The sequence below is a fragment of the Trifolium pratense genome, linkage group LG7 (assembly GCF_020283565.1).
Source record: "Trifolium pratense cultivar HEN17-A07 linkage group LG7, ARS_RC_1.1, whole genome shotgun sequence".
NCBI lineage: Eukaryota > Viridiplantae > Streptophyta > Magnoliopsida > Fabales > Fabaceae > Trifolium > Trifolium pratense.
The window spans coordinates 14,506,777-14,650,955 of NC_060065.1; the positions used below are offsets into that span (position 1 = coordinate 14,506,777).

General features: G+C 34.9%; 14 protein-coding genes, 5 long non-coding RNA genes and 1 other non-coding gene across 21 annotated transcripts; 16 read left to right on the plus strand and 4 right to left on the minus strand.

The window, feature by feature from the left end:
* The first annotated feature begins 1,406 nt into the window (after positions 1 to 1,406).
* On the plus strand, positions 1,407 to 1,513 carry LOC123900267. The gene has a single exon (XR_006805913.1). It is a non-coding gene; the product is annotated as a small nucleolar RNA R71 (small nucleolar RNA).
* Positions 1,514 to 8,836: 7,323 nt separating this feature from the next.
* LOC123898896 lies at positions 8,837 to 10,987 on the minus strand. The gene is made up of 2 exons (XR_006805459.1): positions 10,550 to 10,987; positions 8,837 to 9,094 (listed from the first exon to the last, which is right to left on the minus strand). It is a non-coding gene; the product is annotated as an uncharacterized LOC123898896 (long non-coding RNA).
* A 3,194-nt stretch (positions 10,988 to 14,181) lies between these two features.
* LOC123898835 lies at positions 14,182 to 16,124 on the minus strand. Its single transcript, XR_006805449.1, has 2 exons — positions 15,751 to 16,124; positions 14,182 to 14,257 (listed from the first exon to the last, which is right to left on the minus strand). It is a non-coding gene; the product is annotated as an uncharacterized LOC123898835 (long non-coding RNA).
* Positions 16,125 to 19,566: 3,442 nt separating this feature from the next.
* On the plus strand, positions 19,567 to 22,736 carry LOC123895916. The gene is made up of 3 exons (XM_045946381.1): positions 19,567 to 20,295; positions 22,124 to 22,270; positions 22,488 to 22,736. The coding sequence occupies exons 1-3, from the start codon at positions 19,567 to 19,569 to the stop codon at positions 22,734 to 22,736; spliced, it is 1,125 nt and encodes a 374-aa protein (XP_045802337.1).
* A 5,146-nt stretch (positions 22,737 to 27,882) lies between these two features.
* On the plus strand, positions 27,883 to 28,679 carry LOC123895917. The gene is made up of 3 exons (XM_045946382.1): positions 27,883 to 28,093; positions 28,196 to 28,602; positions 28,671 to 28,679. Exons 1-3 carry the CDS (start codon positions 27,883 to 27,885, stop codon positions 28,677 to 28,679), a joined length of 627 nt encoding a protein of 208 aa, XP_045802338.1.
* Positions 28,680 to 31,983: 3,304 nt separating this feature from the next.
* On the plus strand, positions 31,984 to 34,017 carry LOC123895918. The gene is made up of 3 exons (XM_045946384.1): positions 31,984 to 32,976; positions 33,411 to 33,551; positions 33,769 to 34,017. Exons 1-3 carry the CDS (start codon positions 32,116 to 32,118, stop codon positions 34,015 to 34,017), a joined length of 1,251 nt encoding a protein of 416 aa, XP_045802340.1. The 5' UTR covers positions 31,984 to 32,115.
* A 2,800-nt stretch (positions 34,018 to 36,817) lies between these two features.
* LOC123895919 lies at positions 36,818 to 37,794 on the plus strand. The gene is made up of 2 exons (XM_045946385.1): positions 36,818 to 37,546; positions 37,732 to 37,794. The coding sequence occupies exons 1-2, from the start codon at positions 36,818 to 36,820 to the stop codon at positions 37,792 to 37,794; spliced, it is 792 nt and encodes a 263-aa protein (XP_045802341.1).
* Positions 37,795 to 41,117: 3,323 nt separating this feature from the next.
* LOC123895920 lies at positions 41,118 to 43,151 on the plus strand. The gene is made up of 3 exons (XM_045946386.1): positions 41,118 to 42,110; positions 42,545 to 42,685; positions 42,903 to 43,151. The coding sequence occupies exons 1-3, from the start codon at positions 41,250 to 41,252 to the stop codon at positions 43,149 to 43,151; spliced, it is 1,251 nt and encodes a 416-aa protein (XP_045802342.1). The 5' UTR covers positions 41,118 to 41,249.
* An 11,483-nt stretch (positions 43,152 to 54,634) lies between these two features.
* Positions 54,635 to 62,563, plus strand: LOC123899128. The gene is made up of 12 exons (XM_045950194.1): positions 54,635 to 54,748; positions 54,985 to 55,124; positions 58,911 to 59,193; positions 59,284 to 59,511; positions 60,052 to 60,306; positions 60,388 to 61,058; positions 61,141 to 61,335; positions 61,436 to 61,540; positions 61,642 to 61,708; positions 61,801 to 61,896; positions 61,980 to 62,082; positions 62,227 to 62,563. Exons 3-11 carry the CDS (start codon positions 58,918 to 58,920, stop codon positions 62,070 to 62,072), a joined length of 1,986 nt encoding a protein of 661 aa, XP_045806150.1. The 5' UTR covers positions 54,635 to 54,748; positions 54,985 to 55,124; positions 58,911 to 58,917; the 3' UTR covers positions 62,073 to 62,082; positions 62,227 to 62,563.
* LOC123895921 lies at positions 55,321 to 58,575 on the plus strand. Its single transcript, XM_045946387.1, has one exon. It carries the CDS (start codon positions 55,321 to 55,323, stop codon positions 58,573 to 58,575), a length of 3,255 nt encoding a protein of 1,084 aa, XP_045802343.1.
* A 23,012-nt stretch (positions 62,564 to 85,575) lies between the features above and the next one.
* Positions 85,576 to 86,381, plus strand: LOC123895923. Its single transcript, XM_045946388.1, has 2 exons — positions 85,576 to 86,304; positions 86,373 to 86,381. Exons 1-2 carry the CDS (start codon positions 85,576 to 85,578, stop codon positions 86,379 to 86,381), a joined length of 738 nt encoding a protein of 245 aa, XP_045802344.1.
* Positions 86,382 to 90,141: 3,760 nt separating this feature from the next.
* LOC123895924 lies at positions 90,142 to 91,911 on the plus strand. The gene is made up of 3 exons (XM_045946389.1): positions 90,142 to 90,870; positions 91,299 to 91,445; positions 91,663 to 91,911. Exons 1-3 carry the CDS (start codon positions 90,142 to 90,144, stop codon positions 91,909 to 91,911), a joined length of 1,125 nt encoding a protein of 374 aa, XP_045802345.1.
* Positions 91,912 to 97,265: 5,354 nt separating this feature from the next.
* LOC123898162 lies at positions 97,266 to 99,848 on the minus strand. Its single transcript, XR_006805269.1, has 3 exons — positions 99,271 to 99,848; positions 98,113 to 99,111; positions 97,266 to 97,667 (listed from the first exon to the last, which is right to left on the minus strand). It is a non-coding gene; the product is annotated as an uncharacterized LOC123898162 (long non-coding RNA).
* A 1,496-nt stretch (positions 99,849 to 101,344) lies between these two features.
* LOC123895925 lies at positions 101,345 to 102,150 on the plus strand. The gene is made up of 2 exons (XM_045946390.1): positions 101,345 to 102,073; positions 102,142 to 102,150. Exons 1-2 carry the CDS (start codon positions 101,345 to 101,347, stop codon positions 102,148 to 102,150), a joined length of 738 nt encoding a protein of 245 aa, XP_045802346.1.
* Positions 102,151 to 105,897: 3,747 nt separating this feature from the next.
* On the plus strand, positions 105,898 to 106,703 carry LOC123895926. The gene is made up of 2 exons (XM_045946391.1): positions 105,898 to 106,626; positions 106,695 to 106,703. Exons 1-2 carry the CDS (start codon positions 105,898 to 105,900, stop codon positions 106,701 to 106,703), a joined length of 738 nt encoding a protein of 245 aa, XP_045802347.1.
* A 3,747-nt stretch (positions 106,704 to 110,450) lies between these two features.
* Positions 110,451 to 111,427, plus strand: LOC123895927. The gene is made up of 2 exons (XM_045946392.1): positions 110,451 to 111,179; positions 111,365 to 111,427. The coding sequence occupies exons 1-2, from the start codon at positions 110,451 to 110,453 to the stop codon at positions 111,425 to 111,427; spliced, it is 792 nt and encodes a 263-aa protein (XP_045802348.1).
* Positions 111,428 to 117,783: 6,356 nt separating this feature from the next.
* LOC123895928 lies at positions 117,784 to 118,547 on the plus strand. The gene is made up of 2 exons (XM_045946393.1): positions 117,784 to 118,299; positions 118,485 to 118,547. Exons 1-2 carry the CDS (start codon positions 117,784 to 117,786, stop codon positions 118,545 to 118,547), a joined length of 579 nt encoding a protein of 192 aa, XP_045802349.1.
* An 11,776-nt stretch (positions 118,548 to 130,323) lies between these two features.
* LOC123895929 lies at positions 130,324 to 132,225 on the plus strand. Its single transcript, XM_045946394.1, has 3 exons — positions 130,324 to 131,184; positions 131,613 to 131,759; positions 131,977 to 132,225. Exons 1-3 carry the CDS (start codon positions 130,324 to 130,326, stop codon positions 132,223 to 132,225), a joined length of 1,257 nt encoding a protein of 418 aa, XP_045802350.1.
* Positions 132,226 to 133,623: 1,398 nt separating this feature from the next.
* On the minus strand, positions 133,624 to 138,636 carry LOC123897795. The gene is made up of 2 exons (XR_006805122.1): positions 138,281 to 138,636; positions 133,624 to 133,699 (listed from the first exon to the last, which is right to left on the minus strand). It is a non-coding gene; the product is annotated as an uncharacterized LOC123897795 (long non-coding RNA).
* A 1,814-nt stretch (positions 138,637 to 140,450) lies between these two features.
* Positions 140,451 to 143,216, plus strand: LOC123898874. Of its 2 annotated transcripts, XR_006805455.1 has the most exons (4): positions 140,451 to 140,833; positions 141,050 to 142,442; positions 142,568 to 142,644; positions 142,727 to 143,216. It is a non-coding gene; the product is annotated as an uncharacterized LOC123898874 (long non-coding RNA). The 2 variants fall into 2 exon arrangements; XR_006805454.1 differs by having other exon boundaries at positions 140,451 to 142,442.
* Positions 143,217 to 144,179: the final 963 nt, after the last annotated feature.

Genomic DNA, 144,179 nt, shown 5'->3' on the forward strand with positions numbered 1-144,179 from the left:
GGTATTTGACGGAGCGGTCCGCAAATTGAATGGACATTTTGGTTGGTCTTAACTCTCCCATCTTTAGTTTCTCACAAATGGCTATTGGCATTAGACTAATACTAGCTCCTAAATCGCATAGGGCTCTATCTATGACATATTTCCCAATAACACAGGGTATGGAGAAACTTCCTGGGTCTTTTAGCTTAGGAGGCATCTCATTTTGTAAAATGGCACTACACTCGGCCGTAAGTGTAACTGTTTCGTTATCCTCTATCCTCTTTTTATTGGTTAAGATTTCTTTGAGAAATTTAGCATAGGAGGGCATTTGGGTAATAGCTTCCGTAAAGGGTATTGTGATGTTTAATTGTTTTAGAAGCTCTACGAATTTCTTAAATTGTTCTACACTCTTGGATTTCTCGAATCTTTGAGGATACGGAATGGGTGGTTTATATGGTGGTGGAGGTGCATAAGGTTTCTTCTTTTCTATGGTTTCCTCACCACTATTTTCTTTATCTTTTATGTTTTGTTCACTCTCTCCCTTGGTTACCTCATCTGAGTCTTGGTGTATGGCTGGGGCATCGGACTTAGGATCACTTGGTTTGTCCACTTGTGAACTAGTTGGTTCATCCACTTGCTTTCCACTTCTTAGCATTATAGCGTTTACTTGGCCTTTTGGGTTCGGTTGTGGTTGTCCGGGAAATGTGCCCGCAGGAGCAGAGGTAGATGCTTGTTGTTGTGCTACTTGTGCTATTTGAGTTTCTAGCATTCTAGTGTGAGTGGTCAAGACATCTAATTTGCTTGTTATTTGTTTAATTTGCTCACTAGTTTGAAGGTTGGTTTGAGTCTGGGTAGCTATGAAGTTTTCTACTAATAGTTCAAGATTAGACTTCCTAGGAGCATTGAAAGCAAGTTTTTGGAATCCTGGTGGTGAAGGAGTAGGTGCTTGGCCAGGTGCATATAGAGCATTGTTACTTTTGTACGAAAGGTATGGATGGTTCCTCGGACCTTGATTGTAAGGGTTTCCTTGAGTGTAGTTTACTTGGTCTGGGGGAACTTCCGTTAAGAGTTGACATTCAGCGATTTTGTGCCCTTGAATTCCGCATAGTTCGTAATTTGAAATTGTTGCAGCCGTGGTGGCTGCAGGTGTTGTGGTCATACTCTCCATCTTTTGAGTTAGAGCTTCAAGTTTGGCTTTAACAAGGTCAAGCTCGTTTACTTCGTACATACCGCCTTTCGTTTGAGGCTTCTCTACGGATGTTCTCTCGTTTCCCCACTGATAATGGTTCTGAGCCATGCTCTCGATAAGCTGATAGGCTTGGTTGTATGGTTTATCCATAAGTGCGCCACCAGCTGCGGCGTCTATTGTCATTCTTGTATTATACAAGAGACCATTGTAAAAGGTGTGGATAATTAGCCAATTTTCGAGCCCATGATGAGGACATATCCTAATCATTTCTTTATATCTTTCCCATGCTTCGAAGAGAGATTCGTTGTCTCTTTGTCTAAATCCATTGATTTGGGCTCTTAGCATAGCAGTTTTGCTAGGCGGGAAATATCTTGCTAAAAAGACTTTCTTCAACTCATCCCATGTTGCGACTGAGTTGGATGGTAGGGACTGGAGCCAGGCTCTAGCTTTATCTCTTAACGAGAATGGGAATAAGCGAAGTCTTATAGCTTCGGGACTGACACCATTTGCCTTCACGGTATCCGCGTATTGCAAGAATATGGACAAATGTAAATTGGGGTCGTCCGTGGGGTTTCCGGAGAATTGGTTTTGTTGTACGGCCGACAACAATGAAGGTTTAAGCTCAAAGTTATTTGCTTCAATAGCGGGGGCAGCGATGCTATTGTGCGGTTCTTCTTGCGAAGGAATAGCGTAGGACCTTAGTGGTCGTTCTTGTGGGGCTTCCGCCATGACTAAATCGGGAAGAGGAATCTCTAATTGATTTTCTAAATTTCTACGTCTTAAAAGACGTTCGGGTTCGCTAACTAGTTGCACCAATCTTTCGCCTCTAGAGCGAGTGCTTGGCATGCAACAAACGAACTAATCGGGGTAAAATAAAAATAAAATAAAAAAATTGCCTTAGTCTCTACGGTGTAACACCGGAGTTACGATATCGACTAAATTGGTCCCCGACAACGGCGCCAAAAACTTGGTGCGCTGCAAGTATACAGCCTTGCCGCGTGTAGTTTTAAAAGATTATCGATCCCACAGAGACCAATAGTCGACCTACCGTTATCTAATGTTACGTTTGTAAATCTAAGGCTAAATAGTAAATAGTAGTAGAATTTTTAAATAAAACAAAAGAAAATATTTTTTTTTTTTTGGGTTTTTTAGAATAATAAAGCGTATTGCTAGGATGAGCTCTTAGTTGCTTCACAGGGTTCGATATTTAATTCGCGCTAAGTAAAATTACTACCGCATCTAATTGTCGTATTTTAATAAAAGCGATGCTCCAGGCGAAAGCCGTTCTCACTTCCAGCTCTCACAACTCTCATCATGAAATTATAAAATACTTATCAAAGTAGTTTTCGTGCTAAGTAAAATTACTACACCACCTAGTTGTCGTATTTTAATAAAGTCGATGCTCCAGGCGAAAGCCGTTCTCACTTCCAGCTCTCACAACTCTCATCATGAAATTAATAAAATACTTTACAAAGTAGTTGCATTACTTCTAGATATTTAGTGGTGTAAACAATTAAGTTTTCGAATTATATTGGTTTAAAAACACTAATCTCAGCTATCGCGAATCTTGACTAATGTTGTAGATTATAAAGGTGATGCTAAACTCTCGTCTCACATCCGCTAATAAAGTACTTTTTGAAAACCAAATATAATTAAATTACTTCTAATCCTAAGTGGGCGTTCTTCCGAATTAGAAATAATTATCGACTCTAATCCTAAGTGGGCGTTCTTCCGAATTAGAATCAATGTTCAGTTTTTACTATCTAGTAGAAATCTCAAGTGGCGTTCTCTGTTGATCCTACTTTAATTAATTCTCACTCTCGTGACAAATTATAGTCATTTAAAAATAAAAACTGCTTAAAGAAAACTTAAAAGAAACTAACGCGCGAACTAACTATCGAAACCCTACTAGCTACTAATCACACATCCTAGCAATATTAAATTAGCTAGACATAACTAAAACTAAAACTAAAGACGAAATAAATAAATAAGCGGGAAATAAAAACATAAAGCAAATAGATAAATAAAGCATAAATAAATAATAAAGAAAAATAAAAGAAAGAAAATAAAATAAAAACCTGGATAAAAGCTCCAAGGAATAACGTCGGCACAAAAGAAAATAATATTCAACTTTAGAAAGAATTCCCGCAAAGGCTTAAGAATTCTTTCCAACTAACTATACGAGTTATATTCTCATTTTACAAGTTAATTGTTACAAAGTTGTGTGTCTAGAAAGTGGAGGAAAGGGACCTATTTATACTAAAATACAAAGCACTACTGTTGAAATCTGCCCGATGTGGGACTAATTTCACAACACGCGTCACCGTCCGATTGAATTTTGAGGGACGGTCATGATGGAAAAGTGGCAGGCGCCACTTTGGTTCCTTGTGGCAGGCGCCACTTTGTTTGTGCTGGCAGGCTTGAATTGCTTTTGAGTGGGCTGCACACGTGTGGCCCAATTGGTTGCACGTGTGTGGCCCTTTTTGTCCGGTTTTGCTCCTTTTTGGTCCGTTTTCGCTCCTTTCTTCAACTCGTGCAATTTTTATCTGTTTATTTAAAATACGAGAAATAAGTAACAATTCATAATATAAAACTTCGGAATCAAAATAAAAATAATTAAAATATAATAGTAAATTAACTAAATAAATAGCATATTTTTAGGTGCATCAGTAGGCTCTGCTGTTGGTTGAGTAACCTAAAAATATCTCCTCATCACTTTTGGGATCCAATTTTCTCCTAGGTTCTCTATCTGCCAAAATGTAACATTTTGATCCAAACACATGGAAATATTTCACAGTAGGCTTTCTATTCTTCCATAGTTCATACAATGTTGTAGCAGTACCTTTTCTTAATGTTACTCTATTGTGAATGTAACATGCTGTATTCATGGCTTCAGCCCAGAACTTATAAGGAAGATTTTTTGCATGCAGCATCACTCTAGCAAATTCTTGTAAGGTCCTGTTCTTTCTTTCAACCACACCATTTTGTTGGGGTGTAATTGGTGAAAAAAATTCATGAGCTATTCCTTCAGCAGCACAAAACTCAGCAAATTTAGAGTTTTCAAACTCCTTACCATGGTCACTTCTGATTCTTACAATACCACAATCTTTTTCCTTTTGAAGTTGTAAGCAAAGAATTTTGAATTCTTCAAAAGTCTCAGATTTTTCCCTAATGAAATTGACCCAAGTGTATCTAGAGAAGTCATCAACAACAACAAAAACATATTTCTTACCTCCAAGACTCTCAACCTGTATGGGCCCCATCAGATCCATATGTAGTAACTCAAGAGCTCTAGAAGTGGATAAGTGTTCCAACTTCTGGTGCGACACCTTGGTTTGCTTCCCAATCTGACATTCACCACAGATGTTTCCTTCATGTATCTGTAGACTTGGTAGTCCTCTGATAGCTTCCTCAGAAATGACTCTCTTCATACTCTTCAGGTTAAGGTGTCCTAATTTTTGATGCCACAGCTTAACCTCATCATCTTTAGTTAAGAGACATGTAGATACATTGGCTTCTTCTAGAGGGACCCACAAGTAGCAATTATCCTTTGATCTAACACCCTTCATAAGGATGTCTCCTCCATTATTGCTGACAAGACATTCATTTTTTGTAAAGTTGACTTGCATGCCTTGATCACATAGTTGGCTTATACTAATTAGATTAGCAGTTAGCCCTTTTACAAGGAGAACATTTTCAAGTTTTGGCAGACCATGGTCAATCAGTCTTCCAATACCCTTAATTTCCCCCTTTGCTCCATCTCCAAATGTCACAAAACTTGTTGCATAAGATTTTACCTCCTTTAAATACTTTTCAACACCAGTCATGTGTCTGGAGCAACCACTATCAAAGTACCAATCTTCTTTTGATGAGGCTCCGAGAGAAGTATGAGCAATCAAACTTTTCTCACTACTTTCAGCTGTACACTCCTTGATGTTGGTTGTATCCTCCTTTTGTTTCCATTCCATCTTTGTTTTAGTAATGGATGGATCAGACTCTTAAAGGAATTCACTTGGATACCCATACAATTTGTAGCAGTAAGGCCTTATGTGCCCCTTTCTTCCACAGTGATGACATCTCCATGAGTGGTATTTGCTTATGTGTCTAGGTATAAATCTAGGTCTCTGCCTTCTTTGCTGATGTGGTGCCATATGTGGTAACACTTGTCTCTACTGTCTAGGAGACAGGTGTGGCGACATCTTGCCATGCATTTTTGGAGAAGGTTGCTTACTTATCTCAGACATGTATTTCCCTTCTTTGTTGTAATCCATAATCCTATTAACATTTTTATATTCATACCAAATGCCTGTTTTGGCTCTACTAGGAGTAGGTAATGTTTCTAGGATTTCATCTAGATCAGTTCCTTTGAATAGCCTAAGAGCATGCTTCTTTAAATTCTCAAGATGAGAGTTTAATTCAGTTACCTCTTCATTCAGATGAGCTATCTCTGTCAGTTGCTTGACTTTATCTGCTTCTAAGCTGATGATAGTTGTCTTCTGCTCCTCAATGGTTCTCAAACTCTCTTCACATTTAGCACCAAACTCAGAGATTTTTGATAGATTGACAGTTCTCTCAGTTTGCAGCTTAGTAATTGTTTCTTTTTGCTTTTCTGAGACCCTGCAGACTTCTTCACTCTTCAGACACAATTCTCTGTATGATTCAGCAAGTTCATCAAAGGTCAGCTCTTCATCACATGATTCAGTGTCAGATGTGCATACACCTGTCAGTGCATGTATAGATTTTGCAGTATCAGCTTCTTCTTCAGAATCCTCATCTGACCAAGATATAGTTAACCCCTTCTTCTGTTTCTTCAGGAAGGTTGCACATTCAGTTCTAATGTGTCCATACCCCTCACATTCATGACATTGGACACCTTTATTTGGAGCTGATTTCTCATCTGTTACAGGTTTTCTGAAATTCCTGTAAGTGTTGCGACCAGTGTCAGCTGCACTTGTCTTTGAGCGTTTGTCCATTCGTTTTAGTACCTTATTAAATTGTTTTCCCAGCAGAACCATTGCATCAGAGATGCTACTTTCAAACTCTGTGTCACTCTGATGGACTTCTTCCTCAGCATTTGAGACAAAAGCAATGCTCTTGTTTTTCTTATCCATCCTTTCACTCGTAGCTACCTCATAGGTTTGTAATGAACCAACCAGTTCATCCAGCTTCATTTCTGTGATATCTTTGGCTTCTTCTATAGCTGTGACCTTCATATCAAACTTCTTAGGTAAAGACCTACGCATCTTCCTTACCAGCTTTTCTTCAGGTATCTTTTCACCCAAGGCATCAAACTGATTATCATAGTCAAGTATGGTCATGTGAAATTCCTGAATGGTTTCATCATCATTCATCCTTAGATTCTCAAACTTAGTGGTTAGGAGTTGTAGCCTTGACATCTTCACTTTAGAGGTACCTTCATGAACAGTTTCAAGGATGTTCCAAGCTTCCTTAGCAGAGACACACTTTTTGATGAGTTTGAATATGTGCTTGTCAACACCATTATACAGTGCGTATAATGCTTTTGAGTTTGCAAGAGCAAGCTCATCCTCTTCTTTGGACCATTCTTCATCAGGTTTCAACTCAAGAGTTGGTTTACCATCTTTGTCCATCTTCACAGGTGGAGTCCACCCTCTTAGAACTGCTTTCCATGTCTTGCTATCAATTTGTTTTAGGAAAGCCATCATACGAGACTTCCAATAGTCATAATTTGAAGCACCAACCAAAAGAGGTGGTCTGGTAATAAGCCCTCCTTCTTTGTCCATACCTGCCAGAAAAAGTTTCCCTGGAGCTCACCCTAAAATTCAGAACAGGGTGCCTGCTTTGATACCAATTGAAATTTCTGGCACACAGTGGACAGGTGTTGATCAAGGTGTATCAACACTTGTCTGCCTTAGATAGATGTTGCTAAAGGTGCACCAACACTTGTCTATAAACAGAGTACAGAACATAAAACGATAAAGACAATAAAGTAAATAACACACAAGAGTTGTTAACCCAGTTCAGCCTAACAGCCTACTCTGGGGGATACCAATCCATGAATGAAGTCCACTATCAGCAGTATTACTTCAAAGCTAAACTCACCCGTTTACAACTTCTCACTTAATCACTACCCAATGACACTTCTACCTAGGAACTCCTAGATATGAGACCCCGTCCCAATTCCCACCTTAACAACACACTCAGCGTTGTTATCAGCTTCAACGATTACAAACGGTGGAGACACACTCCTAAGAAACTAGGATTCACTCTTGCTTAAAAGCTTGCGAGCAAATCACACAACACACTAGAACAATCTCCGTACTTCAAAGCTTAGGAGAAGTTCACACTTACAACTCAATAAACACAGGTCCTAAGCTTGCATCAATGAGATACAAGAAAGACTCACAATTAACACTCTAAAATCCCTAAAACACATGCTTTGTAAGAACACGATTTTAGATGCTTGAAACCATATGCTTGCCTTCATATTTATAGTAGTAGAACGACTTGGGCTTCAAGACAAAATTAGGGCTTCTAGAATTGCGGCAGCAGCTGATATATTTTTGAAAATAATAGTTCTATTTTTGAAACACAAAAATATATTTTCCAAAAATATAATTCCTTTAGAAAATATAACTAGGGTTTGGCTGCCTCCTGAAACACATTAAGCACGTGCGCATTCCTCTGTAAGAAACCTTGAAACAATTCTTCAATCAAATCTTCAAAAGATTGAGTAGAGAATAAAAACCAGCTAGCTGGCGCGCACAGTCAAACAGACAGGTGTTGTTCCAAAGTGTACCCACATTTGTCACAACACTTGGTGTAGGCACATATGTCTCAACACTTGGCTAAAGGATGTTTTTGCAAAATGTAGCCAACATACAAAAACCCAACAATGTACTTGATTCAACTGATCGAGTTAGAACAAATGGTTCCCAATTTATTCATGATTGTCAGGTAAACAAGGAATTATTTGTAATTTTGTTTATGATATTTTTCTTCACATTTTTTATTAATTTATTTAGAATTTTTAACTATAGATAGGTTTTATAAATATAATTACTAATGTAATTTAAATATAAAAAGAAAAAACAAAAACATATTGCTACATCGAACAAGTCATAAAACAATACTCAAAACAGTTAATTTGTCCAAGAAGTGTCGTGGCACCGGTAATAGTTTTACCTTATGACCTCAAAGCATGAAGTTCGAATCCCTTCAGAAATAGTTGTCAAATGATCACATACACCACTTTAATTAATGATAATTTCTTCTTCACCAATATTTTTAATTTTAAAAATTTCTAGCAGTAAATTTATTTTTCTTCACCAGTATTCTTTAAACGTAATATATATGTACATTTTTGTTTAACTCTATGGTTACAGGTAGAGTTTACAATTCCGCCAACTAATGGTAGAAACAACGCTCCTCATATTGAAAAAGCAAACATCCCAATGGAAAGAGGTGGTTATCTCATCTACGGCACCGCTCATATGCATAGAGGTGCCATTAATGCAACTTTATATGGACAGGTAAATTCATTTTATATAAATAATTATTTCATTTTTCTTATCTGTACATATAATCTTTATCATTTTAGATGGTGTAACACCCAAACCCGTTATTTAATTAACTCTGCCTTTATAAAATCTTTTTCGAAAATACGCAGCGGAAAAATTGAAAATCTGGTTATAAAGCGCTGGTTTGAATATCACAAAATACAAAATCCTCCGCATCAACACGATGCGTTATAAGTTATACAAAACCAATACTTTTCACCAAGAATAATTCTTATATGAAAACGTAAGCAATTACAGAGTAATTTTCTAAAGGAATTTATATATATATATATATGTACAAAACCCCTTTTCTCCCCGTGTCACAATCAGAGCGGAGCTTCACCACGCTACTCGGACAAGCTAACATATAACCTGTCAATCTGGATATCTGAACCCCCAAAGGTCCAGCAATTAACACAAAGCAGAGAGTTAGAAAACATAATCGCATATCATACGAGTATAAGAAAGGCCTTACACTTTCGAACTATCATACATATTCTAACTCACGCCATAACGTCGCACTAAACAGTTATCAATTAATAAAGTTTAACACAATTCAACCAGATAATGTCACATACCATTTATCAAATATATGCACATTTACCCTAATGTATCTAATGCCAATCAATTCACTGTCATGCCATCCCTAGACATGACTAAATGCATGTGGTACCAAGGCGTCTCACCAACGGTGGACCAAGAACAGTTTTATATCTTGCTGGATATGTCGGAACTTACCGAACCATCTTATCTCCCTTGGATAAGCCAACACAGTTTTATATCCTGTTGGATAGCAGCTCTGGACTCATGGATTCATCTAATCCGATCCTCGGCTTCATTATGGACACATAATCCATTTTCGTTATTGGAACCCAAGTTTCCAATGTTCACATACAATCATGAATGCATGTATTTATGCACATATCAACCATATGATATTCTTTAGCTCGAAGCTACTCTTTTATGAATGCGGGAGCACAATCCTAACACATTCACTTAACATTACAAATTAATGCCAAAACATCACATTACTCACTTTAAACTACAACTTATTGCATACACGTTTATCAATCATATAACGATTAACAATAAGCATTAACAGTATCAACATGTATCAACAATCATGTAAGGATACCCTTAAACCATGTTACAAGTGCCTAATTACACTTACAACTATTAACAAAAAGTTGCTGTCACAGTGCTGTTCGCTATGGCGAGCAGGTGGCGAACAGACACAGAGCCAAAAACCAATTAGCGAGCAGGTAGCGAGCAACTGGCGAGCATGTTCGCTATAGCGAGCAGGTAGCGAGCAACTGGCGAACATGTTCGCTATAGCGAGCAGGTAGCGAACGGAAACAGAACCAACACCTTAATTGGCGAGCTGTTAGCGAGCATGTTCGCTGTAGCGAGCAGGTAGCGAACCACACCAGAAGAACATCTGTTCTTGAGTTTTCTAAGGCGGTTTAACATTGAATCAGCTCAAAAATTCATTCAAACATGTTATAAATTCTTATAAACAGTAATTTCAAACATATATGGTATCAAGGAACATTAATCATCCCTTACAAACCTCCAAATACCTCACAAAATCATAATCATGCCCTTTTCTTGGATTTTAAGCAACTTTCATAAACTTTTCAAACATGATTCAAACACATACATATTTTTCATGAAATCAAGCTAGTGATTAACACATACAAAGTGATGATGAAGAACATCACACTCACATACAAAAGCTTAATCAAAAGTCTAAAAAGAAATTGAGTGGGAGAGTTCGGGAATGGAGACATAGACAATCTCCCCTCTCCTTGCCACTCAAGAATCATGAATTCTAATCTCTTACCTTAGAAATTTGATGAATCCTCAAGCTCCTCATGATCTAGCTCTCATGAGTTCCTCCCTTTCTCAAGTCCTAGCACCCTCTTGCTTTGCTCTCTTGCTTGCCCTAGCTTAGGGATGATGATCTATGAACCCTCATGGTTCCAACAAGCTTCTAATAATTGAATTTGGCTAAGGAATGAAAAATTGGTGATGGTTAGGAGTAAGCAAAGGAGGCTCACGGTTTTGGAAAGAAAAATGAATGAATGAAATTGTGATTTCCTATTCATGATCATAAATATCTTGTGAGATTAATTCTTGGTCACTTGATTCTTCTTGCTCAACAAGGAAAGATCCTAGCCACCACTCAAACCAAGCTCACTACATGCACACACACTAGATCACTTGGTCTTGCTACTTGCCTAGCCCACTTGCCTTGCCACTTGCTCATAAAAATCTCATGACAAACCAAGCCCAACACTATTCATTTCTAAGCCCAAATTTTCGCCCTCTCTAGGCCCAACTCACACAATCTCGTTCGCTAACTTACGCTCGCGCAAAATAAATAATCTCCGATTACGAGAAAATTCTTTTGAAAGTCAAACAATAAAATAAAACATATAGAATATATTTTACGAAAAACGGGTCGTTACAACTCTCCCCCACTCAAAAATATTTTCGCCCTCGAAAATTGCTCGACTAAGAACAACCCCGGATAAAACTCTCATCCAACTCCCTAATTCCCAACTACAATCTAACCAACGGGTTTCTACCCAGGCTGCTTTAACCAAGACACACAAAACTCTTCATGCAAATTCGCCCATGATGGCGGCAAAGCAACCCAATATTCAACTTCTTCCAAATCATACCAACAAAACGTTCCAACTCCACGCATTAATAAGTTTGACAAAATTAATCCATCCCAATCAACACAATCTCGTCTACTCATCAACAATAGATCAAGGACAGCTAATCCCTTGATTTGTCGATAGATAGTCAACAATCATGATGTCTGTATAAACCATTCTTATCAAACCACCAAAACGTCCACTTAATATCTTACGGTACTCACTGCACCACTCAAAACAAACTCTAATCAGTCTAATACACCTTGAAAAGACGTTTTCGTTGAATACCTTACAACTTTTCAAGTTCCATAAGTCCTAAACTTTTCTTCAATCACATAACTGCGTCGAATCTTATTCCAATCATTTAGTCGACAACACAACCTCAACATTCTTTTGTTGATCAACTCCTCAAATTTTTCTGGACACTTATCAAATTCACCACCTCTAACCGTTAAATTCTTATATTATGTAACATAACATTTCCAATGTCGCTTTTCCGCCGCGATACCCTTATCAAAATATTATTTTAAGTCACCCATAGACTCACTGTTGTTTCACCGTCCATGATGAAATTATTCGAAATCCTTTACTCCTTTACCACATGGTATAACTTTACTATTCCAACGGATACGATGTGTCCAACATCTCAAATCTCCACCGACTTTTCCAATAAGTCGTTGTCAATCTCATTCTTACTTCCGAATGTTACAAAACACTCTCTCTGATACTTTCTTATTTCCAAACATCCAAAAATGATACTTCGCTCCCAGTTCCATCTCAACCTCCTAAGGTTTCATCCACACAAAATCTTTATTCCAATCTTGGCTAGTCTCTTCGAACTATTCAAAATGTTTACTTTCCTTAAAGGTTCACTTGCTAATAATTAACAAGTTTAGCTCACACCGATACAACTCTATAGGTATTCCCACCATTCTTATAACCATCACCTAATCATCACTAGGTTCGCCTACTCTTAACGCACAACGTCTTCTCCGTTTTCCAACAACGGTTTCCATTTAACATCTCTGTCCGTTCCACCATTCCACAATGGTCACATTCTCTTTACGGCTAAACAACTTTAGTTCGACTCATTCTAAATCTTCCGGAATGATCATCTAATATTTCCTCCAAAATACTCTCCAAATAAGAACTTTACTTTCAATCCCTTATCAAATTGACGTCTACTCGTCCTTACTCAACTTGTCTGAACGACAACGTCCTACTCCTTCCATTCCATGGTATTGCTTCTGAGAAATTCTTGTAGTTCTCATCCGCCTCTAGTCCATACTCTTTTGTACACTACACGATCTCCAATCGTTTCCAAACGGTCTTCATCTTTCTTAACCAATCTCAGTGTTGATCCCATGACGAACACTTAGTCCAACAACTTCTCATCTAGCAATCCTCACAACTTGCTGTCCAAGTTCCTTCCACTTCGAACAACACTAATCAATCTTGAACAATCTACTTCAAGAGCATCTCCATCCATCCTAACTTCTTCACATTCGAACCATCTCAGAGAGACACAACTTTCTCCCCCACTTATCTCAAACCCATCTATACTCTTCCACTAGAACTTCCGGTATAAACACCTAGTCATTCTATCGATTCTAAATATATTCTCCCAAAAAGAATCTAGTACCGACAACATTCACATGCATGTCGCATACAAGGGTAAACGTAAGGCATTAAACCTAGACATCTACATAAATATCCTGTACAGTCCTCTTGACATATACGCCATTACGCAAATACATAAGTATTCTATTCCCCACATATACTAGTGTAACAACCTTCATACCAACTAGCATACGCAAACACAACAACATGTCAATACATATATTTATAACTAAAATATATGTAAGACAACAAAACATCCATGTACACAAGACATCGAGTCAAGTACATGCATTACATTTCATTTGCTCGCATACTTACAACATCTACTCAAACATGTATAAAACATAGCATGTTCTCAAACAAGTTCTCATCATGAGAATACATTCACATAGTTCAATTAAAGAACCACACTAAGTACTAGTAATCAATCTACCACATGTTATAAACAAACATATAACAACACACACTAGGATCTACTTACATCCTACTCCTTTCTCACTCTAGTGAAAAATTCATTTTCACTTACTCAAAAGAAAATAATCTTATATTTTCAACAAAATCTTCATCACATGCAGTTTTACATCATGCCGGATCATCAACAATACAGTTTTACATCATGTCGGATCATCAACAATTAGCAATAAGCATCTACAAACCAAAAGTTCAAACCACACAAATTTTTAAAACTTTAAGCATAAAAATACACAACCACTACTTGAATTGATAACTTATAACAATGATAAGTATCAATTGCATCACGTACACACAACAAGAAAAGACAGACACAACTGGCACACACGCTCACTCGATCTGACTGCACAGAACGGCTCTGATTGACACATAACCTCACAGTCCGAAGACGACCTGCTCTGATACCACTTTTGTAACACCCAAACCCGTTATTTAATTAACTCTGCCTTTATAAAATCTTTTTCGAAAATACGCAGCGGAAAAATTGAAAATCTGATTATAAAGCGCTGGTTTGAATATCACAAAATACAAAATCCTCCGCATCAACACGATGCGTTATAAGTTATACAAAACCAATACTTTTCACCAAGAATAATTCTTATATGAAAACGTAAGCAATTACAGAGTAATTTTCTAAAGGAATTTATATATATATATATATATATATATATATATATATATATATATATATATATATATATGTACAAAACCCCTTTTCTCCCCGTGTCACAATCAGAGCGGAGCTTCACCACGCTACTCGGACAAGCTAACATATAACCTGTCAATCTGGATATCTGAACCCCCAAAGGTCCAGCAATTAACACAAAGCAGAGAGTTAGAAAACATAATCGCATATCATACGAGTATAAGAAAGGCCTTACACTTTCGAACTATCATACATATTCTAACTCACGCCATAACGTCGCACTAAACAGTTATCAATTAATAAAGTTTAACACAATTCAACCAGATAATGTCACATACCATTTATCAAATATATGCACATTTACCCTAATGTATCTAATGCCAATCAATTCACTGTCATGCCATCCCTAGACATGACTAAATGCATGTGGTACCAAGGCGTCTCACCAACGGTGGACCAAGAACAGTTTTATATCTTGCTGGATATGTCGGAACTTACCGAACCATCTTATCTCCCTTGGATAAGCCAACACAGTTTTATATCCTGTTGGATAGCAGCTCTGGACTCATGGATTCATCTAATCCGATCCTCGGCTTCATTATGGACACAATCCATTTTCGTTATTGGAACCCAAGTTTCCAATGTTCACATACAATCATGAATGCATGTATTTATGCACATATCAACCATATGATATTCTTTAGCTCGAAGCTACTCTTTTATGAATGCGGGAGCACAATCCTAACACATTCACTTAACATTACAAATTAATGCCAAAACATCACATTACTCACTTTAAACTACAACTTATTGCATACACGTTTATCAATCATATAACGATTAACAATAAGCATTAACAGTATCAACATGTATCAACAATCATGTAAGGATACCCTTAAACCATGTTACAAGTGCCTAATTACACTTACAACTATTAACAAAAAGTTGCTGTCACAGTGCTGTTCGCTATGGCGAGCAGGTGGCGAACAGACACAGAGCCAAAAACCAATTAGCGAGCAGGTAGCGAGCAACTGGCGAGCAGGTTCGCTATAGCGAGCAGGTAGCGAGCAACTGGCGAACATGTTCGCTATAGCGAGCAGGTAGCGAGCAACTGGCGAACATGTTCGCTATAGCGATCAGGTAGCGAACGGAAATAGAAACAACACCTCAATTGGCGAGCTGTTAGCGAGCATGTTCGCTATAGCGAGCAGGTAGCGAACCACACCAGAAGAACATCTGTTCTTGAGTTTTCTAAGGCGGTTTAACATTGAATCAGCTCAAAAATTCATTCAAACATGTTATAAATTCTTATAAACAGTAATTTCAAACATATATGGTATCAAGGAACATTAATCATCCCTTACAAACCTCCAAATACCTCACAAAATCATAATCATGCCCTTTTCTTGGATTTTAAGCAACTTTCATAAACTTTTCAAACATGATTCAAACACATACATATTTTTCATAAAATCAAGCTAGTGATTAACACATACAAAGTGATGATGAAGAACATCACACTCACATACAAAAGCTTAATCAAAAGTCTAAAAAGAAATTGAGTGGGAGAGTTCGGGAATGGAGACATAGACAATCTCCCCTCTCCTTGCCACTCAAGAATCATGAATTCTAATCTCTTACCTTAGAAATTTGATGAATCCTCAAGCTCCTCATGATCTAGCTCTCATGAGTTCCTCCCTTTCTCAAGTCCTAGCACCCTCTTGCTTTGCTCTCTTGCTTGCCCTAGCTTAGGGATGATGATCTATGAACCCTCATGGTTCCAACAAGCTTCTAATAATTGAATTTGGCTAAGGAATGAAAAATTGGTGATGGTTAGGAGTAAGCAAAGGAGGCTCACGGTTTTGGAAAGAAAAATGAATGAATGAAATTGTGATTTCCTATTCATGATCATAAATATCTTGTGAGATTAATTCTTGGTCACTTGATTCTTCTTGCTCAACAAGGAAAGATCCTAGCCACCACTCAAACCAAGCTCACTACATGCACACACACTAGATCACTTGGTCTTGCTACTTGCCTAGCCCAGTTGCCTTGCCACTTGCTCATAAAAATCTCATGACAAACCAAGCCCAACACTATTCATTTCTAAGCCCAAATTTTCGCCCCCTCTAGGCCCAACTCACATAATCTCGTTCTCTAACTTACGCTCGCGCAAAATAAATAATCTCCGATTACGAGAAAATTCTTTTGAAAGTCAAACAATAAAATAAAACATATAGAATATATTTTACGAAAAACGGGTCGTTACAGATGGCACACATGCTTCATTAAACTATGTGTGCTTGTCATGTTTCTTAAGCAATACAGTTTATTCTTTCTATATTATGGTAAAAATGTCATATATACTTTTAAATCATCCTTCATCACCTCTAAACATGATAATATTTTGATTAATATAGGATGGAAGAATTTTGTATAATTTAAAACCAAAATATGGAAAAGGGAAGAAACCAGGAAATGAGAAAGGCTATGTTGTCGGGATGTCAGGAAGTTATCCAGATTTAGGTTCAACCAAGATTAAGGATGGTGAAATTGTGACTATAGAAACAAGATACGAAAGTGGCTTTAGAACTGGAGCTATGGGACATATGTACATCTATTTAGCAGACCGATTACCAGACAATACAAATACACCTACTATGGCGTAGAAATTCTATATTTTATATGTCATCATGTAATTATGATATTTAAATAAACAAGTTATTATTAATCAAGAGGAAAAGTCATTAATTTCATGTGTATACTGCGAGTCTTTCACTTTCTAATCACACATACTCTTGAGGTTGTGTAACACCCTAGTTTAATAAGGATGCAACTTAAGGATCTTTTTCATTCATTAATCTTAAAACAAACACTAAAAACTACAAAACTTGAAACTTTATGCGTTTAAATTTGTTATATTAAAAGTGCAATTTTAATATCGTACAAATTACAACAAGAAATCTTTCCTTATTTGACTAAAGGACCTAAAATAGACCGTGATTTTATTTTTTCTCTATTTTATTTAAGACTTCACAATTGAAGTTCTAACATGTAGTTATAGACATCTCATCTTCCAAAAGTACTTGCTACCTAAAAACATAATGTATTTTGCAATAAAACTCAGAAACATAGAATGACAATAAAAATCCTTTAAGATGTTTCTAGCCTTCGCCATGTGTGAGATATAGGCAAAAATCCACTCCAAATATGAAGTCATTAGATACATAGTTAAAATGTCTAGATAAACACTAAAATTCATAAAGTTCGAACCGTGCTAACTTTGAAACTTAGAACCATCAGTTGACACTTAAATCGGTACATAATGACCACTTATGCCTAAACCATAGTCTTATTATTGTGAAGTCAACGAATGATAATAACAGATCTTAACAATCTGTTTCTTTATATTCATGCATTCCGCAAGATGTATTTACTCAGGTACCTTAACCTGGTGCAGATCCAATGCGAACATACCCATTTCCATGAACTTCGAAAAATTGCACTATTATTATACATTTATTACATTATGACCTCCTTGAATATCTCCTACATCACCTGATGCATCTAAACACGCAACCCTGATTCTCTCCCAAATATCGATTGCTCAGTTATAAATGCGACAATGATGATTATAATGATTGAGATGATGATGATGATGATGATGATTATTATACTCCCTCCGGTATTTTTTATAAGAAACAATTTGATGAAAAAAATTGGTCATTTTTATAACAAACAATCATTAAATTTATTCTTACAATTTTATTTCTACCCTTATTAAATTGTATCAAATTAATCCATTCCAAAGCTGATCAATCCTTATCATGCGATACAAATAATAGGATAAACTTAATTGAAATAAATATGAATGAAACTTTGGAATGAAGCTTTGATGGTGAGTGATGTGTGGCTTGGGAACAGTTTTACCAAGGGCCCACAGTGGGCGCCAAATGTTTTCGCTAATATTCCTGAGATCTGACCGGCGTATTTGTATTATGACTCAATAAGGAAGGTCCCTGGTCCGATGCATCCCTAAGTGAATAAGGAGTCAGAGCCACGTAGTTCTATTGGTGACGGGTGGTCTGATATTAGGTTTTATCAGTAGTTTGGTGAAAGAAGAGAACTACCCTCTCAACTGTAGTTATACCCATATATATAGAGAGAGTAAGGTGGGTAGTGGGTAAGGAGAGCAGATCCTCTCATGTTCAAATTGGACTGCAGGGGATGCAGTTTAATCGTCCACCATCCAATTTTTTTTTATTTGAATGAACAGTAAACAACAAAAAAGAAATGGAAGGCTGAGATCCAACATGAGGGAATTTGGACATGAGAGGATCTCCTCTCATGGGTGAGATAGTGGAGAGAGCCCTAGAGAGGAAATAGGAAAGTTGGAGATCATCGAGGAGGAAGGGATCTCATATGTTCCTATTATTCCAGACATACATGTTGGTCCATGACCTGATCTTATCCATATCCACTTGGGATGGGTGATCAAGCTCACGAAACTCGCCTAATACATCTTTTAATATAAGGTGACGGGCCCATCAAGCTTAGTGAACTCGCCCAATAACATCTTCTTTTTAGAAATTATGGCTACAAGTTTGAGTACGCCATTGATGAACTATAATGAAAGAGTATGCATCAATGATAAATCAAAAAAGTTTGCATCAATTTTTTTTACTTTATTTTTTACTAACATGATTTTACATTAAAGAGGATTGTAGTAAAATAGCTCAAGTAACTTAAGCAACAAGCAATATTATTTAAGTAAAATGACCACTAAAACCATGCATATTTTAGAGGTATCAGTAGTCCCACCACAACCTAAATTATGACTTTGTTTGTTGAAAAAATAGATGATAGTAGATAAGATAGTAAATCGTTGGTGAACTTAAAGTGATAACATAGTTGATTGATCTTCAATTGTTTAGTAAAACTAGTGGTTAAACTAATGGATAAATATAAAATGAGCTAATGTCTGTAAAAAAAAAAAAGAGCAATGAAAGGTAAGATATTGTTAATTATTTATATTTGTATATATTATCCTTATCAACAACATCGTGTAAGAATCTAGATATGACAATATTACCTAATATCTATAAATAGTTATATGATTTCTCACATCACTTAATATAAACAAAAGACATCCTTAAACACCCAACAAAAAGATAGACTTTCACATCAGTTTGGATCAATTGGCCCAAGTCATGCCAGATTGACATATTGTTAAGCCTTTCAATGTTATAAAAAGATGCATAATCCACGTTCATTTGCACCAAAACAAAACTTCATCACCATAACAAAGAGAGAAAAATATCCACCATGGGGTTTATATGTAAAGGGGTAATATATTTTTCATCAATACTAGTGTTGCTATCAAGAACAATATGTGCAGTTTATTCAGGGGCAGAATTTGAAAATAAAAATATAAAATCAGCTACTTTTATTTCTGAAATGTTTGAAATGGGTCCCGGGAAAGTCGCAGCTAAAACATTTTATGATGTTGAATTTCCAAAAGGTCATGTTGGAATCAAGAGCTTTGATGCTGAACAAGTCGATGAAGAAGGAAATTCCGTACCATTATATGAAGCATACCTACATCATTGGTTTGCTATAAAATACCAAGAAAAAGATTGGAATATGTCAAAAATAATTCCTAAGGATCCTATGGAAGGTGCCATTTACATTAGAAATTACGGAACGTGTAATACTTATATTCTTCCAATTTATTGGGGTTTGGGAGCTGAATCACGAGGAACAAAATCAAAAATTCCAGATCCTTATGCTGTAGAACATGGAAACCCTTCAAAAATTCCATTTGGATACCAAGAAAAGTGGCTCCTGAATCTCTTGGTCATTGATACACGTGGTACAGAAGATAGAGAAGGTTGTACTGAATGTAGGTGTGACCATTTCAATTTGCCAACGAATTTTTATAATGTCACAGTTGGAATTGATGGAAAACCATTGGGATCAAGTTATAAAGGAGGACTCTTTTGTTGCCAAGATAATTTACAGTGCAAATTGCAAAAGGATTTTGAAGCACCTACGAGAAAGCTTGCCTTGAGATACAAAATAACATGGGTTGATTGGAATCAACAACAAATTCCTCTAAGGTTTTATGTACTTGATTCAACTGATCGAGTTAGAACAAATGGTTCCCAATTTATTCATGATTGTCAGGTAAACAAGGAATTATTTGTAATTTTGTTTATGATATTTTTCTTCACATTTTTTATTAATTTATTTAGAATTTTTAACTATAGATAGATTTTATAAATATAATTACTAATGTAATTTAAATATAAAAAGAAAAAACAAAAACATGTGAATATATGTCTTGACAGGAACATTGTGGTTTTGATGATTGACAAAAGAAGTCTAAGAATGACAATGATGCAAAAAGCGGAAAAGAGGATCAAGTTTTCATGACTTGGGTCATAGACTTATTGAGTTGTAATCCAGATATTTTTAGGATCCTTGTGTGAGTAGTAAAAATAGCTCTCATGAAAATATAACACACACTCACAGTAATTTTTACTTAATTGTGATTTTGCATACAATTAATTTTGCATAAATTGTCTTTGGAAATTGCATATTTTTTTATCTCTTTAAAAATATTTTTAAGCATGTTTTTGAACAAGGCCATAATTATATTACAGCAAAGGAATTGCTAGCTTCTTACTAAACGTGATCATGATTTAATTTCCTTGCTACAAAAACATTTATGCAAATAATCAATTAGCCAATCTTTGTTTCAACGTTTTCCTTTTAATGCTAATTGATTATTATGATCAACAAATGAGGAAATAGTATATGACATTAATCCATGATCTGCATTAAACAAATTCTAGCCGTTGTGCATTATATTATTTAGGCATGTATTTTTTATATGGTATATTGGATGGAAATTCGTTTTCAATGATATTCAGTGATCATGCAATGGATTATCACATTGTCCACACCTGCTAATTGTGCATTAATTTTTTAACGGCTATTTTCTAAATTTAATTGGCCAACGGCTAAATTATTTTTCATTGCACCTCACTCATATTTTTCTATATAAATGGGTGCTTTGTGGCAGCTTAAACAAGAACTGAATTTTGCATCAAAATCATATTGAAAATAATATTCATCACTCTTATTATTTTTACACTTGCTAATATATCATCTTGAGAGCTTTTTTTATATACTACATAGTTTACCTTGTAGTACTTGTGCTTCAATTTGTTATATCTACACACTTGGTGTAATATCATTGTAATTTCTTTTGTATTGGGTGTGATCCCAAGGTTATCAAGAGAGGTGGTATCTCTTGGTTTAGAGGCTCTTGCACAAGGGAGGTGATATCCCATTGTTTGTGTTGAGAGTTCTCGGTTGTAAAGGTTATTAGCTTATCCTGTTATAAAAGCTTGGTTTAGTGAAATCTCAAGGTGCTTTCCTTGGGGACTGGAGTAGGCCCTTTGTTTTTGGCCGAACCAGGATAATTTCTTTGTGTTCTCTCTCCTTTCCCTTTCATCTCTTTTATATTCCTTGCAAATTATTTTCAATTTATTTACTTGTTTTCAGTAACTTTATTTATAATTTCTTATTCTATTTAAACTTATTTACAAGAACTTAATTTTAATTGGTTAAAATATTTTAAGTGCTTATTTTTAATCGGTTTTTGAGTACACAATTCACCCCCCCCTCTTGTGTTGTTTGGAGTCACTTGACCAACAAAACATATTCCTACATCGAACAAGTCATAAAACAATACTCAAAACAGTTAATTTGTCCAAGAAGTGTCGTGGCACCGGTAATAGTTTTACCTTATGACCTCAAAGCATGAAGTTCGAATCCCTTCAGAAATAGTTGTCAAATGATCACATACACCACTTTAATTAATGATAATTTCTTCTTCACCAATATTTTTAATTTTAAAAATTTCTAGCAGTAAATTTATTTTTCTTCACCAGTATTCTTTAAACGTAATATATATGTACATTTTTGTTTAACTCGATGGTTACAGGTAGAGTTTACAGTTCCGCCAACTAATGGTAGAAACAACGCTCCTCATATTGAAAAAGCAAACATCCCAATGGAAAGAGGTGGTTATCTCATCTACGGCACCGCTCATATGCATAGAGGTGCCATTAATGCAACTTTATATGGACAGGTAAATTCATTTTATATAAATAATTATTTCATTTTTCTTATCTGTACATATAATCTTTATCATTTTAGATGGCACACATGCTTCATTAAACTATGTGTGCTTGTCATGTTTCTTAAGCAATACAGTTTATTCTTTCTATATTATGGTAAAAATGTCATATATACTTTTAAATCATCCTTCATCACCTCTAAACATGATAATATTTTGATTAATATAGGATGGAAGAATTTTGTATACTTTAAAACCAAAATATGGAAAAGGGAAGAAACCAGGAAATGAGAAAGGCTATGTTGTCGGGATGTCAGGAAGTTATCCAGATTTAGGTTCAACCAAGATTAAGGATGGTGAAATTGTGACTATAGAAACAAGATACGAAAGTGGCTTTAGAACTGGAGCTATGGGACATATGTACATCTATTTAGCAGACCGATTACCAGACAATACAAATACACCTACTATGGCGTAAAATTCTATATTTTATATGTCATCATGTAATTATGATATTTAAATAAACAAGTTATTATTAATCAAGAGGAAAAGTCATTAATTTCATGTGTATACTGCGAGTCTTTCACTTTCTAATCACACATACTCTTGAGGTTGTGTAACACCCTAGTTTAATAAGGATGCAACTTAAGGCTCTTTTTCATTCATTAATCTTAAAATAAACACTAAGAACTACAAAACTTGAAACTTTATGCGTTTAAATTTGTTATATTAAAAGTGCAATTTTAATATCGTACAAATTAAAACAAGAAATCTTTCCTTATTTGACTAAAGGACCTAAAATAGACCGTGATTTTAATTTTTCTTTATTTTATTTAAGACTTCACAATTGAAGTTCTAACATGTAGTTATAGACATCTCATCTTCCAAAAGTACTTGCTACCTAAAAACATAATGTATTTTGCAATAAAACTCAGAAACATAGAATGACAATAAAAATCCTTTAAGATGTTTCTAGCCTTCGCCATGTGTGAGATATAGGCAAAAATCCACTCCAAATATGAAGTCATTAGATACATAGTTAAAATGTCTAGATAAACACTAAAATTCATAAAGTTCGTACCGTGCTAACTTTGAAACTTAGAACCATCAGTTGACACTTAAATCGGTACATAATGACCACTTATGCCTAAACCATAGTCTTATTATTGTGAAGTCAACGAATGAAAATAACAGATCTTAACAATCTGTTTCTTTATATTCATGCATTCCGTAAGATGTATTTACTCAGGTACCTTAACCTGGTGCAGATCCAATGCGAACATACCCATTTCCATGAACTTTGAAAAAATGCACTATTATTATACATTTATTACATTATGACCTCCTTGAATATCTCCTACATCACCTGATGCATCTAAACACGCAACCCTGATTCTCTCCCAAATATCGATCGCTCAGTTATAAATGCGACAATGATGATTATAATGATTGAGATGATGATGATGATGATGATTATTATTATACTCCCTCTGGTCTTTTTTATAAGAAACAATTTGATGAAAAAAATTGGTCATTTTTATAACAAACAATCATTAAATTTATTCTTACAATTTTATTTCTACCCTTATTAAATTGTATCAAATTAATCCATTCCAAAGCTGATCAATCCTTATCATGCGATACAAATAATAGGATAAACTTAATTGAAATAAATATGAATGAAACTTTGGAATGAAGCTTTGATGGTGAGTGATGTGTAACGACCCAAATTTATTATTCACTATTTAAGTGTTTAATTATTTGGTGACGTGGTTTTTGAGTAAGATAGTAACTTTAAGTTATTTATCGAGTACTTTAGTTATTAAGCGAGTAGAGTGAGTTAACGCGTTATTGGGCCAAGCCAATTGGGCTTGAGGCCCAATGGGCCTTGTGTGTGTGTGGGAGGCGCCATATGGCCATGAGAGGAAGAGAGAAATTCATTTTTCTCTTTTGTTCTTGTGCTCTTGAGAGAGGAAGAGGAGAGCTTGGGAGCTAGGGCAAGGGGAGAGCTAAGGATTCGAGAGCTTCATCGTGTTTTCTTCGAATCCAGGTAAGAGAGTAGATTTCATATTCGTGGGTGACTCGAGGAAGGGGAGAATGTCGATTTCTCCTCACCCGAACTTCCTCCACCCCATTTTCGTTTTAGATTAGAATGGATTTTCTTGATGAAAATCGTTCCTAAGGTTCTTGATATGTTTAACATGCTTGTAACATGATTAATGAACGGAAATAATGGTTAAAACGAGTTTTCTAATGGATTAAACTCAAGAACTTTGTGCTCTTGAGAGTTTTGATGAAAAAGTGTCAATCTTTACTTTTTCGATGTTCCTGAGGTAGATCTGAGAAATGGACCGTCCTTTTGTGTTTATCTATGTTTGTTATGTGTGAATACAAACTCTTTTGGGATTTATAACATGAAAAATGGGATTTTGGGTGATTTTGAGTGGAAAATCATTTTCTGAAAACTCAAGAACAAATGTTCTTCTGGTGTGGTTCGCTACCTGCTCGCTACAGCGAACACGCTCTCTAACAGCTCGCTAACAGCTCGCCAGTTGAGGTGTTGGCTCTGTTTCCGTTCGCTACCTGCTCGATATAGCGAACATGTTCGCCAGTTGCTCGCTACCTGCTCGCTATAGCGAACATGCTCGCCAGTTGCTCGCTACCTGCTCGCTAATTGGATTTTGGCTCTGTGTCTGTTCGCTACCTGATCGCTATAGCGAACAGCTCTGTGATAGGATTATTTTGCTGATGTTTTGTTAGTGGAATTATGCACTTATAACATGTAATTGTGGTATTCTAACATACAATTAGGTGTTTATAACCATGATTAATTGTATTGTGATAATAGTTGTTGATTATATGTGTGGAATATAATTGTTGTTGATTGTGTTGATGATGTTTGTTAAAATGTCAAAGAAGTATATTAGGTTGTTAATTAACTTAATAAAGAAGTATATCGAATTATGTTATTCAATAAAGAAGGATATTAAGGTATAGTGTTATCTTAATAAAGAAGTAATGTTGGATAGTGTTCCACATTAGTAAATGAAGAGCTTAATGCTATTGATTGTGAGTGAATTCATGAAAAACATATACATGCATTCATGAATATATGTGATATTGGATATTCCAATAAAGAAGGATATCGGATTATGTTAATCCGATAAAGAAGGATATTAGAGGTGAGATACTCTAATAAAGAAGATGGTACCACATGCATTAGAGGTGTCTAGAGGACATAACATGAACGTGAAGCATTGGATTGCATTAGGGATTATGTGTGCATTTTATAATGAATGATGTTTGACACATACTTGGTAAATGTTGATTGTTAATCCGTATTTGAGGAGCAGAGTCCGTCATGACTATAAAACGAACAACGCAGGGTCCGTCATGATCATAATCTGAACAATGTATTTGTGGTGTTAGATTACATTAGGAACTTTATGTATATCCCTATTTGTAATTGAGTTATGTGATAATTGTTGATGTTTTGGTATTGTCCGAGACGACGTGAAACTATATGTTTGGTGTATTTTGTGGATGATTGATTATGTGATAAATGAAGTATATGCATGATATATGAATATGCATGAATGATGATGATGATGTATATGTATAGATGTATGATATATGCATGAATATTGAGAAGTGTTTAAGTACCATTTACTTACACTTATATTTTGAGTATGTTGTCTAACTCTCTTTTATGTGTTATGTGCTGGACCGTTGGGGGTCCAGATTTTACAGGATTTTGTGGTATTCGATGTCGAGTCGTCGGTGAAGCTCCGCTCTGATTGTGACACGGGAAAGGGTTTTATATTGAATATAAAGTCTATTGTCTAGGTTGTTTTGTATAATCAATAAATACATTATTTGATTCAAAGATTTGTATAAACACTATTTTTACTAATTAATTACATTAGTATTATTTTGATAGAGGAGTGTAATACTCGAACCGATATTCAATAAATAAAATGTGATTTTCCGTTGCGTATTTTGAAAAAGATTTTACTAAAGGTAGAAATATATAAATAATGGGTTTGGGTGTTACATGATGTGTGGCTTGGGAACAGTTTTACCAAGGGCCCACAGTGGGCGCCAAATGTTTTCGCTAATATTCCTGAGATCTGACCGGCGTATTTGTATTATGACTCAATAAGGAAGGTCCCTGGTCCGATGCATCCCTAAGTGAATAAGGAGTCAGAGCCACGTAGTTCTATTGGTGACGGGCGGTCTGATATTAGGTTTTATCAGCAGTTTGGTGAAAGAAGAACTACCCTCTCAATTGTAGTTATACCCATATATAAAGAGAGAGTAAGGTGGGTAGTGGGTAAGGAGAGCAGATCCTCTCATGTCCAAATTGGACTGCAGGGGATGCAGTTTAATCCTCCACCATCCAATTTATTTTATTTGAATGAACAGTAAACAACAAAAAAGAAATGGAAGGCTGAGATCCAACATGAGGGAATTTGGACATGAGAGGATCTCCTCTTGTGGGTGAGATAGTGGAGAGAGCCCTAGAGAGGAAATAGGAAAGTTGGAGATCATCGAGGAGGAAGGGATCTCATATGTTCCTATTATTCCAGACATACATGTTGGTCCATGACCTGATCTTATCCATATCCACTTGGGATGGGTGATCAAGCTCACGAAACTCGCCTAATACATCTTTTAATATAAGGTGACGGGCCCATCAAGCTTAGTGAACTCGCCCAATAACATCTTCTTTTTAGAAATTATGGCTACAAGTTTGAGTACTCCATTGATGAACTATAATGAAAGAATATGCATCAATGATAAATCAAAAAAGTTTGCATCAATTTTTTTTACTTTATTTTTTACTAACATGATTTTACATTAAAGAGGATTGTAGTAAAATAGCTCAAGTAACTTAAGCAACAAGCAATATTATTTAAGTAAAATGACCACTAAAACCATGCATATTTTAGAGGTATCAGTACTCCCACCACAACCTAAATTATGACTTTGTTTGTTGAAAAAATAGATGATAGTAAATAAGATAGTAAATCGTTGGTGAACTTAAAGTGATAACATAGTTGATTGATCTTCAACTGTTTAGTAAAACTAGTGGTTAAACTAATGGAGAAATATAAAATGAGCTAATGTCTGTCAAAAAAAAAAAAATGAGCTAATGAAAGGTAAGATATTGTTAATTATTTATATTTGTATATATTATCCTTATCAACAACATCGTGTAAGAATCTAAATATGACAATATTAGCTAATATCTATAAATAGTTATATGATTTCTCACATCACTTAATATAAACAAAAGACACCCTTAAACACCCAACAAAAAGATAGACTTTCACATCAGTTTGGATCAATTGGCCCAAGTCATGCCAGATTGACATATTGTTAAGCCTTTCAATGTTATAAAAAGATGCATAATCCACGTTCATTTGCACCAAAACAAAACTTCATCACCATAACAAAGAGAGAAAAATATCCACCATGGGGTTTATATGTAAAGGGGTAATATATTTTTCATCAATACTAGTGTTGCTATCAACAACAATATGTGCAGTTTATTCAGGGGCAGAATTTGAAAATAAAAATATAAAATCAGCTACTTTTATTTTATTTCTGAAATGTTTCAAATGGGTCCCGAGAAAGTCGTAGCTAAAACATTTTATGATGTTGAATTTCCAAAAGGTCATGATGGAATCAAGAGCTTTGATGCTGAACTAGTCGATGAAGAAGGAAATTTCGTACCATTATATGAAGCATACCTACGTCATTGGTTTTCTATAAAATACCAAGAAAAAGATTGGAATATGTCAAAGATAATCCCTAAGGATCCTATGGAAGGTGCCATTTACATTAGAAATGACGGAACGTGTAATACTTATATTCTTCGAATTTATTGGGGTTTGGGAGCTTAATCACGAGGAACAAAATCAAAAATTCCAGATCCTTATGCTGTAGAACATGGAAACCCTTCAAAAATTCCATTTGGATACCAAGAAAAGTGGCTCCTGAATCTCTTGATCATTGATACACGTGGTACAGAAGATAGAGAAGGTTGTACTGAATGTAGGTGTGACCATTTCAATTTGCCAACGAATTTTTATAATGTCACAGTTGGAATTGATGGAAAACCATTGGGATCAAGTTATAAAGGAGGACTCTTTTGTTGCCAAGATAATTTACAGTGCAAATTGCAAAAGGATTTTGAAGCACCTACGAGAAAGCTTGCCTTGAGATACAAAATAACATGGGTTGATTGGAATCAACAACAAATTCCTCTAAGGTTTTATGTACTTGATTCAACTGATCGAGTTAGAACAAATGGTTCCCAATTTATTCATGATTGTCAGGTAAACAAGGAATTATTTGTAATTTTGTTTATGATATTTTTCTTCACATTTTTTATTAATTTATTTAGAATTTTTAACTATAGATAGGTTTTATAAATATAATTACTAATGTAATTTAAATATAAAAAGAAAAAACAAAAACATATTGCTACATCGAACAAGTCATAAAACAATACTCAAAACAGTTAATTTGTCCAAGAAGTGTCGTGGCACCAGTAATAGTTTTACCTTATGACCTCAAAGCATGAAGTTCGAATCCCTTCAGAAATAGTTGTCAAATGATCACATACACCACTTTAATTAATGATAATTTCTTCTTCACCAATATTTTTAATTTTAAAAATTTCTAGCAGTAAATTTATTTTTCTTCACCAGTATTCTTTAAACGTAATATATATGTACATTTTTTATTAACTCGATGGTTACAGGTAGAGTTTACAGTTCCGCCAACTAATGGTAGAAACAACGCTCCTCATATTGAAAAAGCAAACATCCCAATGGAAAGAGGTGGTTATCTCATCTACGGCACCGCTCATATGCATAGAGGTGCCATTAATGCAACTTTATATGGACAGGTAAATTCATTTTATATAAATAATTATTTCATTTTTCTTATATGTACATATAATCTTTATCATTTTAGATGGCACACATGCTTCATTAAACTATGTGTGCTTGTCATGTTTCTTAAGCAATATAGTTTATTCTTTCTATATTATGGTAAAAATGTCATATATACTTTTAAATCATCCTTCATCACCTCTAAACATGATAATATTTTGATTAATATAGGATGGAAGAATTTTGTATACTTCAAAACCAAAATATGGAAAAGGGAAGAAACCAGGAAATGAGAAAGGCTATGTTGTCGGGATGTCAGGAAGTTATCCAGAATTAGGTTCAACCAAGATTAAGGATGGTGAAATTGTGACTATAGAAACAAGATACGAAAGTGGCTTTAGAACTGGAGCTATGGGACATATGTACATTTATTTAGCACCCTAGTTTAATAAGGATGCAACTTAAGGCTATTTTTCATTCATTAATCTTAAAACAAACACTAAGAACTACAAAACTTGAAACTTTATGCGTTTAAATTTGTTATATTAAAAGTGCAATTTTAATATTGTACAAATTAAAACAAGAAATCTTTCTTTATTTGACTAAAGGACCTAAAATAGACCGTGATTTTAATTTTTCTCTACTTTATTTAAGACTTCACAATTGAAGTTCTAACATGTAGTTATAGACATCTCATCTTCCAAAAGTACTTGCTACCTAAAAACATAATGTATTTTGCAATAAAACTCAGCAACATAGAATGACAATAAAAATCCTTTAAGATGTTTTTAGCCTTCGCCATGTGTGAGATATAGGCAAAAATCCACTCCAAAATATGAAGTCATTAGATACATAGTTAAAATGTCTAGATAAACACTAAAATTCATAAAGTTCGAACCGTGCTAACTTTGAAAATTAGAACCATCAGTTGACACTTAAATCGGTACATAATGACCACTTATGCCTAAACCATAGTCTTATTATTGTGAAGTCAACGAATGATAATAACAGATCTTAACAATCTGTTTCTTTATATTCATGCATTCCGCAAGATGTATTTACTCAGGTACCTTAACCTGGTGCAGATCCAATGCGAACATACCCATTTCCATGAACTTCGAAAAATTGCACTATTATTATACATTTATTACATTATGACCTCCTTGAATATCTCCTACATCACCTGATGCATCTAAACACGCAACCCTGATTCTCTCCCAAATATCGATCGCTCAGTTATAATTGCGACAATGATGATTATAATGATTGAGATGATGATGATTATTATTATTATACTCCCTCTGGTCTTTTTTATAAGAAACAATTTGATGAAAAAAATTGGTCATTTTTATAACAAACAATCATTAAATTTATTCTTACAATTTCATTTCTACCCATATTAAATTGTATCAAATTAATCCATTCCAAAGCTGATCAATCCTTATCATGCGATACAAATAATAGGATAAACTTAATTGAAATAAATATGAATGGAACTTTGGAATGAAGCTTTGATGGTGAGTGATGTGTGGCTTAGGAACAGTTTTACCAAGAGCCCACAGTGGGCGCCAAATGTTTTCGCTAATATTCCAGAGATCTGACCGGCGTATTTGTATTATGACTCAATAAGGAAGGTCCCTAGTCCTATGCATCCCTAAGTGAATAAGGAGTCAGAGCCACATAGTTCTATTGGTGACGGGCGGTCTGATATTAGGTTTTATCAGTAGTTTGGTGAAAGAAGAACTACCCTCTCAACTATAGTTATACCCATATATATATATATATATATATAGAGTAAGGTGGGTAGTGGGTAAGGAGAGCAGATCCTCTCATGTCCAAATTGGACTGCAGGGGATGTAGTTTAATCCTCCACCATCTAATTTATTTTATTTGAATGAACAGTAAACAACAAAAAAGAAATGGAGGCTGAGATCCAACATGAGGGAATTTGGACATGAGAGGATCTCCTCTCGTGGGTGAGATAGTGGAGAGAGCCCTAGAGAGAAAATAGGAAAGTTGGAGATCATCGAGGAGGAAGGGATCTCATGTGTTCGTATTATTCCAGACATACATGTTGGTCCATGACCTGATCTTATCCATATCCACTTGGGATGGGTGATCAAGCTCACGAAACTCGCCTAATACATCTTTTAATATAAGGTGACGGGCCCATCAAGCTTAGTGAACTCGCCCAATACATCTTCTTTTTAGAAATTATGGCTACAAGTTTGAGTACTCCATTGATGAACTATAATGAAAGAGTACGCATCAATGATAAATCAAAAAAGTTTGCATCAATTTTTTTTACTTTACTTTTTACTAACATGATTTTACATTAAAGAGGATTGTAGTAAAATAGCTCAAGTAACTTAAGCAACAAGCAATATTATTTAAGTAAAATGACCACTAAAACCATGCATATTTTAGAGGTATCAATAGTCCCACCACAACCTAAATTATGACTTTGTTTGTTGAAAAAATAGATGATAGTAGATAAGATAGTAAATCGTTGTTGAACTTAAAGTGATAACATAGTTGATTGATCTTCAATTGTTTAGTAAAACTAGTGGTTAAACTAATGGATAAATATAAAACGAGCTAATGTCTGTCAAAAAAAAAAAATGAGCTAATGAAAGGTAAGATATTGTTAATTATTTATACTTGTATATATTATCCTTATCAACAACATCGTGTAAGAATCTAAATATGACAATATTAGCTAATATCTATAAATAGTTATATGATTTCTCACAGCACTTAATATAAACAAAAGACACCCTTAAACACCCAACAAAAAGATAGACTTTCACATCAGTTTGGATCAATTGGCCCAAGTCATGCCAGATTGACATATTGTTAAGCCTTTCAATGTTATAAAAAGATGCATAATCCACGTTCATTTGCACCAAAACAAAACTTCATCACCATAACAAAGAGAGAAAAATATCCACCATGGGGTTTATATGTAAAGGGGTAATATATTTTTCATCAATACTAGTGTTGCTATCAACAACAATATGTGCAGTTTATTCAGGGGCAGAATTTGAAAATAAAAATATAAAATCAGCTACTTTTATTTCTGAAATGTTTGAAATGGGTCCCGGGAAAGTCGCAGCTAAAACATTTTATGATGTTGAATTTCCAAAAGGTCATGTTGGAATCAAGAGCTTTGATGCTGAACTAGTCGATGAAGAAGGAAATTCCGTACCATTATATGAAGCATACCTACATCATTGGTTTGCTATAAAATACCAAGAAAAAGATTGGAATATGTCAAAAATAATCCCTAAGGATCCTATGGAAGGTGCCATTTACATTAGAAATGACGGAACGTGTAATACTTATATTCTTCCAATTTATTGGGGTTTGGGAGCTGAATCACGAGGAACAAAATCAAAAATTCCAGATCCTTATGCTGTAGAACATGGAAACCCTTCAAAAATTCCATTTGGATACCAAGAAAAGTGGCTCCTGAATCTCTTGATCATTGATACACGTGGTACAGAAGATAGAGAAGGTTGTACTGAATGTAGGTGTGACCATTTCAATTTGCCAACGAATTTTTATAATGTCACAGTTGGAATTGATGGAAAACCATTGGGATCAAGTTATAAAGGAGGACTCTTTTGTTGCCAAGATAATTTACAGTGCAAATTGCAAAAGGATTTTGAAGCACCTACGAGAAAGCTTGCCTTGAGATACAAAATAACATGGGTTGATTGGAATCAACAACAAATTCCTCTAAGGTTTTATGTACTTGATTCAACTGATCGAGTTAGAACAAATGGTTCCCAATTTATTCATGATTGTCAGGTAAACAAGGAATTGTTTGTAATTTTGTTTATGATATTTTTCTTCACATTTTTTATTAATTTATTTAGAATTTTTAACTATAAATAGGTTTTATAAATATAATTACTAATGTAATTTAAATATAAAAAGAAAAAACAAAAACATATTGCTACATCGAACAAGTCATAAAACAATACTCAAAACAGTTAATTTGTCCAAGAAGTGTCGTGGCACCGGTAATAGTTTTACCTTATGACCTCAAAGCATGAAGTTCGAATCCCTTCAGAAATAGTTATCAAATGATCACATACACCACTTTAATTAATGATAATTTCTTCTTCACCAATATTTTTAATTTTAAAAATTTCTAGCAGTAAATTTATTTTTCTTCACCAGTATTCTTTAAACGTAATATATATGTTCATTTTTGTTTAACTCGATGGTTACAGGTAGAGTTTACAGTTCCGCCAACTAATGGTAGAAACAACGCTCCTCATATTGAAAAAGCAAACATCCCAATGGAAAGAGGTGGTTATCTCATCTACGGCACCGCTCATATGCATAGAGGTGCCATTAATGCAACTTTATATGGACAGGTAAATTCATTTTATATAAATAATTATTTCATTTTTCTTATATGTACATATAATCTTTATCATTTTAGATGGCACACATGCTTCATTAAACTATGTGTGCTTGTCATGTTTCTTAAGCAATACAGTTTATTCTTTCAATATTATGGTAAAAATGTCATATATACTTTTAAATCATCCTTCATCACCTCTAAACATGATAATATTTTGATTAATATAGGATGGAAGAATTTTGTATACTTCAAAACCAAAATATGGAAAAGGGAAGAAACCAGGAAATGAGAAAGGCTATGTTGTCGGGATGTCAGGAAGTTATCCAGAATTAGGTTCAACCAAGATTAAGGATGGTGAAATTGTGACTATAGAAACAAGATACGAAAGTGGCTTTAGAACTGGAGCTATGGGACATATGTACATTTATTTAGCAGACCGATTACCAGACAATACAAATACACCTACTATGGCGTAGAAATTCTATATTTTATATGTCATCATGTAATTATGATATTTAAATAAACAAGTTATTATTAATCAAGTGGAAAAGTCATTAATTTCATGTGTATACTGCGAGTCTTTCACTTTCTAATCACACATACTCTTGAGGTTGTGTAACACCCTAGTTTAATAAGGATGCAACTTAAGGCTATTTTTCATTCATTAATCTTAAAACAAACACTAAGAACTACAAAACTTGAAACTTTATGCGTTTAAATTTGTTATATTAAAAGTGCAATTTTAATATTGTACAAATTAAAACAAGAAATCTTTCCTTATTTGACTAAAGGACATAAAATAGACCGTGATTTTAATTTTTCTCTATTTTATTTAAGACTTCACAATTGAAGTTCTAAAATGTAGTTATAGACATCTCATCTTCCAAAAGTACTTGCTACCTAAAAACATAATGTATTTTGCAATAAAACTCAGAAACATAGAATGACAATAAAAATCCTTTAAGATGTTTCTAGCCTTCGCCATGTGTGTGAGATATAGGCAAAAATCCACTCCAAATATGAAGTCATTAGATACATAGTTAAAATGTCTAGATAAACACTAAAATTCATAAAGTTCAAACCGTGCTAACTTTGAAAATTAGAACCATCAGTTGACACTTAAATCGGTACATAATGACCACTTATGCCTAAACCATAGTCTTATTATTGTGAAGTCAACGAATGATAATAACAGATCTTAACAATCTGTTTCTTTATATTCATGCATTCCGCAAGATGTATTTACTCAGGTACCTTAACCTGGTGCAGATCCAATGCGAACATACCCATTTCCATGAACTTCGAAAAATTGCACTATTATTATACATTTATTACATTATGACCTCCTTGAATATCTCCTACATCACCTGATGCATCTAAACACGCAACCCTGATTCTCTCCCAAATATCGATCGCTCAGTTATAATTGCGACAATGATGATTATAATGATTGAGATGATGATGATGATGATGATTATTATTATACTCCCTCTGGTCTTTTTTATAAGAAACAATTTGATGAAAACAATTGGTCATTTTTATAACAAACAATCATTAAATTTATTCTTACAATTTCATTTCTACCCTTATTAAATTGTATCAAATTAATCCATTCCAAAGCTGATCAATCCTTATCATGCGATACAAATAATAGGATAAACTTAATTGAAATAAATATGAATGGAACTTTGGAATGAAGCTTTGATGGTGAGTGATGTGTGGCTTGGGAACAGTTTTACCAAGAGCCCACAGTGGGCGCCAAATGTTTTCGCTAATATTCCAGAGATCTGACCGGCGTATTTGTATTATGACTCAATAAGGAAGGTCCCTAGTCCTATGCATCCCTAAGTGAATAAGGAGTCAGAGCCACATAGTTCTATTGGTGACGGGCGGTCTGATATTAGGTTTTATCAGTAGTTTGGTGAATGAAGAACTACCCTCTCAACTGTAGTTATACCCATATATATATATATATATATATATATAGAGTAAGGTGGGTAGTGGGTAAGGAGAGCAGATCCTCTCATGTCCAAATTGGACTGCAGGGGATGCAGTTTAATCCTCCACCATCTAATTTATTTTATTTGAATGAACAGTAAACAACAAAAAAGAAATGGAGGCTGAGATCCAACATGAGGGAATTTGGACATGAGAGGATCTCCTCTCGTGGGTGAGATAGTGGAGAGAGCCCTAGAGAGAAAATAGGAAAGTTGGAGATCATCGAGGAGGAAGGGATCTCATGTGTTCGTATTATTCCAGACATACATGTTGGTCCATGACCTGATCTTATCCATATCCACTTGGGATGGGTGATCAAGCTCACGAAACTCGCCTAATACATCTTTTAATATAAGGTGACGGGCCCATCAAGCTTAGTGAACTCGCCCAATACATCTTCTTTTTAGAAATTATGGCTACAAGTTTGAGTACTCCATTGATGAACTATAATGAAAGAGTACGCATCAATGATAAATCAAAAAAGTTTGCATCAATTTTTTTTACTTTACTTTTTACTAACATGATTTTACATTAAAGAGGATTGTAGTAAAATAGCTCAAGTAACTTAAGCAACAAGCAATATTATTTAAGTAAAATGACCACTAAAACCATGCATATTTTAGAGGTATCAGTAGTCCCACCACAACCTAAATTATGACTTTGTTTGTTGAAAAAATAGATGATAGTAGATAAGATAGTAAATCGTTGTTGAACTTAAAGTGATAACATAGTTGATTGATCTTCAATTGTTTAGTAAAACTAGTGGTTAAACTAATGGATAAATATAAAACGAGCTAATGTCTGTCAAAAAAAAAATGAGCTAATGAAAGGTAAGATATTGTTAATTATTTATACTTGTATATATTATCCTTATCAACAACATCGTGTAAGAATCTAGATATGACAATATTAGCTAATATCTATAAATAGTTATATGATTTCTCACAGCACTTAATATAAACAAAAGACACCCTTAAACACCCAACAAAAAGATAGACTTTCACATCAGTTTGGATCAATTGGCCCAAGTCATGCCAGATTGACATATTGTTAAGCCTTTCAATGTTATAAAAAGATGCATAATCCACGTTCATTTGCACCAAAACAAAACTTCATCACCATAACAAAGAGAGAAAAATATCCACCATGGGGTTTATATGTAAAGGGGTAATATATTTTTCATCAATACTAGTGTTGCTATCAACAACAATATGTGCAGTTTATTTAGGGGCAGAATTTGAAAATAAAAATATAAAATCAGCTACTTTTATTTCTGAAATGTTTGAAATGGGTCCCGGGAAAGTCGCAGCTAAAACATTTTATGATGTTGAATTTCCAAAAGGTCATGTTGGAATCAAGAGCTTTGATGCTGAACTAGTCGATGAAGAAGGAAATTCCGTACCATTATATGAAGCATACCTACATCATTGGTTTGCTATAAAATACCAAGAAAAAGATTGGAATATGTCAAAAATAATCCCTAAGGATCCTATGGAAGGTGCCATTTACATTAGAAATGACGGAACGTGTAATACTTATATTCTTCCAATTTATTGGGGTTTGGGAGCTGAATCACGAGGAACAAAATCAAAAATTCCAGATCCTTATGCTGTAGAACATGGAAACCCTTCAAAAATTCCATTTGGATACCAAGAAAAGTGGCTCCTGAATCTCTTGATCATTGATACACGTGGTACAGAAGATAGAGAAGGTTGTACTGAATGTAGGTGTGACCATTTCAATTTGCCAACGAATTTTTATAATGTCACAGTTGGAATTGATGGAAAACCATTGGGATCAAGTTATAAAGGAGGACTCTTTTGTTGCCAAGATAATTTACAGTGCAAATTGCAAAAGGATTTTGAAGCACCTACGAGAAAGCTTGCCTTGAGATACAAAATAACATGGGTTGATTGGAATCAACAACAAATTCCTCTAAGGTTTTATGTACTTGATTCAACTGATCGAGTTAGAACAAATGGTTCCCAATTTATTCATGATTGTCAGGTAAACAAGGAATTATTTGTAATTTTGTTTATGATATTTTTCTTCACATTTTTTATTAATTTATTTAGAATTTTTAACTATAGATAAGTTTTATAAATATAATTACTAATGTAATTTAAATATAAAAAGAAAAAACAAAAACATATTCCTACATCGAACAAGTCATAAAACAATACTCAAAACAGTTAATTTGTCCAAGAAGTGGTGTGGCACCGGTAATAGTTTTACCTTATGACCTCAAAGCATGAAGTTCGAATCCCTTCAGAAGTAGTTGTCAAATGATCACATACACCACTTTAATTAATGATAATTTCTTCTTCACCAATATTTTTAATTTTAAAAATTTCTAGCAGTAAATTTATTTTTCTTCACCAGTATTCTTTAAACGTAATATATATGTTCATTTTTGTTTAACTCGATGGTTACAGGTAGAGTTTACAGTTCCGCCAACTAATGGTAGAAACAACGCTCCTCATATTGAAAAAGCAAACATCCCAATGGAAAGAGGTGGTTATCTCATCTACGGCACCGCTCATATGCATAGAGGTGCCATTAATGCAACTTTATATGGACAGGTAAATTCATTTTATATAAATAATTATTTCATTTTTCTTATATGTACATATAATCTTTATCATTTTAGATGGCACACATGCTTCATTAAACTATGTGTGCTTGTCATGTTTCTTAAGCAATACAGTTTATTCTTTCAATATTATGGTAAAAATGTCATATATACTTTTAAATCATCCTTCATCACCTCTAAACATGATAATATTTTGATTAATATAGGATGGAAGAATTTTGTATACTTCAAAACCAAAATATGGAAAAGGGAAGAAACCAGGAAATGAGAAAGGCTATGTTGTCGGGATGTCAGGAAGTTATCCAGAATTAGGTTCAACCAAGATTAAGGATGGTGAAATTGTGACTATAGAAACAAGATACGAAAGTGGCTTTAGAACTGGAGCTATGGGACATATGTACATTTATTTAGCAGACCGATTACCAGACAATACAAATACACCTACTATGGCGTAGAAATTCTATATTTTATATGTCATCATGTAATTATGATATTTAAATAAACAAGTTATTATTAATCAAGTGGAAAAGTCATTAATTTCATGTGTATACTGCGAGTCTTTCACTTTCTAATCACACATACTCTTGAGGTTGTGTAACACCCTAGTTTAATAAGGATGCAACTTAAGGCTATTTTTCATTCATTAATCTTAAAACAAACACTAAGAACTACAAAACTTGAAACTTTATGCGTTTAAATTTGTTAAAAGTGCAATTTTAATATTGTACAAATTAAAACAAGAAATCTTTCCTTATTTGACTAAAGGACATAAAATAGACCGTGATTTTAATTTTTCTCTATTTTATTTAAGACTTCACAATTGAAGTTCTAACATGTAGTTATAGACATCTCATCTTCCAAAAGTACTTGCTACCTAAAAACATAATGTATTTTGCAATAAAACTCAGAAACATAGAATGACAATAAAAATCCTTTAAGATGTTTCTAGCCTTCGCCATGTGTGTGATATAGGCAAAAATCCACTCCAAATATGAAGTCATTAGATACATAGTTAAAATGTCTAGATAAACACTAAAATTCATAAAGTTCGAACCGTGCTAACTTTGAAACTTAGAACCATCAGTTGACACTTAAATCGGTACATAATGACCACTTATGCCTAAACCATAGTCTTATTATTGTGAAGTCAACGAATGATAATAACAGATCTTAACAATCTGTTTCTTTATATTCATGCATTCCGCAAGATGTATTTACTCAGGTACCTTAACCTGGTGCAGATCCAATGCGAACATACCCATTTCCATGAACTTCGAAAAATTGCACTATTATTATACATTTATTACATTATGACCTCCTTGAATATCTCCTACATCACCTGATGCATCTAAACACGCAACCCTGATTCTCTCCCAAATATCGATCGCTCAGTTATAATTGCGACAATGATGATTATAATGATTGAGATGATGATGATGATGATTATTATTATACTCCCTCTGGTCTTTTTTATAAGAAACAATTTGATGAAAACAATTGGTCATTTTTATAACAAACAATCATTAAATTTATTCTTACAATTTCATTTCTACCCTTATTAAATTGTATCAAATTAATCCATTCCAAAGCTGATCAATCCTTATCATGCGATACAAATAATAGGATAAACTTAATTGAAATAAATATGAATGGAACTTTGGAATGAAGCTTTGATGGTGAGTGATGTGTGGCTTGGGAACAGTTTTACCAAGAGCCCACAGTGGGCGCCAAATGTTTTCGCTAATATTCCAGAGATCTGACCGGCGTATTTGTATTATGACTCAATAAGGAAGGTCCCTAGTCCTATGCATCCCTAAGTGAATAAGGAGTCAGAGCCACATAGTTCTATTGGTGACGGGCGGTCTGATATTAGGTTTTATCAGTAGTTTGGTGAATGAAGAACTACCCTCTCAACTGTAGTTATACCCATATATATATATATATATATATATATATATAGAGTAAGGTGGGTAGTGGGTAAGGAGAGCAGATCCTCTCATGTCCAAATTGGACTGCAGGGGATGCAGTTTAATCCTCCACCATCTAATTTATTTTATTTGAATGAACAGTAAACAACAAAAAAGAAATGGAGGCTGAGATCCAACATGAGGGAATTTGGACATGAGAGGATCTCCTCTCGTGGGTGAGATAGTGGAGAGAGCCCTAGAGAGAAAATAGGAAAGTTGGAGATCATCGAGGAGGAAGGGATCTCATGTGTTCGTATTATTCCAGACATACATGTTGGTCCATGACCTGATCTTATCCATATCCACTTGGGATGGGTGATCAAGCTCACGAAACTCGCCTAATACATCTTTTAATATAAGGTGACGGGCCCATCAAGCTTAGTGAACTCGCCCAATACATCTTCTTTTTAGAAATTATGGCTACAAGTTTGAGTACTCCATTGATGAACTATAATGAAAGAGTACGCATCAATGATAAATCAAAAAAGTTTGCATCAATTTTTTTTACTTTACTTTTTACTAACATGATTTTACATTAAAGAGGATTGTAGTAAAATAGCTCAAGTAACTTAAGCAACAGGCAATATTATTTAAGTAAAATGACCACTAAAACCATGCATATTTTAGAGGTATCAGTAGTCCCACCACAACCTAAATTATGACTTTGTTTGTTGAAAAAATAGATGATAGTAGATAAGATAGTAAATCGTTGTTGAACTTAAAGTGATAACATAGTTGATTGATCTTCAATTGTTTAGTAAAACTAGTGGTTAAACTAATGGATAAATATAAAACGAGCTAATGTCTGTCAAAAAAAAAATGAGCTAATGAAAGGTAAGATATTGTTAATTATTTATACTTGTATATATTATCCTTATCAACAACATCGTGTAAGAATCTAGATATGACAATATTAGCTAATATCTATAAATAGTTATATGATTTCTCACAGCACTTAATATAAACAAAAGACACCCTTAAACACCCAACAAAAAGATAGACTTTCACATCAGTTTGGATCAATTGGCCCAAGTCATGCCAGATTGACATATTGTTAAGCCTTTCAATGTTATAAAAAGATGCATAATCCACGTTCATTTGCACCAAAACAAAACTTCATCACCATAACAAAGAGAGAAAAATATCCACCATGGGGTTTATATGTAAAGGGGTAATATATTTTTCATCAATACTAGTGTTGCTATCAACAACAATATGTGCAGTTTATTCAGGGGCAGAATTTGAAAATAAAAATATAAAATCAGCTACTTTTATTTCTGAAATGTTTGAAATGGGTCCCGGGAAAGTCGCAGCTAAAACATTTTATGATGTTGAATTTCCAAAAGGTCATGTTGGAATCAAGAGCTTTGATGCTGAACTAGTCGATGAAGAAGGAAATTCCGTACCATTATATGAAGCATACCTACATCATTGGTTTGCTATAAAATACCAAGAAAAAGATTGGAATATGTCAAAAATAATCCCTAAGGATCCTATGGAAGGTGCCATTTACATTAGAAATGACGGAACGTGTAATACTTATATTCTTCCAATTTATTGGGGTTTGGGAGCTGAATCACGAGGAACAAAATCAAAAATTCCAGATCCTTATGCTGTAGAACATGGAAACCCTTCAAAAATTCCATTTGGATACCAAGAAAAGTGGCTCCTGAATCTCTTGATCATTGATACACGTGGTACAGAAGATAGAGAAGGTTGTACTGAATGTAGGTGTGACCATTTCAATTTGCCAACGAATTTTTATAATGTCACAGTTGGAATTGATGGAAAACCATTGGGATCAAGTTATAAAGGAGGACTCTTTTGTTGCCAAGATAATTTACAGTGCAAATTGCAAAAGGATTTTGAAGCACCTACGAGAAAGCTTGCCTTGAGATACAAAATAACATGGGTTGATTGGAATCAACAACAAATTCCTCTAAGGTTTTATGTACTTGATTCAACTGATCGAGTTAGAACAAATGGTTCCCAATTTATTCATGATTGTCAGGTAAACAAGGAATTATTTGTAATTTTGTTTATGATATTTTTCTTCACATTTTTTATTAATTTATTTAGAATTTTTAACTATAGATAGGTTTTATAAATATAATTACTAATGTAATTTAAATATAAAAAGAAAAAACAAAAACATATTCCTACATCGAACAAGTCATAAAACAATACTCAAAACAGTTAATTTGTCCAAGAAGTGTCGTGGCACCGGTAATAGTTTTACCTTATGACCTCAAAGCATGAAGTTCGAATCCCTTCAGAAGTAGTTGTCAAATGATCACATACACCACTTTAATTAATGATAATTTCTTCTTCACCAATATTTTTAATTTTAAAAATTTTTAGCAGTAAATTTATTTTTCTTCACCAGTATTCTTTAAACGTAATATATATGTTCATTTTTGTTTAACTCGATGGTTACAGGTAGAGTTTACAGTTCCGCCAACTAATGGTAGAAACAACGCTCCTCATATTGAAAAAGCAAACATCCCAATGGAAAGAGGTGGTTATCTCATCTACGGCACCGCTCATATGCATAGAGGTGCCATTAATGCAACTTTATATGGACAGGTAAATTCATTTTATATAAATAATTATTTCATTTTTCTTATATGTACATATAATCTTTATCATTTTAGATGGCACACATGCTTCATTAAACTATGTGTGCTTGTCATGTTTCTTAAGCAATACAGTTTATTCTTTCAATATTATGGTAAAAATGTCATATATACTTTTAAATCATCCTTCATCACCTCTAAACATGATAATATTTTGATTAATATAGGATGGAAGAATTTTGTATACTTCAAAACCAAAATATGGAAAAGGGAAGAAACCAGGAAATGAGAAAGGCTATGTTGTCGGGATGTCAGGAAGTTATCCAGAATTAGGTTCAACCAAGATTAAGGATGGTGAAATTGTGACTATAGAAACAAGATACGAAAGTGGCTTTAGAACTGGAGCTATGGGACATATGTACATTTATTTAGCAGACCGATTACCAGACAATACAAATACACCTACTATGGCGTAGAAATTCTATATTTTATATGTCATCATGTAATTATGATATTTAAATAAACAAGTTATTATTAATCAAGAGGAAAAGTCATTAATTTCATGTGTATACTGCGAGTCTTTCACTTTCTAATCACACATACTCTTGAGGTTGTGTAACACCCTAGTTTAATAAGGATGCAACTTAAGGCTATTTTTCATTCATTAATCTTAAAACAAACACTAAGAACTACAAAACTTGAAACTTTATGCGTTTAAATTTGTTATATTAAAAGTGCAATTTTAATATCGTACAAATTAAAACAAGAAATCTTTCCTTATTTGACTAAAGGACATAAAATAGACCGCGATTTTAATTTTTCTCTATTTTATTTAAGACTTCACAACTGAAGTTCTAACATGTAGTTATAGACATCTCATCTTCCAAAAGTATGAAGGTGTGAAAACACAAGAAGGGGGCAGTTGAATTGTGTTTTAGTCAAGTTTAAAACTTTTTCAAGTTCTTAACTTAACTTCAACAGCAGCGGATAAATAACTCAATAAAACAAGTTCAGAGAGTGAGAGAGATCACACAAGCAATTTATACTGGTTCCTCTCACAAAACGAGAGTAGTCCAGTCCCCTTGCACTTCCAAGGGATTTCACTATAATCACACTAGATTACAACTGCTCAAGCACACAAGCAAGAGACTTCACCACAATGCTCAAGCACACAAGCAAGAGACTTCTCAAGTACAAATGAAATGAATAATAGAATGTATACAACAGCTCTTAATCAGAACCTAGAAGAACAAATACTAAATATTTGAACTAAAAGTGCAACAACACAGTTCAGAGGTTCAGAGCTTTGTATGAGGAATTCAGGGTTTGTTCGAGCGTGTTAATAATCCTTGATAATAATTACAACTGATTCCTTTAGTATATATATGACTAGAAAAGAGTCGTTGCAAAGAAGACCGTTGAAGTAGATAACCTTTTGTCTTCAAGCAGCCTGTCTTGATGCAGTTTGGTTGTATCTAAAACTGAGTAAGAGTTTCAGGTACTTTGACTACTGCAGAGAAGACTTTCCTTATTCAGCTAACACTACTGATGACCCACGTTCTCAAAAGAGGACAGACAGAAAGAGATTAGCTGTTCTGATCAGGCTTGAAAGGTCCTTTTCTTCATTGGTAGAAGAGTTGACTTGCAAAAGAGAATCTTTACAAACTTCAAGAAGATCATCAGAGTTTGATGAAGCTTAGACCTTAAGAAGTTCTGAAGACTTCATCGTCTGAAGATTACAACTTCTGAGTCTCACAATCTTCTGAACGCTTACAAACTTCTGAAGTCCTTATCTTCTGATCTTTAATCAGAGCTTAATTGAATCTAAGTCCTGCACACTTAAATTAAATTTTTAGTCCTTCCAATTGTTTATTAATACTTTGTTATCATCAAAACCTTAATAGATTTAGGGGCAAACATTTTTAAATTAATTTTGTTCCAACAATCTCCCCCTTTTTGATGATGACAAACATAAGTATTAATTGACAATTGTTGTTAAATCAACTTATCATGTTTCTCTTAGGTTTGTGAGGTTTGCAAGCTCCCCCTAAGATTGATACTCCTTAAAGCCTAAGCTTTAAGTTTTATCCATGATATTTTAATTTAGTATAAGATTAAGATAATTTGGAATAAAACAAATTTCATATCTTTCTTCAGAGTGAGAGGTTTGCAAGCTCTCCCCCTAAGTCTCATAAGGCTAAGTTAAAATTGCACTCTTAACTTATCCTTACTTATGAAATTTATTTCAGTTTCAACTTACTTAGTCTCCACATTGAAATACGTAAAACAACTTAAAAGAAACAACTTTTAACTTAACGGATAAAAGCGTGAGCGTGGTTTCAGCTTTGAAACTTATCACTTATCAATTAATGCGTAACTACTCCCCCTTTTGTCATTATCAAAAAGTAAAAAAATTTAGATAACCAAGACAGTCAAAGAAGAAGAGTGGTTGTTACAAAGGTGAATTTATTTCAAAAACAAAAAAACAACGCGCTAAAGGGTTTATAAAAGGTGAACGAGTTAACATACATTCTTCACACAAAAACAAGAATAAACAAGTATATCAAGAAGAATCAAGAAGAATGAGAAGATTTAGTTCACGTATTGCAGAGTTTCGGAGAAAGAAAGAAGAAGAAGAACGCGAAAAAGACGAGAAAGATAAAGAAGACAACAAAAAACCACAAGATGCTGAGATTATAATCATTTCATCAGATTCTGAGGCTGAACCTAGATCCCATAGAAGAACAAGAAGAAGAAGAAGAGCAGAACCTAGATCCCATAGAAATTTCATCAGAGGATGCTGAGGAGAAATCTGAGATTTCTTCTGAGTATTATCCATCTGACTAGGATTAGGTCGTCTTTTTCTTTTTACCAATGTACTCAACATTGTTAGATCATTAATAAAAATTTTCTTTTAAATTCAGCTTGTGTTCTTATTGTCTTGTTTAAAAAAAATAAAAGTAAACATCACACAACAAAAAAAAAGTATCAAACCAATAAATAAGAGAAAATTTAAAATAAGATTGTTCAGACGATAAATAACATTAAAGACATAAGGTGCAAAGAATCCAAAGGTTTTTTGAGAAAGGCTAAGAGCTGGTCAAATTTGTCATTCAGAGAACCCACGTTGGAAACTAGACCATCCACTTTAGATTCCAAATTGAGTTGAGCTGTCCTTTACCTTTCCAAACCTTCTTGTTGTTCCCTCAGAGCTTCTTGAAGAATCTGCAGCTGATCTTCAACCAAAGGTGCCTTGCCTTTATCAGAGGAGGGTTCACCTTCCTCTGGATAATCAATCATCAGAATATCAGCATCTGGAGCATCCTCTTGGTTCAGCTCAGGAATTTCTTCAGCTAGTCTTGCAGCAGCTTCAGCCAGACGTTCATTCTCAATCCTTTGATCCTCAAGGCTCTTGAAAAGCTTGGAGTCCACCCAGCAATCCTTAAAAGCAGACATATGCCTTGCAGTAGCAGAAATAGCAGCCAGCTTAGCACGCTCATGCTCTTCATGGTTAAACACAGTCAGTCTTTTCAAACTAGCCCTTGCTAAGCTGTCCTTCAGCAGATGTACCACTTCCAAATCCCGTTGTCCAATCACAGTCTTGATCTCATCACCCATTGCATCCAGAGCATTGCAGATTTTAGCCTTAATTAGTGACACCTCCATATCCACATCAGAGGGACACACCAAAAACCTGTCCTGAATGTGTGATAACCTAAGTAAATCATCATAAAGCTGATTGTAACACCCTAACCCATACTACCCTTAAAAACGTAATTTTAAAAACTTTTTAACAAGTGTAAAGGCAGAGTGCCACGCGGTAATTAAAACACAAGCATACACACAGAGCGTCATGAAGTTTAACATGAAAAGCAACAGCGGATTCATTCACACCAAGCATGCATATATATACATATATATATATATATACATAAGCCATATTCATCCCTAAGGATGTCACTTATACAAGAACTAGCATATAAAAAGGTAACACCGATATACGATGAAATCCAAGCGTGATCCCCGACTCGATGTTACATTACCAGAGCATTTACTATTTACAAACTCTAACCAAAAGCTAGTACTAAGAGGAGTAATCTATGCTAAGTCTCCTCACCAAAAGGTACTTCAACACCTTGCTAGAACAGCAGTCTAAACGTCGGCACAGCCCTCAGCCTGAATATCTGAACCCCCAAAGGTCCAGCAAATAACACAAAGCAGAGAATTAGAAAACATAATCGCATATCATACGAGCATAAGAAAGGTCTTACACTTTCGAACTACATCATTCATATCCTAACTCACGCCAAAACATCGCACTAAACGATTGTCAATTAATAAAGTTCAACACAATTCAACCAAATAATGTCACATACCATTTATCAAATATATGCGCATTTACCCTAAGGTATCTAATGCCAATTAATTCACTGTCATGCCATCCCTAGACATAACTAAATGCATGTGGTACCAAGATGTCTCACCAACGGTGGACCAAGAACAGTTTTATATCATGCTGGATATGTCGGAACTTACCGAACCATCTTATCTCCCTTGGATAAGCCAACACAGTTTTATATCCTGTTGGATAGCAACTCCGGACTCATGGATTCATCTAATCCGATCCTCGGCTTCATTATGGACACATAATCCATTTTCGTTATTGGAACCCAAGTTTCCAATGTTCACATACAATCATGAATGCATGTATGTATACACGTATCAACCATATGATATTCTTTAGCTCGAAGCTACTCTTTTATGAATGCGGGAACACAATCCTAACACATTCACTTAACATTGCAAATTAATGCCAAAACATAACATTGCTCATTTTAAGCTACAACTTATTGCATACACGTTTATCAATCATATAACGATTAACAATAAGCATTAATAGTATCAACATGTATCAACAATCATGTAAGGATACTCTTAAACCATGTTACAAGTGCCTAATCACACTTACAAACATCAACAAGAATTGCTGTCACAGAGGCCTTCGCTAAGCGAAGCCTCAGCGAGACATAGCGAACCACGTTCCAGGAAGTCACCTGCTCATGGCGAGCATTGGCGAGCTTCAACGAACTATTCGCTGAGCGAAGGCTTAGCGAGCCTACGCGAACCTCACCCGGAAGTCACCTGCTCATGGCGAGCATTGGCGAGCTTCAGCGAACATGTTCGCTACAACGAACTCCTCGTTGCTTAGCGAACTACACCAGAAAAGAATATCTGTTCTTGAGTTATCTAAGGCGGTTTAACATTAAATCAACTCAAAAATTCATTCAAACATGTTATAAATTCTTATAAACAGCCATTCCAAACATATATGGTATCAAGGAACATTAATCATCCCTTCCAAACATCCAAATACCTCTAACAATCAAAATCATGCCAATTTCTTGGGTTTTAAGCAACTTTCATAAACTTTTTCAACATGATCCAAACACATACATATTTATCATGAAATCAAGCTAGTGATTAACACATACAAAGTGATGATGAAGAACATCACACTCACATACAAAAGCTTAATCAAAAATCTAAAAGAAATTGAGTGGGAGAGTTCGGGAATGGAGACATAGACAATCTCCCCTCTCCTTGCCACTCAAGAATCATGAATTCTAATCTCTTACCTTAAGTTGGTGATGATCCAAGCCTTCTCTTGCTCAAGCTTTCTCTCTTGATCAAACCCTAGCTTAGCTTTGCTCTAGCTCTAGCTCACTCAAAGAAATGAAGTTATGATACTATTCATGTGTTTGACTTGCTACTTATACTACTCCCCATTGTCATGAACCAAGCCCAAATGGCTTAGGCCCATATGGCCTCTCACGCCCTTCAAGCCCAAAACAAAGGTTCTCGCGTCTAATAACTTACGCTCGGCTAAATAATTATTCGTCGCTCACTAAAATACTAAAAACCAATTAATAAATAAAATACATTTAATAAAATATACGAATACGAAAAATGGGTCGTTACAATCCTACCCCCCTTAAAAGAATTTCGCCCTCGAAATTACCTAGAAACAGATCGGGATAAGAATCTCTCATCTTGCTTTCCAACTCCCACGTCGCATTCTCACCAGCCGGTCCTCCCCACACGACTTTCACGGATGCAATCTCTTTGTTTCTCAACCTCTTCACTTCTCTTCCTTCGATTCTCAAAGGCACAGTCTCGATGGTCAAGTCATCCCTCACTTGAACATCGTCCGATTCAATCACGTGTGTCGGATCAGACACATACTTGCGCAACTGTGATACATGGAAAACATCGTGCAAATTCGCCAATGATGGCGGTAATGCAATCCTATACGCAACTTTCCCAACTCGCTTCAAAATCTCAAACGGTCCAATAAACCTCGATGTCAACTTCCTTGACTTCAACGCACGTCCTACTCCAGTAGTCGATGTAACTCGTAGGAATACATGATCCCCTTCTTGGAATTCAATGTCCTTCCTCCTCTTATCATGATAACTCTTCTGTCGACTCTGAGACGCTTTCATCTTCTCACGAATCATCTGAATCTTCTCTGTTGTTTCTTGTACAATCTCTGGTCCAAGAATTGCACCTTCTCCAGTTTCATACCAACACAGAGGTGTCCTACACCTTCTCCCATACAAAGCCTCAAACGGTGCCATTCCGATACTAGAATGGTAACTGTTGTTGTATGTAAACTCTACCAACGGCAAACAAGAATCCCAATTCACGTTTTGCTCCAAAACACAAGCTCTCAACAAATCCTCTAAGGATTGTATCGTCCTCTCCGACTGACCATCTGTCTGAGGGTGATACGCTGAACTCAACCTCAACTTCGTTCCTAAAGCTTCTTGCAAGCTTTCCCAAAATCTGGAAGTAAATCTCGGATCTCTATCCGAAATAATACTTGTTGGAATACCATGTAGCTTCACAATCTGCTCCACATAAATCTCGGCCAACTTAGGCACCAAAGTACCTTTCCTGATAGCAATGAAGTGAGCACACTTCGTCAGACGATCTACCACTACCCAAATCACCTCGTTACTTTTCTTGGTCTTCGGTAAACCTCCCACAAAATCCATTGCAATGCTATCCCATTTCCATTCTGGTATAAACATTGGTTGCAACAAACCAAACGGCTTCTGATGTTCAATCTTCGATTTCTGACAAGTTAAGCATGAATAAACAAATTCAGAAATTTGCCTCTTCATTCCCGGCCACCAAAATAACTTCCTCAAATCCTGATACATCTTGGTTACTCCAGGATGAATACTCAAACCACTTCTGTGACCTTATTCCATGATCATTCTTTTCAATTCGGGTACATCCGGTACACAAACTCTTTCGTGAAATCTCATGACTCCACTTTCGTCAATCTTGATATTGGTCTCCTTGCCTTCATTGATGAGTACTATCTTCTCCATCAATTTCTTATCCGATTTCTGACGTTCTTTAATATCTTCAAGAAAAGGATTCGTCAACTTTAACATTCCAAGCTTCACACTTGAAGAAGTAACCTCACACACAAGACTCAAGTCTCGGAATTCTTCAATCAACTCTAACTCTCTCACCATCAATGATGACATATGCAAAGTTTTCCTACTTAAAGCATCGGCCACCACATTGGCTTTTCCGGGGTGATAACTCAATTCAAAATCGTAGTCCTTTAAGAATTCAAGCCATCTTCGTTGCCTCATATTCAACTCCTTCTGGTCGAATAAGTACTTCAGACTCTTGTGATCACTAAACACTTCAAACCTCGATCCATACAAGTAGTGTCTCCACACTTTCAAAGCAAACACCACTGCGGCTAACTCCAAATCATGCGTTGGATAGTTCCTCTCGTGAACCTTCAGTTGTCTTGAAACATATGCTACCACATTACCCCCTTGCATAAGCACTCCACCAAGTCCTAACTTCGAAGCATCGCAATACACGACGAATGACTCTTTGGCATCAGGTAAAATCAACACGGGTGCAGTAGTCAATCTTCTCTTGAGCTCTTGGAAACTCTTCTCACAAATACCATCCCAAACAAACGCTTGATCTTTCCTCGTCAACTTGGTTAACGGTAAAGCCAACTTCGAAAAACCTTCGATGAATCTTCTATAATAACCGGCTAAACCAAGGAAACTTCTAATCTCTGAAACAGATTCCGGCGTTCCCCACTGTGACACAGCTTCAACCTTCGCAGGATCTACCGCGATTCCTCCACTTGAAATTATATGCCCCAGGAAACTCACCTCTTTCATCCAAAATTCACACTTTGACAACTTGGCATACAACTTCTTCTCCTTCAAGACTTGCAAAACAATCCTCAAGTGCTCTTCGTGCTCTTCCTCGGATTTTGAGTAAATCAAAATGTCGTCGATGAACACCACCACGAATCTATCCAAAAATGAATGGAAAATTCGGTTCATATACTCCATGAAAACTCCAGGTGCATTGGTCACACCAAACGGCATAACTGAATACTCGTAGTGCCCATACCTCGTCCTAAATGCAGTCTTAGGTATGTCTTCCGTCTTCACTCTAATCTGATGGTATCCAGAGCTCAAATCGATCTTACTAAACACACAAGCTCCAACTAGTTGATCCATCAAATCATCTATCCTCGGGAGTGGATATTTATTCTTGATCGTCACTTTGTTCAACTGACGATAGTCTATACATAATCTCATGCTTCCATCTTTCTTCTTCACAAGCAATACCGGCGCTCCCCATGGCGAAACACTCGGTCGAACAAACCTCTTCTCAAGCAGCTCTTCAAGTTGCTTCTTCAACTCATTCAACTCTGACGCTGACATTCGATACGGCGCCATCGATATCGGACTAGTTCCAGGTACTAGGTCGATAGAAAACTCTACCTCTCGCTTTGGAGGCACGTCAGATATATCATCCGGAAACACATCTGGGAATTCACAAACGATCGGTAACTCTTCTATCTTAACTCCTCCTTCGAGTTTCAATGATGCAAACATCATGAACATCTCGGCATGTTCTTTCAACGCTTCCGATACTTCCTTCCCGCTCATCAAATGCAAGTTCTCCTCCGGCTTCGGAAAAACAACGGCCTTCTCACGACAGTTGATATGAATTCGGTTGAAGATTAACCAATTCATACCAAAAATTACATCCATACCACTAAGTGGAATACACACTAAATCCATTCCAAAATGCCTACCAAAAATGGTTACGGGGCAGTTACGACATACTTGTCGGGTAATCACTGAACCATTAGCAGGAGTTTCTATTTCCATCCTACCCGTCATATCCGTTAAAGGAATACTAAGACGCTTCGCACAATCCAAATAAATAAAAGAATGTGTCGCTCCCGTATCTATAATCGCAATTAAAGGAGTGTCATAGATGAAACACGTACCTCTAATGAGATTGTCCTCAAGGCTAGCATCCTCTCCACTCAAAGCAAACACCTTGCCCATCACCTTCTTGGGCTTCTTACAAGTCGGACTCTTGTGGCCTTCTTCACCACAATTGAAACACACCACTTTTACTCTGCAAGCTTCGGTCTTGTGGCCCAGCTTTCCACAATTCTTACACCTATCTCCCTTCTTCGGGCAATCATAAGACATATGACCCCTTTCTCCACAGTTGTAATAATTTCCATTCACCGGCTTCTTACCACCACTTGTATTCCCTTTACCGCGGTTGTCATAAGGTTTTCCGCGCTCTTGTCCTTTCCCTTTTCGGTCATTCACAGCCTTGTAGTAGTTCACCTTTGCCCTACCATCTTCATCACAGATCCTACTCTTGTTCACAAGGGTCGCAAAATCCCTTATCTGTGAAAATCCAATCATATGCTTAATGTCTGGACGTAGACCACTTTCAAACTTCACACACTTGTCGTTCTCCGCTTCCAAAGTGTTGTAATGCGGGCTAAATGCACACAAAGTTTCAAACTTGACGGCATAGTCAGCTACCGTCATATTTCCCTGTTTCAACTCCATGAATTCCACCACCTTCTTATTCTTCACATCTGTAACACCCCGTTTTTCAAAGCATAAAAAGGGGTATTATTATTTTTTTTTTTTTAAACAACACGCTTAAATAAAATGGCGCGCGTGAACGCCCGCAACTATCTCGGCAATTCGTCATTCAATAGAAAATAAATATAACATCAACACATTATATTACAGGGCTTCCTCGAAGCAAAGTGTGTACCTGAATAATTTACATACGGCGGATACATTAAGTTCATCAACCAAAAGACACGAGTTATGAACCGAATATATCACAAGGCCAAAAGGCACTAAGCATGTCTGAGTATAATGTATAAGACATACAGTCATCCAAAATACAAACTAGGCCCTAAGCCTACCAAAATGTAGCCTAACAAGCGCTACTCCCTACACTCCGGGATAGTCCACGAAGTCCTCGCCGTCCACACGGCCTACGGTCTCAGATGGCGCTCCATCGTCTAGGGGTGGGAGGAGCCCGTGATATGGCATGCAAAATAAGGGTCACCAACTGGAAACAAGTAATAAAATACCGAATACACATACCAGAATAGAAAGCGGTAAACACTTATCACATCCTCACACCAAGAAGAATAAATAAAGTGCACACATACCCTAATGCAAGACCTCTAATGAATGGTTGTGGCACAATCACCCAGATCGAATGCCACATGCATGAATTCCGGAAAAAGGTGGATTACACCCGGCACAATCACCCAGATCAAATGCCAACTCAATTGGTGGATACTCCGGAGTACAATCACCCAGATCAAATACCGGCTCCGTTAACGGCGGTACAATCACCCAGATCAAATACCGTCTCCGTTAAAGGCGGAAGTATCACCCGGTACAATCACCCAGATCAAATACCGACAATGTTTGCATGAGCATACGTCCCTACATATACTAATGCAACAAACATACACATATTCATAACCACATGTCAACACATATATTTCCCACATATACGTAAGACAAATAACATCGAAAACAACCAAGCACACAAGCATGGAACCACAACAAGCATAACCACAAGCATACCCTAATGCTATTGACGGAAATAAAAAGGTGCCCTTACCTCGGCGAAACTTCCAATTACAAACGATTCCGAGTTATGCAACAATTCGTGCGCCCTAAAATAGTGGAGCGTACAATCCATAAGTCACGCCCAAAGTATTATAATGAAACTAAACCTATCAACAAAGGTCTAGAGGCATCTAAGGCACTTCCTAACACTCTCGGATATTATATTCGAGTCCTCCCCATAGTGATTAAAAATTCCCGAAGTTAAATACACTATTTTTCACAAAACAAACACATTTTCGACAAAATAGTTTTCAAACTAAAATGACCATAACTAATTCAACTCTTGTCCACTCGAGACGAACCATACGCCAAACTCTTCGTCTCGAAAAGACGGATCAAATGGTTAAGTTTTGAGGGAACTGAAACAATTTTAAATGGACGAAAATGCCCCTGCACAGTTCGTCCAGAATTGAGAAATCAAGGCATCACTAGTAGAAAAATGACTTTTGGTTTGGAGATACCACTACCGGTATGTGAATACCAGTAGTGAAATACATTTGACCAAAGGATTCCACTACTGATATTTTGAAAACGGTAGTGGAAAGTTCAGAGACAAGGGATTTCACTACCGGCTTTGCTAAATCCGTAGTGGAAAGTAGACACGGTGGCAATGTCGTAATTACGTGCAAAATTGTTTTAATTATCTTCCACTACCGATCTAGGATTCACCGGTAGTGGAATCCTAATAGTGTTATTAGTTTTTTCATATTCCCACTTTCCACTACCGATCTAGCTTATCACCGGTAGTGGAATCCTAATAGTGTTAATTATATTTTTCATTCTTCCCAATTTCCCTCATTCTGCAAACGCGAAGAAGAACACACTCTCCAATCCAATCGTCCCAATTCTAGTTCTCCCTAATTTGTTCCTCAAATCGTCCCAATTTCTTCAAATCAAACACTCTCCAATCGTTCTCCAATCATTCTCCAATCGTCCCAATTTCATTCGCGGTTTCATTCTCCAAACCCTAGACGGAACGACGAACCTGCAAACGCTTAATCGCCTCCAAATCTCTTCGTTTTCATTCGGTAAAGGTATGAATAAATCAAACTTCCCCCAAATTTCATTCGTTTTCGTTTTCATTCGTTTTCTGTTTATGGTTGATCTTGTTTTCATTCGTATTCGTTTTCATTCTTTTTCTGTTTATGGTTATTTGCTGGTAAGAAAAACACGCATTTTTCTCATTCAGTACATTTTGGTAGCATTGAATGAAGATTGGATATTCTAAGTTCATGTATGAATTGAGGGTTTCAATGCTTGTGCTTTGCAGGGGTGGAGCTGTTTTCTGTGTTAGGCGGTGGTTGCTGCTCCTACGTGTTGACTGCTGCTGTTTAGGGGCTGGTGTTGCTGTTTTTTGGTGTTGTCCTCTTTGTTTGAAGTTAGAAGGTTCAATCACGGTCTCATCTACAGGTACCGATTCTATTTCAAAACATATATAGAAGCTATAAACTTAGATGCAATTCAAATTACTATGTAAAAATTCTGCTATATGCAAATTCTGTTATAGGCTATGAATTTTTATTAAAATAGGGCGAGAGAATGTTTCGCAATAGTAACAACCTAGTCATTCCTTTAACTTAGAATGCATAAATTTCGAAACGTAGGTATGGACCGTAGTTGGATGAGAGCTAATCGATTAAGTACTGAGTACAGACATGGAGTGATGGAATTTCTACAGTTTGCGGAAAGTAATGCTGAACTAGAACGTCCTCCTCCTGAATTTCCTCCACTTTTTCTATGTCCGTGTATAAATTGTGCAAATAAAGAACCAAAACGTACTAAGAAAGAAATCATGAATCATCTAATTTGTGACGGGATTTGTCAAAATTATACACAATGGATATGGCACGGTGAAGTAGTAGCAACGCCAAGTGTGTCCCATAGAGAAAGTGGTAGTGTGGATATCGATGATCGACTAGAAGACATGATGCGTGATATTGGAGAAGATTCGTTTAAGAGGGCGCATGTGTATGAAACTTTATGCAGTGACAAGGATGAACCATTGTATCCGGGATGCACAAATTTTACCCGTTTGTCTGCGGTGTTAAAATTGTTTAATTTGAAAGCAAAAAATGGGTGGACCGACAAAAGTTTCACTGAATTGCTTGAATTGTTGATACAAATGCTTCCAGAAGGTAATGTAATGCCAAATCGTTATTACGAGGCGAAAAAAGTATTGTGTCCAATGGGTTTGGAGTATGAAAAGATACATGCATGCCCTAATGATTGTATATTATACCGAAAAGAGTTTGTAAACTATAATCATTGTCCGACATGTAAGGCGTCTCGCTACAAAAAGAAAGATGGTGATTCTAGTGATGATGAGGTGACCAAAACGGGTCCTCCCGCGAAAGTCGTATGGTACCTACCAATAATTTCAAGGTTCAAGAGATTGTTTGCTAATGCAAATGACGCAAAGAATCTTAGATGGCATGCAGAAGAGAGAAAATGTGATGGCCAAATTCGCCATGTAGCTGATTCTTTGCAATGGAAGAAAATTGACTCTTTGTTTCCAAATTTTGGCAAAGAGTCGAGAAACCTTAGACTTGGACTTGCTACTGATGGAATGAATCCGTTTGGTAATCAAAGTACTAACCATAGTTCATGGCCTGTTCTCCTGATGATTTACAACCTATCTCCTTGGTTGTGCATGAAGCGTAAATATATTATGTTATCGATGATGATTTCAGGCCCAAGACAACCAGGAAATGACATAGATGTTTATCTAAGTCCACTAATTGATGATTTGAAAGTGTTGTGGGAGGAAGGAGTGGATGTTTTTGATTCGTATTCTGGTGAACAGTTCAACATGCGTGCCATGTTGTTTTGCACCATCAACGACTTTCCGGCATACGGCAATTTGTCTGGGTATTCCGTTAAAGGGCATAATGCGTGTCCCATATGTGAAAAAAAAACATGTTATAAGCAACTGAAAAATGGAAAGAAGACTGTTTATCTTGGCCACCGAAAATTTCTAAATCGTTATCATCCATATCGTAGATTGCGAAAAGCTTTTGACGGAGACCAAGAGAATGGTGTTGCTCCAACGCCCTTAACTGGAGAGGAAGTTTATGAACGACAACGAGACATTAATGTTGTCTTCGGAAAGTGCCAAAAGCCAAAAGGGAGAGTGCCAAAAGCGAAAGTGCCAAAAGCCGAAAGTGAAAGTGTCAAAAGGAAAAAGCAGCCTGTTGTGAAAAGTATATGGAAAAAGAGGTCAGTGTTCTTTGATCTTCCATATTGGTCTAGTCTTGATGTAAGACATTGTATTGATGTGATGCACGTGGAGAAAAATGTATGTGATAGTGTAATTGGAACACTTCTCGACATTAAAGGCAAGACAAAAGATGGTGCACATGCTCGTCTTGATATGGATTTGATGGGTATACGACAAGAGTTAATACCACAAAAAATCAATGACAAGACATATTTGCCTCCCGCGTGTCACACTTTGTCTAAAGACGAGAAAACAAGTTTTTGCAAGTGTTTACAAAGTATCAAAGTGCCACATGGTTACTCGTCAAATGTCAAGAGCCTTGTATCAATGAAAGATCTCAAATTAATCGGCTTAAAATCTCATGATTGTCATGTCTTGATGCAACAACTACTACCTGTGGCTATTCGTGGGATATTGCCCGATAATGTTAGGAAAGCTATATGCAGGTTGTGCTTATTCTTCAATGCAATATGTTGTAAAGCAATTGATCCATTGAAGTTAGACGAGTTGGAAAACGAAGCTGCAGTTATCTTGTGTCAATTGGAGATGTATTTTCCTCCTTCATTTTTTGACATTATGGTTCATTTGATTGTTCATCTAGTAAGGGAGATTAGATTGTGTGGCCCAATTTATTTACGGTGGATGTATCCAATAGAGCGATACATGAAGATCCTAAAAGGGTATACAAAAAACCCACACCGTCCGGAAGCTTCGATTGTTGAGAGGTACATTGCAGAAGAAGCTATTGAGTTTTGTTCAAACTATTTGTCAGAAGTGGATGCTATAGGGGTTCCCAAGTCTCGTCATGATGGAAGATGTGACGGTGTGGGCACGCAAGGTTTAAATGTCAAGAGCATGCATATTGATATAATTCTTCAAGCGCATTTGTATATATTGAATAACACTGATGAAGTTCAACCTTACTTGTCTGCTCACAAAAGCATCATAAAGAAAATGCACGATAAGATGAATGAAAAATGGGTGTTAAGAGAGCATAATAAGAAATTCTCAGAGTGGTTTAAAGAAAAGGTCTGCCAAGATGATAGTGTTTCCGATACAATAAAGTGGTTGTCCTATGAGCCTAAATGTAACATATTGACTTGGAGTGCATATGATATTAACAAAACTTCCTTTTATACAAAATCAAAGGATGACCGCAGTACCATGCAAAATAGTGGGGTTATGATTGTGGCAGAGTCCATGCACTTCTCTAGTTCCAAAGATAAAAATCCGGTTATGGCATCTACACCCTACTTTGGGGTGATTGAAGAGATCTGGGAGGTTGATTACGTTGTGTTTAAAGTGCCTTTATTTAAATGCAAATGGATTGATATCAACAATGGTGTGAGAATTGATGAATTAGGATTTACACTAGTTGATCTTTGCAAGTTAGCTTATAAAGACGAACCTTTCATCATGGCATCCCAAGCAAAACAGGTGTTTTATGTCAAAGATCCTTCTAATGAACGGTGGTCGGTGGTTCTACAAGGAAAAAATGTGCATGGTAGTTATGAAAATCAAGAGCTTGATATTTCCGAAATTCCTCCTTTCTCAACAGATGTGCCTACCTTCATTGAAGAAAACGAAGAGGATGATGTGCATGCAGCTATTCGTTTAGATCATGACGAAGGAATATGGGATTAGACATTACTTTCACTATTTGCATTTTTTTACCACTTGTTTTGTAACACATAGTAATAAAACACCATTTGTTTTGATTGTTATTGAATTTTTTGTGCTGCGACATTTATGCTTAATTCAGTTTTATGCAAGTGTTTTATGCTTAATTCAGTTTTTTGTGTTTTGTGCTGCGACATTTATATTGCAAGTGTCTTATGCTTAATTCAGTTTTTTTTTTTTGTTTTGTGCTGAGACATTTTAATTTGCGACATTTATTTTTTGGTTGTTATTGCTATTAACCAACAACTCAGTTTTTGTGTCTTATGCTTAATTCATTTTTTTGTGTTTTGTGTAAACAGATACGATATGGCTGATTCAACCGACAACTCTGCTGAAACTAGTCAAAGTAATAAAAAAAGTGTTAGAGGTCCCACTATGTTGAAAGCAATTGAAAACGTTCGTAAAACGGGTATAAAGATCCCTCTCCAGTTTGATCTAGAAACTGGAGAGTGTTATGGTAACAATGCCTCCCATTTTAAGAGTTACGTAGCACTTCTTACTCGAGAAAGATGCAGTATTGCGAAAGAGTTGTGGAAACATATACCTGAAGGAGTAAAGAATGCTATGTGGACAGATATTAAGGTATTTGAAATTCAACATTTTGTTATATTTTATTATCATATCAAATACATCTTATGCTAACACCAAATTTTTTAAATGTAAATATTATAGGCTATTTTTGTTATACCTGAGTTTGATGATGCAAAAAAGAGTGATCATTTTAAGAAAATATGGTTTCACTATGCGGGGGAGCGATGGAAAGATTTTAAATCACGGTTGACTAGAACTTATATCACAGACCCCAAACCAGATGACGTTCCTCCATACGTCAAGTATCCTTACATCAAAAAAGATATATGGGAAGAGTTTGTGAAGTATCGACAGACCTCTGATTTTAAGGTTAGTGTAATTTCAAAATCATTAAACTGTGTTGACTGCTGCTTCTGCTGCTACTGTGTTAAATATTGTGTTTTGTGATTTGTGATTTTGTGATTTTTATGTCTTGACTGCTGCTACTGCGCTAAAACCGCGCTAAAACTGCGCTAAAACCGCGCTAAAACTGCTGATTCTGTCTTTAACATTGCCTAAAACCGTGATTCTGCTGAAACTGTCTTTAACACCTTACTTCATTTTTCTGCTGAAAACTGTGATTCTGTCTTTAACATTGCCTAAAACTGCGCTAAAACCGCGCTAAAACTGCGCTAAAACCGCGCTAAAATTGCTGATTCTGTCTTTAACATTGCCTAAACTGCTGAAACTGTGAAACTGTGAAACTGTGAAACTGTGAAACTGTGATTGCTGAAACTGTAAACTGCTGAAACTGTGATTTTGTGATTTTGTGATTGTGATTCTGAAACTATCTTGCAAAGAATAGGAAAAAAGTCTGTTGAAACTGCTGAATGTGATTTTTACATTACTAATTATTTGAGTTTATAATAGGAAAAAAGTCAAAAGGGTAGGGAGAATCATGCAAAGAATGTTTACCCACATGTATTATCCCGTGGCGGGTATAAGAGGCTCGAGGAGCAGATGATCAATGAAAAGAGACAATCCTTATCGAAAGATAGTTCTGGCTTAACTGATGATGATCGTCATCCATCTCCACCGGAACGCTATGAGACATGGACGAGAGCACGACAAAAGAAAGGGGGAGAATTCACATCTGAGCCTGTAAAAAAAGTTGCTGAGAAAATTGTAAGTAACATTATAATCATGCTTTTGCTTCAAGTAACACAATTATTTACTATATTGTGACTTTGTTTGTGCATGTTGTAGGAGAAAATTGTTGAAGACTCAAAAAAGGGTGACTTTGTTCCAACGGGACGTCACGATGTCCTAACAGAAGCCATTGGAACACCTGAGCATGGTGGTAGTGTTCGTGGTGTTGGAAAAAAACATAACATTACCACTTACTGGGGAAGATCAAAGGTTTCACGTCAAAGACAAGGTATAGATGTCAAAGAGCAACTAGCAGCATTTAAAGCAGATTTGGAAGCTAAGTTTGAGGAAAAGTTGGCGCAAGAGCGTAAGATGATGCAAGATTCTCTTATGGAGACACTAAAGTCCATGGGTTTATCCCAAACCTCTGATACAAATAATAGAGTCATGGTACCTGAAGCTTGTGCTGAACAAGTTGTTGTCACCGGAAGCGCAAAAGGGAGTTGTTCTCCTGCACCGGTCAAGATGCAAAATGAACTCAAGGAGGTTGTTGTCACTGAAAGCGCAAAAGGAAGTCGTTCTCCTGCACCGGTAGCAGAGGCTGAAGATAACATGGACGATGTTCAGAAATTGTTAATCATGGTTCTGAAAAAGGGTGATGATCATTTGGATGTACAATTAACTCATTGTTCAATGTGTACTAATTTTCTCATGTCTTGCAAGTGTATAAGAGAGTTGTTGGTGGGTTTTATTTGGCTCGACATGACTACTATAAGTGTTTGGTGCTCGTAAGTGTACTTTCTTATTTACTACTATCTCAATATCTGTTAATATGTTATATATCTCTCCTAACTTTAAAATTATATTCAGGTACATTCATCGTTTATGCATTGAAAACAACACCACAAATGTATATGGAATTTTGGAACCAAGTTTTCTGAACATTGTTGGTGATGCTGGGAAAAAAAGTGATCAGAGAATATCTCAAAGTAAATGCAAGAAATACATCCAGCATAAGTTAGAAAATGAAAAGAAAGAGTGTCAATTATTACCATTTAACCATGGGTAAGTTTGTATGAATTTGTGTATTTTTTTAATACTTATTTATTTTTTATAACTCATAGTTATTAACAATATAATACTGTTCTTCCACGCACGCGTACAGAGGACATTGGCAGTTGATAATACTTTGTCCAAAGATAAATACCGTGGTTGTTATTTGTTCACTACATTGGAAACTTAATCCAATAATGGAGAAAATTGTTTCAAGGTAATTAAGTTTATACTTTAGGGGTTTTGGTTATATACTATAAACATAAATTATTACAAATTTTATATGATTTTATGCGGCTTTTTTTTCTTATGAATTAGTGTTTTTACGGTTGATCAAATGGCGAATGGCAATAGAAAGAACAATACCGTATGGCTTTATCCACAAGTAAGTGTGGTATTCTAACTTTATATATATTTACTTTTTTGATAAGTAAGTGTGGTATTTTTTGATCAAATGTTACTATATATAATTTGTAGGCGAGGAAACAATATAATTCAAATGACTGTGGATACTATGTAATGAAAAATATGTTGGACATTGTCACTGCTAAGATAACTGATTCTTGGATGGAGGTAATAATTTTTATTTTTTATACATCAATAATTTTTTATAACCGAGTCAAGAATAGTTTTATATTATTATTTACTTATTGTAGGTATTTAATGACCCAAAAGAGTTAACAGCTGAGGAGATGTATGAATTGCGATTACGTTGGTCAACATATTTTTTGTCGTTATTGGAGGGTTAAGATTTATCTGGTGAGTTATAGAATAGTTCATTATTTGAATTGGTAATTTGAGTTGCTGTTTTGGAATTGGATAGAGCTAGTTTTGATTTTTGTGTATATTAGGGGGCTGTTTTGGACTTGCTGTTTAACCAATTCCTCATCACCAATTCTGCAGGGTGATGAGGAATTTGAGGAATTTGCTGTTTTGGACTTGCTGTTATTAACCAATTCTGCAGGGTGATGAGGAATTTGAGATCCCACTGTTTTGGACTTGCTGTTTTGGACTGTCATGGAATTGGTAGTTTGAGTTGCTGTTTTGGAATTGGATAGAGCTAGTTTTGATTTTTGTGTATATTAGGGGGCTGTATGCTTGGAATTAGAATAGATATAATTAGTGATAATGTTAAGTTTTGTGATTTTAATGTATTGAATGTGTAACTTGTTAGGAATTGACAATGAATTGTGGAAAATAATATTCGAAATTATGACAATTTTCTTTTGCGTTATTACCTACTAAAAGAACGTATAATTTATGCGCCGGAAGGGCGCCATATATTAATATGCAGGCACAGGAATTAAAAAAAACGAAAAAAAACAAAAAAACAAAAAAAAAAACTAACATACCACTACTGATATTTATAACAATCAGTAGTGAAAACCATACATACCACTACGGGTATTTGTAAATACCCGTAGTGGTATCCTCAATTCTAAAAAAAAAAAATTAAAACCACACATACCACTACCGGTATTTACAAATACCGGTAGTGGAATCCCAGACTCTAAAAAAAAAAAAATGAAAACCACACATACCACTACGGGTATTTGTAAATACCCGTAGTGGTATCCCAGATTCTAAAAAAAAAAAACTGGAAACAATACATACCACTACGGGTATTTGTTAAATACCCGTAGTGGTATCCCAGATTCTAAAAAAAAAAAACTGGAAACAATACATACCACTACGGGTATTTGTTAAATACCCGTAGTGGTATCCCAGATTCTAAAAAAAAAAAACTGGAAACAATACATACCACTACGGGTATTTGTTAATACCAGTAGTGGAATCCTCAATTCTAAAAAAAAAAAATTAAAACCACACATACCACTACCGGTATTTACAAATACCGGTAGTGGAATCCCAGACTATAAAAAAAAAAATGAAAACTATACATACCACTACGGATATTGAAAATACCCGTAGTGGAATCTCATACATACCACTACGGGTATTTGTAAATACCCGTAGTGGAATCCTCATAAATTTAATTAATAATACAGTAGAAACCTGACATACCACGACGGGTATAAAAAGACCCGTCGTGGAAAGTATTGACTTACAACGACGAGTGTATTTACTACCGGCCGCGGCCAGTAGTGGAATCCCTATTTGGCCGGTAGTGGAATCCCCTTTCTGCACTAGTGCATTCTCCCACAAATTTTCATTTTCAAAGCATACCATTGCTCTCTATGGTTTTAAACTTCAAAGGACACTTTCATACACTACCAAAACACTTGAAAACAACCTAAAAATTTTACGAAAATATCTCGACAAAATAATCGAGTTTTTCTTGCGTCGCAAATTTTAAGTTTTTCTTTCCAAATACAATCCTATAATCAAACTTTGACCCACCTATGATCATTTCATCAAAGCATGCTCATTTTTCACAAAATTGTGGACTTAGAAAAATTTTGCAAATTTTCCCCTCCCACTAAGTTTTGGTTCTGCCCTTTTTTTCAAAATCCCCCTTCCGCTCAAAATTTTTCGCTTCCGAGGGCATGGTAATATCCCATAATACCCCCGAGTTACTAATCCAAGCCCCAAAAAATTTTCCGGGCAAAGCCTCAAATTTCGAAAATTCAATTTTAGGTTCTTTAACACACATACAACACTAAAACCATTTTTTTCCCAAAAATTTTTGCATGGTAATTCGCCCTAGGCCACCATTGTGCCTCCCTCAAAGCCCTGACAAATTTTGAAACCTCTCCCACACTTTTCCGAAATTTCTCATGACCAAAAGTTTTCAAAATAAGGACCACACTCAAAATTTTTCCAATGCAAAGTCCTAGCTAGCATCTATTAGTTCACATGGCCATGGAATTGATCAACCAAACCACTTTGAGCATCAAAACAAAAGTTTCTAAAAATATGTTCATAAAATCCTCAAGAACACACTCAAAATTATTTTTCCTTGTTTCACAAAATTAAAGCCATAATCTAACATCCATTTCTCTACTAAGCTCATAAACAACACCAAAAAGAAAAGCACAAAACAATTTTTCAAAGTTATGATCATTTCAAATAAGTTTTTCAAACCCTAACAAAATATTTTATGAAAATCTTAATCACCATGGAAATCACAACATGCCAAGCTTAAACAAGCTTAAATACTACTCCTAAACACTTCCCTAGAACCACAAACAACCAAAACTAATTTCTAGAAAACTAATTCTCAAGAACATAACCCAAAAATTCCTACAATCATGAGTTTTAACCAAGCAAAAGAAAGGAGAAGACTAGTTACCTTAAGTGAAGTGATTCCTTGCAAGTTCTTATGATCCAACAAGCCTTGAATGGAAGGATTTGGTGAAGAAATGAGAATTTGGTGATGAATAGAAAATGGGGGAGTGGTTCACGGTTTGAGAGAGAAGAGAGGAGTGGAAAAATCTGATTTTTCTAAGTCCCAAAGAAGCTAAACCTCCTTACTATACATTGGTCTTGGTCATTCCTAGCCATTGGATCAAAAGTGCAACTAAAGTCATGTTAAACCCTCACCATTGGATCACTCAATCTCATCCACTCAAGATATATATTTCCCTCATGAGACACTCACGCCTCATCGACGAGTCGCACTACGCATACGAGCCAAACTCGCGAAACTAGAAAATTTAGAAACTAAATGTTCGCCTTAAGCGATTTCCAAAAATTATCGCGAAACATTTTTCCTCGACTGAAATTTTCTTCCCTAACTCTTAAAAATATTCTCAGGACATAACCTAACTCGCGCAGATATATAAATCTTCTATCTAAAATTTTACTGAATTCCGAAACCGTAAAATTTTACGACAGCGGGTAAACTATTGCCCGTTTTCTCAAAAACTAGCATAACGCGAAAAATGAAATTCTAAAGACACAGGATCATCCTCATTCCTATAAGAAGACTAGGAAAACAAACCCCGTGTCATTCTGACACTCGAACACAAAACAGGCACGATCTCAGCAAAATATATCGTAATAACGACGATACTCGAACTAATAACTCTCGAACTCTAATCAACCTATCTAAAACTAATGGTCTTCCATAAGACAAATCCAAATAGCATTCCTTAGCCCAACAACAAACCTCGGAAACGAAATCTACGCGAAAAACTAAGCAACAAAGGTCCCGGGTGCATAAACCCCTAAAGTCAACTAAAAGTCACAAAAGTCCACCTGTGAACAGTACCATGCGCCTATGCTCAGCCCCCATGGTCAGGTTTTGGCCTAAAATGGGCCTCTGCTGTGCCTGGCTCGAGTGCTAGGAAGTGTGGGAAAATTTCTGCGAATCCGCCTCTTACGGAAACGATCATAACTTGAGTTCTGGTTGTCCAATTGAGACGCACCAATATTCGTTGGAAAGCTAACGAAGAGATCTACAACTTTCATGTTGACCATAAAAACCAAATCAAAACGTAAAGGGGTCAAAAAGGTACGAGTTTGTTCAGACTTCAACAAAACAACCAAAACCTTGTTTTTTTCATTTCCAAACTCAACATCCATTCCACACTTAATTTACTCCATAAACTCATATAAATTAAAAGTGGAATTTAGGGGTCTTACATTACTACCCACCAAAAAGAAGTTTCGTCCTCGAAACTAAAGTGAGAGTAATAACTTAGATTAACTTCACGAAAGTCCGCAACCTAAGTTATCACATGACGTTTCCAACATCACATTCTTCTGCCTCCGCATCATAGTCCATTTCATTAAGTTTACACGAAACAGTGACGGCTACCTTCCAAAAAGAATTTTCAAAAACTTTACGCACTACCAAAGCTGGCCAAACTAGTCCATTCCAGTCAACACGATTCCGCCTACTAATAACAAGAGATTAAGGACGATCAGTTCCTCAATTTGTCACTAGATAGTCGACAACCATGATGGTGACGTAGACCATCTTTACCAAACTGCAATAGCACTCTCAGCCACTTGTACTCAATTCATCTGAATCACAAAGGTCCAACGTCTTCTTCGAGGTTTTCTACATGTCTCCTCAATTCTTACTACCTCGATCTTGTCTACGAGTCGCAACCGCCCACAACATAAATACTCCGAAAGAAGTTGTCATCTCCGTAGAACCTTACAACTTCACCAATGTCCGTAAATCCTTAAAAAAAAAATTTTTTTTTTGATCTCGTAACTTCGCCGCACCGTTCGTTCATACACTAATCTCATTCCAATCTCATTTTTAATAATACCATCCCAACATCCGGTTGGTGATTACAACTCCCCAAGTTTTTCTTCATTACTCCTCATAAACAAGTTTTCCCAATGACTAACTTCCTCACCTTATTCACTCGTCCATTAATGCCACATCACTACTTAAACTTGTCTCGACGTCCAAATTCTGATGTGAAATTTTCCAACAACCATTTTCCACTTAGTCATTTAATCGTTCGGATACCCACCGTAACATTCTTTTCCAATTTAAACTTATTTTCCCATCTCCATTCTTTTGTGCTTTTATCCAAATATACCAAGCTCCACTTTCTTTGGCATACACTCCTCGTGTGATTCTTAACTCAACCTTAACTCCTTACGAGGTACATTAATGTAGTCTTTCTTATTATTCCTTTCGACTTTGACCAATTAAACAATGAGGTTGTCAACCTCTCCTTACAACCTCTAATTATTCCTTTTCACTTTCTTTCTAGTGCACAACCTCAATTTTCCATCGCGACTACCACGCCGACGTTATAACTCTACAAAACTCCAAACTAGTCCTCCTCGACTCTCTAGAAATTTGCAACATCCAAGTTCAACAACCGCCTAGAGTTGGTTCCCAAACCACCATACCCCAACAACTCGTTAAATCCAAACATCATCTTTAATTCGCCGCACACAATCCAAATACTCTCTTGTTCCAAATAAAATTTCATCATAACCAATATACTCTTCTCCGTTCGACCAATCCCCAAATCGTCGCAACTATCTAAAGTTATAGTATTTTCTAATACTAATTACCCACTTCGCACACAAGTTCTTGCCGCTCATCTCGACGCATCTACTTACTCGAAAAGTTCTTACTCACTTCTAGCCTTCTCTAAGATGCAACCAACACATTCCTCGTAATCGAACACTCTAAATAATTAACCATCCATGTTCCTAGTTATTAGCCCTTTATGCATAACTATCTCTAACCTTATCCTTAGAACGTCATTATGATTAACTTCCAAATTGACTCATCTTGCTCATCCATCTAGTGTCCGACACTTATCTCAAATCTTAATGCTCGTCTTCTTGAGACTACCCACCAAGAATAAATCATACGCTACCATAACTTCCGTAATAGGTCCGATACATAAATCAACTCCTTGAATCTAATCCTCAAGAACTTAAAATACTAGCCATATCATCCAAATTTCCCATTACATCTTAACATTCAACAAAATGTCCTTCCAACTATCACTCTCATTGTCTTAGTACTCTTACTAACGAACCCCTTTTTTATTCATCTACGACATTTCTAAAAAATTTTCTAAAAATTTCCGTCCATAACTTGTTTTACTCAAAATTTTTCCACTTCAACTCCTATGATATCATAAACTCAAGGTGCTACTTGATCATTCGTCCCTCTCGGTCGATCGAAATCGTTAACTTAAATGCCCATTCATACCGAGCCTCTACTCACTCATGGTCTAATCCCGTCAAACTACTTGAGAAATTTAATTTCTCTTAGGTTTTACCCGCCAAAACTAACAATTCTAGCTTACACGGCTACAACTCTCTAGGTATTTCCACACTATATACCTCTAGCATCGCTTAACATCGACACACAACTCATTTTCCAAGGTTGAACTACTCGTTCTTTACCTAAACATCCCTCCAAATTCACCCTTGATCCAAAAATTAACCAACTATATTCTTGTCTCACATCGACACCTATACTTACTATCCCCTGAACTACGCATAGTTCATCACTTATCAACGTGATATTTGTTCTCCTACCTTAAATCATCACGTGATTTACCTTAATACTCACATTTCATAATCCCATATGTCTTAAACACTCAACTTAAACCCTTAAGGTACCCATCGTCGGTATAACCGTCGTCTAGCCACGCTAGGTTCACTCACTCTTGACACGCAACGTCCTTCAATTCTAGTGCGACTTGCCTCGATGATTTTCCAATCGTCGTAATTAATACCAATTGACCTCGTTGTCTGCTCCACCATTCCACAACGGTCGCACCTTCTTGACAACTAAACGGCTTCATCGAGTCTCGTCCCGAACTCATCGTAGAAGACATCCAATATTTTTCTTAAGAGGTTCCCCTAAATAATTCCGTACTTGCAATCCTTTACAAGAACGACGTCCATTCGTCCACACTCAACATTGTCGAGTGGCCACGTCCAATGCCACTTCCAAGAATCCCTTGTAGTTTTGATTCGCTCCAAGTCCATCTTTCCTTTTCACCTATAGGACTGATGCTCCCCACGGAGACACACTTGGCCTAATAAATCTTTTTCCAATTCCACATCCGACTTGATAAGCGCCAAACGTAGTTGAATCACGGATTGGTTGAAGACACACATTAACGAAACGAGTTAATGCGCCAATACTAGCAAACAAGACACACTGCTACCCACAAATGATTCGCTAACCCGACGCGAATCCAACTCTAAACTAACTGACCTCAGACTGTTAACTCATGTACACACTTTCCCTTTGAAGATCTAATGCCGAGCTCTGATACCAAAATGTAACACCCCGTTTTTCAAAGCATAAAAAGGGGTATTATTTTTTTTTTTTTTTTAAACAACACGCTTAAATAAAATGGCGCGCGTGAACGCCCGCAACTATCTCGGCAATTCGTCATTCAATAGAAAATAAATATAACATCAACACATTATATTACAGGGCTTCCTCGAAGCAAAGTGTGTACCTGAATAATTTACATACGGCGGATACATTAAGTTCATCAACCAAAAGACACGAGTTATGAACCGAATATATCACAAGGCCAAAAGGCACTAAGCATGTCTGAGTATAATGTATAAGACATACAGTCATCCAAAATACAAACTAGGCCCTAAGCCTACCAAAATGTAGCCTAACAAGCGCTACTCCCTACACTCCGGGATAGTCCACGAAGTCCTCGCCGTCCACACGGCCTACGGTCTCAGATGGCGCTCCATCGTCTAGGGGTGGGAGGAGCCCGTGATATGGCATGCAAAATAAGGGTCACCAACTGGAAACAAGTAATAAAATACCGAATACACATACCAGAATAGAAAGCGGTAAACACTTATCACATCCTCACACCAAGAAGAATAAATAAAGTGCACACATACCCTAATGCAAGACCTCTAATGAATGGTTGTGGCACAATCACCCAGATCGAATGCCACATGCATGAATTCCGGAAAAAGGTGGATTACACCCGGCACAATCACCCAGATCAAATGCCAACTCAATTGGTGGATACTCCGGAGTACAATCACCCAGATCAAATACCGGCTCCGTTAACGGCGGTACAATCACCCAGATCAAATACCGTCTCCGTTAAAGGCGGAAGTATCACCCGGTACAATCACCCAGATCAAATACCGACAATGTTTGCATGAGCATACGTCCCTACATATACTAATGCAACAAACATACACATATTCATAACCACATGTCAACACATATATTTCCCACATATACGTAAGACAAATAACATCGAAAACAACCAAGCACACAAGCATGGAACCACAACAAGCATAACCACAAGCATACCCTAATGCTATTGACGGAAATAAAAAGGTGCCCTTACCTCGGCGAAACTTCCAATTACAAACGATTCCGAGTTATGCAACAATTCGTGCGCCCTAAAATAGTGGAGCGTACAATCCATAAGTCACGCCCAAAGTATTATAATGAAACTAAACCTATCAACAAAGGTCTAGAGGCATCTAAGGCACTTCCTAACACTCTCGGATATTATATTCGAGTCCTCCCCATAGTGATTAAAAATTCCCGAAGTTAAATACACTATTTTTCACAAAACAAACACATTTTCGACAAAATAGTTTTCAAACTAAAATGACCATAACTAATTCAACTCTTGTCCACTCGAGACGAACCATACGCCAAACTCTTCGTCTCGAAAAGACGGATCAAATGGTTAAGTTTTGAGGGAACTGAAACAATTTTAAATGGACGAAAATGCCCCTGCACAGTTCGTCCAGAATTGAGAAATCAAGGCATTCTCCCACAAATTTTCATTTTCAAAGCATACCATTGCTCTCTATGGTTTTAAACTTCAAAGGACACTTTCATACACTACCAAAACACTTGAAAACAACCTAAAAATTTTACGAAAATATCTCGACAAAATAATCGAGTTTTTCTTGCGTCGCAAATTTTAAGTTTTTCTTTCCAAATACAATCCTATAATCAAACTTTGACCCACCTATGATCATTTCATCAAAGCATGCTCATTTTTCACAAAATTGTGGACTTAGAAAAATTTTGCAAATTTTCCCCTCCCACTAAGTTTTGGTTCTGCCCTTTTTTTCAAAATCCCCCTTCCGCTCAAAATTTTTCGCTTCCGAGGGCATGGTAATATCCCATAATACCCCCGAGTTACTAATCCAAGCCCCAAAAAATTTTCCGGGCAAAGCCTCAAATTTCGAAAATTCAATTTTAGGTTCTTTAACACACATACAACACTAAAACCATTTTTTTCCCAAAAATTTTTGCATGGTAATTCGCCCTAGGCCACCATTGTGCCTCCCTCAAAGCCCTGACAAATTTTGAAACCTCTCCCACACTTTTCCGAAATTTCTCATGACCAAAAGTTTTCAAAATAAGGACCACACTCAAAATTTTTCCAATGCAAAGTCCTAGCTAGCATCTATTAGTTCACATGGCCATGGAATTGATCAACCAAACCACTTTGAGCATCAAAACAAAAGTTTCTAAAAATATGTTCATAAAATCCTCAAGAACACACTCAAAATTATTTTTCCTTGTTTCACAAAATTAAAGCCATAATCTAACATCCATTTCTCTACTAAGCTCATAAACAACACCAAAAAGAAAAGCACAAAACAATTTTTCAAAGTTATGATCATTTCAAATAAGTTTTTCAAACCCTAACAAAATATTTTATGAAAATCTTAATCACCATGGAAATCACAACATGCCAAGCTTAAACAAGCTTAAATACTACTCCTAAACACTTCCCTAGAACCACAAACAACCAAAACTAATTTCTAGAAAACTAATTCTCAAGAACATAACCCAAAAATTCCTACAATCATGAGTTTTAACCAAGCAAAAGAAAGGAGAAGACTAGTTACCTTAAGTGAAGTGATTCCTTGCAAGTTCTTATGATCCAACAAGCCTTGAATGGAAGGATTTGGTGAAGAAATGAGAATTTGGTGATGAATAGAAAATGGGGGAGTGGTTCACGGTTTGAGAGAGAAGAGAGGAGTGGAAAAATCTGATTTTTCTAAGTCCCAAAGAAGCTAAACCTCCTTACTATACATTGGTCTTGGTCATTCCTAGCCATTGGATCAAAAGTGCAACTAAAGTCATGTTAAACCCTCACCATTGGATCACTCAATCTCATCCACTCAAGATATATATTTCCCTCATGAGACACTCACGCCTCATCGACGAGTCGCACTACGCATACGAGCCAAACTCGCGAAACTAGAAAATTTAGAAACTAAATGTTCGCCTTAAGCGATTTCCAAAAATTATCGCGAAACATTTTTCCTCGACTGAAATTTTCTTCCCTAACTCTTAAAAATATTCTCAGGACATAACCTAACTCGCGCAGATATATAAATCTTCTATCTAAAATTTTACTGAATTCCGAAACCGTAAAATTTTACGACAGCGGGTAAACTATTGCCCGTTTTCTCAAAAACTAGCATAACGCGAAAAATGAAATTCTAAAGACACAGGATCATCCTCATTCCTATAAGAAGACTAGGAAAACAAACCCCGTGTCATTCTGACACTCGAACACAAAACAGGCACGATCTCAGCAAAATATATCGTAATAACGACGATACTCGAACTAATAACTCTCGAACTCTAATCAACCTATCTAAAACTAATGGTCTTCCATAAGACAAATCCAAATAGCATTCCTTAGCCCAACAACAAACCTCGGAAACGAAATCTACGCGAAAAACTAAGCAACAAAGGTCCCGGGTGCATAAACCCCTAAAGTCAACTAAAAGTCACAAAAGTCCACCTGTGAACAGTACCATGCGCCTATGCTCAGCCCCCATGGTCAGGTTTTGGCCTAAAATGGGCCTCTGCTGTGCCTGGCTCGAGTGCTAGGAAGTGTGGGAAAATTTCTGCGAATCCGCCTCTTACGGAAACGATCATAACTTGAGTTCTGGTTGTCCAATTGAGACGCACCAATATTCGTTGGAAAGCTAACGAAGAGATCTACAACTTTCATGTTGACCATAAAAACCAAATCAAAACGTAAAGGGGTCAAAAAGGTACGAGTTTGTTCAGACTTCAACAAAACAACCAAAACCTTGTTTTTTTCATTTCCAAACTCAACATCCATTCCACACTTAATTTACTCCATAAACTCATATAAATTAAAAGTGGAATTTAGGGGTCTTACAACATCCATAGGAAAATACTTAACCAAAAATTCTCTTTTAAACATTGCCCATGGTATAGCCATACCACCGGGTCCTAGCCTCAACTTGGCGTTCTTCCACCACACGTTCGCTTCCTCACGCAACACATATGTCCCAAGGGTTGTCTTTCCTTCCTCGGAACAATCCATTGCTTCAAAAATTATTTCAAGTTCCTCCAGCCACTTGTGAGCTCCATCCGGGTTGTAACCTCCGGTAAATGTTGGCGGTTTCTGCTTCATGAACCTTTCCAACCTCATCTCTACCTCTCTTCCAGGTTGATGATCTCTAACCACTATGTTGGTGAGTGCAGCCAAAGCCTCCGCAATCTGAGCATTCGTTCTCGCAGCAGCCATGATTCCTGAACGAATCACAACTAGACGTTAGAAAGTACTAACAGTGTTCCCTACACATGCTCATACGGGGAAAAGAAAAGTCCTAATTGGTTCACACGAACCGACCTGCTCTGATACCACTATTGTAACACCCTAACCCATACTACCCTTAAAAACGTAATTTTAAAAACTTTTTAACAAGTGTAAAGGCAGAGTGCCACGCGGTAATTAAAACACAAGCATACACACAGAGCGTCATGAAGTTTAACATGAAAAGCAACAGCGGATTCATTCACACCAAGCATGCATATATATACATATATATATATACATAAGCCATATTCATCCCTAAGGATGTCACTTATACAAGAACTAGCATATAAAAAGGTAACACCGATATACGATGAAATCCAAGCGTGATCCCCGACTCAATGTTACATTACCAGAGCATTTACTATTTACAAACTCTAACCAAAAGCTAGTACTAAGAGGAGTAATCTATGCTAAGTCTCCTCACCAAAAGGTACTTCAACACCTTGCTAGAACAGCAGTCTAAACGTCGGCACAGCCCTCAGCCTGAATATCTGAACCCCCAAAGGTCCAGCAAATAACACAAAGCAGAGAGTTAGAAAACATAATCGCATATCATACGAGCATAAGAAAGGTCTTACACTTTCGAACTACATCATTCATATCCTAACTCACGCCAAAACATCGCACTAAACGATTGTCAATTAATAAAGTTCAACACAATTCAACCAAATAATGTCACATACCATTTATCAAATATATGCGCATTTACCCTAAGGTATCTAATGCCAATTAATTCACTGTCATGCCATCCCTAGACATAACTAAATGCATGTGGTACCAAGATGTCTCACCAACGGTGGACCAAGAACAGTTTTATATCATGCTGGATATGTCGGAACTTACCGAACCATCTTATCTCCCTTGGATAAGCCAACACAGTTTTATATCCTGTTGGATAGCAACTCCGGACTCATGGATTCATCTAATCCGATCCTCGGCTTCATTATGGACACATAATCCATTTTCGTTATTGGAACCCAAGTTTCCAATGTTCACATACAATCATGAATGCATGTATGTATACACGTATCAACCATATGATATTCTTTAGCTCGAAGCTACTCTTTTATGAATGCGGGAACACAATCCTAACACATTCACTTAACATTGCAAATTAATGCCAAAACATAACATTGCTCATTTTAAGCTACAACTTATTGCATACACGTTTATCAATCATATAACGATTAACAATAAGCATTAATAGTATCAACATGTATCAACAATCATGTAAGGATACTCTTAAACCATGTTACAAGTGCCTAATCACACTTACAAACATCAACAAGAATTGCTGTCACAGAGGCCTTCGCTAAGCGAAGCCTCAGCGAGACATAGCGAACCACGTTCCAGGAAGTCACCTGCTCATGGCGAGCATTGGCGAGCTTCAACGAACTATTCGCTGAGCGAAGGCTTAGCGAGCCTACGCGAACCTCACCCGGAAGTCACCTGCTCATGGCGAGCATTGGCGAGCTTCAGCGAACATGTTCAAAAGCTTAGTGATTAACACATACAAAGTGATGATGAAGAACATCACACTCACATACAAAAGCTTAATCAAAAATCTAAAAGAAATTGAGTGGGAGAGTTCGGGAATGGAGACATAGACAATCTCCCCTCTCCTTGCCACTCAAGAATCATGAATTCTAATCTCTTACCTTAAGTTGGTGATGATCCAAGCCTTCTCTTGCTCAAGCTTTCTCTCTTGATCAAACCCTAGCTTAGCTTTGCTCTAGCTCTAGCTCACTCAAAGAAATGAAGTTATGATACTATTCATGTGTTTGACTTGCTACTTATACTACTCCCCATTGTCATGAACCAAGCCCAAATGGCTTAGGCCCATATGGCCTCTCACGCCCTTCAAGCCCAAAACAAAGGTTCTCGCGTCTAATAACTTACGCTCGGCTAAATAATTATTCGTCGCTCACTAAAATACTAAAAGCCAATTAATAAATAAAATACATTTAATAAAAAATACGAATACGAAAAATGGGTCGTTACACTGATTGGAGAGGTTACCAAAAGGGTTAGAGGATGAGGGTGAGATATTGGGAATGGGAGAGTGTTTTGTTGATTCATTTGCAGGGTTGTCAATGATGACAACTTCTGCTTCTGAAGGTTTAGAGGCACAAGTATGAATGCGTGCAGGAGAAGCATGCTCAGTACTTGGATTAGGATTGGGTTCAGGAGTTGATTCAGAAGATGAGATGTCAGATGTTGATTCAGGATATATGTGTTCAGATGAAGGTTCAGGAGATTTGTGTTCAGAGGTTGGTTCAGGAGATTTATGTGGAGAAGGTTGTTTGGTGGGAGAGGTTTGTTCAGCAGTTGGAATATCTGGTTAAGGTTCAGATGGTGGAATGTCAGGTGATTTGTGAGGTTGAGGTTGAGGTGATTTTGTTTTAGAAGGTGATGAAGATTTGTGGGTTTCATGAGTAAGAGGCTGATTATTGAGGGGGTCAGGGCTAAGATGTTTTTCTAGCTCAGAGAGGGGGTTATCAGAAGTTGAAATGTTGGGAAGAATAGTTCTAAGAGGTTTGGTAAACCCTATTCCAATTTCAGCTTCGTTAAAGATGTACTTAGGAGACTTACCTTTGGGATCAGGAACTTGTTTCTGATGCATCCTAGTACTCAGAGTTTCTTCATCAGACTCAGTTTCTGAATCAGACTGAGTTTCAGAAGAGTCACTTTCTTCACTTTCCTCTTCATCAATAACAATAGGCTTCTTTGATGAAGTGGCAGCAGCTTTTCCAGAAATAGCTTCATGTTTCCTTTTCGTTCTTTGCTCAGCAATAGCTTCTTCTACTTTAACCTTCTTCTGAGCAAGAAGATCTGGTTTTTCTTGTTCAGCTTTCCTCTTAGGTTTCCTCTTAGGATTGCACATGTTTACAGGAGCTGGAGGGACCATACTCCTATCAACAGTATACCCTTCTTTTCTAAGAACTTCCAGATAATCTTGGATGATGTGCTCAGCATCCATTTCAGAGATTACTGGATATCCATCTACATACAGTCGATCTTCAAGACTGGCTGTAAACTCTTGTGGAGGTTGAACCAATTTTGACGAGATGAGACGCATCTTGGATAGAAAACTTGCATTCAGAATCTCAGGAGTGAACTTCCTTTCCACAAGTTCTGGATGGAACTTCTTCAGATTCTGAACAACATGACCTTGATAAAGAAGGTCTGAAAGTAATCTTGGATAAGCGATGGCTGTTTTCCTCTGAGATTTTCTTGAGAAGATTGCTTCACAGATCCTCTCAAAGAAGTATTCTCCCAGATTCACTTTCATTCCTTTCAGAAGGAAGTAGATCAGATGACGATGAGTCCAGGAGATTGTATCAGTACCACCAACTCTTGGACTGATAGCAGCTAGTATGATCTTGAATAGCACTCTGCAGACATCAGTCAAACCCTTGACTTTACCCTTCAGTTTCAGATCTGTACACATCAGAGCCAGAAGATCATCTCTGTACCTTGTGTCCTTCTCAAAAACATCTAACTCTATCCTAGAGTTATCCAAACCAAGCAAAGCGTTGAAGTGAATAGGAGAGAAAGCCAGATTCATACCACAGATATTTGACCTAATCTGTTTTCCAGTAAACTCCAGTAAACCCATTTCTTTCCTAGATTTACCTTTTAAACTAGGATCTCTTTCAATAGCAGCAAGTTCTTCCTGCTTAGCTTCAACCTTATCAAAAACCTTAGCTTTCATCCAGAATTTCTTCAAGAGATCTGGGTAAATAGGACCATTAAGCATGTTGAAGTACTTATCCCATCCTTGAGTGGAGAAGTACTGTTTCACATCGAACCCATTCGCCTTTAAGCTATCAAAATCTATCATCTTCTCAGAGAGAAAGATGAGTTCAGATTCTGGAAACTCCATTTCGTTCCCAACGATTTGAAGATTTCTGAACATGAACGGAGGAATCTTTGTTGTTGAAGAAGACGAAGAACCAGCCATGATGGAGTTTAGGTAAGGGTAGGAACTAATGAGAGAGAAAGAAAATTTTGTTGAAGGTTTAGAGAGAAAAGAAAGTGTAGGTTGTGAGAGTGAGAAGTGTGCAAGTGTATTGTGTAAGTTTTATTTAAATGCACACAGTTAACACAAAAATGGCAAATTTGGGAAGTTACGCTAATTGACAAAAAGTTGAATACTAAAAGTCATCATTAACCACCCACTACCTGACACACGTAGACCACGTGCAGAAATTTACTCGGTAACTGCTATTTTAATGGACAACTGTTCAGCAGCGAATACTAAACGTTTCCCACTTAAATAGTTCAGAGCCTCTTAGATTTTTTTAAAATTCTCTATCAGAGTTAAGTACTTCAGAGCTTGTGTTTCAGATGTTCTGAATCATAAGTTCTGATATACATAACCTCTTACACTTTAATTGCCAAAAAATTTTTTCATTCAGAGATTGAAAACATGTTCAGATGTTTCTTTATAAAATCAAATCTTTCAACAGGTAAAGCTTTAGTAAATATGTCAGCCCATTGATTTTCAGTATCAACAAACTTAATATCTATAATGCCTCTCTGAACATAATCTCTGATAAAATGGTGTTTGATTTCAATATGTTTGGCTCTAGAGTGTAGGATAGGATTTTTTGATAAATGAATGGCTGCAGTATTATCACAATATAAGGAATATTGTGACTGCTTACCTGATAATCTTCTAACTGATATTTTAGCCAGAGTAGTTGTGTGCAACACTTAGCTGCTGAAATGTATTCTGCTTCTGCTGTAGACAAAACTATAGTAGTTTGTCTCTTACTAGCCCAGGAGATAAGGTTTTCACCAACAAATTGACAATTGCCACTTGTGGATTTTCTTTCAATTTTATCTCCAGCATAGTCAGCATCACAGAATCCATTTAGCACATAATCATTGGATTTCTTTTAGAGAAGTCCAAGATTAGTTGTTCCTTTCAGATACCTAAAGATTCTCTTTACAGCAGTAAGATGAGATTCTCTAGGATCTGACTGAAATCTTGCACATAAGCAAACACTGAATAAAATATCTGGCCTAGAGGCTGTCAGATAGAGTAAGGAACCAATCATACCTCTGTAGACCTTTTGATCTACTTTTCCTTCATCTTCTGACTTGCTCATGTTGGTAGTTGAATGCATAGGAGTGTTCATTATTTTGCAATCATCTAGGTTGAACTTCTTCAGAAGTTCCTTGGTATATTTTGATTGATGAACATAAGTTCCTTCCTTCTTCTGATTGATTTGAATTCCCAGAAAGAACTTCAATTCTCCCATCATGCTCATTTCAAATTCATCCTGCATTATCTTAGAAAAATTCTTGCACAAGGAAGCATTAGTTGAACCAAAGATAATATCATCAACATAAATTTGAATGATTAAAATGTCTTCTTTGGTTGTTTTTCTAAAGAGTGTGCAGTCAACCTTCCCTTTCTCAAAACCCTTTTCAAGAAGGAAATTACTGAGTCTATCATACCAAGCTCTTGGAGCTTGTTTCAGACCATACAGTGATTTCTTCAATTTGAAAACATGTTCTGGGTTTGAGATATCTTCAAAACCAGGAGGTTGCTTAACATACACTTCTTCAGAAATAAACCATTTAGGAAGGCACTCTTAACATCCATCTGATACAAGGTTATTCCATGATTAACAGCATAAGATAGAAGTAACCTGATTGCTTCAAGTCTAGCAACTGGTGCAAAGGTTTCAGTATAGTCAATCCCCTCTTGTTGACTATAACCTTGTGCAACCAATCTAGCCTTGTTTCTTACCACTTCACCTTGGTCATTAAGCTTGTTTCTGAATACCCATTTTGTTCCAATAATGTTCTTGTGTGAAGGTTTGGGCACTAGAGTCCATACATCATTCCTTTGAAATTGATTCAGCTCTTCTTGCATTGCTACAATCCAAGCATCATCTTTCAGAGCTTCATCAATCTTTGAAGGTTCCATCATTGAGATAAGACCAACTAAAGATTCCTCATTTCTTAGTTGAGATCTTGTCTTCCTTGGACTATCCTTGTTGCCTAAGATCAGTTCCTCTGGATGTGATGATTTGTATTTGAAAGTGTTTCTTGGGGGCTCATCATCTTCAGACTCATCATCAGCAGGTTCAGCAGTTGCTTCAGTTCTTTGTTGTTCAGAGTCTGTAGGAACTGTCATGTTCAGAGGTTCTTCAGAGAATGGATGTTCTGAGTAGTTTGGAATATCTGAATACTGATCCTCTGATACCTGAAATCTAGACAAACCTTCCACAAGCTCTGACACTTGGTCAGACTCTTTGTCATCAAATTTGACATGCATAGTTTCTTCCACAGTGTGTGTTTCAGAAATATACAGTCTGTATGCTTTTGAGCGTTCAGAATATCCTATAAAGATACCCTTATAACCTCTAGCATCAAATTTCTTTAGATGGACTTTGTTGTTTAAGATATAACAAGTACATCCAAACTGATGAAAATAAGAAATGTCAGGCTTTCTTCCTTTGAACAATTCATAAGCAGTTTTGTTCAATTTAGATCTGATATAGATTCTATTTTGAACATAACATGCTGTGTTTACAGCTTCTGCCCATAAAAAATTTGCTACATTAGTTTCATGCATCATGGTTCTGGCCATTTCTTGCAGAGTTCTATTCTTCCTTTCTACAACCCCATTTTGTTGAGGAGTTCTAGGAGAAGAGAATTCATGCAAGATGCCATATTTTTCACAAAAGTTTTCAAAGGGTTCATTTTCAAATTCTCCACCATGATCACTTCTAACTTTTAAAATCGTGTAGCCTTTTTCATTTTGAATTTGTTTGCAGAAAACACTAAACTCATCATATGCTTCATCTTTTGTTCTTAGGAATTTTACCCAAGTCCATCTACTGTAATCATCAACAATCACTAATCCATACTTCTTTCCATTGATAGAGGCAGTGTTAACTGGCCCAAACAGATCAATGTGAAGAAGTTCCAATGGTCTTGAGGTAGAAACAATGTTCTTAGGTTTAAAAGATGATTTTGTAATTTTTCCTTTTTGACAAGAACCACAAAGTGTGTTTGAGTGATATTTGATTTTTGGTAAGCCTCTGACAAGGTCAAGCTTGCTAAGCTTAGAGATTAACCTCCAGTTAGCATGGCCTAACCTCTTATGCCAGATCCATTTTTCTTCACTCAAGGTCAAAAGACACATCACTTTTTGTTCATTCAAATCAGAAAGATTAATTTTATAAACATTGTTCTTTCTCAGACCTTTGAATATAATGGAGTTATCAGATTGTTTAGACACAGTACATGATTCCTTATTAAAGACAACTACATAACCATTGTCGCAAAATTGACTTATGCTCAATAAGTTATGTTTGAGTCCATCTACTAACCAAACATCATTAATAGATAGGGAAGAATTACCTACTGTACCTGTACCTATTATCTTTCCTTTTTGATTACCTCCAAAGCCAACAGATCCTCCTTCTTTCATAGTCAGCTTAGAAAATAGTTGTTTGTCACCAGTCATATGCCTTGAACATCCACTATCCAGATACCATGAGTGATTCATGATACTTCTTTGAGTGGCAGGCTGTATGAGAAACAACTTTAATCATTGCGGTAGAACTCTTCATCAGAGTTAATGATAAAGTCATCCCAGTATTCTTCCTCTTCATTTCTCAAGTTCTGATTGTTAACTTGAGAACTTGTCAGCCATTTGTCTAGGACATAAGCCTTTCTTCCTTTGCATAGGACTTGTTTCCATACTCTAGGTAGGACATATCCTTTCCTATAGTTGGTAAATCTGAATGATACATTATTTCAGCTTTTGGTACCCATCTTCTGGATCCACGCTTGTTAGTCCACAAATGCTTACTATGTTGTCTAGTGTTAGAGAAAGATCTTGGTTTGGAATAATAACCTTTTTGAAACCTTTTCTTTGTTTGAAATCTGTTATTATTCCAGGATTTGGATTGTTTATGATTCCAGGGTTTGTATTTATCACCAATCCCATGTTCTGATTGATTATATCTACTGACTCTAGAATCATAAATAATCTGAGTCCTGTACTTCATCTGAGATTTGGAGTTTGAATTTTTTCTTTTAAAAGCTTCTGATCTTTTAGATTGACTAGCTTCAGGTACTGAAGTTCCTTTGGATCCAGAATTTGAAGTCTCAGATTTTGAAGCTTTCAGAACATCTGAACTAATGTTCTCAGGTTCTGAACAACTTCTATCTTCTGAACTTTTCTTTCCAGATCCTGAGGAACTTGGTTCCTCTGAGCTGTCAGCTTCTAAATCACTCAGATCATCATTGTCATTTTCAACAATACCAGGATTCTTTCCCTCTTCACTTGGTGGAACAACATAATAAACCCAAGATTTTCCAACCTTTTTGGCAAAGGTCTTCAGCTTTGAATATGTTCTACCATATTCATAGCCAAGTCCTTCTCCTCTATGTCTCAAAACATTATAAATTCTATTAGCAGCTTTGCTCTTTCCAAGGTTGAGATGCACAAACTGTTGAAGAGCTATTTCCTGCTCATCAATAGGTTTGTGATAGACAACACAACCCTTTTCAAAGTCATTTACTCTATTCAGAGTTTCTTGATATAGACCTTGAAAATGTTCTGCTTGCTCAGTCAGAGTGTTAAGCTTTTCTTGTAAAACTTTTTGTTTACTTAACACTCTGAGATGTTTCTCAATGACCTTGTTAAGTGCAGTTATAAGTTGAGATTTAGAACAGTCAGAAAATACCTCATCTGTTACTTCTGAATCTGATTCTGATTCATACTCTGAGTCTGCATCTGAGTCAGTTGAAGCCATCAGGGCTAGATTTGCCTCTTCTTCTTCCTCAACTTCTTCCTCAGATGATAGCTCTTCAAAAGTAGCCATCAGACTCTTTTTCAATTTGCTCTTAAATTGTTGCTTCTTTGAGCTGTATCTTTTGTTTTTGTCTTTGGCAGACATTTCTGGACAGTCAGCAATAAAGTGTCCTGGCTTCTTACAGTTGAAGCAGTTCTTCTGATCATCCTTTTTGTTGACAAAATTTCTGGAGCTGTTACCTCTGAAGTTTCTTTTGTTAAATCTGTTCCATTGCTGAAACTTGGTGAATAAAGCAAACTCATCTTCACCCATTTCCTCCTCTTGACCATCTGCAGAAGATTCCTCTTCAAAGTCAAGAAGCTGAGTCTTAAGAGCTTTAGAAGGAGTCCTAGTTGACTGTAAAGCCACAGACTTGGACTTCTTCTTAGCTTCTGAATCAGCATTCAGAACCATCTCATGGCTTCTGAGATTGCTTATCAGAGCCTCAAGACTCAGAGTCTTGAGATTTTGAGCTTCTTCTATTGCAGTGACCTTAGGTCTCCAAGCAATAGGAAGACTTCTCAGAATCTTCTGAACATGGTCATAGGTGGAATAACTTCTCTTAAGAGCTTTAAGACCAGATACAAGGATTTGAAACCTTGTAAACATAGTCTCAATGTTTTCATCTTGTTGCATAGTGAATAGTTCATATTGCCTTATCAAGAGACTAGCCTTAGCCTCTTGAACCTTTTCATTACCATCATAGGTAGCACACATAGAATCAAAGATAGATTTAGCAGTAGACTTGTTTTCTATTCTGACATAATCTTCATGTCTAATAGCACCAACAACAATGTCCTTTACTCTATGATGCTTAGTGTAGATTTTTAAGTTAGCTGGTGTGAGTAACTTTCTATGCTCAATGGACAATCTTCCATGTTCATTTAAGTTTTCAAAAGTTACTCCCAGCTCAACCAAATCCCACAACTCATGATCAATAGCAGTAATATTGCTATACAGTCTTTCCTTCCACCACTCAAATAATGATGCATCACCATTGAATATAGGGGCTTTCCTATTGCCACTATGTTCATGTGATTCATTACTTAAGTAGTCAAAACCAAAAGCATTTCTAGGACCACCACCAGCACAACTGGCATCACCGGCTTCCCCGGTTGTTCTAGTGCTACTATCGTCTCCTCCAGACATAGTGTTCTCACAAGATCTTTACTGTCTCACTGTTAAGTGAAAGTAACAGACCAGTGCTCTAGATACCAATTGAAGGTGTGAAAACACAAGAAGGGGGGGGGGTTGAATTGTGTTTTAGTCAAGTTTAAAACTTTTTCAAGTTCTTAACTTAACTTCAACAGCAGCGGATAAATAACTCAATAAAACAAGTTCAGAGAGAGAGAGAGATCACACAAGCAATTTATACTGGTTCCTCTCACAAAACGAGAGTAGTCCAGTCCCCTTGCACTTCCAAGGGATTTTACTATAATCACACAAGATTACAACTGCTCAAGCACACAAGCAAGAGACTTCACCACAATGCTCAAGCACACAAGCAAGAGACTTCTCAAGTACAAATGAAATGAATAATAGAATGTATACAACAGCTCTTAATCAGAACCTAGAAGAACAAATACTAAATATTTGAACTAAAAGTGCAACAACACAGTTCAGAGGTTCAGAGCTTTGTATGAGGAATTCAGGGTTTGTTCGAGCGTGTTAATAATCCTTGATAATAATTACAACTGATTCCTTTAGTATATATATGACTAGAAAAGAGTCGTTGCAAAGAAGACCGTTGAAGTAGATAACCTTTTGTCTTCAAGCAGCCTGTCTTGATGCAGTTTGGTTGTATCTAAAACTGAGTAAGAGTTTCAGGTACTTTGACTACTGTAGAGAAGACTTTCCTTATTCAGCTAACACTACTGATGACCCACGTTCTCAAAAGAGGACAGACAGAAAGAGATTAGCTGTTCTGATCAGGCTTGAAAGGTCCTTTTCTTCATTGGTAGAAGAGTTGACTTGCAAAAGAGAATCTTTACAAACTTCAAGAAGATCATCAGAGTTTGATGAAGCTTAGACCTTAAGAAGTTCTGAAGACTTCATCGTCTGAAGATTACAACTTCTGAGTCTCACAATCTTCTGAACGCTTACAAACTTCTGAAGTCCTTATCTTCTGATCTTTAATCAGAGCTTAATTGAATCTAAGTCCTGCACACTTAAATTAAATTTTTAGTCCTTCCAATTGTTTATTAATACTTTGTTATCATCAAAACCTTAATAGATTTAGGGGCAAACATTTTTAAATTAATTTTGTTCCAACAATCTCCCCCTTTTTGATGATGACAAACATAAGTATTAATTGACAATTGTTGTTAAATCAACTTATCATGTTTCTCTTAGGTTTGTGAGGTTTGCAAGCTCCCCCTAAGATTGATACTCCTTAAAGCCTAAGCTTTAAGTTTTACCCATGATATTTTAATTTAGTATAAGATTAAGATAATTTGGAATAAAACAAATTTCATATCTTTAGTGAACTCGCCCATCAAGCTTAGTGAACTCGCCCAATACATCTTCTTTTTAGAAATTATGGCTACAAGTTTGAGAACTCCATTGATGAACTATAATGAAAGAGTATGCATCAATGATAAATCAAAAAAGTTTGCATCAATTTTTTTTACTTTATTTTTTACTAACATGATTTTACATTAAAGAGGATTGTAGTAAAATAGCTCAAGTAACTTAAGCAACAAGCAATATTATTTAAGTAAAATGACCACTAAAACCATGCATATTTTAGAGGTATCAGTAGTCCCACCACAACCTAAATTATGACTTTGTTTGTTGAAAAAATAGATGATAGTAGATAAGATAGTAAATCGTTGTTGAACTTAAAGTGATAACATAGTTGATTGATCTTCAATTGTTTAGTAAAACTAGTGGTTAAACTAATGGATAAATATAAAACGAGCTAATGTCTGTCAAAAAAAAAAAAAAGAGCTAATGAAAGGTAAGATATTGTTAATTATTTATTTTTGTATATATTATCCTTATCAACAACATCGTGTAAGAATCTAGATATGACAATATTAGCTAATATCTATAAATAGTTATATGATTTCTCATAGCACTTAATATAAACAAAACACACCCTTAAACACCCAACAAAAAGATAGACTTTCACATCAGTTTGGATCAATTGGCCCAAGTCATGCCAGATTGACATATTGTTAAGCCTTTCAATGTTATAAAAAGATGCATAATCCACGTTCATTTGCACCAAAACAAAACTTCATCACCATAACAAAGAGAGAAAAATATCCACCATGGGGTTTATATGTAAAGGGGTAATATATTTTTCATCAATACTAGTGTTGCTATCAACAACAATATGTGCAGTTTATTCAGGGGCAGAATTTGAAAATAAAAATATAAAATCAGCTACTTTTATTTCTGAAATGTTTGAAATGGGTCCCGGGAAAGTCGCAGCTAAAACATTTTATGATGTTGAATTTCCAAAAGGTCATGTTGGAATCAAGAGCTTTGATGCTGAACTAGTCGATGAAGAAGGAAATTCCGTACCATTATATGAAGCATACCTACATCATTGGTTTGCTATAAAATACCAAGAAAAAGATTGGAATATGTCAAAAATAATCCCTAAGGATCCTATGGAAGGTGCCATTTACATTAGAAATGACGGAACGTGTAATACTTATATTCTTCCAATTTATTGGGGTTTGGGAGCTGAATCACGAGGAACAAAATCAAAAATTCCAGATCCTTATGCTGTAGAACATGGAAACCCTTCAAAAATTCCATTTGGATACCAAGAAAAGTGGCTCCTGAATCTCTTGATCATTGATACACGTGGTACAGAAGATAGAGAAGGTTGTACTGAATGTAGGTATGACCATTTCAATTGGCCAACGAATTTTTATAATGTCACAGTTGGAATTGATGGAAAACCATTGGGATCAAGTTATAAAGGAGGACTCTTTTGTTGCCAAGATAATTTACAGTGCAAATTGCAAAAGGATTTTGAAGCACCTACGAGAAAGCTTGCCTTGAGATACAAAATAACATGGGTTGATTGGAATCAACAACAAATTCCTCTAAGGTTTTATGTACTTGATTCAACTGATCGAGTTAGACCAAATGGTTCCCAATTTATTCATGATTGTCAGGTAAACAAGGAATTATTTGTAATTTTGTTTATGATATTTTTCTTCACATTTTTTATTAATTTATTTAGAATTTTTAACTATAGATAGGTTTTATAAATATAATTACTAATGTAATTTAAATATAAAAAGAAAAAACAAAAACATATTCCTACATCGAACAAGTCATAAAACAATACTCAAAACAATTAATTTGTCCAAGAAGTGTCGTGGCACCGGTAATAGTTTTACCTTATGACCTCAAAGCATGAAGTTCGAATCCCTTCAGAAATAGTTGTCAAATGATCACATACACCACTTTAATTAATGATAATTTCTTCTTCACCAATATTTTTAATTTTAAAAATTTCTAGCAGTAAATTTATTTTTCTTCACCAGTATTCTTTAAACGTAATATATATGTACATTTTTGTTTAACTCGATGGTTACAGGTAGAGTTTACCGTTCCGCCAACTAATGGTAGAAACAACGCTCCTCATATTGAAAAAGCAAACATCCCAATGGAAAGAGGTGGTTATCTCATCTACGGCACCGCTCATATGCATAGAGGTGCCATTAATGCAACTTTATATGGACAGGTAAATTCATTTTATATAAATAATTATTTCATTTTTCTTATATGTACATATAATCTTTATCATTTTAGATGGCACACATGCTTCATTAAACTATGTGTGCTTGTCATGTTTCTTAAGCAATACAGTTTATTCTTTCTATATTATGGTAAAAATGTCATATATACTTTTAAATCATCCTTCATCTCCTCTAAACATGATAATATTTTGATTAATATAGGATGGAAGAATTTTGTATACTTCAAAACCAAAATATGGAAAAGGGAAGAAACCAGGAAATGAGAAAGGCTATGTTGTCGGGATGTCAGGAAGTTATCCAGAATTAGGTTCAACCAAGATTAAGGATGGTGAAATTGTGACTATAGAAACAAGATACGAAAGTGGCTTTAGAACTGGAGCTATGGGACATATGTACATTTATTTAGCAGACCGATTACCAGACAATACAAATACACCTACTATGGCGTAGAAATTCTATATTTTATATGTCATCATGTAATTATGATATTTAAATAAACAAGTTATTATTAATCAAGAGGAAAAGTCATTAATTTCATGTGTATACTGCGAGTCTTTCACTTTCTAATCACACATACTCTTGAGGTTGTGTAACACCCTAGTTTAATAAGGATGCAACTTAAGGCTATTTTTCATTCATTAATCTTAAAACAAACACTAAGAACTACAAAACTTGAAACTTTATGCGTTTAAATTTGTTATATTAAAAGTGCAATTTTAATATCGTACAAATTAAAACAAGAAATTAATCTTTCCTTATTTGACTAAAGGACATAAAATAGACCGTGATTTTAATTTTTCTCTATTTTATTTAAGACTTCACAATTGAAGTTCTAACATGTAGTTATAGACATCTCATCTTCCAAAAGTACTTGCTACCTAAAAACATAATGTATTTTGCAATAAAACTCAGAAACATAGAATGACAATAAAAATCCTTTAAGATGTTTCTAGCCTTCGCCATGTGTGAGATATAGCAAAAATCCACTCCAAATATGAAGTCATTAGATACATAGTTAAAATGTCTAGATAAACACTAAAATTCATAAAGTTTGAACCGTGCTAACTTTGAAACTTAGAACCATCAGTTGACACTTAAATCGGTACATAATGACCACTTATGCCTAAACCATAGTCTTATTATTGTGAAGTCAACGAATGATAATAACAGATCTTAACAATCTGTTTCTTTATATTCATGCATTCCGCAAGATGTATTTACTCAGGTACCTTAACCTGGTGCAGATCCAATGCGAACATACCCATTTCCATGAACTTCGAAAAATTGCACTATTATTATACATTTATTACATTATGACCTCCTTGAGTATCTCCTACATCACCTGATGCATCTAAACACGCAACCCTGATTCTCTCCCAAATATCGATCGCTCAGTTATAATTGCGAAAATGATGATTATAATGATTGAGATGATGATGATGATGATGATTATTATTATTATACTCCCTCTGGTCTTTTTTATAAGAAACAATTTGATGAAAAAAATTGGTCATTTTTATAACAAACAATCATTAAATTTATTCTTACAATTTCATTTCTACCCTTATTAAATTGTATCAAATTAATCCATTCCAAAGCTGATCAATCCTTATCATGCGATACAAATAATAGGATAAACTTAATTGAAATAAATATGAATGGAACTTTGGAATGAAGCTTTGATGGTGAGTGATGTGTGGCTTGGGAACAGTTTTACCAAGAGCCCACAGTGGGCGCCAAATGTTTTCGCTAATATTCCAGAGATCTGACCGGCGTATTTGTATTATGACTCAATAAGGAAGGTCCCTAGTCCTATGCATCCCTAAGTGAATAAGGAGTCAGAGCCACATAGTTCTATTGGTGACGGGCGGTCTGATATTAGGTTTTATCAGTAGTTTGGTGAAAGAAGAACTACCCTCTTAACTGTAGTTATACCCATATATATATATAGAGAGTAAGGTGGGTAGTGGGTAAGGAGAGCAGATCCTCTCATGTCCAAATTGGACTGCAGGGGATGTAGTTTAATCCTCCACCATCTAATTTTTTTTATTTGAATGAACAGTAAACAACAAAAAAGAAATGGAGGCTGAGATCCAACATGAGGGAATTTGGACATGAGAGGATCTCCTCTCGTGGGTGAGATAGTGGAGAGAGCCCTAGAGAGAAAATAGGAAAGTTGGAGATCATCGAGGAGGAAGGGATCTCATGTGTTCGTATTATTCCAGACATACATGTTGGTCCATGACCTGATCTTATCCATATCCACTTGGGATGGGTGATCAAGCTCACGAAACTCGCCTAATACATCTTTTAATATAAGGTGACGGGCCCATCAAGCTTAGTGAACTCGCCCAATACATCTTCTTTTTAGAAATTATGGCTACAAGTTTGAGTACTCTATTGATGAACTATAATGAAAGAGTATGCATCAATGATAAATCAAAAAAGTTTGCATCAATTTTTTTTACTTTATTTTTTACCAACATGATTTTACATTAAAGAGGATTGTAGTAAAATAGCTCAAGTAACTTAAGCAACAAGCAATATTATTTAAGTAAAATGACCACTAAAACCATGCATATATTAGAGGTATCAGTAGTCCCACCACAACCTAAATTATGACTTTGTTTTTTAAAAAAATAGATGATAGTAGATAAGATAGTAAATCGTTGTTGAACTTAAAGTGATAACATAGTTGATTGATCTTCAATTGTTTAGTAAAACTAGTGGTTAAACTAATGGATAAATATAAAACGAGCTAATGTCTGTCAAAAAAAAAAAAAAAGAGCTAATGAAAGGTAAGATATTGTTAATTATTTATTTTTGTATATATTATCCTTATCAACAACATCGTGTAAGAATCTAGATATGACAATATTAGCTAATATCTATAAATAGTTATATGATTTCTCATAGCACTTAATATAAACAAAACACACCCTTAAACACCCAACAAAAAGATAGACTTTCACATCAGTTTGGATCAATTGGCCCAAGTCATGCCAGATTGACATATTGTTAAGCCTTTCAATGTTATAAAAAGATGCATAATCCACGTTCATTTGCACCAAAACAAAACTTCATCACCATAACAAAGAGAGAAAAATATCCACCATGGGGTTTATATGTAAAGGGGTAATATATTTTTCATCAATACTAGTGTTGCTATCAACAACAATATGTGCAGTTTATTCAAGGGCAGAATTTGAAAATAAAAATATAAAATCAGCTACTTTTATTTCTGAAATGTTTGAAATGGGTCCCGGGAAAGTCGCAGCTAAAACATTTTATGATGTTGAATTTCCAAAAGGTCATGTTGGAATCAAGAGCTTTGATGCTGAACTAGTCGATGAAGAAGGAAATTCCGTACCATTATATGAAGCATACCTACATCATTGGTTTGCTATAAAATACCAAGAAAAAGATTGGAATATGTCAAAAATAATCCCTAAGGATCCTATGGAAGGTGCCATTTACATTAGAAATGACGGAACGTGTAATACTTATATTCTTCCAATTTATTGGGGTTTGGGAGCTGAATCACGAGGAACAAAATCAAAAATTCCAGATCCTTATGCTGTAGAACATGGAAACCCTTCAAAAATTCCATTTGGATACCAAGAAAAGTGGCTCCTGAATCTCTTGATCATTGATACACGTGGTACAGAAGATAGAGAAGGTTGTACTGAATGTAGGTGTGACCATTTCAATTTGCCAACAAATTTTTATAATGAAACAGTTGGAATTGATGGAAAACCATTGGGATCAAGTTATAAAGGAGGACTCTTTTGTTGCCAAGATAATTTACAGTGCAAATTGCAAAAGGATTTTGAAGCACCTATGAGAAAGCTTGCCTTGAGATACAAAATAACATGGGTTGATTGGAATCAACAACAAATTCCTCTAAGGTTTTATGTACTTGATTCAACTGATCGAGTTAGAACAAATGGGTCCCAATTTATTCTTGATTGTCAGGTAAACAAGGAATTATTTGTAATTTTGTTTATGATATTTTTCTTCACATTTTTTATTAATTTATTTAGAATTTTTAACTATAGATAGGTTTTATAAATATAATTACTAATGTAATTTAAATATAAAAAGAAAAAACAAAAACATATTCCCACATCGAACAAGTCATAAAACAATACTCAAAACAGTTAATTTGTCCAAGAAGTGTCGTGGCACCGGTAATAGTTTTACCTTATGACCTCAAAGCATGAAGTTCGAATCCCTTCAGAAATAGTTGTCAAATGATCACATACACCACTTTAATTAATGATAATTTCTTCTTCACCAATATTTTTAATTTTAAAAATTTCTAGCAGTAAATTTATTTTTCTTCACCAGTATTCTTTAAACGTAATATATATGTACATTTTTGTTTAACTCGATGGTTACAGGTAGAGTTTACAGTTCCGCCAACTAATGGTAGAAACAACGCTCCTCATATTGAAAAAGCAAACATCCCAATGGAAAGAGGTGGTTATCTCATCTACGGCACCGCTCATATGCATAGAGGTGCCATTAATGCAACTTTATATAGACAGGTAAATTCATTTTATATAAATAATTATTTCATTTTTCTTATATGTACATATAATCTTTATCATTTTAGATGGCACACATGCTTCATTAAACTATGTGTGCTTGTCATGTTTCTTAAGCAATACAGTTTATTCTTTCTATATTATGGTAAAAATGTCATATATACTTTTAAATCATCCTTCATCTCCTCTAAACATGATAATATTTTGATTAATATAGGATGGAAGAATTTTGTATACTTCAAAACCAAAATATGGAAAAGGGAAGAAACCAGGAAATGAGAAAGGCTATGTTGTCGGGATGTCAGGAAGTTATCCAGAATTAGGTTCAACCAAGATTAAGGATGGTGAAATTGTGACTATAGAAACAAGATACGAAAGTGGCTTTAGAACTGGAGCTATGGGACATATGTACATTTATTTAGCAGACCGATTACCAGACAATACAAATACACCTACTATGGCGTAGAAATTCTATATTTTATATGTCATCATGTAATTATGATATTTAAATAAACAAGTTATTATTAATCAAGAGGAAAAGTCATTAATTTCATGTGTATACTGCGAGTCTTTCACTTTCTAATCACACATACTCTTGAGGTTGTGTAACACCCTAGTTTAATAAGGATGCAACTTAAGGCTATTTTTCATTCATTAATCTTAAAACAAACACTAAGAACTACAAAACTTGAAACTTTATGCGTTTAAATTTGTTATATTAAAAGTGCAATTTTAATATCGTACAAATTAAAACAAGAAATTAATCTTTCCTTATTTGACTAAAGGACATAAAATAGACCGTGATTGTAACACCCCGTTTTTCAAAGCATAAAAAGGGGTATTATTTTTTTTTTTAAAACAACATGCTTAAATAAAATGGCGCGCGTGAACGCCCGCAGCTATCTCGGCAATTCGTCATTCAATAGAAAAATAAATATAACATCAACACATTATATTACAGGGCTTCCTCGAAGCAAAGTGTGTACCTGAATAATTTACATACGGCGGATACATTAAGTTCATCAACCAAAAGACACGAGTTATGAACCGAATATATCACAAGGCCAAAAGGCACTAAGCATGTATGAGTATAATGTATAAGACATACAGTCATCCAAAATACAAACTAGGCCCTAAGCCTACCAAAATGTAGCCTAACAAGCGCTACTCCCTACACTCCGGGATAGTCCACGAAGTCCTCGCCGTCCACACGGCCTACAGTCTCAGATGGCGCTCCATCGTCTAGGGGTGGGAGGAGCCCGCGATATGGCATGCAAAATAAGGGTCACCAACTGGAAACAAGTAATAAAATACCGAATACACATACCAGAATAGAAAGCGGTAAACACTTATCACATCCTCACACCAAGAAGAATAAATAAAGTGCACACATACCCTAATGCAGAACCTCTAATGAATGGTTGTGGCACAATCACCCAGATCGAATGCCACATGCATGAATTCCGGAAAAAGGTGGATTACACCCGGCACAATCACCCAGATCAAATGCCAACTCAATTGGTGGATACTCCGGAGTACAATCGTCCAGATCAAATACCGGCTCCGTTAACGGCGGTACAATCACCCAGATCAAATACCGTCTCCGTTAAAGGCGGAAGTTTCACCCGGTACAATCACCTAGATCAAATACCGACAATGTTTGCATGAGCATACGTCCCTACATATACTAATGCAACAAACATACACATATTCATAACCACATGTCAACACATATATTTCCCACATATACGTAAGACAAATAACATCGAAAACAACCAAGCACACAAGCATGGAACCACAACAAGCATAACCACAAGCATACCCTAATGCTATTGACGGAAATAAAAAGGTGCCCTTACCTCGGCGAAACTTCCAATTACAAACGATTCCGAGTTATGCAACAATTCGTGCGCCCTAAAATAGTGGAGCGTACAATCCATAAGTCACGCCCAAAGTATTATAATGAAACTAAACCTATCAACAAAGGTCTAGAGGCATCTAAGGCACTTCCTAACACTCTCGGATATTATATTCGAGTCCTCCCCATAGTGATTAAAAATTCCCGAAGTTAAATACACTATTTTTCACAAAACAAACACATTTTCGACAAAATGGTTTTCAAACTAAAATGACCATAACTAATTCAACTCTTGTCCACTCGAGACGAACCATACGCCAAACTCTTCGTCTCGAAAAGACGGATCAAATGGTTAAGTTTTGAGGGAACTGAAACAATTTTAAATGGACGAAAATGCCCCTGCACAGTTCGTCCAGAATTGAGAAATCAAGGCATTCTCCCACAAATTTTCATTTTCAAAGCATACCATAACCTCTATGGCTTTTAAACACCAAAGGACCCATTTACACAACACCAAAACACTTGAAAACAACCTAAAAATTTTACGAAAATATCTCGACAAAATAATCGAGTTTTTCTTGCGTCACAAGTTTTAAGTCTTTCTTTCCAAATACAATCCTATAATCAAACTTTGACCCACCTATGATCATTTTATCAAAGCATGCTCAATTTTCACAAAATGTGGACTTAGAAAAATTTTGCAAATTTTCCCCTCCCACTAAGTTTTGGTTCTGCCCTTTTTTTCAAAATCCCCCTTCCGCTCAAAATTTTTCGCTTCCGAGGGCATGGTAATATCCCATAATACCCCCGAGTTACTAATCCAAGCCCCAAAAAATTTTCCGAGCAAAGCCTCAAATTTCGAAAATTCAATTTTTTGTTCTTTAACACACAAACAACACTAAAACCATTTTTTTCCCAAAAATTTTTGCATGGTAATTCGCCCTAGGCCACCATTGTGCCTCCCTCAAAGCCCTAACAACTTTTGAAAACTCCTCCTCACTTTTCAAAATTTCTCATGACCAAAAGTTTTGAAAAGTGTAAACCACACCCAAAATTTTTCCAATACTAATTCCTAGCATGCATCTATGAGTCCACAAGTCTTTGAAATTGATCAACCAAATCATTTTGAGGGCCAAAGCAAGGATTTCCAAAAATTTGTTCATGAACACCTCAAGAACACACACAAAAATATTTTTCCTTGTTTCACAAAATTAGAGCCATTTTCTAACATCCATTTCACTACAATGCTCATAAACAACACCAAAAATAAAAGCACAACACAAGTTTTCAAAGTTATGAGCATTTCAAATCAATTTTTCAAACCCTAACAAAAGTTTTCATGAAAATCTTAATCACCATGGAACCCAACATGTGCCAAGCTTAAACAAGCTTATAAACTACTCCTAAACACTTCCCTAAAACCACAATCAACCAAAACTTATTCTAGAAATTTTTTACTCAAGAACATGTCAAGAACAATTTCTAAAATTAGGAGAATTAGAGCAACCAAGGTAAGGAATTGGTTAGTTACCTTATGAGGAGTGATTTCCTTGCAAGATCCTTGATCCAAAGAGACAAATCCAAGCTTGAATGGATGAGAAATGGAAAATCAATGGTGAGGTGAGTGGGAGAGAAGAGGGGGACGGTTTTGAGAGGAAGAGAAGAAGAGTTTTTCAATTTTTTCTCTAAGTTAAAAAGTCCACCAAACAATCTTATGACCAAAGTGATCTTGCTCCATCTTAGCCATTGGATCAAAAGACAAAACTCTAGGCCAATCCTAGCCATCCATTTTACTTTAATAAATATCTAGATATTTTCTCTCACGCCCCACAGCTCTCGCGCGCCGCGACGAGCAAAATTCGTAAAAACAGAAAACTTACGGAACGGAAGTCCGTCTTAAAATATTTCCAAAACTTATTGCCGAATCTTTTTCCGCGACTGTAATTTTCTTCCACACTCTCGAAAAATATTCTCAGGACATATCCTAACTCGCGCAGATATATAAATCCTCCATCTAAAATTTTACTAAATTCTGAAACCGTAAAATTTTACGTCAGCGGGTAAAATTTCTACTCGTTTTTCCAAAAGTGAGAATAATCCAAAACTCGTCATTCTGAATATGCATAAACCTTCTCATACATAAAAGAGGATTCCAGCCCAAAAGTCTGTGCCTTTTCAGCGCACGAGTACAAAACAGCCTTAAACTCAGCAAAAATGTCGTTATTACAACGATACTTACAAAACGACTTAAACAAACACCCTAAAACTTTTATCCAATATTTATTTTCCTTACACAAAATAAGCTGTGAAATTACGGGTCTTACAGTGATTTTAATTTTTCTCTATTTTATTTAAGACTTCACAATTGAAGTTCTAACATGTAGTTATAGACATCTCATCTTCCAAAAGTACTTGCTACCTAAAAACATAATGTATTTTGCAATAAAACTCAGAAACATAGAATGACAATAAAAATCCTTTAAGATGTTTCTAGCCTTCGCCATGTGTGAGATATAGGCAAAAATCCACTCCAAATATGAAGTCATTAGATACATAGTTAAAATGTCTAGATAAACACTAAAATTCATAAAGTTCGAACCGTGCTAACTTTGAAACTTAGAACCATCAGTTGACACTTAAATCGGTACATAATGACCACTTATGCCTAAACCATAGTCTTATTATTGTGAAGTCAACGAATGATAATAACAGATCTTAACAATCTGTTTCTTTATATTCATGCATTCCGCAAGATGTATTTACTCAGGTACCTTAACCTGGTGCAGATCCAATGCGAACATACCCATTTCCATGAACTTCGAAAAATTGCACTATTATTATACATTTATTACATTATGACCTCCTTGAATATCTCCTACATCACCTGATGCATCTAAACACGCAACCCTGATTCTCTCCCAAATATCAATCGCTCAGTTATAATTGCGACAATGATGATTATAATGATTGAGATGATGATGATGATGATGATTATTATTATTATACTCCCTCTGGTCTTTTTTATAAGAAACAATTTGATGAAAAAAATTGGTCATTTTTATAACAAACAATCATTAAATTTATTCTTACAATTTCATTTCTACCCTTATTAAATTGTATCAAATTAATCCATTCCAAAGCTGATCAATCCTTATCATGCGATACAAATAATAGGATAAACTTAATTGAAATAAATATGAATGGAACTTTGGAATGAAGCTTTGATGGTGAGTGATGTGTGGCTTGGGAACAGTTTTACCAAGAGCCCACAGTGGGCGCCAAATGTTTTCGCTAATATTCCAGAGATCTGACCGGCGTATTTGTATTATGACTCAATAAGGAAGGTCCCTAGTCCTATGCATCCCTAAGTGAATAAGGAGTCAGAGCCACATAGTTCTATTGGTGACGGGCGGTCTGATATTAGGTTTTATCAGTAGTTTGGTGAAAGAAGAACTACCCTCTCAACTGTAGTTATACCCATATATATATATAGAGAGTAAGGTGGGTAGTGGGTAAGGAGAGCAGATCCTCTCATGTCCAAATTGGACTGCAGGGGATGCAGTTTAATCACTAGTACAGAAAACACTTTTTACATCTGGCCAAAACCCCATTTTACATCTGACCCTAGTCAGATGTAGACGTACAAGAAGTAGTAAGTTTACGCGTTTTACATCTGACTTACGCCAGATGTAAAATCAACACTTTTTACCTCTGTTTCATATGGCCAAGCTTTCCACAGATGTAAAATCGTCACTTTTTTTTAAAAAAAAAATTAAAAAATCCTGCATTTTATTTTTTAAAAATCCTACATTTTTTTTTTAAATCCAACCCACAGCCCAGCATCCAAAACATAACTTCACAACATACAATAATGAAGAACTGATACATCCAATCCTAATCCTAGATTAAAAATCAAGAACATGATACTGCAAATGTTTAGTTTTACAAAATCACAAACCTGATGAATAAAAGAGAGATATCATGCTTTTGATTAATCAATAAGTAATTACACACATAAAACTAACAAAATCACAATACACTTCCTAAAGAACCTGATGAATAAAAGAGAGATATCATGCTTTTGATTGCTTCAGTTTTACAAATACTTTTGTGAAACTCTAACATTCACACTCATGTTCAATAACTTGATGAATAAAGAAATGGAACTAGAAACAAAAGGCTCCAGCAGGAGAGATCAAACAACTTTTCCACTAACCTGCATTCTTTGTCAATCTGCAGGCATGCTTCATGCATATTGGTGTACCTACGCGATCCATCAAACTTTCCTCCGTAACACGGTAATCCAAACTTCCTGGCAATTATGATAGTTATTGTTGAGCAGCCTCAATTGAACTAACCCAAGTCTGCAAATGCAACCATATATCCGTGAATAAACTTCTACAATATATAATCATCTAATTTTAAACTGATAGCATGACGATCATACGGTTCATATTCTGAAGTAAAAAATATACGGTTTAACCTGCATCCAATGGCTGAGATAGTAACTATAGGAAATTTTAATTGTGTTGTGGTCAATCACATCACAGGGCATTAAAATTAGCAGTTTGGTAAAACTCTGCTAGGCCACAAAGACACAAAACACAAACACAAGCATTACAATACCACAACACTTAGACTAGGATACCTTGGCAATCTATGTAAAGACAACTCAAATAAATCTAACACACTTTGAAGTGATAAGGTGATTTTGTTGGCAATTAATTAAGTTATGCTATATATACTAAATCATCCTTCATACAAACTTCAACACATATGACAAACATAAAAAATCAATAAGGGACCAACCTCCAATGAATCTACAAAGTTTCTTTAAGCCTCAAGTATCAGATGTTGTGCTTCAGTACCTAAGCTTTCAATCTCATCCTCAAATGCCTTCTGCTGTCTATCATGTTGCATAATGAGTTTACCTACTTATATGTCTATCCTTCTTGATAAGCTTTTGTAATCAAATTCATCATTTAGCTTTATCATATTTTCCATTGAAAATCAAGGATTAAAATCAATTTAAGCAACATTTATTCAACCCTAACTAGATTTTTGAAAAATCAAAATAAAAGTATTTAAAATAGAACTAAAAAAAAGTATTTAAAATAGTTAACCTTTTGATGACACGAAAGTAAAAGAAACAAATATATTAGGCAGCATCATAGTGACAGTGAATATAACACAACCAAAAAGATTATTGTTAAAGTATTTCAACTATTATCAAAGACAAAACAAGAGATATGGTTAAAGCCGGATTTAAAAGCTTCCACTTGTCTTGAAATTCCATACTTCACGGTTGCATCCACAATAAGTGAAACATAATCCTCCATATTTCTCATATTTACCTACCAAAAAGGTTGAAAATATAAGCAAGAACAATATCAGAATACCCAGGAAGAGTAAAATCAAGACAAATATCCTCTATTCTGGAATCTCGAAAGCTTAGTCCCTGCTCCAACTCAGAATTCCCTTCATAGACATATTTCAAACAAAATTCCCTGTTAACTAGTGCTTGAAATTCATCACTAAGATAAATTTACTTGAAGCTGCAAATAGTCTTACTAAAAAAAAGTATTTAAAATAGTCAATAATATTGTAAGCTTGACTACCCTGCAAATTAAAATTTAATTCATTAAGATACTGGTATCAAATTCAGTAAAAGGAATTGACACTATCTCCATATTATTTTCAATTTTCCAGTAATACAAATTGACAAGCAAAGTGGTAACATCAAAATTAGGGATATACCTGAAGAATATACAAAATTGAAGTCTCACAATTTCTTCTGAAATTTTCTGTCTGCAACCATTGCCATAAATCAGTTATCAATTATAGTTAACCAAAACTAAGCAAATTGAGCTTGAATAATATCTAAGTAATAGTTAACCCTTCATCGTGAACAATCAAGACTCAGAATCATGTGAATACGCGTTTAAAAGAGAGAGGACCGACATGAACCTTGAGCTTCCTTCAGATCTTCTCTGAGCCTTAAAATCTCTTGATTCCTTTCCTTTGTCTGAGAATCAAAAAACGAGATCGCCGTCGCCGAAGGATTTTAGGTTTCGCGATGATTTTTCGATGTATGAATTTCACCATGCGTTTTTAATGGTTCATGATGATGGAGATGAGTTTCAACGGAGAAGGATAGGTTTCGCGGTGAGAACTAGGTCGTTCTAGGGTTCGTGAATGAGATCGATAAGTTTCGTAGAGAAATCGACGAGTTTCGCGGTGAGATAGATGAGTTTCACGTTGAGATCGATGAGTTTCTGGTTGAGATTGATGAGTTTCCGGTTGAGATCTGAGGAACGAAGGAAGAAATGGTTGTAATCTATGGCGATTTTAGGGTTTGTGAAGGATCTCGATAGAAATTGAAACGACGATAATGTGATTTCCATTGATCGAGTGAGAGAGATGAGATGAGACTTAGGGTTTGCAAGTGAGAGAGTGAGATCAGTGACATATGAGAGGAATTATTTTATTTTTTAACTAAAGAGTGAGAGAGGTGATAGACTTTCCATTCAAACAAAAAGAATAATAATAAAAAAAAAACCATGAAAACTTCTTACATCCGGGGGATATTATGGTCAGATGCAACATTATTTTAGACAATTGTCATCATAATTACAAGATTGCCACCGCATTTAGTTATGCTTCTGGTACATTGAAGTCAGATGTAAAAAGTCTTGTCTATTTATTTTTCACATCTGTGGATATTGAAGCCAAATGAAAAGGCTACTCCATATAGCTTTTTACATCTGACATATGCTCGTCAGATGTAAACATGAAGTGTAATATGTCATATTTGTACTAGTGAATCCTCCACCATCTAATTTTTTTTATTTGAATGAACAGTAAACAACAAAAAAGAAATGGAGGCTGAGATCCAACATGAGGGAATTTGGACATGAGAGGATCTCCTCTCGTGGGTGAGATAGTGGAGAGAGCCCTAGAGAGAAAATAGGAAAGTTGGAGATCATCGAGGAGGAAGGGATCTCATGTGTTCGTATTATTCCAGACATACATGTTGGTCCATGACCTGATCTTATCCATATCCACTTGGGATGGGTGATCAAGCTCACGAAACTCGCCTAATACATCTTTTAATATAAGGTGACGGGCCCATCAAGCTTAGTGAACTCGCCCAATACATCTTCTTTTTAGAAATTATGGCTACAAGTTTGAGTACTCCATTGATGAACTATAATGAAAGAGTATGCATCAATGATAAATCAAAAAAGTTTGCATCAATTTTTTTTACTTTATTTTTTACTAACATGATTTTACATTAAAGAGGATTGTAGTAAAATAGCTCAAGTAACTTAAGCAACAAGCAATATTATTTAAGTAAAATGACCACTAAAACCATGCATATATTAGAGGTATCAGTAGTCCCACCACAACCTAAATTATGACTTTGTTTGTTGAAAAAATAGATGATAGTAGATAAGATAGTAAATCGTTGTTGAACTTAAAGTGATAACATAGTTGATTGATCTTCAATTGTTTTGTAAAACTAGTGGTTAAACTAATGGATAAATATAAAACGAGCTAATGTCTGTCAAAAAAAAAAAGAGCTAATGAAAGGTAAGATATTGTTAATTATTTATTTTTGTATATATTATCCTTATCAACAACATCGTGTAAGAATCTATATATGACAATATTAGCTAATATCTATAAATAGTTATATGATTTCTCACAGCACTTAATATAAACAAAAGACACCCTTAAACACCCAACAAAAAGATAGACTTTCACATCAGTTTGGATCAATTGGCCCAAGTCATGCGAGATTGACATATTGTTAAGCCTTTCAATGTTATAAAAAGATGCATAATCCACGTTCATTTGCACCAAAACAAAACTTCATCACCATAACAAAGAGAGAAAAATATCCACCATGGGGTTTATATGTAAAGGGGTAATATATTTTTCATCAATACTAGTGTTGCTATCAACAACAATATGTGCAGTTTATTCAGGGGCAGAAGTTGAAAATAAAAATATAAAATCAGCTACTTTTATTTCTGAAATGTTTGAAATGGGTCCCGGGAAAGTCGCAGCTAAAACATTTTATGATGTTGAATTTCCAAAAGGTCATGTTGGAATCAAGAGCTTTGATGCTGAACTAGTCGATGAAGAAGGAAATTCCGTACCATTATATGAAGCATACCTACATCATTGGTTTGCTATAAAATACCAAGAAAAAGATTGGAATATGTCAAAAATAATCCCTAAGGATCCTATGGAAGGTGCCATTTACATTAGAAATGACGGAACGTGTAATACTTATATTCTTCCAATTTATTGGGGTTTGGGAGCTGAATCACGAGGAACAAAATCAAAAATTCCAGATCCTTATGCTGTAGAACATGGAAACCCTTCAAAAATTCCATTTGGATACCAAGAAAAGTGGCTCCTGAATCTCTTGATCATTGATACACGTGGTACAGAAGATAGAGAAGGTTGTACTGAATGTAGGTGTGACCATTTCAATTTGCCAACGAATTTTTATAATGCAACAGTTGGAATTGATGGAAAACCATTGGGATCAAGTTATAAAGGAGGACTCTTTTGTTGCCAAGATAATTTACAGTGCAAATTGCAAAAGGATTTTGAAGCACCTATGAGAAAGCTTGCCTTGAGATACAAAATAACATGGGTTGATTGGAATCAACAACAAATTCCTCTAAGGTTTTATGTACTTGATTCAACTGATCGAGTTAGAACAAATGGTTCCCAATTTATTCATGATTGTCAGGTAAACAAGGAATTATTTGTAATTTTGTTTATGATATTTTTCTTCACATTTTTTATTAATTTATTTAGAATTTTTAACTATAGATAGGTTTTATAAATATAATTACTAATGTAATTTAAATATAAAAAGAAAAAACAAAAACATATTCCTACATCGAACAAGTCATAAAACAATACTCAAAACAGTTAATTTGTCCAAGAAGTGTCGTGGCACCGGTAATAGTTTTACCTTATGACCTCAAAGCATGAAGTTCGAATCCCATCAGAAATAGTTGTCAAATGATCACATACACCACTTTAATTAATGATAATTTCTTCTTCACCAATATTTTTAATTTTAAAAATTTCAAGCAGTAAATTTATTTTTCTTCACCAGTATTCTTTAAACGTAATATATATGTACATTTTTGTTTAACTCGATGGTTACAGGTAGAGTTTACAGTTCCGCCAACTAATGGTAGAAACAACGCTCCTCATATTGAAAAAGCAAACATCCCAATGGAAAGAGGTGGTTATCTCATCTACGGCACCGCTCATATGCATAGAGGTGCCATTAATGCAACTTTATATGGACAGGTAAATTCATTTTATATAAATAATTATTTCATTTTTCTTATATGTACATATAATCTTTATCATTTTAGATGGCACACATGCTTCATTAACCTATGTGTGCTTGTCATGTTTCTTAAGCAATACAGTTTATTCTTTCTATATTATGGTAAAAATGTCATATATACTTTTAAATCATCCTTCGTCTCCTCTAAACATGATAATATTTTGATTAATATAGGATGGAAGAATTTTGTATACTTCAAAACCAAAATATGGAAAAGGGAAGAAACCAGGAAATGAGAAAGGCTATGTTGTCGGGATGTCAGGAAGTTATCCAGAATTAGGTTCAACCAAGATTAAGGATGGTGAAATTGTGACTATAGAAACAAGATACGAAAGTGGCTTTAGAACTGGAGCTATGGGACATATGTACATTTATTTAGCAGACCGATTACCAGACAATACAAATACACCTACTATGGCGTAGAAATTCTATATTTTATATGTCATCATGTAATTATGATATTTAAATAAACAAGTTATTATTAATCAAGAGGAAAAGTCATTAATGTCATGTGTATACTGCGAGTCTTTCACTTTCTAATCACACATACTCTTGAGGTTGTGTAACACCCTAGTTTAATAAGGATGCAACTTAAGGCTATTTTTCATTCATTAATCTTAAAACAAACACTAAGAACTACAAAACTTGAAACTTTATGCGTTTATATTTGTTATATTAAAAGTGCAATTTTAATATCGTACAAATTAAAACAAGAAATTAATCTTTCCTATTTGACTAAAGGACATAAAATAGACCGTGATTTTAATTTTTCTCTATTTTATTTAAGACTTCACAATTGAAGTTCTAACATGTAGTTATAGACATCTCATCTTCCAAAAGTACTTGCTACCTAAAAACATAATGTATTTTGCAATAAAACTCAGAAACATAGAATGACAATAAAAATCCTTTAAGATGTTTCTAGCCTTCGCCATGTGTGAGATATAGGCAAAAATCCACTCCAAATATGAAGTCATTAGATACATAGTTAAAATGTCTAGATAAACACTAAAATTCATAAAGTTCGAACCGTGCTAACTTTGAAACTTAGAACCATCAGTTGACACTTAAATCGGTACATAATGACCACTTATGCCTAAACCATAGTCTTATTATTGTGAAGTCAACGAATGATAATAACAGATCTTAACAATCTGTTTCTTTATATTCATGCATTCCGCAAGATGTATTTACTCAGGTACCTTAACCTGGTGCAGATCCAATGCGAACATACCCATTTCCATGAACTTCGAAAAATTGCACTATTATTATACATTTATTACATTATGACCTCCTTGAGTATCTCCTACATCACCTGATGCATCTAAACACGCAACCCTGATTCTCTCCCAAATATCGATCGCTCAGTTATAATTGCGACAATGATGATTATAATGATTGAGATGATGATGATGATGATTATTATTATACTCCCTCTGGTCTTTTTTATAAGAAACAATTTGATGAAAAAAATTGGTCATTTTTATAACAAACAATCATTAAATTTATTCTTACAATTTCATTTCTACCCTTATTAAATTGTATCAAATTAATCCATTCCAAAGCTGATCAATCCTTATCATGCGATACAAATAATAGGATAAACTTAATTGAAATAAATATGAATGGAACTTTGGAATGAAGCTTTGATGGTGAGTGATGTGTGGCTTGGGAACAGTTTTACCGAGAGCCCACAGTGGGCGCCAAATGTTTTCGCTAATATTCCAGAGATCTGACCGGCGTATTTGTATTATGAATCAATAAGGAAGGTCCCTAGTCCTATGCATCCCTAAGTGAATAAGGAGTCAGAGCCACATAGTTCTATTGGTGACAGGCGGTCTGATATTAGGTTTTATCAGTAGTTTGGTGAAAGAAGAACTACCCTCTCAACTGTAGTTATACCCATATATATATAGAGAGTAAGGTGGGTAGTGGGTAAGGAGAGCAGATCCTCTCATGTCCAAATTGGACTGCAGGGGATGCAGTTTAATCCTCCACCATCTAATTTTTTTTATTTGAATGAACAGTAAACAACAAAAAAGAAATGGAGGCTGAGATCCAACATGAGGGAATTTGGACATGAGAGGATCTCCTCTCGTGGGTGAGATAGTGGAGAGAGCCCTAGAGAGAAAATAGGAAAGTTGGAGATCATCGAGGAGGAAGGGATCTCATGTGTTCGTATTATTCCAGACATACATGTTGGTCCATGACCTGATCTTATCCATATCCACTTGGGATGGGTGATCAAGCTCACGAAACTCGCCTAATACATCTTTTAATATAAGGTGACGGGCCCATCAAGCTTAGTGAACTCGCCCAATACATCTTCATTTTAGAAATTATGGCTACAAGTTTGAGTCTCCATTGATGAACTATAATGAAAGAGTATGCATCCATGATAAATCAAAAAAGTTTGCATCAATTTTTTTTACTTTATTTTTTACTAACATGATTTTACATTAAAGAGGATTGTAGTAAAATAGCTCAAGTAACTTAAGCAACAAGCAATATTATTTAAGTAAAATGACCACTAAAACCATGCATATATTAGAGGTATCAGTAGTCCCTCCACAACCTAAATTATGACTTTGTTTGTTGAAAAAATAGATGATAGTAGATAAGATAGTATATCGTTGTTGAACTTAAAGTGATAACATAGTTGATTGATCTTCAATTGTTTTGTAAAACTAGTGGTTAAACTAATGGATAAATATAAAACGAGCTAATGTCTGTCAAAAAAAAAATGAGCTAATGAAAGGTAAGATATTGTTAATTATTTATTTTTGTATATATTATCCTTATCAACAACATCGTGTAAGAATCTAGATATGACAATATTAGCTAATATCTATAAATAGTTATATGATTTCTCACAGCACTTAATATAAACAAAAGACACCCTTAAACACCCAACAAAAAGATAGACTTTCACATCAGTTTGGATCAATTGGCCCAAGTCATGCGAGATTGACATATTGTTAAGCCTTTCAATGTTATAAAAAGATGCATAATCCACGTTCATTTGCACCAAAACAAAACTTCATCACCATAACAAAGAGAGAAAAATATCCACCATGGGGTTTATATGTAAAGGGGTAATATATTTTTCATCAATACTAGTGTTGCTATCAACAACAATATGTGCAGTTTATTCAAGGGCAGAATTTGAAAATAAAAATATAAAATCAGCTACTTTTATTTCTGAAATGTTTGAAATGGGTCCCGGGAAAGTCGCAGCTAAAACATTTTATGATGTTGAATTTCCAAAAGGTCATGTTGGAATCAAGAGCTTTGATGCTGAACTAGTCGATGAAGAAGGAAATTCCGTACCATTATATGAAGCATACCTACATCATTGGTTTGCTATAAAATACCAAGAAAAAGATTGGAATATGTCAAAAATAATCCCTAAGGATCCTATGGAAGGTGCCATTTACATTAGAAATGACGGAATGTGTAATACTTATATTCTTCCAATTTATTGGGGTTTGGGAGCTGAATCACGAGGAACAAAATCAAAAATTCCAGATCCTTATGCTGTAGAACATGGAAACCCTTCAAAAATTCCATTTGGATACCAAGAAAAGTGGCTCCTGAATCTCTTGATCATTGATACACGTGGTACAGAAGATAGAGAAGGTTGTACTGAATGTAGGTGTGACCATTTCAATTTGCCAACAAATTTTTATAATGCAACAGTTGGAATTGATGGAAAACCATTGGGATCAAGTTATAAAGGAGGACTCTTTTGTTGCCAAGATAATTTACAGTGCAAATTGCAAAAGGATTTTGAAGCACCTATGAGAAAGCTTGCCTTGAGATACAAAATAACATGGGTTGATTGGAATCAACAACAAATTCCTCTAAGGTTTTATGTACTTGATTCAACTGATCGAGTTAGAACAAATGGTTCCCAATTTATTCATGATTGTCAGGTAAACAAGGAATTATTTGTAATTTTGTTTATGATATTTTTCTTCACATTTTTTATTAATTTATTTAGAATTTTTAACTATAGATAGGTTTTATAAATATAATTACTAATGTAATTTAAATATAAAAAGAAAAAACAAAAACATATTCCTACATCGAACAAGTCATAAAACAATACTCAAAACAGTTAATTTGTCCAAGAAGTGTCGTGGCACCGGTAATAGTTTTACCTTATGACCTCAAAGCATGAAGTTCGAATCCCATCAGAAATAGTTGTCAAATGATCACATACACCACTTTAATTAATGATAATTTCTTCTTCACCAATATTTTTAATTTTAAAAATTTCAAGCAGTAAATTTATTTTTCTTCACCAGTATTCTTTAAACGTAATATATATGTACATTTTTGTTTAACTCGATGGTTACAGGTAGAGTTTACAGTTCTGCCAACTAATGGTAGAAACAACGCTCCTCATATTGAAAAAGCAAACATCCCAATGGAAAGAGGTGGTTATCTCATCTACGGCACCGCTCATATGCATAGAGGTGCCATTAATGCAACTTTATATGGACAGGTAAATTCATTTTATATAAATAATTATTTCATTTTTCTTATATGTACATATAATCTTTATCATTTTAGATGGCACACATGCTTCATTAAACTATGTGTGCTTGTCATGTTTCTTAGGCAATACAGTTTATTCTTTCTATATTATGGTAAAAATGTCATATATACTTTTAAATCATCCTTCATCACCTCTAAACATGATAATATTTTGATTAATATAGGATGGAAGAATTTTGTATACTTCAAAACCAAAATATGGAAAAGGGAAGAAACCAGGAAATGAGAAAGGCTATGTTGTCGGGATGTCAGGAAGTTATCCAGAATTAGGTTCAACCAAGATTAAGGATGGTGAAATTGTGACTATAGAAACAAGATACGAAAGTGGCTTTAGAACTGGAGCTATGGGACATATGTACATTTATTTAGCAGACCGATTACCAGACAATACAAATACACCTACTATGGCGTAGAAATTCTATATTTTATATGTCATCATGTAATTATGATATTTAAATAAACAAGTTATTATTAATCAAGAGGAAAAGTCATTAATTTCATGTGTATACTGCGAGTCTTTCACTTTCTAATCACACATACTCTTGAGGTTGTGTAACACCCTAGTTTAATAAGGATGCAACTTAAGGCTATTTTTCATTCATTAATCTTAAAACAAACACTAAGAAATACAAAACTTGAAACTTTATGTGTTTAAATTTGTTATATTAAAAGTGCAATTTTAATATCGTAGAAATTAAAACCAGAAATCTTTCCTTATTTGATTAAAGGACATAAAATAGACCGTGATTCTAATTTTTCTCTATTTTATTTAAGACTTCACAATTGAAGTTCTAACATGTAGTTATAGACATCTCATCTTCCAAAAGTACTTGCTACCTAAAAACATAACGTATTTTGCAATAAAACTCAGAAACATAGAATGACAATAAAAATCCTTTAAGATGTTTCTAGCCTTCGCCATGTGTGAGATATAGGCAAAAATCCACTCCAAATATGAAGTCATTAGATACATAGTTAAAATGTCTAGATAAACACTAAAATTCATAAAGTTCGAACCGTGCTAACTTTGAAACTTAGAACCATCAGTTGACACTTAAATCGGTACATAATGACCACTTATGCCTAAACCATAGTCTTATTATTGTGAAGTCAACGAATGATAATAACAGATCTTAACAATCTGTTTCTTTATATTCATGCATTCCGCAAGATGTATTTACTCAGGTACCTTAACCTGGTGCAGATCCAATGCGAACATACCCATTTCCATGAACTTCGAAAAATTGCACTATTATTATACATTTATTACATTATGACCTCCTTGAATATCTCCTACATCACCTGATGCATCTAAACACGCAACCCTGATTCTCTCCCAAATATCGATCGCTCAGTTATAATTGCGACAATGATGATTATAATGATTGAGATGATGATGATGATTATTATTATTATACTCCCTCTGGTCTTTTTTATAAGAAACAATTTGATGAAAAAAATTGGTCATTTTTATAACAAACAATCATTAAATTTATTCTTACAATTTCATTTCTACCCTTATTAAATTGTATCAAATTAATCCATTCCAAAGCTGATCAATCCTTATCATGCGATACAAATAATAGGATAAACTTAATTGAAATAAATATGAATGGAACTTTGGAATGAAGCTTTGATGGTGAGTGATGTGTGGCTTGGGAACAGTTTTACCAAGAGCCCACAGTGGGCGCCAAATGTTTTCGCTAATTTTCCAGAGATCTGACCGGCATATTTGTATTATGACTCAATAAGGAAGGTCCCTAGTCCTATGCATCCCTAAGTGAATAAGGAGTCAGAGCCACATAGTTCTATTGGTGACGGGCGGTCTGATATTAGGTTTTATCAGTAGTTTGGTGAAAGAAGAACTACCCTGTCAACTGTAGTTATACCCATATATATATAGAGAGTAAGGTGGGTAGTGGGTAAGGAGAGCAGATCCTCTCATGTCCAAATTGGACTGCAGGGGATGCAGTTTAATCCTCCACCATCCAATTTTTTTATTTGAATGAACAGTAAACAACAAAAAAGAAATGGAAGGCTGAGATCCAACATGAGGGAATTTGGACATGAGAGGATTACTCTCGTGGGTGAGATAGTGGAGAGAGCCCTAGAGAGAAAAATAGGAAAGTTGGAGATCATCGAGGAGGAAGGGATCTCATGTGTTCCTATTATTCCAGACATACATGTTGGTCCATGACCTGATCTTATCCATATCCACTTGGGATGGGTGATCAAGCTCACGAAACTCGCCTAATACATCTTTTAATATAAGGTGACGGGCCCATCAAGCTTAGTGAACTCGCCCAATACATCTTCTTATTAGAAATTATGGCTACAAGTTTGAGAACTCCATTGATGAACTATAATGAAAGAGTATGCATCAATGATAAATCAAAAAAGTTTGCATCAATTTTTTTTACTTTATTTTTTACTAACATGATTTTACATTAAAGAGGATTGTAGTAAAATAGCTCAAGTAACTTAAGCAACAAGCAATATTATTTAAGTAAAATGACCACTAAAACCATGCATATTTTAGAGGTATCAGTAGTCCCACAACAACCTAAATTATGACTTTGTTTGTTGAAAAAATAGATGATAGTAGATAAGATAGTAAATCGTTGTTGAACTTAAAGTGATAACATAGTTGATTGATCTTCAATTGTTTAGTAAAACTAGTGGGTAAACTAATGGATAAATATAAAACGAGCTAATGTCTGTCAAAAAAAAAATGAGCTAATGAAAGGTAAGATATTGTTAATTATTTATTTTTGTATATATTATCCTTATCAACAACATCGTGTAAGAATCTAGATATGACAATATTAGCTAATATCTATAAATAGTTATATGATTTCTCACAGCGCACTTAATATAAACAAAAGACACCCTTAAACACCCAACAAAAAGATAGACTTTCACATCAGTTTGGATCAATTGGCCCAAGTCATGCCAGATTGACATATTGTTAAGCCTTTCAATGTTATAAAAAGATGCATAATCCACGTTCATTTGCACCAAAACAAAACTTCATCACCATAACAAAGAGAGAAAAATATCCACCATGGGGTTTATATGTAAAGGGGTAATATATTTTTCATCAATACTAGTGTTGCTATCAACAACAATATGTGCAGTTTATTCAGGGGCAGAATTTGAAAATAAAAATATAAAATCAGCTACTTTTATTTCTGAAATGTTTGAAATGGGTCCCGGGAAAGTCGCAGCTAAAACATTTTATGATGTTGAATTTCCAAAAGGTCATGTTGGAATCAAGAGCTTTGATGCTGAACTAGTCGATGAAGAAGGAAATTCCGTACCATTATATGAAGCATACCTACATCATTGGTTTGCTATAAAATACCAAGAAAAAGATTGGAATATGTCAAAAATAATCCCTAAGGATCCTATGGAAGGTGCCATTTACATTAGAAATGACGGAACGTGTAATACTTATATTCTTCCAATTTATTGGGGTTTGGGAGCTGAATCACGAGGAACAAAATCAAAAATTCCAGATCCTTATGCTGTAGAACATGGAAACCCTTCAAAAATTCCATTTGGATACCAAGAAAAGTGGCTCCTGAATCTCTTGATCATTGATACACGTGGTACAGAAGATAGAGAAGGTTGTACTGAATGTAGGTGTGACCATTTCAATTTGGCAACGAATTTTTATAATGTCACAGTTGGAATTGATGGAAAACCATTGGGATCAAGTTATAAAGGAGGACTCTTTTGTTGCCAAGATAATTTACAGTGCAAATTGCAAAAGGATTTTGAAGCACCTACGAGAAAGCTTGCCTTGAGATACAAAATAACATGGGTTGATTGGAATCAACAACAAATTCCTCTAAGGTTTTATGTACTTGATTCAACTGATCGAGTTAGAACAAATGGTTCCCAATTTATTCATGATTGTCAGGTAAACAAGGAATTATTTGTAATTTTGTTTATGATATTTTTCTTCACATTTTTTATTAATTTATTTAGAATTTTTAAATATAGATAGGTTTTATAAATATAATTACTAATGTAATTTAAATATAAAAAGAAAAAACAAAAACATATTCCTACATCGAACAAGTCATAAAACAATACTCAAAACAGTTAATTTGTCCAAGAAGTGTCTTGGCACCGGTAATAGTTTTACCTTATGACCTCAAAGCATGAAGTTCGAATCCCTTCAGAAATAGTTGTCAAATGATCACATACACCACTTTAATTAATGATAATTTCTTCTTCACCAATATTTTTAATTTTAAAAATTTCTAGCAGTAAATTTATTTTTCTTCACCAGTATTCTTTAAACGTAATATATATGTACATTTTTGTTTAACTCGATGGTTACAGGTAGAGTTTACAGTTCCGCCAACTAATGGTAGAAACAACGCTCCTCATATTAAAAAAGCAAACATCCCAATGGAAAGAGGTGGTTATCTCATCTACGGCACCGCTCATATGCATAGAGGTGCCATTAATGCAACTTTATATGGACAGGTAAATTCATTTTATATAAATAATTATTTCATTTTTCTGATATGTACATATAATCTTTATCATTTTAGATGGCACACATGCTTCATTAAACTATGTGTGCTTGTCATGTTTCTTAAGCAATACAGTTTATTGTTTCTATATTATGGTAAAAATGTCATATATACTTTTAAATCATCCTTCATCACCTCTAAACATGATAATATTTTGATTAATATAGGATGGAAGAATTTTGTATACTTCAAAACCAAAATATGGAAAAGGGAAGAAACCAGGAAATGAGAAAGGCTATGTTGTCGGGATGTCAGGAAGTTATCCAGAATTAGGTTCAACCAAGATTAAGGATGGTGAAATTGTGACTATAGAAACAAGATACGAAAGTGGCTTTAGAACTGGAGCTATGGGACATATGTACATTTATTTAGCAGACCGATTACCAGACAATACAAATACACCTACTATGGCGTAGAAATTCTATATTTTATATGTCATCATGTAATTATGATATTTAAATAAACAAGTTATTATTAATCAAGAGGAAAAGTCATTAATTTCATGTGTATACTGCGAGTCTTTCACTTTCTAATCACACATACTCTTGAGGTTGTGTAACACCCTAGTTTAATAAGGATGCAACTTAAGGCTATTTTTCATTCATTAATCTTAAAACAAACACTAAGAACTACAAAACTTGAAACTTTATGCGTTTAAATTTGTTATATTAAAAGTGCAATTTTAATATCGTACAAATTAAAACCAGAAATCTTTCCTTATTTGATTAAAGGACATAAAATAGACCGTGATTCTAATTTTTCTCTATTTTATTTAAGACTTCACAATTGAAGTTCTAACATGTAGTTATAGACATCTCATCTTCCAAAAGTACTTGCTACCTAAAAACATAACGTATTTTGCAATAAAACTCAGAAACATAGAATGACAATAAAAATCCTTTAAGATGTTTCTAGCCTTCGCCATGTGTGAGATATAGGCAAAAATCCACTCCAAATATGAAGTCATTAGATACATAGTTAAAATGTCTAGATAAACACTAAAATTCATAAAGTTCGAACCGTGCTAACTTTGAAACTTAGAACCATCAGTTGACACTTAAATCGGTACATAATGACCACTTATGCCTAAACCATAGTCTTATTATTGTGAAGTCAACGAATGATAATAACAGATCTTAACAATCTGTTTCTTTATATTCATGCATTCCGCAAGATGTATTTACTCAGGTACCTTAACCTGGTGCAGATCCAATGCGAACATACCCATTTCCATGAACTTCGAAAAATTGCACTATTATTATACATTTATTACATTATGACCTCCTTGAATATCTCCTACATCACCTGATGCATCTAAACACGCAACCCTGATTCTCTCCCATAATTGCGACAATGATGATTATAATGATTGAGATGATGATGATGATGATTATTATTATACTCCCTCCGGTATTTTTTATAAGAAACAATTTGATGAAAAAAATTGGTCATTTTTATAACAAACAATCATTAAATTTATTCTTACAATTTCATTTCTACCCTTATTAAATTGTATCAAATTAATCCATTCCAAAGCTGATCAATCCTTATCATGCGATACAAATAATAGGATAAACTTAATTGAAATAAATATATGAATGAAACTTTGGAATGAAGCTTTGATGGTGAGTGATGTGTGGCTTGGGAACAGTTTTACCAAGGGCCCACAGTGGGCTCCAAATGTTTTCGCTAATATTCCTGAGATCTGACCGGCGTATTTGTATTATGACTCAATAACGATGGTCCCTGGTCCTATGCATCCCTAAGTGAATAAGGAGTCAGAGCCACGTAGTTCTATTGGTGACGGGCGGTCTGATATTAGGTTTTATCAGTAGTTTGGTGAAAGAAGAACTACCCTCTCAACTGTAGTTATACCCATATATATAGAGAGAGTAAGGTGGGTAGTGGGTAAGAAGAGCAGATCCTCTCATGTCCAAATTGGACTGCAGGGGATGCAGTTTAATCCTCCACCATCCATTTTTTTTTATTTGAATGAACAGTAAACAACAAAAAAGAAATGGAAGGCTGAGATCCAACATGAGGGAATTTGGACATGAGAGGATCTCCTCTCATGGGTGAGATAGTGGAGAGAGCCCTAGAGAGAAAATAGGAAAGTTGGAGATCATCGAGGAGGAAGGGATCTCATGTGTTCCTATTATTCCAGACATACATGTTGGTCCATGACCTGATCTTATCCATATCCACTTGGGATGGGTGATCAAGCTCACGAAACTCGCCTAATACATCTTTTAATATAAGGTGACGGGCCCATCAAGCTTAGTGAACTCGCCCAATACATCTTTTTAGAAATTATGGCTACAAGTTTGAGTACTCCATTGATGAACTATAATGAAAGAGTATGCATCAATGATAAATCAAAAAAGTTTGCATCAATTTTTTTTACTTTATTTTTTACTAACATGATTTTACATTAAAGAGGATTGTAGTAAAATAGCTCAAGTAACTTAAGCAACAAGCAATATTATTTAAGTAAAATGACCACTAAAACCATGCATATTTTAGAGGTATCACTAGTCCCACCACAACCTAAATTATGACTTTGTTTGTTGAAAAAATAGATGATAGTAGATCTGATAGTAAATCGTTGTTGAACTTAAAGTGATAACATAGTTGATTGATCTTCAATTGTTTAGTAAAACTAGTGGTTAAACTAATGGATAAATATAAAATGAGCTAATGTCTGTCAAAAAAAAAATGAGCTAATGAAAGGTAAGATATTGTTAATTATTTATATTTGTATATATTATCCTTATCAACAACATCATGTAAGAATCTAGATATGACAATATTAGCTAATATCTATAAATAGTTCTTTGATTTCTCACAGCATTTAATATAAACAAAAGACACCCTTAAACACCCAACAAAAAGATAGACTTTCACATCAGTTTGGATCAATTGGCCCAAGTCATGCCAGATTGACATATTGTTAAGCCTTTCAATGTTATAAAAAGATGCATAATCCACGTTCATTTGCACCAAAACAAAACTTCATCACCATAACAAAGAGAGAAAAATATCCACCATGAGGTTTATATGTAAAGGGGTGATATATTTTTCATCAATACTAGTGTTGCTATCAACAACAATATGTGCAGTTTATTCAGGGGCAGAATTTGAAAATAAAAATATAAAATCAGCTACTTTTATTTCTGAAATGTTTGAAATGGGTCCCGGGAAAGTCGCAGCTAAAACATTTTATGATGTTGAATTTCCAAAAGGTCGTGTTGGATGTAACACCCAAACCCGTTATTTAATTAACTCTGCCTTTATAAAATCTTTTTCGAAAATACGCAGCGGAAAAATTGAAAATCTGATTTATAAAGCGCTGGTTTGAATATCACAAACTTCATTCAAAGATAATACTAATACATTTATCTAGTAAAATATTCGAATGAACTAAAAACAAAACCTCGCATCGAACGATGCGTTATTAGTTATACAAAACGGATACTTTTCAAATGAAAGCTTAAGACCAACAGAGTATACTAAGAGGACTACATGCATATACATATAAAAACCCCTTTTTCCCGTGTCTCAATCAGAGCAGAGCTTCACCATTGCACTCGGACGAGGCTAACACATAACCTGTCAACCTGGACCCCCAAAGGTCCAGCAATTAACACAAAGCAGAGAGTTAGAAAACATAAACATAAATATAAGTGTGAGTAGTATACTACACACTTCACACGCTATCATACATTTCTAACTCACGCACATACATCGTCAAATGCGACTACCAATTAATCATTCATTTACAAACACACCAATCATATAGTTTCACGTCTTCTCGGACACTACCAAAGTGTTCATTTTATAGTCATGACGGACTCTACACTTGTTCATTTTATAGTCATGACGGACTCTACTCACATACCAAGTCATGGCAACAATCACAGTATTAAACAATTAGTAAATACCAAAGCTTAACACATACGGAAAACACATTACAATCCAATCAGATATTGTCACATAACAATTATCAAATACATGTGCATTTACCCTAATGCATCTAATGCCAATTATCCAATGTCATGTCATCCCTAGACACGACTAATGCATGTGGTACCAATTTACATTGTTCAGATTTCAGTCATGACGGACTGTTCAGATTATAGTCATGTACGGACTGTTCAGATTATAGTCATGCACGGACTCTACATCAGTTTTACATCATGCAGGATGCTGGCCAACTTAGACCATCTCATTCAGTTTTACATCGTTGCTGGATGGTGTCAGTTTTAGATCATGCAGGATCATCATCAATACAGTTTAAAATCATGTCGGATCTCGGTTATCATCAACCATCTCACTCATAAAGAGGAGTCACACAGTTTTATATCGTGTTTGGATATGGGCTCCAGATCTCGGATAACATAATCCCATCTTCGGCCACTTTTGGAAAACATAGTCCATTTACTCTATTGGAATACACATGATTCCAATATCACAATTTATTCATGAATGCATGATTACTTTTAAACACATCAAATACATGACGCTATCTAGCTCGAAGCTATTCATTCACTGATGCGGAAACACAATTCCAACATCTAACACATTAGGATAACACAATATCCTATCACTCCAATCATAATTATTCACATGATAATTATCTGCATAACCATTTTTATACACATAAAGTTTCATTTACACTTATGTCATAAAACACACATCATTTCCTTAACATTGCAAATTAATGCTAAAACATCACATTGCTCACTTTAAGCTACAACTTATTGCACACACGTTTATCGATCATATAACGATTAACAATAAGTATTAACAGTATCAACATGTATCAACAATCACGTAAGGATACCCTTAAACCATGTTACAAGTGCCTAATTACACTTACAAACATTAACAAAATTTGCTGTCACAGAGGCCTTCGCTAAGCGAGGGCTTAGCGAGACATGGCGAACCTCACCAGGGGATCACCTGCTCATAGCGAGCTTCGGCGAGCTTCAGCGAACCTGTTCGCTACAGCGAACTCCTGGTCGCTTAGCGAACTATACCAGAAAAATATCTGTTCTTGAGTTTCAATAAGGCGGTTTAACCTCAAATCAACTCAAAAATCCATCTAGACATGTTATAAATTCTTATAAACAGCTAATTCAAGCATATATGGTATCAAGGAACATTAATCACCCCTTCCAAACATCCAAATACATCAAACAATCAAAATCATGTCAATTTCTTGCAAAATAAGCAAGTTTAACAAAACATGCAAATCATTGATCAAACATCTACATATACCCACTTTCAACTCCCCAAAGTTGTTTACCTCATCTACCATGAGTTCACTACACATGTTAGGATCAAAAGGATCCATTTTCCATTAAGAAAATCACCCACAAAACCCACAAGAAAATAGAGTGGAAAGAGTTTGGGAATGGAGGAATCGACATCCTCCCCTCTTTCGAATCACTCACGAATATGTAATCTAACTCTCGTACCTTAGCTCGACGAATCCACAAGCTTGCTCTTCTCTTTCTCTCCCACGAGCTCTACCTCTCCCTCATGAGCTCCTTGCCCTAGCTAAGCTCTCAATCTTCCTTTCTCATGAAACATAATTATGAGACTATTCATGGTTGACTTGCTACTTATAGCTCTCTCTATTCACATGGATCAAAGCCCACTTGGCTTAGGCCCAATGCCTATTCCACGCCCAAAGGCCCAAACAACATAACTTCTCGCTCATTAACTTACGTTTGCGCTAAATGATTATTCGCCGCTTAATAATTTAATTATAAATCACGCCCTCGCGTAATAAAATAATTAAATAACGAATACTAAATTTTGGGTCGTTACATTGGAATCAAGATCTTTGATGCTGAACTAGTCGATGAAGAAGGAAATTCCGTACCATTATATGAAGCATACCTACATCATTGGTTTGCTATAAAATACCAAGAAAAAGATTGGAATATGTCAAAAATAATCCCTAAGTATCCTATGAAAGGTGCCATTTACATTAGAAATGACGGAACGTGTAATACTTATATTCTTCCAATTTATTGGGGTTTGGGAGCTGAATCACGAGGAACAAAATCAAAAATTCCAGATCCTTATGCTGTAGAACATGGAAACCCTTCAAAAATTCCATTTGGATACCAAGAAAAGTGGCTCCTGAATCTCTTGATCATTGATACACGTGGTACAGAAGATAGAGAAGGTTGTACTGAATGTAGGTGTGACCATTTCAATTTGGCAACGAATTTTTATAATGTCACAGTTGGAATTGATGGAAAACCATTGGGATCAAGTTATAAAGGAGGACTCTTTTGTTGCCAAGATAATTTACAGTGCAAATTGCAAAAGGATTTTGAAGCACCTACGAGAAAGCTTGCCTTGAGATACAAAATAACATGGGTTGATTGGAATCAACAACAAATTCCTCTAAGGTTTTATGTACTTGATTCAACTGATCGAGTTAGAACAAATGGTTCCCAATTTATTCATGATTGTCAGGTAAACAAGGAATTATTTGTAATTTTGTTTATGATATTTTTCTTCACATTTTTTATTAATTTATTTAGAATTTTTAACTATAGATAGATTTTATAAATATAATTACTAATGTAATTTAAATATAAAAAGAAAAAACAAAAACATATTCCTACATCGAACAAGTCATAAAACAATACTCAAAACAGTTAATTTGTCCAAGAAGTGTCGTGGCACCGGTAATAGTTTTACCTTATGACCTCAAAGCATGAAGTTCGAATCCCTTCAGAAATAGTTGTCAAATGATCACATACACCACTTTAATTAATGATAATTTCTTCTTCACCAATATTTTTAATTTTAAAAATTTCTAGCAGTAAATTTATTTTTCTTCACCAGTATTCTTTAAACGTAATATATATGTACATTTTTGTTTAACTCGATGGTTACAGGTAGAGTTTACAGTTCCGCCAACTAATGGTAGAAACAACGCTCCTCATATTGAAAAGGCAAACATCCCAATGGAAAGAGGTGGTTATCTCATCTACGGCACCGCTCATATGCATAGAGGTGCCATTAATGCAACTTTATATGGACAGGTAAATTCATTTTATATAAATAATTATTTCATTTTTCTGATATGTACATATAATCTTTATCATTTTAGATGGCACACATGCTTCATTAAACTATGTGTGCTTGTCATGTTTCTTAAGCAATACAGTTTATTCTTTCTATATTATGGTAAAAATATCATATATACTTTTAAATCATCCTTCATCACCTCTAAACATGATAATATTTTGATTAATATAGGATGGAAGAATTTTGTATACTTCAAAACCAAAATATGGAAAAGGGAAGAAACCAGGAAATGAGAAAGGCTATGTTGTCGGGATGTCAGAAAGTTATCCAGAATTAGGTTCAACCAAGATTAAGGATGGTGAAATTGTGACTATAGAAACAAGATACGAAAGTGGCTTTAGAACTGGAGCTATGGGACATATGTACATCTATTTAGCAGACCGATTACCAGACAATACAAATACACCTACTATGGCGTAGAAATTCTATATTTTATATGTCATCATGTAATTATGATATTTAAATAAACAAGTTATTATTAATCAAGAGGAAAAGTCATTAATTTCATGTGTATACTGCGAGTCTTTCACTTTCTAATCACACATACTCTTGAGGTTGTGTAACACCCTAGTTTAATAAGGATGCAACTTAAGGCTATTTTTCATTCATTAATCTTAAAACAAACACTAAGAAATACAAAACTTGAAACTTTATGCGTTTAAATTTGTTATATTAAAAGTGCAATTTTAATATCGTAGAAATTAAAACCAGAAATCTTTCCTTATTTGATTAAAGGACATAAAATAGACCGTGATTCTAATTTTTCTCTATTTTATTTAAGACTTCACAATTGAAGTTCTATCCTAAAAACATAACGTATTTTGCAATAAAACTCAGAAACATAGAATGACAATAAAGATCATTTAAGATGTTTCTAGCCTTCGCCATGTGTGAGATATAGGCAAAAATCCACTCCAAATATAAAGTCATTAGATACATAGTTAAAATGTCTAGATAAACACTAAAATTCATAAAGTTCGAACCGTGCTAACTTTGACACTTAGAACCATCAGTTGACACTTAAATCGGTACATAATGACCACTTATGCCTAAACCATAGTCTTATTATTGTGAAGTCAACGAATGATAATAACAGATCTTAACAATCTGTTTCTTTATATTCATGCATTCCGCAAGATGTATTTACTCAGGTACCTTAACCTGGTGCAGATCCAATGCGAACATACCCATTTCCATGAACTTCGAAAAATTGCACTATTATTATACATTTATTACATTATGACCTCCTTGAATATCTCCTACATCACCTGATGCATCTAAACACGCAACCCTGATTCTCTCCCAAATATCGATCGCTCAGTTATAATTGCGACAATGATGATTATAATGATTGAGATGATGATGATGATGATTATTATTATACTCCCTCCGGTATTTTTTATAAGAAACAATTTGATGAAAAAAATTGGTCATTTTTATAACAAACAATCATTAAATTTATTCTTACAATTTCATTTCTACCCTTATTAAATTGTATCAAATTAATCCATTCCAAAGCTGATCAATCCTTATCATGCGATACAAATAATAGGATAAACTTAATTGAAATAAATATATGAATGAAACTTTGGAATGAAGCTTTGATGGTGAGTGATGTGTGGCTTGGGAACAGTTTTACCAAGGGCCCACAGTGGGCGCCAAATGTTTTCGCTAATATTCCTGAGATCTGACCGGCGTATTTGTATTATGACTCAATAACGATGGTCCCTGGTCCTATGCATCCCTAAGTGAATAAGGAGTCAGAGCCACGTAGTTCTATTGGTGACGGGCGGTCTGATATTAGGTTTTATCAGTAGTTTGGTGAAAGAAGAACTACCCTCTCAACTATAGTTATACCCATATATATAGAGAGAGTAAGGTGGGTAGTGGGTAAGAAGAGCAGATCCTCTCATGTCCAAATTGGACTGCAGGGGATGCAGTTTAATCCTCCACCATCCATTTTTTTTTTATTTGAATGAACAGTAAACAACAAAAAAGAAATGGAAGGCTGAGATCCAACATGAGGGAATTTGGACATGAGAGGATCTCCTCTCGTGGGTGAGATAGTGGAGAGAGCCCTAGAGAGAAAATAGGAAAGTTGGAGATCATCGAGGAGGAAGGGATCTCATGTGTTCCTATTATTCCAGACATACATGTTGGTCCATGACCTGATCTTATCCATATCCACTTGGGATGGGTGATCAAGCTCACGAAACTCGCCTAATACATCTTTTAATATAAGGTGACGGGCCCATCAAGCTTAGTGAACTCGCCCAATACATCTTCTTTTTAGAAATTATGGCTACAAGTTTGAGTACTCCATTGATGAACTATAATGAAAGAGTATGCATCAATGATAAATCAAAAAAGTTTGCATCAATTTTTTTTACTTTATTTTTTACTAACATGATTTTACATTAAAGAGGATTGTAGTAAAATAGCTCAAGTAACTTAAGCAACAAGCAATATTATTTAAGTAAAATGACCACTAAAACCATGCATATTTTAGAGGTATCAGTAGTCCCACCACAACCTAAATTATGACTTTGTTTGTTGAAAAAATAGATGATAGTAGATCTGATAGTAAATCGTTGTTGAACTTAAAGTGATAACATAGTTGATTGATCTTCAATTGTTTAGTAAAACTAGTGGTTAAACTAATGGATAAATATAAAATGAGCTAATGTCTGTCAAAAAAAAAATGAGCTAATGAAAGGTAAGATATTGTTAATTATTTATATTTGTATATATTATCCTTATCAACAACATCATGTAAGAATCTAGATATGACAATATTAGCTAATATCTATAAATAGTTCTTTGATTTCTCACAGCATTTAATATAACCAAAAGACACCCTTAAACACCCAACAAAAAGATAGACTTTCACATCAGTTTGGATCAATTGGCCCAAGTCATGCCAGATTGACATATTGTTAAGCCTTTCAATGTTATAAAAAGATGCATAATCCACGTTCATTTGCACCAAAACAAAACTTCATCACCATAACTGATGAATCTTCATCAGTCATTATTTTTAGAGTCTTTTTAATTAAGTTTTTAATATAATTTTATTAGTGTAGTGTTTAATTTAGAGTCATTTTAAATAAATTGCAAATTTTGGTTTATTGAGTCAATTAAATGTTTTTCTCTATTAAAATAATATTTGGTGTAGTTTCTATTTTCTTGATTCAATTTAATAGGTTTATGGTTAAGTGTGGTACAAATGGTAAAAGAAGAGAAGGACTTTAATAAAACTGGGCCAATTACAAGAAGAAAACATGGGTCATTTTCCTTAACCCAAAACCAAGAAGAAAGGGAATTAGGTTGGCACTTGAAAGAGGGGAGAGAGACATCACGTAGAAGGAGGCTGGGAGAGACTGAAAGCAAAGTGGGAAATTAGGCAAACACGCAGCAGGACGACGTGACAGAGAGGTGCTAGCTTGGCTTCAAGGAAGGCACGGGAAGAGTGGACAAATTCAAAGCAATCCATTTTTGGTTTATCCCTTTTAATCATCCTTGTTTCTTTGAATATTATGTCTAGCTAAATTTTCATGATTGGTCCTTAGGGGATTCTAATTGTTATTTTTCTTGAACAATGTGATTATCATATGATATGATCAATGAATTACGAAGTTAGTTTCTTCAATTATTCCTTGTGCTTAATGCTTTACATGACTTGATCAATTGTGTGATGATTTCAATTATTTGTTTTACTATAATGATAGGAATGAATGATCGATCTAGGAATGATTGATCAATTAACTTTCACTTAAGACATTTTGGATTGTTAATTGAGATTAAAAGATTAAAGTTTGTAAACCTCAATTGATCATAGATTACCTAAGACATTAGGGGTCGATGATCAAGAGAGAGGATTATGTTACCAAGACATTGGGCATAATTATTTTTGATTTAATCTAATCGTGAAACTAAATTGAGTAAATTCGTTATTATACATGAAATTACCAAGAGAAGTAGTAATTAGATGAACCAAAAGGATCAATCGTTTTTCTTCCATCAATTTGAATCCCAAGTTATTTCTAAGTTTATGATAAAAATTCAAACCAAGTTAAACTCCCCCCTTTGCATTTTAATTATTAATCCTAAATTAATTTAATTGTTTTGTCGAGATTGAAACAATCCCTGCGGATACGAACTTTATAAATTTTATTACTTGACGGCTATTTGTACACTTGCAAATTATTCATCAAGTTTTTGGCGCCGTTGCCGGGGATTGTTGATTAATTTTGACAAGGCAATTTATTTTACTTAGGATTTTTTTTTTAATTTTTTTTCCTTTCTATTATTTTCTTTTTATTCTTGTATATATAAATTTTCTCTTTATGTCTACTTTAGTTTTCTTTGCTGCTGAAAATTTTCTCTAAGTTTTGTAGCAATGAAATGGATTGATAATAGATTGGTTGATTGCAAAGAAATAAATATCATTTGTTATCAACTATGTTTACTATCTTATGCACAAGAGAGATTGGATGCACATATTTCGAGATTGAAGGCGAGAAGTGATTTTTGTGGAGCGAATCATCACAATGACTATTGTGAGGAGTATTGTTTGAAGGAAAAAGAGCGCGAACTGATCAACATTGATTACAACTTTCAACTAAAAAAGATTTTGGATGAATTTTTGAGGTCAAATCAAGGTTCATTTGATGGATTTGAAGTTGAATGTGGTAATCTTGTTGAAAAGGCAAATGAGTGTGAGAAGTTGGTTGAGATGGAGATGAAACATCATGCTATTGGAGAAGAAGAAAAATTGAAAAACAAGAAGAATGACATGAGAAGAGTAAATCATGTTGATCTCTATGTAACGTTTGAGTCTCAACCAATGGAGTCTAAAGAGAAAAATCTCTTGCAAAAGAAATCTCATTCTTCTCCAAGGTGGGAGAGTGCTTGTTCCAAAAGCTTAGTTGTTGGAAGATGGGAACATTTGCTTCTCTATGCTAAGTTCATGGAATTCTTAACCAACAAGAGGAAGAAGAAGGATGATGTGTTCTTGCTATCATTTATGCCACCCTAACAGTGGTTAAGGCGTCAAGCTAATGACGTTAAAGAAGCGCTTCTTGGGAGGCAACCCATGATAGGTAACTCGGTCTTTAATTTTCTTTTAATTTTTGCATTTTATTAAGTAATAAAAAACACTGTTGAATGAATTTGTCACCACTTTATTCTTATCTGTTTGAGTTAATATTTAATGTGTGACTTGATTTTGAGCATTTAACTAGAATGTGCTTGTTAGTTTGTTCTCCATCTAAGTAGTAACTGTCAAATTACATTATTGATTGCTCTTTGGTTATATTAGTTTGCTAATGATTTTTGAGGAAATGATTTCTGTTTGTTTAGCATGATTCCTAATGGCTCTAATTCTTCTATGTTATCCAAACTGTGAGGTCTTGAGCCTAAACACTTGAATTTCTTTTTTTTTACTATGTGAGTTCCACGTCTCTCCTATTCTCTAGAACTTGCTTGAATTCTCTTGATTGATTGATTGCGATGAATAATGCACCGAGGCATGTTTTTGTGAGCTTGAGCCTTTGTAGCCTACCCTTAAATATTATTATCCCTTGCTAGCCCCTTTGAGCCTTATTGAAAGAAAAATGTTTTGATCTTACTTCTTTTTGAAAACCACATAATTTTTACAACACAAAGAAATAAAAAAAAATGATTTTCTTGAAGTTGATCACCTAACTTGTGATTTGAGCACAATGCTCATCATTAAGTTTGGGGTTGCTCTTGGGATTTGCAACCTATTAGTTTGGGGTGGGGTACTAGAGAACTAAAAGAAAAATATTTTGAAAAAGTTTGTGAAAAAAAAATGAAGAGAATGTCCCTCGTGAAAGAAAGAAAATGGTGAAAGAAATGAAAAAAAAAAATAAAGAGAATGCAAAATGCATAACACCATGTGTAAAAAAAAAAATGAATAAAACAATGTGTCGAGGGACTTCTTTGTGAAAAAAAAAAATGTGAGCATGGAATGAGTTCACACATTGTGAATTCATTTGCATGAGGAAAAGAAAAAAAAAATATTGTGATAATTAAGTTTTCTAGTATGAATGTGATGATTTTGGGGGATCAATTGATATGTCCACTTTTGCTTGAAATAGGTGATCTTATAAGCTTCAAGTTTTTCTACCTAGTTTCCCAAAAATATCCACCCTTCAATAAACCTAAGCCACGCTATAACCCGAAAAGTCCTCGAAAGGTGCATATTCATTGTATGTCGATCGATTTTTAGAGTCCTTGCAAGCCTATGGTAGAAAGGTGTAGATTGTGTTGATTGAGTGTATGTCCCTAAACACTTGAGAGAATTTTGGTGAGATTGTGTGAAGAGAGAATTGAGCTTGATGGATGAATGTTGGATGAATTGTTTTGAATTTCCCATTGGTTGTTAGTAGATGAAAGTGGCCTTGAGCATGATAATTTTTGTAAAATGACATGTTTTGTTCTTATTGATTACGGAGATAGATTAACATGAATATTTGGTTTGGTGTTTGAGGTTGAGTTGCACACTTTTGAAAGCATTGTTCCTTGAGGACAAGCAACAGATTAAGTTTGGGGTTGTGATGAATCCTCATCAGTCGTTATTTTTAGAGTCTTTTTAATTAAGTTTTTAATATAATTTTATTAGCTTAGTGTTTAATTTAGAATCATTTTAAATAAATTGCAATTTTTGGTTTATTGAGTCAATTAAGTGTTTTTCTCTATTAAAATAATATTTGGTGTAGTTTCTATTTTCTTGATTCAATTTAATAGGTTTATGGTTAAGTGTGGTACAAATAGTAAAAGAAGAGAAAGACCTTGATAAAGCTAGGCCAATTACAAGAAGAAAACATGGGCCATTTGCCTTGACCCAAAACCAAGAAAAAAGGGAATTAGGTTGGCACTTGAAAATGGGATTGAAACACATCACTTAGAAAGGAACACGCAGCAAGGCTGGAACAAAAGGAAAATAGGGGATCAAGAGGCACGCATCACGAACGAAAGAGAAAACGGAGGAACAGTGCACAAGATGGAGAATGAAAATAGCATCACGAGGAATTGAAATATGGCTGCAAGCTTGTGACTCATTTTAGTTCTTTGGTTCAATTTTCTTCTTCCCTTTGTTTCTTTATTTTACTATGTGTAACTAATTCTCATGATTGGTCCTTAGGGGATTTTGATTATTATTTCTTTTGAACTATGTGATTCTCATTTGAATTGATATATGAATTACGAAGTTAGTTTCTTTGATTATTCCTTATGTTTAATGCTTTATATGAATTAGCTACTTATATGATGAATTCAATGATTTATTTTACTATGACGATAGGAATGAATCATCGATCTAGGAATAATTGATCGATTAACTTTCACTTAAGACATTTCGGATTGTTAATTGAGATTTTATAGATTAAAGTTGGTAATCCTCAATTGATCATAGATTACCTAAGACATTAGGAATCGATGATCAAGGGAGAGGATTATGTTACCAAGACATTGGGCATAATCATTTTTGATTTAATCTAATCATGAAACTAAATTGAGTAAATTTGTAATCATACATGAAATTACCAAGAGAAATAGTAATTAGATGAACCAAAAGGATCAATCGTTTTTCTTTCATTCAATTTGAATTCCAAGTTATTTATAAGTTTATGATAAAAATCCAAACCAAGTTAAACTCCCCCCTTGCATTTTAATTATTAATCCTAAATTAATTTAATTGTTTTGTCGAGATTGAAACAATCCCTGCGGATACGAACTTTATAAATTTTATTACTTGACGGCTAATTGTATACTTGCAAATTATCTATCAAGTTTTTGGCGCCGTTGCCGGGGATTGTTGTTAATTTTGACAAGGCAATTTATTTTACTTAGGATTTTTTTTTAATTTTTTTTTTCCTTTCTATTATTTTCTTTTTATTCTTGTATATATAAATTTTCTCTTTATGTCTACTTTAGTTTTCTTTGCAGCTGAAAATTTTCTCTAAGTTTTGTAGCAATGAAATGGATTGATAATAGATTGGTTGATTCCAAAGAAATAAATATCATTTGTTATCAACTATGTTTACTATCTTATGCACAAGAGAGATTGGATGCACATATTTCGAGATTGAAGGCGAGAAGTAATTTTTGTCGATCGAATCATCACAATGACAATTTTGAGGAGTATTGTTTGAATGAAAAAGAGCGCGAACTGATCAACATTGATTACAACTTTCAACTCAAAAATATTTTGGATGAATTTTTGAGGTCAAATCAAGGTTCATTTGATGGATTTGAAGTTGAATGTGGTAATCTTGTTGAAAAGGCAAATGAGTGTGAGAAGTTGGTTGAGATAGAGATGAAACATCATGCTATTGGAGAAGAAGAAAAATTGAAAAACAAGAAGAATGACATGAGAAGAGTAAATCATGTTGATCTATATGTAACGTTTGAGTCTCAACCAATGGAGTCTAAAGCGAAAAATCTCTTGCCAAAGAAATCTCATTCTTCTCCAAGGTGGGAGAGTGCTTGTTCCAAAAGCTTAGTTGTTGGAAGATGGGAACATTTGATTCTCTATGCTAAGTTCATGGAATTCTTAACCAACAAGAGGAAGAAGAAGGATGATGTGTTCTTGCTATCATTTATGCCACCCTAACAGTGGTTAAGGCGTCAAGCTAATGACGTTAAAGAAGCGCTTCTTGGGAGGCAACCCATGATAGGTAACTCAGTCTTTAATTTTCTTTTAATTTCTGCATTTTATTAAGTAATAAAAACCACTGTTGAATGAATTTGTCACTACTCTATCCTTATCGGTTTGAGTTAATATTTTATGTGTGACTTGATTTTGAGCATTTAACTAGAATGTGCTTGTTAGTTTGTCTCCATCTAAGTAGTAACTGTCAACTTACATTATTGATTGCTCTTTGGTTATATTAGTTTGCTGATGATTTTTGAGGAAATGATTTCTGTTTGTTTAGCATGATTCTTAATGGCTCTAATTCTTCTATGTTATCCTAACTGTGAGGTCTTGAGCCTAAACACTTGAATTTCTTTCTTGACTATGTGAGTTCCACGTCTCTCCTATTCTCTAGAACTTGCTTGAATTCTCTTGATTGATTGATTGCGATGAATAATGCACCGAGGCACGTTTTTGTGAGCTTGAGCCTTTGTAGCCTACCCTTGAATATTATTATCCCTTGCTAGCCCCTTTGAGCCTTATTGAAAGAAAAATGTTTTGATCTTACTTCTTTTTGAAAACCACATAATTTTTACAAAAAAAAAATAGAGATGATTTTCTTGAAGTTGATCACCTAACTTGTGATTTGAGCACAATGCTCATCATTAAGTTTGAGGTTGCTCTTGGGATTTGCAACCTATTAAGTTTGGGGTGGGGTACTAGAGAACTAAAAGAAAAATATTTTGAAAAAGTTTGTGAAAAAAAAAAATGAAGAGAATGTCCCTCATGAAAAGAAAGGAAATGGTGAAAGAAATGAAAAATAAATAAATAAAGAGAATGCAAAATGCATAACACCTTGTTTGAAAAAAAAAAAGAATAAAAAAAATAAATTTGTCGAGGGACTTCTTTGTGAAAAAAAAAAAAAAGTGAGCATGGAATGAGTTCACACATTGTGAATTCATTTGCATGAGGAAAAAAAATTGTGAAAACTAAGTTCTCTAGTATGAATGTGATGATTTTTGGGAGATCAATTGATTTGTCCACTTTTGTTTGAAATAGGTGATCTTATAAGCTTCAAGTTTTTCTACCTAGCTTCCCAAAAATATCCACCCTTCAATAAACCTAAGCCCCGCTATAACCTGAAAAGTCCTCGAAAGGTGCATATTCATTGTATGTTGATCGATTTTTAGAGTCCTTGCAAGCCTATGGTAGAAAGGTGTAGATTGTGTTGATTGAGTGTATATCCCTAAACACTTGAGAGAATTTTGGTGAGATTGTGTGAAGAGAGAATTGAGCTTGATGGATGAATGTTGGATGAATTGTTTTGAATTTCCAATTGGTTGTTAGTAGATGAAAGTGACCTTGAGCATGATAATTTTTGTAAAATGACATGTTTTGTTCTTATTGATTACGGAGATAGATTAACATGAATGTTTTGTTTGGTGTTTGAGGTTGAGTTGCACTCTTTTGAAAGCATTGTTCCTTGAGGACAAGCAACAGATTAAGTTTGGGGTTGTGATGAATCTTCATCAGTCATTATTTTTAGAGTCTTTTTAATTAAGTTTTTAATATAATTTTATTAGTGTAGTGTTTAATTTAGAGTCATTTTAAATAAATTGCAAATTTTGGTTTATTGAGTCAATTAAATGTTTTTCTCTATTAAAATAATATTTGGTGTAGTTTCTATTTTCTTGATTCAATTTAATAGGTTTATGGTTAAGTGTGGTACAAATGGTAAAAGAAGAGAAGGACTTTAATAAAACTGGGCCAATTACAAGAAGAAAACATGGGTCATTTTCCTTAACCCAAAACCAAGAAGAAAGGGAATTAGGTTGGCACTTGAAAGAGGGGAGAGAGACATCACGTAGAAGGAGGCTGGGAGAGACTGAAAGCAAAGTGGGAAATTAGGCAAACACGCAGCAGGACGACGTGACAGAGAGGTGCTAGCTTGGCTTCAAGGAAGGCACGGGAAGAGTGGACAAATTCAAAGCAATCCATTTTTGGTTTATCCCTTTTAATCATCCTTGTTTCTTTGAATATTATGTCTAGCTAAATTTTCATGATTGGTCCTTAGGGGATTCTAATTGTTATTTTTCTTGAACAATGTGATTATCATATGATATGATCAATGAATTACGAAGTTAGTTTCTTCAATTATTCCTTGTGCTTAATGCTTTACATGACTTGATCAATTGTGTGATGATTTCAATTATTTGTTTTACTATAATGATAGGAATGAATGATCGATCTAGGAATGATTGATCAATTAACTTTCACTTAAGACATTTTGGATTGTTAATTGAGATTAAAAGATTAAAGTTTGTAAACCTCAATTGATCATAGATTACCTAAGACATTAGGGGTCGATGATCAAGAGAGAGGATTATGTTACCAAGACATTGGGCATAATTATTTTTGATTTAATCTAATCGTGAAACTAAATTGAGTAAATTCGTTATTATACATGAAATTACCAAGAGAAGTAGTAATTAGATGAACCAAAAGGATCAATCGTTTTTCTTCCATCAATTTGAATCCCAAGTTATTTCTAAGTTTATGATAAAAATTCAAACCAAGTTAAACTCCCCCCTTTGCATTTTAATTATTAATCCTAAATTAATTTAATTGTTTTGTCGAGATTGAAACAATCCCTGCGGATACGAACTTTATAAATTTTATTACTTGACGGCTATTTGTACACTTGCAAATTATTCATCAATAACAAAGAGAGAAAAATATCCACCATGAGGTTTATATGTAAAGGGGTAATATATTTTTCATCAATACTAGTGTTGCTATCAACAACAATATGTGCAGTTTATTCAGGGGCAGAATTTGAAAATAAAAATATAAAATCAGCTACTTTTATTTCTGAAATGTTTGAAATGGGTCCCGGGAAAGTCGCAGCTAAAACATTTTATGATGTTGAATTTCCAAAAGGTCGTGTTGGAATCAAGATCTTTGATGCTGAACTAGTCGATGAAGAAGGAAATTCCGTACCATTATATGAAGCATACCTACATCATTGGTTTGCTATAAAATACCAAGAAAAAGATTGGAATATGTCAAAAATCATCCCTAAGGATCCTATGGAAGGTGCCATTTACATTAGAAATGACGGAACGTGTAATACTTATATTCTTCCAATTTATTGGGGTTTGGGAGCTGAATCACGAGGAACAAAATCAAAAATTCCAGATCCTTATGCTGTAGAACATGGAAACCCTTCAAAAATTCCATTTGGATACCAAGAAAAGTGGCTCCTGAATCTCTTGATCATTGATACACGTGGTACAGAAGATAGAGAAGGTTGTACTGAATGTAGGTGTGACCATTTCAATTTGCCAACGAATTTTTATAATGTCACAGTTGGAATTGATGGAAAACCATTGGGATCAAGTTATAAAGGAGGACTCTTTTGTTGCCAAGATAATTTACAGTGCAAATTGCAAAAGGATTTTGAAGCACCTACGAGAAAGCTTGCCTTGAGATACAAAATAACATGGGTTGATTGGAATCAACAACAAATTCCTCTAAGGTTTTATGTACTTGATTCAACTGATCGAGTTAGAACAAATGGTTCCCAATTTATTCATGATTGTCAGGTAAACAAGGAATTATTTGTAATTTTGTTTATGATATTTTTCTTCACATTTTTTATTAATTTATTTAGAATTTTTAACTATAGATAGATTTTATAAATATAATTACTAATGTAATTTAAATATAAAAAGAAAAAACAAAAACATATTCCTACATCGAACAAGTCATAAAACAATACTCAAAACAGTTAATTTGTCCAAGAAGTGTCGTGGCACCGGTAATAGTTTTACCTTATGACCTCAAAGCATGAAGTTCGAATCCCTTCAGAAATAGTTGTCAAATGATCACATACACCACTTTAATTAATGATAATTTCTTCTTCACCAATATTTTTAATTTTAAAAATTTCTAGCAGTAAATTTATTTTTCTTCACCAGTATTCTTTAAACGTAATATATATGTACATTTTTGTTTAACTCGATGGTTACAGGTAGAGTTTACAGTTCCGCCAACTAATGGTAGAAACAACGCTCCTCATATTGAAAAGGCAAACATCCCAATGGAAAGAGGTGGTTATCTCATCTACGGCACCGCTCATATGCATAGAGGTGCCATTAATGCAACTTTATATGGACAGGTAAATTCATTTTATATAAATAATTATTTCATTTTTCTTATATGTACATATAATCTTTATCATTTTAGATGGCACACATGCTTCATTAAACTATGTGTGCTTGTCATGTTTCTTAAGCAATACAGTTTATTCTTTCTATATTATGGTAAAAATGTCATATATACTTTTAAATCATCCTTCATCACCTCTAAACATGATAATATTTTGATTAATATAGGATGGAAGAATTTTGTATACTTCAAAACCAAAATATGGAAAAGGGAAGAAACCAGGAAATGAGAAAGGCTATGTTGTCGGGATGTCAGGAAGTTATCCAGAATTAGGTTCAACCAAGATTAAGGATGGTGAAATTGTGACTATAGAAACAAGATACGAAAGTGGCTTTAGAACTGGAGCTATGGGACATATGTACATCTATTTAGCAGACCGATTACCAGACAATACAAATACACCTACTATGGCGTAGAAATTCTATATTTTATATGTCATCATGTAATTATGATATTTAAATAAACAAGTTATTATTAATCAAGAGGAAAAGTCATTAATTTCATGTGTATACTGCGAGTCTTTCACTTTCTAATCACACATACTCTTGAGGTTGTGTAACACCCTAGTTTAATAAGGATGCAACTTAAGGCTATTTTTCATTCATTAATCTTAAAACAAACACTAAGAAATACAAAACTTGAAACTTTATGCGTTTAAATTTGTTATATTAAAAGTGCAATTTTAATATCGTAGAAATTAAAACCAGAAATCTTTCCTTATTTGATTAAAGGACATAAAATAGACCGTGATTCTAATTTTTCTCTATTTTATTTAAGACTTCACAATTGAAGTTCTATCCTAAAAACATAACGTATTTTGCAATAAAACTCAGAAACATAGAATGACAATAAAGATCATTTAAGATGTTTCTAGCCTTCGCCATGTGTGAGATATAGGCAAAAATCCACTCCAAATATAAAGTCATTAGATACATAGTTAAAATGTCTAGATAAACACTAAAATTCATAAAGTTCGAACCGTGCTAACTTTGACACTTAGAACCATCAGTTGACACTTAAATCGGTACATAATGACCACTTATGCCTAAACCATAGTCTTATTATTGTGAAGTCAACGATGATAATAACAGATCTTAACAATCTGTTTCTTTATATTCATGCATTCCGCAAGATGTATTTACTCAGGTACCTTAACCTGGTGCAGATCCAATGCGAACATACCCATTTCCATGAACTTCGAAAAATTGCACTATTATTATACATTTATTACATTATGACCTCCTTGAATATCTCCTACATCACCTAATGCATCTAAACACGCAACCCTGATTCTCTCCCAAATATCGATCGCTCAGTTATAATTGCGACAATGATGATTATAATGATTGAGATGATGATGATGATGATTATTATTATACTCCCTCCGGTATTTTTTATAAGAAACAATTTGATGAAAAAATTGGTCATTTTTATAACAAACAATCATTATGTAAAACCCAAACCCGTTATTTAATTAACTCTGCCTTTATAAAATCTTTTTCGAAAATACGCAGCGGAAAAATTGAAAATCTGATTATAAAGCGCTGGTTTGAATATCACAAAATACAAAATCCTCCGCATCAACACGATGCGTTATAAGTTATACAAAGCCAATACTTTTCACAAAGAATAATTCTTATATGAAAACATAAGCAATTACAGAGTAATTTTCTAAAGGAATTTATATATATATATATATATATATATATATATATATATATATATATATATATATATATATATATATATATATATATATATATATATATATATATATATATATATATATATATATATATACAAAACCCCTTTTCTCCCCGTGTCACAATCAGAGCGGAGCTTCACCACGCTACTCGGACAAGCTAACATATAACCTGTCAATCTGGATATCTGAACCCCCAAAGGTTCCAATTAACACAAAGCAGAGAGTTAGTTTACATGATCAATAAAACAAGCATAAGAATGCACCTACGCTTTACACCACTATCATGCATACTACTAACTCACACGCACATTCATCAACAAATATTCCATTATAATTTACCAGACAAATTATAATTCAAACATCACTTGTACGTCAACAATTATCACATAATCAATCATCCACAAAATACACCAAACTTATAGTTTCACGTCGTCTCGGACAATACCAAAACATCAACAAATACATTGTTCAGATTATGGTCATGACGGACCCTGCGTTGTTCATTTTATAGTCATGACGGACTCTGCTCCTCACATACGGATTAACAATCAACATTTACCAAGTATGTGTCAAACATCATTTATCATAAAATGCACACAAAATCCCTAATGCAATCTAATGCTTCACATTCATGTTATGTCCTCTAGACACCTCTAATGCATGTGGTACCATCGTCTTTATCAGGGTATTTCACCTCCGATATCCTTCTTTATCAAACAAATATAGTTCGATATCCTTCTTTATTGGACAAGCCAATATCCCTAAATATTCATGATGCATGCACTCAAAACTCATGAATATATCCACCAACAATTGTGGCATATAGCCCATCAACAATAACGTGGAACACTATCTGTAACACCCAAACCCGTTATTTAATTAACTCTGCCTTTATAAAATCTTTTTCGAAAATACGCAGCGGAAAATTGAAAATCTGATTATAAAGCGCTGGTTTGAATATCACAAACTTCATTCAAAGATAATACTAATACATTTATCTAGTAAAATATTCGAATGAACTAAAAACAAAACCTCGCATCGAACGATGCGTTATTAGTTATACAAAACGGATACTTTTCAAATGAAAGCTTAAGACCAACAGAGTATACTAAGAGGACTACATGCATATACATATAAAAACCCCTTTTTCCCGTGTCTCAATCAGAGCAGAGCTTCACCATTGCACTCGGACGAGGCTAACACATAACCTGTCAACCTGGACCCCCAAAGGTCCAGCAATTAATACAAAGCAGAGAGTTAGAAAACATAAACATAAATATAAGTGAGAGTAGTATACTACACACTTCACACGCTATCATACATTTCTAACTCACGCACATACATCGTCAAATACGACTACAAATCAATCATTCATTTACAAACACACCAATCATATAGTTTCACGTCTTCTCGGACACTACCAAAGTGTTCATTTTATAGTCATGACGGACTCTACACTTGTTCATTTTATAGTCATGACAGACTCTCCACTTGTTCATTTTATAGTCATGACGGACTCTACTCACATACCAAGTCATGGCAACAATCACAGTATTAAACAATTAGTAAATACCAAAGCTTAACACATACGGAAAACACATTACAATCCAATCAGATATTGTCACATAACAATTATCAAATACATGTGCATTTACCCTAATGCATCTAATGCCAATTATCCCATGTCATGTCATCCCTAGACACGACTAATGCATGTGGTATCATTTCCACGTTGTTCAGATTTCAGTCATGACGGACTGTTCAGATTATAGTCATGTACGGACTGTTCAGATAATAGTCATGCACGGACTGTTCAGATTATAGTCATGCACGGACTCTACATCAGTTTTACATCATGCAGGATGCTGCTATTCACCCCATTTAAGATGAACCCAGTTTTACATCTTGTTGGATGCGTCGGAACTTACCGAACCACCTTATCTCCCTTGGATAAGCTCAATAACAGTTTTATATCATGTAGGATATGGTTATCATCAACCATCTCTCCCATAAAGAGGAGTCACACAGTTTTATATCATGTTTGGATATGGGCTCCAGATCTCGGATAACATAATCCCATCTTCGGCCACTTTTCATAAACATAGTCCATTTTCATCAATTATTGGAATTCACATGATTCCCATAACACAATTATTCATGAATGCATGATTACTTTTAAACACATCAAATACATGACGCTATCTAGCTCGAAGCTATTCATTCACTGATGCGGAAACACAATTCCAACATCTAACACATTAGGATAACACAATATCCTATCACTCCAATCATAATTATTCACATGATAATTATCTGCATAACCATTTTTATACACATAAGGTTTCATTTACACTTATGTCATAAAACACACATCATTTCCTTAACATTGCAAATTAATGCTAAAACATCTCATTGCTCACTTTAAGCTACAACTTATTGCATACACGTTTATCAATCATATAACGATTAACAATAAGCATTAACAACATCCACATGTATCAACAAACATGTAAGGATACCCTTAAACCATGTTACAAGTGCCTAATTACACTTACAAACATTAACAAAAATTGCTGTCACAGAGGCCTTCGCTAAGCGAGGGCTTAGCGAGACATGGCGAACCTCACCAGGAAGTCACCTGCTCATGGCGAGCTTTGGCGAGCTTCAGCGAACATGTTCGCTACAGCGAACTCCTGGTCGCTTAGCGAACTACACCAGAAAAATATTTGTTCTTGAGTTTCTCTAAGGCGGTTTAACATGAAATCCACTCAAAAATCCATCTAGACATGTTATAAATTCTTATAAACAGCTAATTCAAGCATATATGGTATCAAGGAACATTAATCATCCCTTCCAAACATCCAAATACATCAAACAATCAAAATCATGCCAATTTCTTGCAAAATAAGCAAAGTTGCATAAACATGCAAATCATTGATCAAACATCTACATATTCCCATTTTCAACTCCCCAAAGTTGTTTACCTCATCTACCATGAGTTCACTACACATGTTAGGATCAAAAGAATCCATTTTTCCATTAAGAAAATCACCCACAAAACCCACAAGAAAATAGAGTGGAAAGAGTTTGGGAATGGAGGAATCGACATCCTCCCCTCTTTCGAATCACTCACGAATATGTAATCTAACTCTCGTACCTTAGCTCGACGAATCCACAAGCTTGCTCTTCTCTTTCTCTCCCACGAGCTCCTCTCTTCCTCTCATGAGCTCCTCCTCTTGCTCTTTCTCAAGAATTGTAACTTATGAGACTATTCATGGTTGACTTGCTACTTATAGCTCTCTCTATTCTCATGGATCAAAGCCCAATTGGCTAAGCCCAATAACCACTTACACGCCCCAAGGCCCAATCAACATAACTTCTCGCTCATTAACTTACGTTCTCGCTAAATGATTATTTGCCGCTTAATAATTTAATTATAAATCACGCCCTCGCGTAATAAAATAATTAAACAACGAATACTAAATTTTGGGTCGTTACACTATCCAACGTCCGTCTTTATTAAGATAATCAATACCTTAATATCCGTCTTTATCAAATAACATAATTCGATATACTTCTTTATTAGAATAACGTAATTCTAATATCCTTCTTTATTAAGTTGATTAACACCTTAATATACTTCTTTGACATTTAAATAAACATCATCATTCATCAACAAGCTATCATCACATAAACATCAACACAACCCTCATGCAATTAATATATAACAACTACATTAAGCATGCCTCAACTCATAAAACAAACACCGGAATCGGAGTCTACACGAAAAACTGAGTAAAATAGGTTCCGGGGTCGAAAACCCTCAAAAGTCAACCAAAAGTCAACATTTTCAATCCTGTGAACAGTGCCTGCGCTGGGGCGCCAGCCTTCGTCACAAAACAGAGTCAAAATGGCATTTCTAGACTTCTCTGGGCGCCTGGGCGCCACTCCTCTAAAACGGTGCGCCACAGACAAATTGTGCAGGATTTCTGCAGGACAGCCTCTCATTGCAACGATCATAACTTGGGCTACGAAAGTCCAATGGAGACGCACATATACTCGTTGGAAAACTAACAAACAGGGCTACAACTTTTATGTTGGCCACTAAAACTAGTTCACAACGAAAAGAGGTCATAAATGCACGTAAAGGTTCAGACCTCATAGATAACAATTTTCTACATTTCTTATTTCAAACTCTAAACTCTCAAGACTCTCACATAGACCATTTTTCATATTCTAAACTCCATCACACATATATACATACTCAAAGCACTTACAAAAGTCCATTTAAACATCAATACATCATTCATTGCTTATTATTCAAAGAAATTCATGAACATTTTGCAAAACTCATCAACACTTTGCAAATCATTGAGCTTGGCTAAGGCCAATCTAGGGCTTAGGCAAAGCACACCAAAATAACCACACATCAACACAATCAACCAAGCATATTCATAAGCACTTAAACACAAGTATTTTAACCATCAAAAACACTTATACACATAGTTATGATTCCATTTATACAAGCTTGTGAACATATCAAAATTCATCAAGAACACAAACTTTTTCCTTAACAAACATCTACATATTCCCTCATACAATCATGTCATGAATAAATAACATCTCATGATCTTTTCCTTTCAATGATTCATGAAGAAAATCACCCAAAACCCCAAAGAAAATGAGTGAGAGGGTTTGGGAATGGAGGCCTAGACAACCTCCCCTATCTTGAACCACTCATGAATCATGGAAACTAACTCTCTTACCTTAGAAATTTGATGAATCCTCAAGCTCCTCATGTTCTAGCTCTCATGAGCTCCTCTCTTTCTCAAGCCCTAGAACCCTCTTGCTTTGCTCTCTTGCTTGCCCTAGCTTAGGGATGATGATCCATGAACTCTCATGTTTCCAACAAGCTTAAGATGGATCAATTTGGTGAAGGTATGAAATTTTGGTGATGGAAGAGAAAGAAGAATGAAGATACACGGCCAAGGAGGAAGAAGAAGGATGAGTTTTGTGATTTCCTCTAAGTCACCAAGTTCACTTTCTCTTGCTCTTATCTCCTTTCCACTTTATTGACTTTTCTTACAACCAAGCAATGAAAATATCTCCCCTCCCACTTGCTTAACATAAACCGCCCCCTTCCCACTTGTCTTGGCCCATTGGGCCAAAAGCCCAATAACAAATCCAAGGCCCAATAATACGGTTCACTCACGTAACGCTCCTAACTCGTGTATTAACTTATATTCGCGCCAATTAATTATTCGCCGCTTAATAAAATAATTATGAATTACGCCCTCGCGTAATAAAATCATTAAATAACGAATAATAAATTTTGGGTCGTTACACATTAAATTTATTCTTACAATTTTATTTCTACCCTTATTAAATTGTATCAAATTAATCCATTCCAAAGCTGATCAATCCTTATCATGCGATACAAATAATAGGATAAACTTAATTGAAATAAATATATGAATGAAACTTTGGAATGAAGCTTTGATGGTGAGTGATGTGTGGCTTGGGAACAGTTTTACCAAGGGCCCACAGTGGGCGCCAAATGTTTTCGCTAATATTCCTGAGATCTGACCGGCGTATTTGTATTATGACTCAATAACGAAGGTCCCTGGTCCTATGCATCCCTAAGTGAATAAGGAGTCAGAGCCACGTAGTTCTATTGGTGACGGGCGGTCTGATATTAGGTTTTATTAGTAGTTTGGTGAAAGAAGAACTACCCTCTCAACTGTTGTCATACCCATATATATAGAGAGAGTATGGTGGGGTAGTGGGTGAGGAGAGCAGATCCTCTCATGTCCAAATTGGACTGCAGGGGATGTAGTTTAATCCTCCACCATCCAATTTATTTATTTGAATGAACAGTAAACAACAAAAAAGAAATGGAAGGCTGAGATCCAACATGAGGGAATATGGACATGAGAGGATCTCCTCTCGTGGGTGAGATAGTGGAGAGAGCCCTAGAGAGGAAATAGGAAAGTTGGAGATCATCGAGGAGGAAGGGATCTCATGTGTTCCTATTATTCCAGATATACCTGTTGGTCCATGACCTGATCTTATCCATATCCACTTGGGATGGGTGATCAAGCTCACGAAACTCGCCTAATACATCTTTTAATATAAGGTGACGGGCCCATCAAGCTTAGTGAACTCGCCCAATACATCTTCTTTTTAGAAATTATGGCTACAAGTTTGAGTACTCCATTGATGAACTATAATGAAAGAGTATGCATCAATGATAAATCAAAAAAGTTTGCATCAATTTTTTTTACTTTATTTTTTACTAACATGATTTTACATTAAAGAGGATTGTAGTAAAATAGCTCAAGTAACTTAAGCCACAAGCAATATTATTTAAGTAAAATGACCACTAAAACCATGCATATTTTAGAGGTATCAGTAGTCCCACCACAACCTAAATTATGACTTTGTTTGTTGAAAAAATAGATGATAGTAGATAAGATAGTAAATCGTTGTTGAACTTAAAGTGATAACATAGTTGATTGATCTTCAATTGTTTAGTAAAACTAGTGGTTAAACTAATGGATAAATATAAAATGAGCTAATGTCTGTAAAAAAAAAAAAAAAGAGCTAATGAAAGGTAAGATATTGTTAATTATTTATATTTGTATATATTGTCATTACACTAGTACAAATATGACATATTACACAAGTATTTTACATCTGACGAGCATATGTCAGATGTAAAATGCTATATGGAGTAGTCTTTTCATCTGGTTTCAATATCCACAGATGTGAAAAATATATAGACAAAACGTTTTACATCTAGCCACAATATCCCCAGATGCAAAGCTAAACGCGGTGGCAATCCTGTAATTATGGTAAAAATTGTCTAAAATAATTTCACATATGACCATAATATCCCCGGATGTAAAAAGACTTCAAGTGATTTTTTTTGTTTGAATGGAAATTATTAAGTGTGGAAGGAGTAAAAAAAAAAAACATAATATCTTCTCTCTCTCAGATGCACGCACGCGAAACAACCTAACTTCGGATTCACTCGATCTATCGCTCCCTCTCTCAATCACGATCTCACTATACCTCTCACTCGATCAGTTTCGTTCTCTCTCACCCTAGATTCACGATCGAACTCGACATCTCTCTCTCACACTCGTTCTCTCTCGAACCCTAGCCTCCAATCCGTTTCACTGAATCACAAATTCCAATTCCTAATTGAAGAATCAAGGCTTACTGAACCCAAATCGAAGCTTAGTGGAACGAATCAAAGCTCTCTCAGCTCGTTACAGAGTCATAATTCCACCGCCTCTTCTCTCGATCTAAAACTGGTGAGTTTTAACGATTAAGGGTTTTTAGGTTTTAGCATATGTTTATCTTTCATTTTAACCTTTGATCTTTGATTTTGATGACTAAGGGTTTAATCCTGGGTAATTTTCTGTAATCTCTTCTACTTTTGCTTTTAGTGTTGTGAAATTCATTGTTTTTTGCTTCTCACCGCCTCTGGTTCCCTTTACATAGATGTTCAATATTTGTGTATCTTGTAGCCACTAACCATTACATAGATGTTTGGGTGGGGAACCAATCTCTGGCGGTACGCTTCCCTCGGTTGTTTTCTATTTCGATTCAGCAACAATGTAAAGTAAGTGATATGGGGATGATGGATGGTGACGGCTGGAAGTGGAATCTGTTATGGAGGAGGGATTTCTTCTCGGAGGAACCTTTTTATCAGTAGTTGTTAGCAGTAATTGATGGTTTTCAGCCTACAGCACAAGATGATGGTTGGAGTTGGAGGCCTGATCCTGCGTCGGGGTTTACGGCGAAGTCTGCGTATCAGAATCTTATCTTGCTGCATCGCTCTGAAACTGAGATGGATCATCTTCGGAACTTTGTCTTCAGTAATATATGGAAAAGCGACGCGCCGTCAAAAGTTGTAGCTTTTTCGTGGCAATTGATGCTTAATAGAATTCCAACAAAGGCGAATTTGACGTTGAGAGGGATTGGTAATGATATGGTCTGCTCCTTCTATAATGTGACTGCTGAAAATACACTTCATATGTTCCTTCACTGTGGAACTTCGGCGAAAATCTGGTATGAGCTTGTGCAATGGATTGGCCAGGAGTTGCTGCTTCCACCGAGTTTTAGCCTCTCCTTCTCTATGATGGTAGGGTGTGGGACTGGTAAGAAAGGTAAAAAGGGGCTTATGTTAATTTGGCACGCGTATATTTGGACAATTTGGCGTACTAGGAATGACCGGATCTTCAATAATGTGGGAATTGACGCTGAAGATGCGGTGGAGACTATTAAACGTCTGTCATGGATGTGGTTTATTGGGCGAATGGCAAGAAGACCTTGTCTCTTTTATGAATGGTGTTGGAACCCGGGAGATTGCTTTCACTGCTGATGGTGTGTGCGGGTTGCTTAGGGCTGAGGATCTACTATTTTGCTGGTGTTAATGTTATTGCTGCTGCCTTCTATGTTTGTCTGCGTTTTTGTTTTCAAATTAAAGGCTTCCTTTTGTGGCTTTTTGTGTTGTAGTGATCCTGTACCTAGGCTCTCCTTTATTCTTGTACTCTTAACTCTATAAAGTACTACTTGTGCTTTATGGGTTCTTTATATATAAATTTTGGCTTTTAAAAAAAATCAATTAATTATTTGAATCCATTTATATTTATTTACTATTGATTATACTTAATCTGTTAACACAAGATATATTGAAAGAAAGTGATCAGTTCAGGCACACTTTTTTCTCACTATTAAGCTATATATGCTTCTCTGTATGACTATCTTGTGTTTCAAAGGGACTTGTTGATATGCGGATCTCTGAATGTAACTTATATTGTTCAATTGTCATTTTCTGACTCAAGCAGTGCTACTCTTGAAGTTTGTAGATCATGGACAATGGCTGAATTATTTACTACGTTAACAACTATCACATGGGTAAAAAACTACATAACCTTAAAGTCTATTTATTTACACATTGTTATTTCCTGATGTTTGTTTCCTGTTCTATTTTACTTGAAGATACTGCTTCTGATGTTTTTCTAATGTTATTATTGTTGCAGATTATTAGGCCAACATAGTCATCAAACTAAAATGTTCCTAGAAATCAAAGAAAAGTTTAAAGAAGCTGATAAAAATGGTATTGTTATAATAATATTAAAGTTTTGTTTAGTTTTTTTGTTCATTTTTTTCCCTAGTATAAACTATTTGTGTACTTGTAGATCTTGAAGGCATATTAAATATGAAGATTCAAGATTTGGATACTGTAGAGGAACTTAGAATCAAAAGAGCGGACAAACATGGAATTGTTAATTATGAAGATTTAGAGATTGCTATTGCATCCGAAAACGTTGTTCAAGTCTGTGGCATGAAGATTTAGAGATTGCTATTGCATCCGAAAACGTTGTTCAAGTCTGTGGCTTTGTCAACATCACCTTGGTAATCATAGTTTTGATAGTTGATTTACACTTGATGTATGTGTTAACTGTACTCTAGGCTATGTTAATTACTTAAGTTGGTTAGGATGTATTCTATCTAGCTAAAACCATTTTAATTACTTAAGTTTTAGTCATGTTTTAGTCATTTTAATTACTTAGCATGATATCTCTCTTTTATTCACCAGGTTCTTTAGGAAGTGTATTGTGATTTTGTTAGTTTTATGTGTGTAATTACTTATTGATTAATCAAAAGCATGATATCTCTCTTTTATTCTTCAGGTTTGTGATTTTGTAAAACTAAAAAGGATCATGTTCTTGATTTTTAATTTAGGTCAGTTCTTGATTATTGTATGTTGTGAAGTTATGTTTTGGATGCTGGTATGTGGGTTGGATTTAAAAAAAAAATGTAGGATTTTAAAAAACAAAAATGCAGGATTTTTTAAATTTTTTTTTTAAAAAAAGTGACGATTTTACATCTGTGGAAAGCTTGGCCATACGAAACAGAGGTAAAAAGTGTTGATTTTACATCTGGCGTAAGTCAGATGTAAAACGCGTAAACTTACTACTTCTTGTATGTCTACATCTGACAGGCTTCAGATGTAAAATGGGTTTTTGGCCAGATGTAAAAAGTGTTTTCTGTACTAGTGTTATCAACAACATCGTGTAAGAATATAGATATGACAATATTAGCTAATATCTATAAATAGTTATATGATTTCTCACAGCACTTAATATAAACAAAAGACACCCTTAAACACCCAACAAAAAGATAGACTTTCACATCAGTTTGGATCAATTGGCCCAAGTCATGCCAGATTGAGATATTGTTAAGCCTTTCAATGTTATAAAAAGATGCATCTGAAGGAAAATTGTGATTAAAAGGGCAGCGGAATTTAAAATTTTCCTTTGTTGATCCTTACGAATGAGCATGATTCGTGTTAAGAACTTTTACCTCTTGTGAAGGATGAGATTTGATTCACAATCAAAATTGATCACGAGCGTTGAAGATGAACGGCAACGCCTCTAGCTAGTCCACACAAACAACAACCTTCAAGAAGAGTGCTAGCTCCAAGGATGAAGGTTTTAGTGAGAGATGGGAGGAATTAGGATTTAGGGTTTAGCAAGAGAATTTTCTTCAAGTGATTTTCTCACTATCACAAGGGTTCTATTTATAGAATTCCTTGTCTTGTGCACAAAGACAAAAACACTTGTCATTGGGCCCAAATTACACTAAAGC

Coding starts and splice junctions, on each gene's coding strand:
- LOC123895916 (XM_045946381.1), top strand. CDS start 19,567: ATGTTTGAAATGGGTCCCGGGAAAGTCGCAGCTAAAACATTTTATGAT. Junction 20,296..22,123: donor AATTTATTCATGATTGTCAG/GTAAACAAGGAA, acceptor CGATGGTTACAG/GTAGAGTTTACAGTTCCGCC. Junction 22,271..22,487: donor ATGCAACTTTATATGGACAG/GTAAATTCATTT, acceptor TGATTAATATAG/GATGGAAGAATTTTGTATAC.
- LOC123895917 (XM_045946382.1), top strand. CDS start 27,883: ATGGGTCCCGAGAAAGTCGTAGCTAAAACATTTTATGATGTTGAATTT. Junction 28,094..28,195: donor CCCTAAGGATCCTATGGAAG/GTGCCATTTACA, acceptor CAAAAATTCCAG/ATCCTTATGCTGTAGAACAT.
- LOC123895918 (XM_045946384.1), top strand. CDS start 32,116: ATGGGGTTTATATGTAAAGGGGTAATATATTTTTCATCAATACTAGTG. Junction 32,977..33,410: donor AATTTATTCATGATTGTCAG/GTAAACAAGGAA, acceptor TTACAGGTAGAG/TTTACAGTTCCGCCAACTAA. Junction 33,552..33,768: donor ATGCAACTTTATATGGACAG/GTAAATTCATTT, acceptor TGATTAATATAG/GATGGAAGAATTTTGTATAC.
- LOC123895919 (XM_045946385.1), top strand. CDS start 36,818: ATGTTTGAAATGGGTCCCGGGAAAGTCGCAGCTAAAACATTTTATGAT. Junction 37,547..37,731: donor AATTTATTCATGATTGTCAG/GTAAACAAGGAA, acceptor TACTCAAAACAG/TTAATTTGTCCAAGAAGTGG.
- LOC123895920 (XM_045946386.1), top strand. CDS start 41,250: ATGGGGTTTATATGTAAAGGGGTAATATATTTTTCATCAATACTAGTG. Junction 42,111..42,544: donor AATTTATTCATGATTGTCAG/GTAAACAAGGAA, acceptor TTACAGGTAGAG/TTTACAGTTCCGCCAACTAA. Junction 42,686..42,902: donor ATGCAACTTTATATGGACAG/GTAAATTCATTT, acceptor TGATTAATATAG/GATGGAAGAATTTTGTATAC.
- LOC123895921 (XM_045946387.1), top strand. CDS start 55,321: ATGGACCGTAGTTGGATGAGAGCTAATCGATTAAGTACTGAGTACAGA.
- LOC123899128 (XM_045950194.1), top strand. CDS start 58,918: ATGGCTGATTCAACCGACAACTCTGCTGAAACTAGTCAAAGTAATAAA. Junction 59,194..59,283: donor CTATGTGGACAGATATTAAG/GTATTTGAAATT, acceptor TAAATATTATAG/GCTATTTTTGTTATACCTGA. Junction 60,307..60,387: donor AAAAAGTTGCTGAGAAAATT/GTAAGTAACATT, acceptor TGCATGTTGTAG/GAGAAAATTGTTGAAGACTC.
- LOC123895923 (XM_045946388.1), top strand. CDS start 85,576: ATGTTTGAAATGGGTCCCGGGAAAGTCGCAGCTAAAACATTTTATGAT.
- LOC123895924 (XM_045946389.1), top strand. CDS start 90,142: ATGTTTGAAATGGGTCCCGGGAAAGTCGCAGCTAAAACATTTTATGAT. Junction 90,871..91,298: donor AATTTATTCTTGATTGTCAG/GTAAACAAGGAA, acceptor CGATGGTTACAG/GTAGAGTTTACAGTTCCGCC. Junction 91,446..91,662: donor ATGCAACTTTATATAGACAG/GTAAATTCATTT, acceptor TGATTAATATAG/GATGGAAGAATTTTGTATAC.
- LOC123895925 (XM_045946390.1), top strand. CDS start 101,345: ATGTTTGAAATGGGTCCCGGGAAAGTCGCAGCTAAAACATTTTATGAT.
- LOC123895926 (XM_045946391.1), top strand. CDS start 105,898: ATGTTTGAAATGGGTCCCGGGAAAGTCGCAGCTAAAACATTTTATGAT.
- LOC123895927 (XM_045946392.1), top strand. CDS start 110,451: ATGTTTGAAATGGGTCCCGGGAAAGTCGCAGCTAAAACATTTTATGAT. Junction 111,180..111,364: donor AATTTATTCATGATTGTCAG/GTAAACAAGGAA, acceptor TACTCAAAACAG/TTAATTTGTCCAAGAAGTGT.
- LOC123895928 (XM_045946393.1), top strand. CDS start 117,784: ATGAAAGGTGCCATTTACATTAGAAATGACGGAACGTGTAATACTTAT. Junction 118,300..118,484: donor AATTTATTCATGATTGTCAG/GTAAACAAGGAA, acceptor TACTCAAAACAG/TTAATTTGTCCAAGAAGTGT.
- LOC123895929 (XM_045946394.1), top strand. CDS start 130,324: ATGAGGTTTATATGTAAAGGGGTAATATATTTTTCATCAATACTAGTG. Junction 131,185..131,612: donor AATTTATTCATGATTGTCAG/GTAAACAAGGAA, acceptor CGATGGTTACAG/GTAGAGTTTACAGTTCCGCC. Junction 131,760..131,976: donor ATGCAACTTTATATGGACAG/GTAAATTCATTT, acceptor TGATTAATATAG/GATGGAAGAATTTTGTATAC.